The sequence below is a fragment of the Gossypium raimondii genome, chromosome 1, assembly GCF_025698545.1.
Source record: "Gossypium raimondii isolate GPD5lz chromosome 1, ASM2569854v1, whole genome shotgun sequence".
In the NCBI taxonomy this organism is placed as follows: Eukaryota; Viridiplantae; Streptophyta; class Magnoliopsida; order Malvales; family Malvaceae; genus Gossypium; species Gossypium raimondii.
The window spans coordinates 45,829,048-45,973,226 of record NC_068565.1 but is presented as its reverse complement, the minus strand read 5'-3'; the positions used below and the strand labels follow the sequence as shown (position 1 = coordinate 45,973,226).

General features: G+C 33.0%; 11 protein-coding genes across 23 annotated transcripts; 6 read left to right on the top strand and 5 right to left on the bottom strand.

The window, feature by feature from the left end:
* The first annotated feature begins 3,416 nt into the window (after nt 1-3,416).
* Nucleotides 3,417-5,064, top strand: LOC105786080 (serine/threonine-protein kinase-like protein At5g23170). The gene has a single exon (XM_012612350.2). It carries the CDS (start codon nt 3,701-3,703, stop codon nt 4,736-4,738), a length of 1,038 nt encoding a protein of 345 aa, XP_012467804.1. The 5' UTR covers nt 3,417-3,700; the 3' UTR covers nt 4,739-5,064.
* A 24,020-nt stretch (nt 5,065-29,084) lies between these two features.
* On the top strand, nt 29,085-32,359 carry LOC105786078 (zinc finger transcription factor YY1). 4 transcript variants are annotated; one of them, XM_012612347.2, is made up of 7 exons: nt 29,085-29,224; nt 29,404-29,629; nt 29,803-29,861; nt 30,413-30,612; nt 30,850-30,939; nt 31,294-31,437; nt 31,554-32,359. In XM_012612347.2, exons 2-7 carry the CDS (start codon nt 29,544-29,546, stop codon nt 32,094-32,096), a joined length of 1,122 nt encoding a protein of 373 aa, XP_012467801.1. In that variant the 5' UTR covers nt 29,085-29,224; nt 29,404-29,543; the 3' UTR covers nt 32,097-32,359. The 4 variants fall into 4 exon arrangements, with proteins under 4 accessions (XP_012467801.1, XP_012467798.1, XP_012467802.1 ...); XM_012612344.2 differs by having other exon boundaries at nt 29,368-29,629; XM_012612348.2 differs by having other exon boundaries at nt 29,100-29,224; nt 29,388-29,629.
* A 1,597-nt stretch (nt 32,360-33,956) lies between these two features.
* Nucleotides 33,957-34,668, top strand: LOC105786079 (uncharacterized). Its single transcript, XM_012612349.2, has one exon. It carries the CDS (start codon nt 34,113-34,115, stop codon nt 34,485-34,487), a length of 375 nt encoding a protein of 124 aa, XP_012467803.1. The 5' UTR covers nt 33,957-34,112; the 3' UTR covers nt 34,488-34,668.
* A 17,435-nt stretch (nt 34,669-52,103) lies between these two features.
* LOC105786077 (uncharacterized) lies at nt 52,104-69,162 on the top strand. 2 transcript variants are annotated; one of them, XM_052634455.1, is made up of 15 exons: nt 52,104-52,521; nt 52,820-57,827; nt 57,910-58,098; nt 58,728-58,842; nt 59,148-60,201; nt 60,940-61,387; nt 61,680-61,733; nt 61,819-64,684; nt 64,775-64,888; nt 65,007-65,137; nt 66,171-66,263; nt 66,450-66,722; nt 66,830-67,490; nt 68,286-68,361; nt 68,444-69,162. In XM_052634455.1, exons 1-15 carry the CDS (start codon nt 52,217-52,219, stop codon nt 68,541-68,543), a joined length of 11,487 nt encoding a protein of 3,828 aa, XP_052490415.1. In that variant the 5' UTR covers nt 52,104-52,216; the 3' UTR covers nt 68,544-69,162. The 2 variants fall into 2 exon arrangements, with proteins under 2 accessions (XP_052490415.1, XP_052490418.1); XM_052634458.1 differs by having other exon boundaries at nt 52,105-52,521; nt 66,453-66,722.
* A 1,493-nt stretch (nt 69,163-70,655) lies between these two features.
* LOC105786075 (extra-large guanine nucleotide-binding protein 1) lies at nt 70,656-74,943 on the bottom strand. 2 transcript variants are annotated; one of them, XM_012612342.2, is made up of 8 exons: nt 73,392-74,938; nt 73,153-73,290; nt 72,961-73,065; nt 72,710-72,874; nt 72,377-72,551; nt 71,854-72,095; nt 71,596-71,756; nt 70,656-71,498 (listed from the first exon to the last, which is right to left on the bottom strand). In XM_012612342.2, exons 1-8 carry the CDS (start codon nt 74,490-74,492, stop codon nt 70,928-70,930), a joined length of 2,658 nt encoding a protein of 885 aa, XP_012467796.1. In that variant the 5' UTR covers nt 74,493-74,938; the 3' UTR covers nt 70,656-70,927. The 2 variants fall into 2 exon arrangements, with proteins under 2 accessions (XP_012467796.1, XP_012467797.1); XM_012612343.2 differs by having other exon boundaries at nt 71,249-71,498; nt 71,621-71,756; nt 73,392-74,943.
* A 13,508-nt stretch (nt 74,944-88,451) lies between these two features.
* Nucleotides 88,452-93,391, bottom strand: LOC105786074 (probable CoA ligase CCL6). 2 transcript variants are annotated; one of them, XM_052634445.1, is made up of 20 exons: nt 93,374-93,391; nt 93,017-93,251; nt 92,013-92,076; nt 91,760-91,852; nt 91,612-91,668; nt 91,473-91,521; nt 91,306-91,382; nt 91,175-91,214; nt 90,995-91,089; nt 90,730-90,894; nt 90,498-90,608; nt 90,324-90,411; nt 90,149-90,215; nt 89,982-90,057; nt 89,784-89,901; nt 89,460-89,705; nt 89,242-89,381; nt 88,954-89,136; nt 88,745-88,864; nt 88,452-88,662 (listed from the first exon to the last, which is right to left on the bottom strand). In XM_052634445.1, exons 2-20 carry the CDS (start codon nt 93,163-93,165, stop codon nt 88,615-88,617), a joined length of 1,986 nt encoding a protein of 661 aa, XP_052490405.1. In that variant the 5' UTR covers nt 93,166-93,251; nt 93,374-93,391; the 3' UTR covers nt 88,452-88,614. The 2 variants fall into 2 exon arrangements, with proteins under 2 accessions (XP_052490405.1, XP_012467795.1); XM_012612341.2 differs by lacking the exon at nt 93,374-93,391 and having other exon boundaries at nt 93,017-93,353.
* A 10,749-nt stretch (nt 93,392-104,140) lies between these two features.
* On the top strand, nt 104,141-105,915 carry LOC105786072 (RING-H2 finger protein ATL65). The gene has a single exon (XM_012612336.2). It carries the CDS (start codon nt 104,582-104,584, stop codon nt 105,773-105,775), a length of 1,194 nt encoding a protein of 397 aa, XP_012467790.1. The 5' UTR covers nt 104,141-104,581; the 3' UTR covers nt 105,776-105,915.
* Nucleotides 105,916-105,958: 43 nt separating this feature from the next.
* LOC105786073 (CASP-like protein 5C1) lies at nt 105,959-109,635 on the top strand. Of its 3 annotated transcripts, none has more exons than XM_012612339.2 (4): nt 105,959-106,403; nt 108,677-108,872; nt 108,947-109,079; nt 109,188-109,635. In XM_012612339.2, exons 2-4 carry the CDS (start codon nt 108,697-108,699, stop codon nt 109,380-109,382), a joined length of 504 nt encoding a protein of 167 aa, XP_012467793.1. In that variant the 5' UTR covers nt 105,959-106,403; nt 108,677-108,696; the 3' UTR covers nt 109,383-109,635. The 3 variants fall into 3 exon arrangements, with proteins under 3 accessions (XP_012467793.1, XP_012467792.1, XP_012467791.1); XM_012612338.2 differs by having other exon boundaries at nt 105,959-108,314; XM_012612337.2 differs by having other exon boundaries at nt 105,959-108,872.
* Nucleotides 109,636-110,223: 588 nt separating this feature from the next.
* Nucleotides 110,224-112,936, bottom strand: LOC105786070 (pentatricopeptide repeat-containing protein At2g15980). Of its 2 annotated transcripts, XR_001131310.2 has the most exons (3): nt 111,181-112,936; nt 110,892-111,086; nt 110,224-110,802 (listed from the first exon to the last, which is right to left on the bottom strand). XR_001131310.2 is itself a non-coding variant. In XM_012612333.2 (2 exons), exon 1 carries the CDS (start codon nt 112,707-112,709, stop codon nt 111,228-111,230), a length of 1,482 nt encoding a protein of 493 aa, XP_012467787.1. In that variant the 5' UTR covers nt 112,710-112,936; the 3' UTR covers nt 110,224-111,086; nt 111,181-111,227. The 2 variants fall into 2 exon arrangements, 1 of the variants encoding a protein (XP_012467787.1); XM_012612333.2 differs by having other exon boundaries at nt 110,224-111,086.
* Nucleotides 112,937-113,070: 134 nt separating this feature from the next.
* On the bottom strand, nt 113,071-115,295 carry LOC105786071 (plastid division protein PDV2). 2 transcript variants are annotated; one of them, XM_012612335.2, is made up of 2 exons: nt 114,754-115,295; nt 113,071-113,800 (listed from the first exon to the last, which is right to left on the bottom strand). In XM_012612335.2, exons 1-2 carry the CDS (start codon nt 115,033-115,035, stop codon nt 113,165-113,167), a joined length of 918 nt encoding a protein of 305 aa, XP_012467789.1. In that variant the 5' UTR covers nt 115,036-115,295; the 3' UTR covers nt 113,071-113,164. The 2 variants fall into 2 exon arrangements, with proteins under 2 accessions (XP_012467789.1, XP_052490394.1); XM_052634434.1 differs by having other exon boundaries at nt 113,071-113,782.
* Nucleotides 115,296-115,810: 515 nt separating this feature from the next.
* On the bottom strand, nt 115,811-119,357 carry LOC105786069 (uncharacterized). Of its 3 annotated transcripts, none has more exons than XM_012612332.2 (12): nt 119,237-119,357; nt 118,900-119,033; nt 118,625-118,691; nt 118,455-118,541; nt 118,254-118,370; nt 117,740-118,144; nt 117,254-117,666; nt 117,070-117,169; nt 116,914-116,973; nt 116,745-116,831; nt 116,524-116,652; nt 115,811-116,425 (listed from the first exon to the last, which is right to left on the bottom strand). In XM_012612332.2, the coding sequence occupies exons 2-12, from the start codon at nt 118,980-118,982 to the stop codon at nt 116,123-116,125; spliced, it is 1,851 nt and encodes a 616-aa protein (XP_012467786.1). In that variant the 5' UTR covers nt 118,983-119,033; nt 119,237-119,357; the 3' UTR covers nt 115,811-116,122. The 3 variants fall into 3 exon arrangements, with proteins under 3 accessions (XP_012467786.1, XP_052490382.1, XP_052490378.1); XM_052634422.1 differs by having other exon boundaries at nt 117,740-118,027; XM_052634418.1 differs by lacking the exon at nt 119,237-119,357 and having other exon boundaries at nt 118,900-119,099.
* Nucleotides 119,358-144,179: the final 24,822 nt, after the last annotated feature.

Genomic DNA, 144,179 nt, shown 5'->3' with positions numbered 1-144,179 from the left:
CTTAAAATTTTATGGTAAGAAGATATATGAGTCTAGTTTCGGAAAAATCAAGCGGATCTTATTTTGGAGTTCTGTAGCGGAAGATATAAATAATTTAGCGACTATGACTTGAGTAGACAACTTGATATGAATATGAGTAAATGGGAACTATGTGCAATTATGATTGTATTATCTTGAGAACATATTGTAAGGATTGGTTAAAGCATGTTAACAGATTATTTATTATTTGCATACCAACTTACTAAGCTATATAGCTTACCCCCTTTCTTTCTTTTTCCTATAGTGTCACAAATACTAGTTCGGGTTGGAGATTGTCAGAGATTCTATCACACTATCAACCTATTGATCGGTATCAATGTATTCAAGCATTTTAAGTTTATGGCATGTAAAGGGACTTAGTCATTTTGTGTATAAGTTATTATGTTTTGGTCAAATGTTTTGAATTGTAATGATTAAAGGTTTGATTTTTATATTGGCTAATTGGTTGCAAGCCTATGTATATATATTAATTATATGCCAATGTCTTGTGATGTGATTTGTGTTTGCATGATACATGATGAGTTGTGGGTATGGCCTAAATTCCTAATGGTTGTATGTGCTAGAAGTCTTGATGTCCAATGGCTAAGTTTTGCTTAATGGTAAGGTATGTTAATTAGATATAATTATGCACGTATAAGAGTTGTTGATGATGCATATTGAATGTGACTAAGTGTGACTAAGTATGTTGGTTTTAAATGACAAATCTAACGCTGAATTATTGATGTATTGGTAGCTTATTTATGCCATGAAATGTACCTCTATGAGTTATGTTTAAGTATGTGCAAATGAGGGTAACAAATTGTTGGGAAAAGTAATCAATTTCTCAGCCACACGGGTAGAGACACGGCCGTGTGTCTCAGCCGTGTAGAGGACACGACCTAGCACACGGGTGTGTGACCCTCCAAAACATAAAAATTTTCTTAGTGTTCCAAAGTTTCCAATTTAGTCCCGAACCACTTCCAATGTATGTTTAGGGCCCCGTATGCCCTTATAAGGGACGATATGCATGTGTATAGATAATTTTAAACAAAATGAAATTTTATGGCCCGGTTTTGTATGGTTACTTGTGTTTAAGACCGGTAATGTCTCGTATCATATTTCGGCCTCAGACACGGGTAAGGGGTGTTACATTACACATTTGGAATAAGTTATATTCTTATAATGGTACATTTGTCTTTGTACGTTTTAAATAAAATCAATAAAAATATTGCAAATGATGATGTTTGAACTCATGCCATCAACATCAATAACATCTCAACTTTACCTATGAGTCAATCGTAACTTGAGTTTAGTGTCATAAGTCAACTCGACACCAACTCAAGAAAAATGATAATATCATGATAAACAATTGGAATCCATTTAATATTTTTGATATGATGTATTTACCTATTTAAATTCTTTTTACTTACAATTTAAACTATTTTTATCTTTATTTATTTATTTTAATTTCGTACATATTGCATGTGTTGTTATTATTACTATTACTAATTTCAAACATTATATTTTATTATTTATTATATGTTATTTCTAAATGTACATCTCGTATCTTAAATACATGATTTCTAGTAATGAGTAAAAAATTATATATTTTATGCTAATAAATAATATCATTGCAAAAATAAAATCAAGCTATCTATATTAGTTTTTTGAAAAAAAAAATTACTGCATTAACTATCTAGATTTGGTTCATTTTATGCTTGAATATATGAGAAAGAATTGTATGAAACTGAGATATCTTGAAAATAACATCTTTTTCAATGATTTAGGGTCTGTTTGATTGGCGGAATTGATTTTCCGGAAAATCATTTCTAACTTTTCCAGCGTTTGATTGGTGGAAAACATTTTCCATTGGGAAAATGAACTCCAAAACAAGGGAAAATGGGTTACATTTTAGGGAAAATGTCTTACCCTTCCAATTTCCGTAAGACATTTTCCGTGCTCTCCTCTCTATCGCCTCCTTCATTACTTCCTTCATTTCTGGTAGAAAACTACTTCTGTTTATCGATTTTCCAGTAACTTGTTTTTTTAATTATTCAATACTTTTTTTAACATAATTACAAATAATTTATTTGATATTAGTTTTTTTCAATTTATAACGATTAATATTGTAGCTTAATAATTGAGTATTATTATAAATAAATCATTGCAATATATGTAAAAATAATTTGAAATATAAAATTTATTAATATATATTAATATATGTAAAACAACTTTTCAAAAATATTTTCAAAAATCACAAGCAAGAGAAAATATTTTACAGATTCAATCAAATACCGTAAAATATTTTCCAAGAAATCATTTTACGAAAAGTAAAACATTTTCCGTAAATCATTTTACGGAAAATATTTTACTGGCAATCAAACAGACCCTTAGTGTCATTTCAACATTTTCATCTTAAATTTTAGCATTTTATTCTAGAAAAAATCAAATCCAACATGATGTGCTGAAATTTAAGATTAAAATATCGAATAACATTAAATTCTTCAAAAGGAATACAAATGACATAATATCTCGGTTTGATAAAATCTATTTTTCTTCAATATATATTCCAAAAAAACGTTTTGTTGAAATCTTACCAAAATTTAAACAAAAATAGAAGAAGAAAATCAGATAGTTCATTTTTATCTCGTCTCTTTTTTAGATTCTTTGCCATGCTTCAATTCGAATATTGTTTTATGTCTTTTTCTTCTTTTACTTTTTTATTAGGGGGTATTTTATTATCTCGTGTATATGTGGGATAATCTCGGGGGTTCCAAAAGGTAAAAGAGAGCACCTGACCTAAGCTATATTTACAATTTGGTTTATAACCCTAATTGTTCTCTAAATTTAATATTTTTATCATACTCTAAAATGAATCTCATATTGTAAACTTCGATCATAAATAAGAGGATAATGTACTTCAACACACTCAAACTTACGTCCTCCTATATTTTCAATCATGTTATATCAACCGAGTTAAGACTCAATCGACAACTACTCCATACATAAAATTTGAATCACATAATTACATTAACACACTTGCATGTGTTATTTTGTTTTTTTAGAACGCTTTATTTTCACCTATATACTTTCTTTCTTTTCATTAAAGATATCTTTATATATAGTGTGTGTTAGATTCCCTTGAATACACAACACGATATATATACGGATAAAATTTGTGATTATGTGGTCTAGAAAGTCAATAGCTTTGGTTGATACGTTAGGGTCAATTCAATGGAAAATCAGGTTTTTCAACTCAGTTACGCTAGCTTCTTATTCCAACTCAACTCATATATATATAACAATCATTGAAAATGTTGGCAATGTCATTCATCATATATCTTGATTTAGATTTGGAAAAGGAAAAAAAAAGGGGGGGGGGGGGAAGGGACCCAAGAAGGGAGCTATAATGGATGAGCAACTCATCCCTCCATGTCAGACCACTTCTCTTTTAACTAGGACTTGTTCCATTTCTTCTTTCTCTTTCCTTGATGACCTTTACCTTTTTCTTCTCTCAATAATTCATCCATTATATTTTTCTCCTTTTGATGCCTCCTCCAAAGCCTCTCTTTCTCCGTCTCCTTTTTCTTTACTTATTCATCCAATACCATTTTCAGTCTTCTCACCTCTAATTAAACCTTATTCTTTGGATATAAACTAATCAAAAGGGTGCAAGAAAAAAATGGTGGAGTTTGGTTATGAACAGCTTGTGAAAGCGACCCAAAGTTTCTGTCCGTCAAGACTGATTGGCAAAGGCAGCCATGGAGCGGTGTATCAAGGTGTTCTTCAGGACAACCGAGTAGTAGCGGTGAAGAGGTCATCTATCAATGGTGTTGAGGCACAACGTGACAACTTGAAGAAGCTAGAAAATGAAATATCTATACTCTCATCTTTACGTCAAAGTTGTAATGTCATCAGCTTTCTCGGAGCGAGTCATGACTCGGTCCAGAACGACAAGCTTTTGGTGATGGAGTTGATGCCTAATGGTTCCTTGCATGATTTACTACACGTTGCAGCCACCCCTCCTTCTTGGCCTCAACGTGTAGAGATCGCTCTGCAAATCGCAAGGGCGGTTCAGTTCCTTCACGAAAGCAAGCCTTCGGTTATCCATAGGGATATTAAATCTGCTAATATTTTGTTTGATTCAAACTGGACTGCTAAGTTGTGTGATTTCGGACTCGCCATCTCGCCGGCAGACTCGCTGAGTCAGGCCACTCAACCAGCAGGTACGATCGGGTACTTGGACCCTTCGTACACCGCCCCGAATAAACTAAGCACTAAAAACGACGTATTTAGTTTTGGGGTAGTTTTGTTAGAGATCATTAGTTGCAGAAAGGTAATTGATGTCACTAAAGCACCGGCTTCCATTGTTGAATGGGCAATTCCTTTAGTGAAAAAGCAAAGGGTGGTGGAAATCTGCGACTCCAGGATTCCATTTCCGATGTACATGGAAAGCAGGATAAGGAGAATATTAAGCGTGGCATCACGTTGTTTATCAGACAAGGAAGAGCGCCGTCCTTCAATCGGAGAAATCATTGTGGCAATGGAGACTTGTTCCATTGAACCGGTCAGAAGTATAACAACCTGGAATAGCGTCATACAGTACTTGGTTCAACTCAAGAGGCGGCGAAAGCTGAGTGGGGAATATTGCATAAGGTCAGCCGTTTATTCAACCCGACAAGGTGAAGATGTTAATAGCCATGTTTCGACGGGAAAGTAGTGCTGCTGAAGGAGATGTTAGCAGATGTTAGATTGAAATGAGTTTTGTTGAAGCCGAGTTGACTCGGTTGTGAATGGGAGATGAGTCAAAAATGAACTCGTGTGGGTCAATGGGTTTGGTTTGGTTGCCTTTATTTGCCTATATATAATGCTGGTTTTAATCAAAACAACATGCATTCCAAACAGAAGATTCCCGAAAAGTTGGTAGCCAAAGAATATAAGAAAGCTTCGTTTGATGCCCTGTCATTCCCTGTTCATGTCTATACTTTATTTATCTTTTCCTATATATAAAATATACTGGTTTTTTTTTTAACATTAATTATAAAATTAATGTATATCCCAAAACGGCAAAACGATACAATAAGAAGCAAATGAATAGAATGGGGGGAGGTTTAAAATTTTGGAAGAAGAAGCACATTACATCCAATAGAATTTTAAATTGTAATTCATTTATAAAAGAAATAAAATAGAGAGGCAAAATTCGATCCTTGGTCCTTTGCCCTTATAGGTCTCCATTCACCACTAAACTTGATTGGGGTGTGGGGATAGAGGCTCCATGATACGGACCTTGCCGCATAAGTTGAATGCATATTAGATGTTGATTATAAAAGGGTTGCTTAACCCTTAAAATGAGTGTAACAGAAAACCTCTTATATTATTATATTTTTAGTATTAATGAATTTATTTCTCTACAAGAGATTTTCACGTAAAACTTATATTTTTCATTTTTTGCATTGCTTTGCAATTATTTCTACTATCATTATCGATGAATAGCAAAAGGGAATGAAGGCAGGTTTAAAAGTAGAGATAACAAATATTATAATACCTAAGAAATTAAATACAAATGCATGAGAATCAATAAAGTGGGCACGTGAGATATGAAACCAATGGTGATGGGTATTAAAATATTTTATTACTCCATGTCTTTAAAGGGAAGATGGGAGATCTTTGGGCACGTTAAAGTTTGTGCAACAGGCCAATTGGCAGAAATGCTTGCCATTTAATTTGGCTTATATTCATTAGAGGAGACTATCACCTCATCCCAATCCGAATATCTACCTACTATCACTTGGCATTCTTTAATGAAATTATTTTACTCACATCTTTTGATGTTCCACAAGCTTTTTCAAGTGCATAAAGCTTGCAACTTCAACCACTTTGTTTGGATATCGTAATCCAAGGAGTTCGTATCATTCTCCTTTCTTTTAAAATGTTTGGCCTCAAATATGCATCTATGCCGAAAGGAGAAAAAAAAATCATTAACAATAACACTAACTCCATGCTCACCTAGCAACTCAATCTTGTAAAAGTTGTCGTTGATCTTTTCCTAAACTTCGAAAGGATCACCTCCTCTTACATCATGTTTTAAAATTTTATTTATAAGGAAACCTCTCTTTCCTCTTACACCCACACCTAACATGAAAGCTTGAGCAGCTTTGTTTGTGCTCTTTATTGGCTTGTTGTGCATTCACTTTACTCTTTTTCTCAATTTGTTTTAAACTTTTTCATGAATATTCTTAACAATTCCGTTTTCTTTTTACTTTTTTACTAAAAATTTCATGTAAAAAAAATACTAATGTCATGTTTGGTTCAACGGAATGGCTTAGCTGTTTAGGGTATATTCAACCCGCTATAGTTGTGCTAGTGTTTGATTAACTGAATGATGATTCAGTCGAATTATGATTACATGATTAAGCAACAATGTCTCTGTATAGCCATTTTTCACATCTACCTCTGAATAGCTATTTAATGACAACTCGAAATAGGTGTTTTTTTCTTCAAATTACTCGTAAACAAACAATTCATCTAAAAAAAACTAAACCAAAATTTCATAATAAATGGATAAAAGAGACAAACTTTTTATCTCTTCAAATTTTGAGTTTTAAGTGAGATTTAAACTTGTGGTAATGAAAAGAATAAGGAAAGGATGAACATATATAACAAGAGGTTTTTGGTGCCTTTGAGGATGGAGAAAAATATAAGAGATTGTTGTGAGTTCACTTTGTAGGTTTGTATTTTTCTCATGTTTTGGGAAAAAAACTTAATTGAGACAATAAAAAAGCCAAGTTTGAGCAAAACCTATGGGTTAACTTTGGTATTGCTCTAGGGTTTACATGAGAGCAAAGGAAAGAGAAGGGGACTTACGATTGCTTTTGAGAGAGAAAGATGAAATCATATTTTAAAAAATATTGTTTTTAATACCTTATAAATAATATTTTCAATTATATTTAAGAAAAAATTAATCCAATATTTATATATTTTAGTTATCATCAAATTTTATCTATAAATTTTTATTAATTTATTTTATATTTTTATTAAATATAATAAATTTAAATCTATAAAATAATATTTAATAATAATACAAATAAAATATTTTTTAATTAAAGGGTAATAATATCTTTTTGCACTTATTCCTTCTCTATTTCATAACATTATTTCAACCAACCAAACAATGCAATACTATTACTTATCCATTACATTCAATCAACCAAACAATGTAATACTTATTATGTAACACTCCTCGCTTGACCCGATTGTCGGGTCCGAGCTACCGAATGCCATAATTGTCGTCGGAGCAACTACCATCAAATAAATAGTAAATAAACCTTTTAAATATACAATCATTTCATAAACATATTCACATCATGAAATACATTCTTTTTCGAGTCTCAATCGAGCTTACGAATGCTCTTTTGTTGACCCGAGCATGAAATAAGACAAAACTGCAAAGTTTTAAATATTCAGAACCGACGACGCGATGTCACCTCCTACACGTCATGACATCGCCAAACAACTTGTCACATCGCAATGTTGGCCACTTGACTTCGCGACATAACATACTGTTGACCGACGTTGCGACAAGGAAATGTGGTCGGTAGGGTAAGGACTCTGTTTTTGGTAATTGAGTCATTTGGTACCTATTTCATGTCAACCTTTCAAACTTACCATTTGTTGCATGTTGCACAACTTTTTCCTGCACAAAAACATACTAAATACATGCCAAACATAACATATAACCAATTCCAATTATCTAATGCAACATTTCCACAATTTGGCATCGAAACCTATCAATTCAACTTGTTCAATTTCAATCTATTCATTTGTATATATAAACTTTCAATACCATGATCCAAACCCTTATAATTCAAACACAGACATGCTTCTATAAGCTACCTAGCATAATTTAAGACCATTTGCCAAAACTAATCATTTCAACAAGGTATAAACATGGCTAATTCAAGCATAAGGTAGATACAAACTATACCAACTTTCAAAGTTAACCAAAAGCCTAACTCCAGTATACATGCCACAAAATCGAGCCTTAAAACGGTTGAAAGACTACCGAGTCAATAACAGGAGAGAAGAGGCTACTGCTCTCAATGTCATAGTTTACACATTTTCTCTTTTTGATTTTACTGTAAATGCTTTAATTGATCTTGGATCAACGCATTCTTACACATGTACTGCATTAGTAACTATTAGAAATATGTTAGTAGAGTTGACCGAATTCGATGTTAGCGTAACAAACAGTAACACCCTTACACTTGACCTAACTACCGAGTCAAGTATAGGAATGTCGTATTTGGTGCCAGATTATCCTTGACTAAAATCATTTGTTTGAACCCTTTTGCGTTCACATTTAAACTTATTAATGTGTTATTATTATGTTATAGTAGCATCGAACCAAATCGGATAAAATTTTCAATAAAAATTCATTTCAAAAATCACTTTTTGTCCAAAATAGATCCCAAGTATCGATAATTTCACTAGAGTATTGATACCTTTGCTTGGATATCAATACCCTTGTGTTGTGCCGATACCGTTTTGAGCTTCGATGTTCGAAAAATCAAGAAAATACCCCTAAGTATCGATACCATGTCCAAGGTATTGATACTTCTTTCAAAGTATCAATACGTTGAGCTTGGTATTGATACTAAATTGACATTCGATGTTTTGTTATAAGCCAGGGTTAATTTACCAGATTAGTTCTTCATATTTTACCTATTTTAGTCTCTGTTCAATTGATATTAATCCAATTTAATTCACATATCAATTATACCTTTCAATCACAATTACTCATCAATTAGCATTCTACTCATAAACTTATAAGCTTTACCATAAATTTTGAACAAATACAAATTTTACATTTTAATCCCTCAAACTTGTCAACCATTACACATACCTAGGTACATGCCATTTATCGAATTAATAGAAAATAAAGCTTTACCTTTTCCTTGGGTCCACTGATGTGTTTATATGATGAGATTTGGCTTATCCATAGAGTCTATTACTTGTTTCTCTTTACCTAAGTGTATAAAACACGTGTTAAACTTTTACAAGCTTAGTAAGTACAACTAGAAATTTAATTACCATTTTAGTTATCATAAAACTTAACTATTAATTAACATTTACACAAAGTCATTCAATGACCTTTTTTATCGTTATCTTGTAATTCTCCACTTTATTGTCACTTCATTTCATCTATTACTATATATTTATTGAATTTACAATTAGATATTTTTCAACAAATTTAATCTTTTTACATTTTAGTTTAACACTACGACATTTCATTTAGAAACTGATTAATTAATAATCTCATAACTTATCATCAAATTATTGTCTCTTTTCATCTATTACTATTATTTTTCAAGTACAATTTAATCAATACAATGTATTTAATTTACTTTTATCTTCATTTTACAGATACAATATTTCATTCTTTTATCTTGTAACAGAAGAAGTCATTTACCTTTTAACAGAGGCCTAGTAGACCTAACAGATCACTTAGGATATACGAAATTAAACGTGTAACACCCCTAACCCATATCAGTCGTCGAATTAGGGTTAAGAGGCATTACTAATCAAAACACAACTCAGAACAGACATTCATTAAAGTTCAATAATTATAACAGTTACATATGATAAGCTAGGTCTAATATTAAACATGCAAAATTTTAAGCTTCTCTTTTGACCATTTAAAACAAAACAAAGACATTACAAACTAGCAAAACCATAAGGAAATAAACCATTTTCGTATGGCTATTAAATTCATATACAATATAACAAATTATGACCTTCAAAACATTTATCTAGTTTGTACATGCCATAGTTAGAATTTAAACATTTTAATACCGAGACAGTAGATAGAGTGATGATCTTGCTGACGATCCCCAAGCTTGAAGCTTGATCTTTAAGTCTATAAAACGGAAAGACATAAACAAACAAAATAAGTTTTTATAACTTAGAAAATCTATAGCATGACGAAAATATATAAATAATTATAAAATTTCTTGGTACACTTAGTGGATTCGCAAACACCATATACGTTAACAAATACCTAGGCAGATGCATACATAGTTATCCACATTTAAAACCAAATGTATATACACTTTAACATAAATAGCCGATTTCATCAATATACATATTTGTCCCATGCATACATCCGAATGCACATATGTACTTAACATGTGCATATAATCGATCATGTGCTTATATACCAAACACATTTTGAATACGTTTGTATACATATGTACTAATTAAAAATTATACCCGAACGCATAGCTAATACATTTAATCGAATATATATATCTACTTATTCTTCGTATACTTATAGATGAATACATTTATATTTAACTCTCAATTTCATACATAGATAATTATCAAACACATTGGCTCAATGTATGTATATTTAACAACCGCATATCACCATATGCATTTGTAAATTCAACAATCGCATATACCTAATGTACATATGCCTTTATTAAATGCATATACCGAATGCATACATTTATTTTTAACCAATGCAAAACCCGAATGTATGTGTATACTCACCAAACATGTAAAAACTAAATAATTATGTTTCATCAATTTCCTATAATTAAAATCATAGACATATCAAATGCATGTACGCACATAATCTAACAGATTCACCGACACTTAGCCTGCTAGGTTTAAAACCTGATTCAGTACACCAGCTTTAAGCCTGCTAGACTTATAGTCCGAATTTATTTTACCGGCATTAAGCCTGCTAGACGTAAAGTCTGAATTTATTTCACTGGAATTAAGCCTGCTAGACGTAAAGTCTGAATGGTTTCACTGGCAACAAGCCTGCTAGGTACTGAGCCTGAACACTCAATTCACATAAGATATAATTCATTTTCGAGCTATATATGCATACAAAATCCCTGCATAAAGATTCAGCTTAAAATTCATAACTCATATTCTTTGATACACATGGATATATAATAAGCTCGATCATCAATTCCAACTTACTAATTCAATGATTCAACCGAATACATATATATAACTTAATACTATAGATTTCTAATATTACTATCATAATATTCAACCGACATTATACTTAAATAATATGCATTTAACACTCGAACATATTAAATAAACTAAGCTAACAATTTCATACGTTTGATTCAATGCAAATCTTATACATATATACATACACATTCGACTTCATATGTACATATATAATTCCAAACCTAACTTCGACACAAGAAATTATACCAGCGTATATATATACATATTTGAATTTATAATATACATAAATAAATTCATACTTAATTTCAAAACAAGATCTTATATATATAATTTTATACTTATTTTCAAACAAGAACCTGTACCTTTATACATTATACACATACATATTCGAAATTAACACATATATATAAATATAATTGCATACTTATACTCAATATAAGTATTTATTCATATATATACATACTTATTCAATCCAACTTATACAAATATTTGATACATATATATATATCTTTATATATCTATTCAACATAATGTAAACATATATAACAAACAACATTAACTAAATTCAAACTTTATTCACACATATACATACCTATGTTCAATACATCACATACGTATATAGTTCCATACCTAAATTATTTACAAGGACATTGATGTATATATATATTTGTATATTCATACTCATTTGAACCTAACACATACATATATATAATTTTCATACTTTCCATTCGATTTATATACTTTTAATTTTAAATCAACATAAATAAAATTGATATTAATACATATAAACTGATTTACTAAAATTAAATAGCTAATAGACTTACTTCGGACAGTGAAAAATTGAAACCGGACAGTTAGTCGACGACTTTGGCTTTTCCTCGATCTAAATCTAATTTCTTTGGTTCTTGATCTAGACATATTCAAAATGAGCTAGTTTAAATATTATTACATTTAATTTAGTCCAAAAGCACATAAATGGACAATTTACCATTTTGCCCCTAACATTTACACTTTTTGCAATTTAGTCCCTATTACATAAAACACAAAATACACAAAATTTTCCCACACTATACAAGGGCCGAATATCCCTAGTACTCATACAAGTCCACACATTTCATTTATTTCATATTTTAGTCCCCCAAAACTTAATTTCACAATTTAACCCTAATTACTCAATTTCACCAAAAATTCAAAGACAAAACATGTTAATCTTTTACATTATCTTCCATATTTCACCATTAACTAACAAAAAGCTCAAGCATTCATCAATGGCATATCTCAAAATCACCATCAATTTCTAAAATTAAAGCATGGGTTTGATAGAACACGGAGCAACGATCACAAAAACGTAAAAATCATCAAAAACCGAAATCAAACCATACCTTAATTTTGCTAAGGAAGTATCGAATATTCAAAAGCCATGGATGAGTTCTTCTCTTCCAGTTTCGGCTTTCAAAGATGAACAAAGTCATCTTTTTTTTTCATCTTATTTTAACTAATATGTAATATATTTACTAAATGACTAATTTAACCTCAATTAATTTTATTTATATAACATATATATTAAGGTCACTTATGTAATATGCCACATACTAACTATTAAATGACCTAATTGCCATTTAAAATCCTCATTTTTAAAAGACATCTACAATTGGGTGCTTTTAAATTTAATCCCCTAAATTTTTATTTTAAGCGATTAAGCCCTTTTTATCAAATTGAACACTCAAACGATCAAATTTTCATACGAAATTTTCACACATAGCAATTCACATACTGCATATGTCAAAAATAATTTTAAAATATTTTTTGACTTGGATTTGTGGTCCCGAAACCACTTTTTTATTAGGGTCAAAATTGGGCTGTTACAAAACGGGACACCGCCGAAGCTAGTAACGAGACACCATTGAAGCAGGCAAACAAAAAACACTAATGGCTGATTAGAGAGCACCAATATGCTAAACAGAGAGCACTGACATGCTAATAGTCAGAGTGCACATTGAGGTTCCTTAATAGCATGCCACTAATATCTCAATAGTTCTTATCTCATCTACTTGGGCAAATCATATCATTAACACATCACTTTTTCATACTTTACAATTTAGTCCTCATAACAACAATTCATGTAACAATATCTTTCACTTCCAATAACACATGTAACATATTTTATTCCTTAGTATAATTTCCATATTTCATCACAAATTCTTCTTTTGACATTCACATATCATTTTACTTATCTTACAATTTAGTCATTGTCTTTCTCGTGTTTCATCAAACACATTCACAATATTACCATATCATTTCACATATCATTCTTTCACATATTTCTCTTCATGTACACTTATATGTATATATATAATTCCATCAACTTTTATATCCTTTACAATTTAGTCCTTTTACATGCTATTTATCTTTTCTCATTTCTCTTTCATATTTTTTACTACATATTACTCAATAAATACAACCAATTCATTATTTTATTATACTTAGTCATTATCACGCTTTGTTCATTATTTATGTAACTTATGATCTTATAATTAAACATCATATTAATATTTTATTCATCTAATTAAACTTAGTAATTATCAACGTAACACCCCTAACCCGTATCCGTCACTGGATTAGGGTTACGAGGCATTACCAAACACAACACAATCTAACATAGTCATTTATCACAATTCATATCATATCCCATATACAAACCATACTTCTTTTCCGTGCAAACCTATTTCACAATACAATTCATACACTGAAATTTAACCAAGTAATAACCATTCTACTATTCAAATTTCGAAGCAACTAACATACATCAAATCATATTACATTATAACAAAACACATCCACCAACTAAATCATTACTCAAGCCAAATCTTATAACCAAACATTATCATACATATATACCTCAAAACAGACTTCCCAAAAGAGCTTATAACATGACCGAATATACATAAAAATTAGTATCTCTAACAAGCCATTTCGCATGGCAACTTATATACAATTCAAAATTTGTCATAGTCTATACATGCCATATGTCATAATATCAAGCTTTCAAAATACCAAAATGGCGATTGATAGTGTGACGATAATCCTTGACGACCCTCGAGCTCGAGCTAGCTTTATAAATCTATAATACAATGAAAGGATGCACAAAGTAAGCTTCGAAAGCTTAGTAAGCCATAAGCAAATAAATCATCTCAATGATATTTATAATTCAATTTAACTAGGTCGAATTTAATTAAATCTCAAACACATATACATTTAACTATCTCATATAAATTCATATTATCACATTAAGTACTAAACTTACCTTATTATTTCATGAAAATATAAACTTCACACATACCTGAACCATTTAGCCCAAATTCACATTCAGAATTGTTAAGAACACACGGAAACCATATAAAGCTCGTAAAATGTCATATCCCGGATATGGTCTTACATGTTAACGCATATCGATGCCACTGTCCCAGACAGGGTCTTATACGAATTATATATGATGCTAATGTCCCAGATATGGTCTTACACGTTTTCTCACTTCGATGCCAATGTCCCAGACATGGTCTTACATGAAATCACACCTCGAAAGTCCTAATATCATGACATCAGTATCCTATACATTTCCTAAGATTCATTCGGAGCTTTCAACTTCGTAATTAAATCAATTCATGCACGAAACCAGTCATCCAATGCTCAAATCAATTCAACAATATATATACATATACAAATCAATTCGGTAATATATATACATATACAAATAAATTCGGGAATATATATGTATACATATACAAATAAATTTAAAAACATTTATTTACTTATGAACTTACCTCGTACGGAAATGATTGGATCGGATCAACTACTCGTCAACTTTCAATTTCCCCCAATCTAAATCTGATTTCTTTCTTTCTTGATCTATATGAATTCAAATTTAACTCATTTAATCACCTATTCATTCAATTTCATCCAAAAATACCTATTTGAATATTTTTGCACTTTAGCCCCTAAAGTTTCATATTTATTCAATTTAGTCTCTATTTCACAAATACACAAAATTCACACAATTCAATATAACCCAAGCTTAGCCGAATTACTATGGTGCGCCTAGCAGCCCAAAACTTTCATTTATTTCACATTTCAAAAACTCAATTTGTATATTTCACAACTTAATCCCTATTTGACATTTTCGTCAAAAATCACTTTACAAAACATATTAATCTATCAACAATTATTCATTTTCCATCATTAACATTCAAAAGCATTAAGCTATCATCAATGTTAACTCACAAATTCATCAACCAATTCAAAAATTAGGGCATGGGCTAGCTAGAACACGAAGCAACGATCTCAAAAACGTAAAAATTATAAAAAAAACCGAGCTCAAACCGTACCTTAATCAAGCTGTGTGTGTGCCGAACCCTAAGTGTTCATCAATGGTGTCTTTCTTCTTCAATATTCGGCCAAGAAAGAAAAGATGGACAAAATTTTAGCTTTGGTTTTATTTATTTTATCATTAATTTACTTATTTACTATTTTACCATTAAAAACATTAGTAATTACACCAAATGCCACTCCACTATCATCCACTAACTCACAAATGGCCTATTTACCACTTAAGGACCTTTACTTTAATGTTCTATAGCTATTAGACACTTTTAGCTTATAGAACACAACTTTTACGCTTATTTAGTCCTTTTTACCGAATTAAGCATTCAAACAGTAAAATTTCTTTACGAAACTTTCACACATATATAATCACATGATGTAAATACCAAAAATAATATTAAAATAATTTTTTTACCTCAGATTTATGGTTCTAAAACCATTATTCTGATTTAACTAAAATCGGGCTGTTACAACTCTCCCCCCTTAGGGATTTTTGTCCCCTAAAATCTTACCAGTGAATAGGTTTGGATATCGCTTTCTCATAGCATCCTCGGGTTCCCACGTAGCTTTTTTTACCTCGTGTCAGTGCTATAATACTTTCACTAATGCAATTTTCTTATTTCTCAACTTTTTGATCTCACAAGTAAGAATTCAGGTCGGTTCTTTACTGTATGATAAATCTGACTGAATCTCAACTTCGGTCGGGGAAATAACATATGAAGTGTCTGATTGATATCGTCGAAGCATCGACACATAAAATACATTATGCATCTTTCTAATTCAGACGGTAATGCTAACCGATAAGCCACTGGTTTAACTCGTTCGGTAATTTCATACGGTCCAATGAATCTCAGACTTAATTTACCTTTACGATTGAATCGAATTATTTTCTTCCACGGTGACATTTTTAAAAACATTGTCCCCGATCTGAAACTCAATATATTTCCGTATCAAATCTACGTAACATTTCTATCGATCGGACATCGCTTTCAAACTTTCACAAATTAATTTCACTTTTTCCTCTGTCTCTCTAATTAGATCAACCCCGTGAATCTTATTCGCACTTAACTCAGTCCAGTACAATTGTGTTCGACACTTACGACCGTATAGAGCTTCGTATGGTGCCATCTTTATACTCGATTGGAAACTATAGTTATACGCAAATTCAATCAACGGTAAATATTTTTCCCATGTACTTTCAAACTCAAGCATGCAACATCTCAACATATCCTTGAGTATCTGTATAACTCTCTCAGATTGACCATCTGTCTGTGGTTGAAAAGCAGTATTAAAGTGCAGCTTTGTACCCAATGCATCTTGCAATTTCTTCTAAACACGTGATGTGAATCTCAGATCTCTATCTGAAACAATGGACGTAGATACTCCGTGCAACCTCACAACCTGAGAGATATATAGCTCAGCTAACTTATCAAGTCAATAATCCGTGCGTACTAGAATGAAATGAGTCGACTTAGTCAGTCTATCGACAATTACCCAGATCGTATCTTTCTTACTCGGTGATAGAGGTAAACCCGATACAAAATCCATCCTGATTCTATCCCATTTCCACTCGAGAATCATAATAGGCTGTAGTAACCCAGACGGTACCTGATGCTTAGCTTTGACTTGCTGACAGATTAAACATTTCGAAACAAATTTCGAAATATCACATTTCATGCCATGCCACCAATAGAGCTGTTTCAAATCATTATACATTTTCGTGCTTCCCGGATGAACAGATAAACGTCTACTATGTGCGTCATTCACAATCATCTGAATCAACACTAAATTTCTCAGAACACATAATCGACCTCTAAATCTTAAACAGTCATCAGAATCAACTTGAAACTCTGAATCAGGGTTTGAATCACATTGAGCTCGTTTTGCTAATATTTTGTTATCAACTTCTGAGCTTCACAAATCTGCTGCAAAAATAATGGTCTCGCTTTTAACTCAGCTACAACCGAGCCGTCGTCAGATGAAGTCAACTGAGTATTTATTGCACGTAGAGCAAACAAAGATTTCTGGCTTAATGCATCAGCAACAACATTTTCTTTTCTCGAATGATAGTCAATTACTAACTCATAATCTTTTAGCAACTCTAATCATCTTTGTTGTCGCAAATTCAAATCTCTCTGAGTCATTAGATATTTCAAACTCTTGTGATCAGAATACACATGACATTTCTCACCGAACAAATAATGGCGCCAAATCTTCAATGCAAACACAATGGCTGTTAACTCTGAGGGTCAGTTCTTCATTGCTTAAAAAAAGCACTCCTGACTCCAAAAACACTTTTGAAAGAAAAGCTGTGGAGAACAAGCTGCTTTTGGCTAAAATTTTTAGCTTTTCAGAAGTGCTTTTGAAAAGCACTTCTGAAAAGGAGCTGAAAAGGAGAAGCTAAAAATTTTAGCTTTTCCTCTCCCAAAAGCACTTTTGGTGCTTAATTACTTTTTCACCCCTCCAATAACATGGTATTTTTATTTTTATTTTTGCTGCTTAATTACAATTGTGTTAAAATCATTAATTAAAAATAAAAATATTTTTTAAAATATTAATTACAAATACTTAATGGTTATATTTAAATATTTAAAATATAGTTTATATATTCTAATTAAATTTTATAAATAATTAATATTTATTGTTTAAAAATATTTAAAATTTATATTTCATATATTAAAATATTAACAACAAGTTATAATAATTTTTTATATTCTTACTAAAATATAATAATATTAACTAATTTAAATATTATTTAAATGCATATTTGTTACTTGATAATAACATGTCTAAAATGGACATTTTATTTCTGAAAAGCAGTTTTAGACAGCAATGCTAAACACTCAAATTTTAAACCAAACTTTTCAAAAACACTTCTCAAAAGCACTTTTCCACAGCACTTTTCAAAAGCACTTTTCCACAGCATTTTTCAAAAGCACTTTTCCACAGCAATGAAAAACTGACCCTAAATCGTGTGTCAGATAATTTTTTTCATGCAGCTTCAACTGTCTCGAGGCATAAGCTATGACTTTGTCTTCCTGCATCAAAACACAACTCAGGCTATTCAGCGATGCATCACTATAGATCACAAATTCTTTACTCGATTTTGGCTATACTAACACTGGAGCTTCAGTTAATAGGGCTTTCTACTGATCGAAACTTTTTGGGCACTTCTTAGACCATTCAAATTTTACATATTTCTAAAGCAATCTCGTCAACGGAGTCGCAATCATTGAAAAGCCTTTCACAAATCATTTATAATAGGCTGCGAGTCCCAGAAAGCTACGAAGTTTGGATACATTTCTCGGAGGTTTCCAATCCATTATTGCAGAAATTTTGCTCGGATCAACTCTTATACCCGATGCTGACACTATATGTCCCAGAAAAACTTCTCGTAACCAGAATTCACATTTATTGAACTTTGCAAATAACTGTTTATCTCGCAGAGTCTGCAACACGATTCTCAAATGCTCGACATATTCAGTTTTATCTCGTGAGTAAATCAATATATCATCAATAAATATGACAACAAATCGGTCTAAGTATAGTCTGAAATTTTGGTTCATCAAGTCCATAAAGACTGCAGGAGCATTCGTTAATCAAAAAGGCATAACTAAAAGTTCATAATATCTGTACCTCGTTCGGAAAACGATTTTTGGCACATCAGATTCTTTTACTTGCAACTGATAGTAACCAGATCTTAGATCTATTTTTGAGAACACAGTAGCCCTTTTCAACTGATCAAACAAATCGTCTATTCTGGGCGGAGGATACTTGTTCTTGATTGTCACTTTATTGAGCAGTCTATAATCAATGTACATTCTCATAGTTCCATTTTTTTCACAAATATGGAATTGTTGAGATCAGAGTAGTTCTTGTCACTAGTTCAATACCAAATTCAACTTCTCGAATCGGTGGTAATCCATGTAGCTCTTCGGGAAATACATCTGTATATTCACACACAACTGGCACAGATTTAATCTTCTTTTTAGTCACTTTTGTATCAAGAACATAAGCAAAGTAAGTTTCATACCCTTTTCTCACATAACTCTGAGCTTTCAACGACGAAATCACAGCCGGCAACCCATTCAGATCATCTGACTCAATCCGGATAATCTCATTATTCTGCCATCTCAAATCGATCGTCTTCCATTTACAGTTCATAATCACATCATGCAATGTTAGTCAATCCATACCCAGAGTTATATCAAATTCATCAAATGGTAACAACATCAGATTGGCCGGAAAACAAAAATCTCGTATCATCAACAGACAGTTCTTACACACATGCCTAAAGGGTTCGATACTCTAATCACAAATTTAGTAAACTCTACAGGGGAAAAGTCTTACTAGATACTAAATTCATACATATATAAGAATAAGTTTCTCCTGGATCTATCAATGCAATTACAGTAGTATCATAGAGAGTGAAAGTACCGGTAACAACATTTGGAGACGAAGCTTCCTCGCGAGCGCGAATAGCATAAGCTTTGGCAGGTGCACCAGCTTTAGATCTAACAACAGTGTCTTTAGATTCCTTCTGGCAACTACTCACATTACCCGTGTTTCTGGGTGGTCTACCTCTAGGTGCCATGTTACTCGATCTCGTATTCTGCACAGTGTCTTTTTCAACTAACTCAGGACAATCACGAATGAAATGATCTAACGATCCACATTTAAAACAGGCCCGATCATTCAATCTACAATCATTGGGGTGACGTTTACCATAATGTCTGCACTCAGGTCTATTAAGTCTGATGTTACCAACACTAGCTATGGAGGTCGCTTTCGAACTCACAGGTGGTCTGTCTTGATCTCGTCTAGAATAACTCACATTAGCCTTTGAACGGCTAAAATCATCTCAAAACGTCTTTGGTGTCGACTGAAATGACTTACTCGATGATCTTTTTCGTGAATCTCTAGCTTCAAAGTCAATTTTTCTTTTCTTTTTCCCGAGTTCTTCAGCTTTGCATGCTCCCTCGACAAATACCACAAACTCGTTGGTTTCCAGAATCCCGAATAATAACTTGATATCTTCATTTAAACCATCCTCTAACCTCTTACACATGATTGCTTCGGTCGATACACATTCCTGAGCATATCTGCTGAGTCTTACAAATTTCATCTCAAATTCTGCCACTATCATACGACCCTGTTTCAACTCGAGAAATTCTTTACGTTTTTTATCTATAAATCTCTGACTGATATATTTCTTCCGAAATTCAGTCTGAAAGAACTCCCAAGTAACACGATCATTAGGAACTACAGATACTAAGGTATTCCACCAATGGTACGCGGTATCTCTAAGTAAGGAAACAACACACTTGATGCATTCATCGGGAGTACAAGATAATTCATCAAACACTCAGATTGTATTATCTAACCAGAACTCAACTCGCTCAGCATCATCATCAACAGTAGCTCTGAACTCTTCGGCCTTATATTTACAAATCTTATCGACAGGTGTCTTACTCGAGCTTATCAAATCAATAACTTGGGGAACTATAGGAACTTGCAGGGGTGGAGATTGTTGAGCAGCCGGATTCATCCGAACGAACTCTATAAACCACTCATTCATCATTTGGAAAAAGACTTGCTTTGCCTTTCCTTCGTGGCTACTAGCAACAACTCTAGAATCAGATTGCATTGCCTCTTGAGTGGAAGAGAGTACTTTACTTTCAACATCGTCAGCTACTGCTCATTCAGGATCCATTTGCTATATGAAAACACATTTTGAATTGTCAAGAATTCATCACAATATCGCAGTATATAAATATGACATGTATAGCTAAACTCTCACATGCTACTTTAGTCCTAGAATCGACTAAATTGTAGCTCTGATACCAATTAAAATGTAACACCCCTAACCTGTATCCGTTGCTGGATTAGGGTTACGAGGCATTACCAAACACAACACAGTTTAACATAATCATTTATCACAATTCATGTCTACTAATCATATCTCATATACAAACCATACTTCTTTTCCGTGCAAACCTATTTCACAATACAATTCATACACTGAAATTTAACCAAGTAATAACCATTCTACTATTCAAATTTCGAAGCAACTAACGTACATCGAATCATATTACATTATAACAAAACACATCCACCAACTAAATCATTACTCAAGCCAAATCTTATAACCAAAAATTATCATACATATATACCTCAAAACATACTTCCCAAAAGAGCTTATAACATGACCGAATATACATAAAATTAGTATCTCTAACAAGCCATTTAGCATGGCAACTTATATACAATTCAAAATTTTTCATAGTCTATACATGTCATATATCATAATATCAAGCTTTCAAAATACCAAAATGGCGATTGATAGTGTGACGATAATCCTTGACGATCCTCGAGCTCGAGCTTGCTTTATAAATTTATAATACAATGGAAGGATGCACAAAGTAAGCTTTGGAAGCTTAGTAAGCCATAAGCAAATAAATCATCTTAATTATATTTATAATTTAATTCAACTAGGTCGAATTTAAATAAATCTCAAACACATATACATTTAACTATCTCATATAAATTCATATTATCACATTAAGTACTAAACTTACCTTATTATTTCATGAAAATATAAACTTCACACATACCTGAACCATTTAGCTCAAATTCACATTCAGAATTGTTAAGAACACACGGAAATCATATAAAGCTCGTAAAATGCCATATCTCGGATATGGTCTTACATGTTAACGCATATCGATGCCACTGTCCCAGACAGGGTCTTATACGAATTATATACGATGCTAATGTCTCAGACATGGTCTTACACGTTTTTTCACTTTGATGCCAATGTCCCGGACATGGTCTTACACGAAATCACACCTCGAAAGTCCTAATATCATGACATCAGTATCCTATACATTTCCTAAGATTCATTCTGAGCTTTCAACTTCGTAATTAAATCAATTCATGCACGTCATCCAATGCTCAAATCAATTCGACAATATATATACATATACAAATCAATTTGGTAATATATATACATATACAAATTAATTCGTCGGCAATATATATGTATACATACACAAATAAATTTAAAAACATTTATTTACTTATGAACTTACCTCGTACGGAAATGAACGGATCGGATCAAGTACTCGTCAACTTTCGATTTCCCCTGATCTAAATCCGATTTCTTTATTTCTTGATCTATATGAATTCAAATTTAACTCATTTAATCACCTATTCATTCAATTTCATCCAAAAATACCTATTTGAATATTTTTGCACTTTAGCCCCTAAAGTTTCATATTTATTCAATTTAGTCTCTATTTCACAAATACACAAAATTCACACAATTCAATATAACCCAAGCTTAACCGAATTACTATAGTACCCCTAGCAGCCTAAAACTTTCATTTATTTTACATTTTAACCACTCAATTTGCATATTTCACAATTTAATCCCTATTTGATATTTTTGTCAAAAATCACTTTACAAAACATATTAATCTATCAACAATTATTCATTTTCCATCATCAACATTCAAAAATCAAGCTATTATCAATGACAACTCACAAATTCATCAACCAATTAAAAAATTAGGGCATGGGATAGCTAGGACACGAAGCAACGATCTCAAAAACATAAAAATTATAAAAAAAAATCGAGCTCAAACCATACCTTAATCAAGCTGTGTGTGTGTCGAACCCTAAGTGTTCATCAATGGTGTCTTTCTTCTTCAATATTCGGCCAAGGAAGAAAATATGGACAAAATTTTAGCTTTGGTTTTATTTATTTTATCATTAATTTACTTATTTACTATTTTACCGTTAAAAACATTAGTAATTACACCAAATGCCACTCCACTATCATCCACTAACTCACAAATGGCCTATTTACCACTTAAGGACCTTTACTTTAATGTTCTATAGCTATTAGACACCTTTAGCTTATAGAACACAACTTTTACACTTTATGTGATTTAGTCCTTTTTACCGAATTAAGCATTCAAATCGTAAAATTTCTTTACGAAACTTTCACACATAAATAATCACATGCTGTAAATACCAAAAATAATATTAAAATGATTTTTTGACCTCAGATTTGTGATTTCAAAACTACTATTCCGATTTAACTAAAATCGGGCAGTTACAATCAACATATTAAAAATAAATAAAGCTCTAGTTTTACTTACAATTCAAGGCTTGGAATCAAGCTTTCTTATTCCTTTGGCTCTCTCTTTGCTTTATTTCTCCACTTGATTCTTACTTTCCTGCACTTTTTCTTCATTTTCCATGTAACACCCCTAACCCATCTTCGTCACTGGATTAGGGTTACAGAGTGTTATCGTACAATCGAAAACATTTAAACATTATATCATTCAACATGTCACACCCCTAACCTGTCTCCATCGCCAAATTGGGGTTACAGAGCATTACCGTACAATTAGAAACATTTAAACATTATATCATTCAATAATTTAATCACATCATAAACCATTCATACACATGCATATTGTCCCTAAATCGAGCCATCGAGGCCCTAAAAATAGCTTAGAAGCAATTCGAGACCAATTTGAAACAATTTAGAAAGTTAGGAAAAATTTGCAAATATTCAAAACATGGGACACACGGCCATGTCCCAGCCTGTGTCCTCACTCTTGTAACTCTTTGAGTAAAGTCACACAACCGTGTCACACGCCTGTATGCCAGGCCGTGTAACTTACTGACTTGAACCTTAAGAAATCCTCAAATGACATACGACCGTTTCTCGGTTGAGTTACACGCCCGTGTCTCAGGCCATGTGAACCCAAAATTTACATAAAATCAAGCCATTTCAAAACCATTTCATGCATAACCTTTCAACCCACTAAAACACACTTTAAATGAACCTAATCCTAACCCAAACACACATCAAAATGACATTTCAAGACTCTAATTTAACTAACCAATATGTCATTCAAAGGCACCACAATATACCAAGACATCTACCATCAAAACATGTCAATATTGTAGTATTTCATACATGATAACCTATTCAATTACTTACCAAAACATACCACATATTGACCATTCTCAAACCAATCAAAACATACCATAAATGACCTTATAAACATGCATAACAAGATAATTAAAGTGACACAAATTTTCAAGACATCAAATGGTACCAAACCAACATAACTTTCAAAAGTTTATACATGCCAAAACACCAACAACACATTCATCAAAATATCATTACAAATCACCTTATACATTCATTATAAACCTTGGTCAAAATGTTCAAAAACTACTGAATTGACTGCTAGATAGTATGATAGATCTCCGACAAGCTTTAAACCAAATCTAGCTTTCGATAATCTATAAAACAAGGGAAAGAAACTATGTAAGCAACAGGTGCTTAGTAAGCTTGTATAAACCAAAACATAACTTACCATTGCATTTGCATAATATAAAGCATAAGTATAATATCAAACAAAACCATAAACTTGGCATAAGCCTATACATCATCATCAAATTCACAAGTTAGTACACTTATACATAATCCAAATAAATTAACCATAAGATAAGTAAATTTCCATATGAAATACATCATTTAGTTCATACATTCTTTCAATAAGATTATGCTTAATTCTATTTGAATACTTACCATTTCATTCCCTTTTCTTGCCCGTTGAACCATTTAGAATTATATCGGATACTCGAGAAAGCTCACACGAAGTATGCCTTTACATATAGTCGTAATCTTTCCTTTACATCATTGCTCACACGAGTTGTGAAATGGGCTTGCTCACACAAGTTTTGGGCCAGAATGTAAGCTGCACAATACTACTCACACGAGTTATGGAGGATTCGCAACAAATGCAGGACCTCAGTTATCGGTAGGACATTCAAGACCAGAACTCGAAACATGAAATTCCTAATGACATGTCTTTTATATCCAAAGAATTCCTAAGGTTCAACCGGGACTCGATATTCGTCAATTCATCATAGCACTGATACATATGTGTATTGATTCATTTACATCAAAGCAACATAATAGACATTCAATTTACACAACACTAAAACGATTATGGTTCATACGAACTTACCTCGATAACTAGGGGATTAGAAGTTAGATCGAACTAATCCAAAGCTTTAACTCTTCTTCAATCTAAATCCGAACATGGTTTATCTTGATCTAAATAGGTATTTTCAATCAATTAAACACTTCTACTACTCAATTTAATCCACATTTCATATTTATGCAAAATTACCAATTTGCACCTAACATTTTAACTTTTTCACAATTTAGTCATTAACCTTATAACTTAAAAATCTAACCATTTTAATCTAAATCAATGTTAATCAAATATGCAAGGGACCTTGAAACAACCCATTTTTACCATCATTTCACAATAAAACCCTAGAATTTATACCTTTAACAAATTAATCCCTATTTCCAGAATTTATCAAAAATCACTTAACAAAACTTGTTTATTTCTCAAACATGATTCATAATTCATCAACTAACATCAAAATCTAACCAAAAAAATCCATGGAAAGTCTATCAACCTTTAGCAATTTTGCAAATTAACCCTCGGGCTAGCTAAATTAAGTTAATATGATCATAAAAACATAAAAATCATTAAAAACGAGACTAAAAATACTTACATGCAAGCCTTTCACTTAGCCGAACCTTAGAGCTCAAAAATGGTTATTTCATTGCCCTTAAAATCGGTGGAGAATACAACAATAAGGATGATACCATCTTTTATTTTCTTTTGTTTTAATTTATTTATTAAATTACCATTTTAACCTTGCTTAATAACTAAATAAAACATCAAATTCATGTTAATATTTGTTCAATAATTTCTTAAATGGTAAAATTATCCTTTAAGTCCATTTACTTTCATTTCCATAGTCATTTAGCCTTTTTAACTAATAGAACTCCACTTTTTACAATTTAGTCCTTTTACTTAATTAACTACTTAAACATTAAAATTTCTTAACAAAATTTTAATATGACCTTAAGATATTACCATATACATTAAATAAATAATAAAATAATAATTTACTTATCGAAATTGTGGTCTTGAAACTACTATTTTTGACATCACTAAAAACAGATTGCTACACAACATGTTAATAATATCATAAACCATTCGTTCACATGCATATTGTCCCTAAATTGAGCCCTCAGGACCTTAAAAATAACTTAGGAGCAATTTGGGACTAATTTGAAATAAACTAGAAAATTTAGGAAAAAATTACAAAAATTAGAAATAGGGGTCACACAGCCGTGTGGAACCACTCCAGGCCATGTAACTTTTGAACAAGGGACACAAGGTCGTGTCCCAGCTCGTGTCTTCACCCGTGCAACTCACTAAGTAGGCTCACACGGTTGTGTCACAAGCTCGTGTGCCAGAACGTGTAACTCTCTGAGTTGCCTCACATGCCTGTATGTCAGGCCGTGTGTTAGGCCGTGTTACTTACTGACTTAAACCATAAGAAATGCTCAGATGACACACGACCATGTTGCTAGGCCGTGTGCCTCACATTGTTGAGTCACGTACCCATGTCTCAAGCCGTGTAAACCCAAAATTTACCTAAAATCAAGCCATTTCAAAACCATTTCATGCATAAACATTCAATCCAATTTTGCACACTTTCAAGGGACCAAAACATCATCCAAGCACATTTAAAATTTCCATTTCCAAAACCCTAATTCAATTAACCAATATGCCATTTAAAGACACCACAATTAGCATCTAAACATCACTTAACTAAACATGTTAACAATACCTAATTCCATACATAAAGACCTAATTCTATTATGTGCCTAAAACGCATCATAAATGATCATTTCCTAGCCAACATCTTGTGCCAAAGGCCATACACATCAATTACCAAAAAATGATCAAAATGACTTACCTAAACAAGCATTATAAGTCCATATAGCATACTTAAACATCAAGGCACAAACATACCAAATTACCATTTACATTTGCATCAAAACACCATTATAAACCACCCTATACATGCTATTATAAACCTTGGCCAAAATGCTCAAAAACTACCAAATTGACTGTTGAATAGTGTGATAGGTCTCCGACGAGCTTCCAACCAAGTCAAACTTTCGATAATCTATAAAACTAAAGAAAACAACTACGTAAGCAATGAGTGTTTAGTAAGCTCGTGTAAACTAAAACATAACTTACTATTTCATTTGCATAATATAAAGCATAAGTATAATATCAACCAAAACCATAAGCTTGGCATAAGCCTATACAACATCATCAAATTCACAAGTTAGTACATTTGTACATGATCCAAATGAATTTATCCATAAGATACGTAGAGTTCCATATGAAATACATCGCTCAATTCATAAATCCTTTCCACAAGATTATGTTTAATAATTAGCTTATTTAGGTCCCCAAATTTATCATCCTATAAAATTTTAATTTTTAACTTCCTTTATATATTGTTTAGAATTTTTTAAAATTTTATAAAATTTTAAAAATATAAATTTTGGAATTTTTATAAATATAAAATTTTAAAAATATAAATTTTGGAATTTTTATAAATATTTTGATTTTTTTGTAATTTTGTTGAGAGAGATCAATTTGTTCATTTTCAAACTTGATAGGGACCAAAAGGATATTTACACCAATCTATTATTTGAATTATTTGAGTTATTCGAATTGTAAAATTCAACTCGATTTAAACTTGAAACTCGAATTACTTATTTGAGTTGACTCGAATAATTCGAATAACTCAAATAACTTGATTCTATTAACCTGAAATTCAAATTCTTTTTCGATTTTTTCAAATCGAATTGAGTTTTGCTCACCCCTATCCAAACTCACCAAACACAGTTTTTTGAGTTCTTCTTCTATTGTTGATTGATGATTACCCCTTTGTCTTTTCAAAATTTTTAGGGTTTCACATGGTATTAATTGAGACTTCCTTGCAATTACAAGCAATGTAGTTGTTCCTTCTCTACTCCTCTCAGTGTTTTGGGTTCATAGGAATCTGAATTTTTAGAGAAAATTTGTAAATTTAAAGAGTTAGGATAGCTCACAACTAACCCTAGTGCGTATCAGTTGTAGGATAGCTTAAAATTTTCTCTCTCTATATATATTTAGAAATTTTTATTTAAAAAAATATTTTTATAATTTTATATAGAATTATGAGAAACTATAAAAGATAAAAATTAAACGTGTTATTAAATCAATTACGTAGATGATCAAAATTATATCAAAAGAGCAATTATCAAAAACGCAATATTTTTATAAAACAACAAATATAATTTAAAAATAGATGTACTTTATGGAATTTAAATCCAAAACGTAAAATTATTAAAAACATAATATTTTTATAAAGCATATTTTTATCTTTTAGGTATAATAATTTTTTGGTCCTCCAATTTTATAAAAAATATTTTAGCTCTCCATTTAATTTCTCGTCTCTTTTAATATTTGAATTTATATTTTTGTCAAATCATCCAAAATGAATAAAAGTTAGTGTTTCTTAACTTTCTTGATGTGACATACATGTGATTGCAAGTAGATGATATATTAACATTTAATTAATTTTTAAAATTTTAAAAAATAATTTTATATTTTTTAATAATTTTTAAATTTTTAAAAATAAAAAATTAACATGCAATGTCAAAATTTAATAACTAATAAAGATATTATATGAATTTGACTTGTATTATACATGTGAGAAAAGATTTTGTAAAATTGTAATGATAAATTTTTTTGTAAATTTCTTTGAAGTTTCGGGACGCACTCTCATTTCTATTTCCACATCCTCCACAGCCAAACAAGCCCCTCCTCCTCCTGGACCCAAGGCCTTCTCTGCATTCGGCAAATTAATTAAGGTAATTTTTCAAACCCTAAGCGTCACTTGAAGATTGATTTCGATTTTGAGTTATCTGCTTCACTCTGCTAACTTTGATTTCCTGTTCTCTGCCCTACTGCTTCTTACTCTCTCTCTCCCTCTCTGTTTAATTTGTTGAGAAAGGATTTTTTTTTTTGAAAAAGCCTATTGGTTTAGCAGAAATATCGCCGCTATTTTCCGTTACACTGCGACCCACTGCTATTGAGGTCTTTAGCGGTTGCGGACGGCGCCGTTACCATGAAATAGCGGCCCACACTGGTATTTGAAACCATGCTGTAAAGTAATCGTAAAGACATCGGATGGAGATGCAGTACGCTCACGGTCTATTCGAGAGACGCCCCCTTCTCAAATCTAAGGCTCCAGTTGTTAAATGGTTCAAAAGATGGTAGATTAAACCTCTCTTTCTTTCTTTTTTTTTATCGATTCTATATTACTTTTTTTTTTGTCTAGCATATATGCCAATTGGATTTCTTAACCAAGATTTTGACATGATTTAGTCCTCAAGTTCTTTCTTTGTATTATAGACAACGTCAATGACCTGATCACAATTTTTTTTAGGGTACCTCAAGATGTTGTAGCAACGGGTGGAAAATGCATGGTTTTGAAATGGGTAAATGGTGAGTTCAATGCTCTTCTTTCTATGTTTGTTTTTCTTTTTACCTGCTACTTATTCCTACTGTGACCTGATTCTTTTCTTTTGCAATGGAAAAGTATGCATTTTGTGTAGAAAGCTTACAACTTGTTTAGCGTTGGAATAGAAACAAATATATTGTATGGAAGGTCGTTTCATTATGCTCTATGAGGTTGTTTACGGTAAAGAAGAAATTGATTTTTGTATTATGTTTAATTGTACTTGTAAGGAGTTAAATCCAAATCTTTTGACAGTCTATTTGTTTGGTGATAGAAATATGTCTATATTTCTTTTCACAATGGCTTTCTGGCCCTTTTTTTCCCCCATTTTCCTGAGACTCCCTTAACTGTTTTCATTAGATTGTAGGTTTTGAATGTTTGCTTGGTTATCTTATTTTATTTCTAATAATAGATTCTGTGGATAATTTCTAGGCTATAGAGAGGAGGGGTGAAAGAATCATCCTGTAGGGGATTTCTGTTGTCATCTTCTTTCTGGTTTAGGCCGACCTAACTTTCCTCACCTAATTGTTTTGTTTAGAGAACACCTTGAAAGCATTGAATGACAAGGAGAAAGAGCCTGAAGCACCAGAGCCTGAGCCAGAGCCTACTACTGAAGTTCTCTTCCTTTGCAGCTATGAAGGCTGTGGAAAGACCTTTATTGATGCTGGTGCTTTGAGAAAGCATTCACACATTCATGGAGAAAGACAATATGTTTGTCACTGGGAGGGTTGTGGAAAGGTATCTTGTTTAAAATTTCTACTTCTGATACAACAATGGTACTTTCAGATTTACTTTATGAGAATTCCTCTGTTAGTTCTGGTTCATGCTTTTTTGGGAACTATGGAAATGCTTAATTTCACCTTGAAAGTGTTTCATTGGTGTTTCTTACCCTGTGTGTGTGTGTGTGTGTTGGCAGATAAATATAGTCTTTTATTGGCAGCTGTTAATACTGAATACTGTTTGTTAATACTGCAGAAATTTTTGGATAGTTCAAAACTTAAAAGACACTTCCTCATTCACACTGGAGAGAGAGACTTCATATGCCCACATGAAGGTTGTGGTAAGGTGGTAAATCTATCTCATGCTGTTAATCTTCTTCTTTTAATATATGGTTTGTTCCATTACTTGTTTCGGGTATATTCTCTTTTACTATGAAATTGTGAATTGCTCTAGTATATAGCAGGAGATGTAAGGGACACCGAACCTTAATTTCAAACCATATAAACTTTGTCAAACTGCTATGTGGGACATTTGTGATTTTATAGACATAGTTTTGTGTAGTGTCTGGTTCTCAGCAACTGTTGTTTTTGCTTCAAAGGCTTCCTTTATAAATTTGCTTTTATGGGCATGGGCGTGTATGCATAACATGTTTGCCCTTAATGCTCGGAGTTCTGACAGATTTGATTGTGAGAATGGCAGGCATTCTCCTTGGATTTCAACCTGAGGTCACACATGAAAACACATTCACAAGAAAACTACCATATCTGTCCATACCCAGATTGTGGAAAGAGATATGCTCATGAGTACAAGCTAAAGAATCACATTGCATCACACCATGAAAAGGTTTGTGAATTTACTGTCATAACTTGTTGCTGTTTTGTAGAACATAATATATACAAGCCATCTTATTAACCTTGAGATATTAAATCTGATCTGAAATTTGTCTCCACATTTGGTAGAACACGACACCAGAAGTGGCAAAATATGCCCCACCTTTAGAGAAGATAGTTAAAACTCCAAAGCCTACTGGTGGCGCCTATGGTTCTGCATCATCTGATCGCCCTTATGCTTGCCCTTATGAAGGTTGTGAGAAAGCTTACATACATGAATACAAACTAAAACTCCATTTAAGGAGAGAGCATCCTGGACATATGTCAGATGAGAATGCTGAGAACGCGACAGCCAATGTTGACAATGAGATGGATGAAGCCAGTGATCAAGATGCTTATGCTGGAAAGCGAGTTAATGGAAAAAGTCAGAAACAACAAAGTAGGGCCAAGCCAAATTTGAAGATGCCTCCGGCAAAGGTTGCTCGACAGAAAGGCTCGAGTCCATCTCCTGCCACTTTGCCTATACCCAAGAAACAATGGCCAATCAAAGAACAAGTATTTGAGGAAGAGGATAGCGAAGAAACTGAAGAAGACCGTGACAATGTAGATGATGGATGGAGGTACCGGGAAAACAATGAAGATGATGACGAAGAGACAGAATATGAAGACTAGAGCAGGCATACATACTACTCAACAAATGTGGTGTTGGGTATTTAGCATCCCTTTCCCTCACTGGTCTTAATTCTATTACAGGAGACTTTATGTATTTGTCTGCATGATGTTAGGGAAAGGGAATTATTCTCGCACCTTCCTTTTTTCTTCCCAGCTTTCATAGGGCGGTTACTGTTATGCCTTTTTCAGTTTGAAGGGTATGATTTATTAATATACAAGTATGATTCCCAGCTTCGCTTGGGAATTTTTCTCATTACAAATAATTATTAAGCAATATTATAAACCAAAATAATACTTATAAAAATATTAATCATTAAATCTTTTTTATTTTTAAAATATAAATGTAATTCCTCTTTATTAAATTAATTTTAAATCATTATCAATTTTAAATGATTTAATAAATTTCATTCATTCATTTTTATTGCTGTTATCAAATATATAATTCTTACAATTTCTTTATATATAAAAAAATAAATGTTACATTTAGTAATATTATCATAATATGTTATAGTTAGACAACTACAAATATGATATTTCATTAATAAAATTCTTTAAAATATAGAATTTATCAAATTGTTTAAAAAATTAAGTTTAAATATATAAAACGGATATTCAGTTCGAATGTCAAAATATTTTTATTCTTAGAAATTCACATATCTAAAATATTTAAATTAAAATCAAAATAAATTTGAATAATTTATATTCTTTGATTCATATTCATATGCACTATGGATAAATACAGAACAATAAATATAATATTCAAATATGTAATATATGAACACTTAAAATAATAGATCGAATGATGTCAAATATTTAAATTTTTATTATACACTATTTATATAAATAGAAGTAGGATTATTGTAAATTGTTCCTATTTTGGATTTAATCTCTCCATTTTAATTTACTATTATTTAGTCTCTCAACTTTTATAATATCATTGGTCAATTAAAATCCTTAACTATTCCGGTTAATATGCTTGCGTATTTTTTTCATTAAAACACAAATCTACATTCTTTTGTGTTGGAAGGGTGTTCTTAAAAAAATGACGCTAGCATTGCAACCAGAATTGTTACAAATATTAACTATAACATTATAGAAGCAAGGGAATCAAATTATATCAGATTAAAGTGTAGAAACTAAATCACAGGTTTAAACATAGTAGAGAAACCAAAACTGAAAATCGACCATTATCTTATAATAATAAACTATTTGGACTAATTAATCTTAATGACATTATAAAAGTAAGGGAATCAAACTATAAGGGCTAAAACTAAAATATGGGCACAAAAGTGAAAACAAATCATTGCCTTACAAAGACTAAAGTTGGGTCAGCGACAAATTATGCCAACTTAAAGTGTAAGGACTAAATAAAAATTTTGAATATAATAGAGACACCAAAACCTTACAAAGACAATAAAATGGGACAGCTGTGATTGCCTCCTTTCCCGGGGAGAGTTTTAATATATAGGTATAGGTTTTAGCAAATTTCTTTTTCCTTGGTGATGCATATCTGTTCTCTCTGTTAGTGTTGTGATCAACATCAGGATAAGGAGCTAGTTTCCTTTCGTTTTGGATCATTGTATTTGATTGCAGAGAATTTGAAGGTTTCAAAACAAGTAAAATGGCTGGAATTAGATGAGTTCAAATTTATACCATGCATCAATTTTTACCAGCATGGGTGAATCGTAAGTACTGGGACTGATGGAGGGGCTCTAATCCTGGACTAGATACCGCAAGATGGTGAAATTAATTGGATTGAATGGAGCAGATTGATGATTTAAATAAGAGGTCAATCCTCAATAGCATCCTTAGGATCCCAAATTTCTTATGGCCAGCATTTAAAGCTGCAAAAATCTTTTCCCTTTTGGTATAGGCTCATCCAATCGGTTTGCCAACCATCCATCCTTACCGCATCTTATCTACTATCTATTCTTAGCCTTTTTTCATTATTTTCCAGCTTTTGGTTCATAAGTTTTAAACCTTCCCTTGCTTGTATAAGCATACCTAAATATAGCAATGGCAACAACAGCCTCAGCTACACTCTCTCCACCCACATTGGCTCCTGCCAGTGTTGGCAATCCCAGGAGGAGAACTAAAGTTAATGTAAATTACATTACAGGATTGAATTCCTTTGGTGGGCTAAAAGCTCATAACAATGTGGTCTCACTAGGCCAACCAGTGTGCATTGAACAATCATTTGCAAAGGTTGTGAGCTCACTGAGAGCTCCATCCAAGGGGAAAGGTAGTGGCGGCGGTGCCCTCTCTTCAACCTGCAATGCAGTTGGTGAGATATTTAGGATTGCAGCAATCATGAATGGACTTGTTCTCGTTGGTGTTGCTGTGGGGTTTGTTCTTCTTCGAATTGAAGCATCTTTGGAAGAGGCTGAGTGAGAATTTAAGACCAACTTTTATATTGCTTCATAAATATCTACTTTTCTTTGTCAAATTTGTACTTCAATTGCTTTCATTCTTCATTGATGTGCAACTTTGATTGTGTTCAACATTTCCAACTACATTAGTATCTTGAGTTGCTATATTGAAACTATATATATAATATCAAAATTCAAATCCATTTCAATTCTAGTTATGATCTCATACTCACAAATACTTCCCACTAGACATGTTATGAATCAATTAGTTTTAGGGTTTGATTAGAACTCATTTTCTCAATCTATTTGCCTAAATATAGACACATAACTTGTTTTCAAGGAGGATCCATAACTTTTGAGCTTTTTATGACTCAAATCATTTCTACAAATCATGTTATATTATTCGGATTTGGAATGAATGTATTCTTCAGAATTTAGAATTTAGTCTTTCTACTTTCATTTTTAGGAATCTAATCTCCTTACTTTTTAGTTTTTAAAATTCAAGTCCAACTGTTAACATGGTTGAAATTATTTTATTAAATTCAAGTTCATTACAATAACATTTTTTAGTTATATAACTACGACACTAAGTATTTTTTTATTTCAAAATGTCACACTAACAATTTTAACAAAAAAATTTAATCGTGTTAACAAATTTACTGAATTTTGAAATTTGAAAATTAAAAGTACTAAATGATAGTTTGAGTCTTATAAAAAGAAAAATCTAAATGACAGTTCATACGGTGGTGAGATGTAAATGGCCATTTAAAGAAAGAAATGAGTATGAAGTATGAAAGTCTTATGTTTGAATAACCTCTCCTATGATCAAAGTTAAGTCTTTATAAATGAGGCTGATAATTCCTGGCCATAAAGTTTGATCTTATCGTGGTTCCACTTGGGGAGTGCAATAACCTTTTAAATATAAGTGACAATGAAATTGACATAGATCAAGCAAGATCCCACATGTGATCTATGTATATAAGGATCTCTTAATTTAAATTAAAGAAAGGATTGTTTAAGTTTTCACCAATTAATGAGAATAACACGTATTTAGTGTTAAGAGGATAACAAGTGACATGTGCCAAAATCTATTGGACATAGCAAATTATGTTGTTTAAATCTTCCTTTGGGCACCTGTGTCTTATAAATAAAGTATTTAGAGACTTCTCTTGACTTTTTGTGTTCTTGTGGATAAAATCTTATGAGTTTAAGGAAAACTTTTGGGAATCCATTTGTTGCCGAAGATCTTTGTTGGAGTTTTTGCATTCAATTGGTTTTGGTATGTTTCATTTTGTGTGTCTTAGGCTTTCTTAGCAAAGATTTGGAATAAAAAGGATAGGCTTTATACTCTGAATTGCATGGCCATTGGAGGGGTGGTAGAGATGGTTGTAAAAAGGTGCAACAACTGTGGTAAAAACCCAAATAAATATAGGGAGTTTTTAATGATAGTAATTGACAATGAATGTTCGTACAACACCAAAGAGGAGAAGATGATAGAAATGCTAGAGTTGAATGATATTCAATTGAAATCTGGCTCGATCTAGCTCATGATCACATTTATTTATATGCTACTTTTTCGAGATGTCACATGTCTTAATTAATTGTTTTATTTTATTTTATTTCTTTGTAAAAGTCTCAAATTATTTTATTTTTGTTTATAATTTAGGTTAAAATGTTTTTAAGTTCTTGTACCCGTACGTACATTTGAAATTTAGTCTCTTTACTTTTACTCCTAAGAATTTAGTTGTTCGTCTTTTAGTTTTCAAATTTCAAGTCTAATTATTAACACAATTAAAATTCTTTTGTTAAATTCATTGTTGTGACATTTAAAAAAACTCATTTGATAGCCATGTAACAAAAAATGGTGTGGTAATGAATCTAAATTTAACATATTAAATCTTAACGATACTAACAGTTGGACGATATTTTAAAGTTTAATAAGTAGAGAGACTAAATTCTTGAAATGAAAATAAAAAGATTATATATATTTCAAGTATATGAAAAATACAGAGACTTGGCGCATATTTTAATTTATAATTTATTATAGTAATTCAATTTTAACTTTAAATCCATTTCTAGAAAGCAAGGGCATGGATAATTTGAAATGAATTCAAGCACTGCGTTGCTGTTGAAAGAGGAAGAAAAGATGAGGGACCAGTTTTGGAAATTTTGCAAAAAATGAGTTATAGCATGTTTAGTTGATTTTACTGTATTTTATGGTAATTGACAATTACCCTTTTATGGTAATTGAGTGTAGTTAAAAACCCAACCACCCACCATAACAAAAATCCAACCTTTCTTTTGCCTTGAAGGTTGAAGCAAGCATTAATATATTTTCTCACCTTTGTATAACAATAGTGTAATACCCAATTTTAGCCCGGGCTCACATATGGAAACATAATTTTTGAGGATATACAATCTTAAATATGATATATGCAATCTTAGATATGATATATGCAATCTTAGATATGATATATACAATCTTAGAAGATAGGATTTTGTAATCTTAGAGATTTAATTTGTAGATACCCTTTAATCTTAGCTGTTGATGTAATTGATCTGTACTGTTGGGTTTGGGGAGGCTCAACTATAAATAGAGACCTCTCCCTTCATTGTAAAAAAAAACAAGGAGGAGGAATAAAAAAGAGAACGATTGGCAGTTTTTTAAAGGTGGCTTACTACATTTTCCTTTCGATTATTTTTTGCTTATTTACGATTTTAAAAAAGGGAGAAGGTGATACCACTGCGAATTTTATTTATTTATTTAGCCCCTCCGCCATTTAATGTTTTTGTAATTAAGTTTTTTATTTTTAAATTTACCCTTTTATTTATTTTCGATTTCAATTCGATCCTGATTGGACGACGCCATTTAGGGAAATAGGAAAAATTTCCCTTTCGGTCCCTCCATGTAATATGCACGTTCAATTCGGTCCTTCAGTTCTCATTTATGTATAGATTTGCCTTAGAGTTTTTATTTACAGTTCAAATTAGTCTTTTTTTATTTTCTTTATTTTTTTTATTAATTAGTTTTTTATTCTTTTTTATATTTAATTTCTTCTAAAAATATATATGTATATATATTTTCATATACGCATATTTATTTTTTTTGCAGATAATATAATTATTTATTTATTAATTTATATGTAATTATTATTTTTATCCATATGTATATATTTATTTTAGTATACATATGTATGTACACATATTAATATTTTTAACTAATTTTTATACATATGAACATTTTTTTTAAATGCAAATATATTTTTATATACTTTATAATTTTTTTCCCTTTATTTTCATAAATGCATCATGTATGCATAAGTTTCATAATCCAAGATTTCATATGTAAATTATGTGTATGACTTTTAATTTCAATGCATATATACTATGTGCCTTTTATTCTTTATATTTTGTTTATTTTCTTCATTCGATTATTAATTCATGTTTTCGTGTATATGTTAAAATTCATTTTTTTATTTTGATCATTCATTTGATATTTTGTATGTGATTATTTTTTATTATGTATATTGATTCTATTTATTCATTTATTTATATTATTTCTACGATGACTGTAATATTTATTATTGCATGGTATATTTAATGTAGCATCACATCATTTTTTTACTCGATTTCAAACTTTTCAAAATTGAGATAATGCTCGTATTTAGGATTTTCAAGGAAATTGAGCCCTAACGTATTGGGTTCCGATTTTCTTCGTTAAATCTAACAATCGAGCATTTCTCTTTAATAAAAAAAATAAAGAACTCATTATTGGGAATTCAACACGTTGTGTCCTAACGTATTGGATGTGACACATTGATTTCTCGAAATGAATATTTTTAAAAAATAATAAAGGAAATATTCCGAGTTTGGGATTCTAAAGGAATTGTGCCCTAACGTATTGGGCCGCGATTTCTTAAATCTTGAATAAATGAATATTCTTTTAAATTTTTATTACACTAGTATTTTGGCCTAATTCCTTTTTGGGGAAAATTAGAATGTCGTGCCTTAACGTATTGGGTGTGGCATTTTCTTTCTCTGAAATGATAAAGGTTTTAATACGTAATATTTTTAAGTTTTTTCTAAGGATTATTTTTCTTCAAATTTTCGACATTAAGACATTAATTAATTAACTAGGTACCAATTTTTGGGCGTACGAGGGTGCTAATCCTTACGAGGGTGCTAATCCTTCCTCGTACGTAACCGACTCTCGGATCCGTTTTTCTAAAACTCGTAGACCAAAGCCGTTTTTTTTAGGTGATCCAATCACACCTCAATAAAAGATTGGTGGCGACTCCCAATTTTAATTTTTTTTAAAAAAAGTCGACAACCTAAAATTTTTGTTTTTTTCAAAAAATGGTTTCGACAGCTGGGCGACTCCACTGGGGACATTTTTAAAAAAAAGTAAGAGAGTCGAGCCGCAAAGTTGATTAATTTTGTCTTATAGTCGAAAAATTCGTTTTAAAAAACCCTCTTGCATCCATGCTTAATTGATTTTAGTACTTTAAATTATTTTGCATTATACATTACATGTACTGAATAATTTTTACCCTCTAAGTGGGAGTGAGAAGCTATTCCTTCGTGAGGTTTTCACCTCCGTATAGGATAGTGGATCGCTTTCGGGATACATCGGTACCTATGCCTTCGTGAGATTTTCATCTCCGTATAGTTATAGGGAAAATGTGTCCCCCTGAATCGAACTTGATCTATATGAGCCTATAATGGGTGAGGATCAAGGAATCTGCTGGTTCGATTACCTTTACTTTAGAGCCAAACCTCATATAATGAGCCTTAGAAGCTTGCCTTAGGTAGAACTACACTAAACCCTAGTAGATGTCCTAGTAGACGTTTTACTCTTCCTTGATTATATGCTTGTATTGGATACTGACTCTCGTATTTTATTTTTTTGTATGACATAGCATTTCATTTCATAATAAAAGGCGTCAGTTCAGATTCGGTTGCTAGATAGAAAGCTTAATATGGAAAAAGGGTTTCTTGATAAAGTGGAGGACAATGCGGCTGTCCGAACTTGGTCTGAAACAACGCAGCAAGAAAAGGGTGATAGCCTGGCCGATGGGTATGTATCGGAATTATGGGATTTTACTCGCATTAGTGTAGCTCAAAACAATTTGCAGGAGTTGAAAGAAATTTGGGATCAGTGGAATAATGAGGTTAGGCAGTTATTTTATAACAATTATGGGGACTTGCCTTATTTGCTTGATGTGAAGGTAGACAAACATTTATTTCGAGCCCTCGTTTAGTTTTGGAATCCTGTTTACAATTGCTTCACGTTTGGGAATGTCGATTTGGTACCTACGATAGAGGAATATGTGGCTTTACTCCGATGTTCAAAGTTTCAAGTGGATAGAGTATACTCGAGAGCGGTAAATGTGCCAACCTTTTCAAAGAAGCTGATAGGTATAACAGGGATGAGTGAGCAGTGGGTCGCTGCACGAGTTAAGCAAAAGGGGGACAGCAAGTGCATTCCTTGGAGGAGCTTGAAGGATGCAATTCTCACTCATCCAGATGTAAGAAAGAGGTTAAATATTTTTACTTTAAGTATATACGGCTTGGTTGTCTTCCCTAAAGCCTTGGGGCATGTGGACGAAGCAGTCACTGATTTATTTGATCGGCTTGATAAGAAGGTTACACCGATTCCGGTAATTTTGGCAGAAACCTTCAGGTCATTGAGTGCATGCCGAAAGACGGGTGAGGATAGATTTATCGGATGTGCGCAGCTTCTACTCGTATAGTTTCACAGTCACTTTTGGAAGGTGGATAAAGTTTCGTATCGGGTCTTCTCTGAAAATTATTCACCACTAAAAGAGATAGTTTCTACGCCAAGGAGGGATGACATTTCAGAGGAAAAATGGATGGTTATTCTTTAAAATCTTTAAGAGGAAGATGTTGAGTGGAGAGCTCCTTGGTTACTACCAGATGAGATCCTATATAGGTGTGGAAATTTCGATTGGGTACCTTTATTGGGTATTTGGGGAGCTGTCGGATATACCCCATTATTGGTGCTAAGGCAATATAGGTCAAGGCAGTTTATACTTGCGAGTCAATGGATAGTTGATTGTGAATTTTCATTAAAAGATGATGGTTATAGAAAGAAGATTCAAGAAATGTCCAATGCGTGGAAACAGACTCGCCGAATGAAGAGGTTAGCCGTAGGGTCGATGACAACTCCTGAGTATTATAGATGGTGGGTTAGGAGGATTAATGATAACACACCTAAGTTAAATAATGAGGACGACCAGTCAATAGAAGAGCATTTGCGAGTCATCCCTTCGGAATTGGAAATTGTAAGACAAGATTTTGAGAGAAAGAACGTGGATTTAGAGAAAAGGATAGAGCAAATGAAGGCGGAAAAAAAGAACTTGAGATTGGACATGGACGTTCAGAAGCTTGAGCAAGATTGACGAAATGAAGAAAAGAATCAAAGAGCTAGAAACGGTGCTGCAAAATTGTGAAGTTTAGATCAAGCACTTGAAAGCAAACGAAAGTCGTAATAATGAACAGCTTCACCACTTTCAGAGTCAAGTTAGAAGCAGAGATCATCTTATCGAGGAAGCTGTGGTCCAGATTCGAGAAGTAGCTGATCATATACAGACTTTAGCAGTACAGGCTGACACGCTGAGTGTGAAGTATGAATTAGAATCGGATCGGGGGCAAGAATTAGCTTTGTTACTTAGAAAGATTAGAGTTCTGGGTACTAGGGCAAAGTCTTATTTGTAATTCGCTTTATGTAAAGAAATTTGCTTTCTAGTAAGGTTTTCTTATATGGAATTGAATCAAAATTGACGTCTTTTTGCATTCATGCATTGCATTACTTCATATGCATTTAAAAACATTAAAAGATTCTAATTAATTTAAGTCACTCCTCAGTTAATCTGGAAACCAACCAATCAACCGAACACCGTTATAGTACCCGAGCAAAGTCAGGAGGCATGGACCAAAGATTGGAGAGAATAGAGCAAATGCAAATACAGATACAAGAGCAATTGACTGAATTTCAACAAGAAATGAGGAATCAGAAGCTAGAATTCCAAATAAATATGAGCCAGCTAACCCAGTTATTGGGTAAAGGGAAAAGCCCAGCGGCTCACTTTGGGGATGATAATGAGGACCCTATATATTCCCCAGATTTTACCTTCATAAGTGTCCAGGCCCAACCAGACGCATGTCCACAAGAGACACTCTTTACTATCAGATCCCGACAATATCCGACTGGTACATAAACACCAGTATATCGCCTGACAGACTCAAAATCCAATCCTGTTGCTCTTGACAATTCATCAAAAATAAAACAGGCGAAGGTAGAGCACCCAGATATTATAAAAGCCTCAAGGAAGAAAGGGAATAAGGGGACAAATGAAGGCAGATATAACAAGGGCCACTCAAGACCAATCGCTGTGGGTCAGTCACAGACAGAAACCACCAACCATCAGAGCCCTTTAAAGCAAGAATCTTACACGAAGGTAAATGCAGAAAGGCCTCAGTTCACGCCTATACCGATATCATATAGCAAGCTATATCAAAGCCTATTTAATGCACATGTGGTGTCTCCTTTCTACCAGAAACCAATGTTGCCTCCATTTCCTAAATGGTATAACGCAAATACTCAGTGTGAATACCATGCAGGGATTGCGGGGCACTCGATAGAAAACTGCAACGTATTCAAAAAGATAGTTGAAAGATTTATTAATATTGGCATTGTCAAATTTAATGAGGCCACCAGCGCAGAAAATCTGCTACCCAATCACATTGATAATGGGATGAATACGACATATGAAGAAGAGTTCGAGAGCGTTCATGTCAATGTCGTATATGAAGACGCACTTAAAAAGGGAGCTTGTTATATATCCACCCTTATAAACTTGGAAGCGTCTAAGTAATTGGATTGCGGAAGAAATCTCTGTAGTCTTTAGAGCTTATTTAGAGTAATGTTCAGAATATTCTTGTTATTTTTAGCCTAAAAATGATAGGAATTCCTTTGTGAAATAGGCTCATGTCTGAACATCATTATTCTAATAAAATACATCTTTGCATTTGAGCCAACATTCTTTCATTCTTTGCGAGTAATTATTACGTCATTCTTTTGGATTTTCTTCCACATACATTCTTTCATTCATAATTATATTGTACAAATAATTATTCGTAAATTCACACATTCTTTTGTATATTCTTTTGCGCTTACTATGGGTCTCCAGATATCAATGACATGAGTAACACTGCTACTGACTCAGAATCTCCTTCTGAGCGAGACATGTGTTTAGAGGGATCTCATGAATTTGAAGATGACATAGATCGTAGCCTATTTCTAGATCTGTTAAGGATGGTAGAACAAGTCGAGAAACGGATCTTACCCTACAAAGAATCATTGGGATACATGACTTCTCCTTATGTAGGGCATGAAAGTCATTTGGTCGATCTCGCCAGAAGAGTTTGACGGTCATCGATTCATCTTTGTGATCATCAATTACTTTACTAAATGAGGGGAAGCTACTTCATAAGCCAATGTCATGAAGTCGACAGTCAGCAAATTCTTGAAGAATCCTATATCAGTATGGAACCCCAAAAAGATCATATCTGATAATGTACTAAATTTGAACAACAGCACAATATCAAAGGTTTGCAGTCTGTTCCTGATTAATGTCATATCACAAAAAAAAACTCTAACGGGGCAATGTCTTTCTCCTGGGCCCATTGCGGTATTGCCTATTGAAGACAAGATTCTTGCTCTCTGTGTTTTTGGATTAATTCTGATTGAAGAGGAATGTTCAAAGTTATTCATCATGGTCAAATGCACCAAAAGTAAATGATCAATTTGGTATTACCCATATGAACTTAATTCTTGGGATCGCCAATCACATAGATCAGGTCACCATCATTGTTGATATCTCAATTTGGTAATATTCACATTCCGCTCGATGTTTAATTTATTAGTTTTCCCCCAAAGGTTTAGTCAGAGAATTGGTTAAACTCACTACTAATTATACAATCCATTTTTATCAATGAAAGTATTATTTTTTGCCATGGTTATATCCAATTGGCAATCACAATGCACAAACACAAAATGTGTTGGTTTCGTGCCCATCAAATTCTTGAAAAAATTTTCAACCACTAAGTAGTATTAATTAAATAATCATGTAATTATACTCAATCCAAATATATCAAAGATTAAATTTAACAAAATTATTATGCCAACTTTCAAATCCAATATAGACATATGTTCCAAAATTGAAGTTAAACATGATCTAAAGATTGATGTACAAATTTTCTTAGTTTCTTTTGATTTAGCACATATTTTATGAGAATCAATAAAAAACAACCCATATTAGATATTCAAAAATATTTAGTAGAAAAATTTCATGATTACAATAGGCCTTTTCATACAAAAGTATTATCTTTGTTATTACAATATTATTTGACTTAGAAGAAACTTTTACTGTTAACTTTTTTAAATAATCCAATAGAATCCAACTTGGTTTGAATATTAGGAAGATGGAGTACTTCGTTTAAGGCTAAGGTATTTTCAAATGTAAGTTTGAGCAAAACTTTACATTTCTCAAGCACATGTGCAATTTGTGAGTCTTCAAGATAGACTATTTGTTCTCATTCTTCTACTTGGGAGTAAGAGACAAATGAATTTTAATTGACACAAATATGCCTAGTGGCACTGGAGTTTATCTCCCACTCTTTTATATTACTCACAATATTGACTTAAGAAATGACCAAATAAATTTATGTAATCTATTTCAACCGAATTGACATTTGGCCTAGTAGGATTGTCATTTCTCCCATTTTATTTTTTTCATTGATGTGCATGATAGTCTAGTTCGTTGTAAATCAAACAACTTCATTTTTCCTCTAAGTTAGAATTATTAGTTTTGAGCTTGTAAACGTGTTTTTCTATACCTATTTTTATGTTGTTTTCCACAGTTTGACATATGAAATGGTAGGAGCATTAGCATCATAGAAACATATGAAGCATATGAAGCACCGACGACAACTTCGGGAATACCAATATTGGCAACATCAGTAATAGAAACAATTCCTAAATTTTTTTAGGTTGTTGGAAAATTTGAGCATCATGTAGGTTCTTAGGAAAGAGAGGTGGGTCACAATAAACACTCTTTAAGTATCAAGTTTTTCCTAAACATGCACTTATTCTTAAGAAATTTCGGGAGATTTTAAGGAAAAATGGAAAATTAAAAAGCTAAACTTGATGTGTATTAGACATTATCCTGTAGACATATGTTTGAAACCAATGAATTGAGTTCTTTATATAAGTTTGAAGAACCCCTTACTCATTGCTTCATTAATGACGTGGGATAAAGTGATATTTCTTTTGAAATATCTCATATTTCCAACAAAAAAGTACATCATAAAGAATCTACTAGAGAAAGTTGATGTATATGAAACTAATTAGATATATAATGGAACTAACGATAGAAGTTGAGATATACATTATATCTACTCAAACATCTATAACAGTACTATCTATGTAAATAAACTATATTTGGAGTTATATCTAGGTTTATGTCACACCCCGAAACGTCAAAGTTAAGTTAGAAAGGTGAATTTAGAGACTAATTTGAAAAACTTACAAATTGAACGAGCCCTGATGGAAATAGGAGAAATTGGCGGATTGGTTGTGAAAAGGTAGGATTTCAACCTTGGTTCCATTGAGTTTAAACTAGGAAATTTTAGTTGGAGACATGATGATTATAGACGTGTAAACTTGACTGTTGAGTTTAGGATCGGTGAAGGAAATGAGTGAGTAGTATATAAGGGGGAAATGTTATTCTTCGGTGGGGTTCCTTCATTTTTCTGTTCTTTCTTCATCTTCTTCATTGGTCTGGTTAAAGGAAAGGAAGATTAAGTGTGGTCTACATAGAGGATAGAATCTGAAGTTTGTGCATAAGTAATAGATAATTTATCAAGCTAGTAAGCTTATTAACCTTTCAGTGTTACAGATTTAAGTAAAGGAAAAAAGTTAAGGATTTCAGTTGTCCATCGATTCTGCTTTGTATGGGTTTAAATTGTGGACAATCATTTTAATGGCCTCTACATGAAAAAAATTCTAGTTTTTATGATGATAAAATATCTTTGTTGGAGATTCTAAAATAGTTGTTATGTTTTGTAAGCTGGAGGCTCGGGTAGCAAAAGAAGAAGCTATGTAGAAGGCTTTGACGTCAACTCTCAAGTGAGTCCCAGAACTCAAGCCTTAAATGGTTGTTTACAATTTGGTAGTGTTTGCTGAGTCTGTAACTTTTTCTTTAAGATGAATAATTCTATGGCTGAATGATGATATATCAAGATGCATGTTGTATGTAGATATGAAAGTCTATGGCTGGTTGTAAGTCTATCTATGAGGTATAAATGAAATTTTGACGTGATGTTTGCTGGTTTTACTGGTTAAGTGTTGAACAAATGATGCATTGTCCTACGACTAAATGATGTGTAATTGATGAATTACTTCATAACTGAATATTGATATATCGTGAGGTTTGTTGTGTTGATATAAAAATGCATGAAATGTTGGCATGATATGTGTCGTGCTTGAACAATAGTGTTGATAGAATGCCCATGTATGAAATGCATGTGTTTGATATGTAGAGTGTGGAGGGTTGTTTTAGCGGATGAAAGATAAAGACATGTCACGTGTGCACTTTGTGCCATGTGTTATCTGGCTTTGCAGAGGTTCGGGTGGATAGTACGGAGAATATATATGCATGGTTTTTGGCTTTGTGAAAGTTCGATTAGATTGCATGAAGATATATGCGCAAATGAATATGATAACGCAATGTGGGTTCTATGTATGTATGAGACTTTGTGGAGTCCAAGACTTTAAGCCCCATTTGTCTGAGCCATGGCCATGGCATATGAAAGTTATGAAAAATGTAGAAGCCTGTCAAGACTATCTTACGTGTATGATTTTATAAAAGGAGATTTGCTTTTAAGAATCCACTTACTTGTTATCTGTTTCTAAAAGTAGACCGTGGATAATGGGTTATCCATTATTACGAGAAATTGAATGGATTTGACGGTCGAGATTTATCTAGTTGAGATGAGTTGATCTCTTATGAATCTGCAATGAAGGTTTTCCTTATGAATTCGCTAGTATGTTTCGTAAAGCAGAATTCTGCATACTTGGGTTTGAAACATGAACCCATGAGGATTGTAATACTAATCTGAGTCCATTAGGACTACTCGCTAATAGCAGTCAGCAACAAGGACTATTTGCCGAGATAAGTTTTATTTGTTACTGTAATTATTGGTGCAAAGCGCTATAGGAATTATCCATTGGTTTTCTTACACAAGTTCTCAAGTAAGAATCCGCAAGAGTTTCCTCTCAAGGAAATAGGTGCATAAGAGTTTGCGAAGGCAACTAATCAAGATAGAATTCGCAGGGATAATCCCCCAAAAATGTCAACTGCTATTAAATCGGTATTCTGACATTTCATCTATGAAATCTCATCAGTGGAGGCTTTATGTGTGCAAGGCTTGTTATAGCCGAACGTGAAATCTTTTGTTTTCAAATTTTCGAAAGTAGATTATCTACAATCAATTAAGATGATTTGTTCTCCAGGATGTGCGAGTAAGTAGGCTAAGGTATCATTGAAGATAATGTGCCAAGTACGAGTTAGTCAGTATGTGCGATGTAAATACTACACTAATGAGATTGGCGAACCTTCCTAGTATAGATAATCAAACTTTAATTCAAAATCATAAAGTGCCAGCTTATTAGTATTCTTTTAATACGAGGTGTGGATAACTCAATAAGTTCACTTGAACTTACGTTTATGACATTATGTATTGTGGGTAATAAGGGAATTCGATCGTTTGTGGAAATACCAGATTAGAATCCGTCGTAATCAAGCAGTTGTTCTTCCTAGTCGTAATATGCATTCAACGGGGTGACCCAAAGGTGGCGTCTCAGGGTTAGAGTTTTATTTGTAATTAGTTTTGATAATAATATTATTTCCAAGCTAAGTAAATATTTGATATGTTTAAACTACTTTGTAAAATATTTTGTATCCTAGATTAAGGTTACAAATTAAAATAAAATCATGTGACGTATTCAATTAGATAACTGTTAGAGTTGTGTGACCCAATTTCCTGTTAAATAAAATAAGATATTGCTTACAAGTCAAGTTAAACAAAAATATATTTTCTTCCCGAAGATTTAATATTTATTAGTATAATATATTTAGCATTTATTAGCATAATTTATTTGATCTACAATTTAGTCTATAAATAGATTCTTTTACGACCTTATAAAATACACCAATTAAATATTAGAACTCATAACAGTTTTGGAAAATTTTGTGTTTACGTTTTGAAGGTTCTTTGTTTTTTTGGGTTTCAAGATTTAGTTTTTATTTTCATCTTTTGTACTCTTTGTTATTTTACTATTATAGTAAAATTATCTTTGCTGGTGTTTTTTATCCTCTTTGAAGGGTTTTTCCACGTTAATTTATGTGTTCAATTTCTCAATTTCTTCTGCTATTTTTACTTGTCCATTGCTTAATCAAATCGATACCCAACAAGTGGTATCAAAGCTAGTTTAAATTTTCGTACATCAACCCATTTAAAGATGGCAACAACAAGGTTTAACATTGAGAAGTTCGACGGTGTCACAAATTTCAATCTGTGGCAAGTTCGGATGATTTCAATTCTAGTTCGGACTGGCCAAAAAAAGGTTGTTACCAAGAAAAAGGCTAAGAATCTAGATCAGACAGAATGTGAAAAGCTTGATGAAAAAGCCTTGTCTGCAATCCTATTGTGCCTCACAAACAAGGTATTGTAGAAGGTGTTAATGGAGAAAACCTCATTCGCCTTGTGGAAAATGTTAGAAACTCTTTATGCGACTAAGTCTCTGGCTAACCGTTTAGTGTTGAAACAACCTCTATTTACGTTTTGCATGAATGAATGTGAGCTTCTTAGAGATCACATTAGTCAATTTATTACTCTTTTGAATGATTTAAAGAATGTTGAGGTTAAGATTGACGATGAAAATCAGGCTATGCTATTATTATGCTCTTTACCCTCTTCATACAAGTCTTTTAGGGAGACCCTAATTTATGGTAGAGACAAACTCTCGTTCGAAGATGTAAAGAGACTTTTGTTGAGTAAAGACAAACTCAACAATGAGTTTGGTTCGGATAGCAAGTTAGATAGGCAAGCTTCCGTTTTGGTAGTGTCAAAGAAGCGAGACAAAATGTGTCGCTATTGTAAGAAGTTAGGTTATGTCAAAGCAGATTATTATAAACTGCAAAATAAAAGGGATGCTGAGAGTAACAAGAAAGATGTAGCTGGTGTTAATATGGTCGACGAAAGCGGTGATGATTTATTGTTAGTGTCAATGAGCGGTAGCTCTGAGCTTATGTCCGAGTGGATCCTAGATTTGGGATGTTCTTTCCACATGTGTCCCAACAGAAAATGGTTCTTCATATACAGTTCGATTGAAGGTGGAGTTGTGCGCATGGGAAACGATTCATCTAGTAAGGTAATCAATATTGGTACTGTTAAAATTAGGATGCACAATGAGACGATTAAGACATTCTCAGATGTCAGGTATTTACCTGATTTACGAAAGAATCTCATCTCCTTGAGTATTTTAGACTCGAAAGGTTGCAGAATCAACATTGAGTCGAGCGGCATTAAGATGTCTTGTGGAGCTCTTGTTTTATTAAAAAGTAAAAGGACCAACAGTCTTTATATTCTAGAAGGTTCTATAGTGACCGGTGAAACCGAACGTCCCTCATTCGTTACAAAGTTGAAGTCAACTCGTTTGGAGCGAAGACAACTTGGTCATAGGAGGGAAAAAGATATGATCGTTGCGTTGAAAAGAGGTTCTCTTTTGGATACAGGTTTTGAAAAGTTAGGGCACTGTGTTAGTAAAAATCAAACCTGGGTTAATTTTGATTTGGTAGTGCACAAGTCAAATGCTAGAAGTCTTCCATCTTCTAAGCATAGATTCGACTCAGTTAATTCCCTACATAGTTCAAGATAGGCCCATGGCAGGCTTTGACAAAGATGGCGTCTTGAGAATTCATGTCCATAGCCCATGGTGGAGATTATTAGAGTTGTGTGACATAAATTCCTATTAAATAAAATAAGAGATTGCTTACAAGTCAAGTTAAACAAAAATATATTTTCTTTCTAGAAGATTTAATATTTATTAGTATAATATATTTAGCATTTATTAACATAATTCATTTAACCTACAAATTTAGTCTATAAATAAGCCCTTTTACAACCTTAGAAAATACACCCATTAAATATTAGAACTCATAACACTTTTGGAGAATTTTGTGTTTACGTTTTTCGGGTTCGTTATTTTTCGGGTTTTGGGGTTTAGTTTTTATTTTCACATTTTGTACTATTCGTTCTTTTACCGTTATAGTAAAATTATCTTTACCCATAATTTTTTATCCTCTTTGGAGGAGTTTTTCCACGTTAAATTTGTGTGTTCAATTTCTCAATTTCTTATGTTTTTTTTCACTTGATCGTTGCTTAATTAGGTCGATCCTCAATAATAACTGTATTTTAATAATAACTGTATCAAATCAGAATGACAGAATACACATTAAAAAAATATGTTAATTTATTTTCAGATATCTGTAATTCGAATTTAGTGATCGGATCAAATAAAAGGTGTTACAGTCTATGCATAACATATACATATAAACACCAATCTTCAACATTTACGGTAACGATGCCTTGACACCTAAATATTCTTGAACACAATATTATTTTGAACTTCAACAATCTATTTATAAGGCCATAGACTTGCTGTAGAAAACTTCATGGTGTTTATGCATCAATGTCCACATATAAATGAACAAAATCTTTAACAATTATGAATAAACAATAAAAATATATTAATATCTAATATAATATTTAAAAAGAAAAGAAATAGATGAATGTGTAAAACTAAAATCTTCACAAAATAGGTTCACAATTTTTTGACTAATTGAGCAATAAAGGAAATGGAAAAAAGTTGTTCTATGTGGTCAATAGATTTTTTTTATGGAAACAACCACAAAAACAAGTAAAAACAAATAATAGTCGAGAAACTAGACAACTAGCACAACAAAAGCCATAAAAATCAATATGCTCTCTATTTTAAGCAAAGGGAAAGGATTATATGAAACAGTAACACCATGTAATTTGTATTCATTTTTTAATAGTTTTATGCTACATCAGCAGTTTCATCTTAAATTTCAACATTTTCATCCCAAACAAAATCAAATCTAAATTAAAATCCTAAAATGAAGAATGAAATTACGATATAACATAAAACTATTAGAAAGTGAATATATTTCTATTTCATACAATCTTTTCTCTTCAAGCAAAATAATAAAAGTTTGAACACAAATAACTAAAGCTTCTAGATTTGAATAAACTTTCACACTCATTTATTTAGGTTTATTTTGAATTTTAGTTTTAAATTTTTTATATTTAATAAGTTTTAATGTTTTACAAACTTTTAATAATTTTTAATTCAAAATTACATTCGAATAAATATAAGCAAATGAATGTTTATATTGAAATGCACTTAAACATCAATTTATTTAAATTCATTTTGAATTTGAATTTTTAAAACTATTTTTTATTTTTAATGACGTGGTTGTTCATATCAACAATCGTTGTTGTTGTGAATAGTCACGTCAACATCCCAATGATTGACATCATTAAATATTAATAACCGCATCAAGATAGTAACAATTAACAATAGAAATCATTGGCGAAATGATTAATCGTTGAAATTTTAACTTATGAGGACTTAATTATGTTTTTCCTAGAAGATATAATTTTTTTTGAAAAACCTTTTAGCTAAGAGATAAAGTATATTTCATAAAATTCAGATAATGATAGATTTAGTCTTCAATGTTTACATCTTTTGTCAATTTGACCTTTTTTAGCTAAATTGATTATTAACCTTTTAAAAGGAGTGAAATCATTTTTAACGTAAATGCTTATGAAAACATTAATTTTTTAATGATGTTGGTGTAATAACCGATAATAGTCTACATATACTTCATGCTGACATGACACTATTTGTTTTATATGCCCTTAACAAGAAATTTAAAAATTATAAAATATTCAAAAAATAAAAAATATAAAATTCTTAAAATTAGCATGAAATATACATGTATTGCCATATGAGCTATTATGTTTAAAAATTGAATGTTTTAGTCAGTATTTCTTTTAAAAACAACTATTCGACTCTTTTAGAAGGTTAATGGTCAAATTCGATTATTTTTATAAGGTTGAGGTCAAATTTAACTAAAAAAAGAATATGGATCAAATTGATAAAAATATAAATATTAAGAGCTAAATTTATTATTATGTCAAAAATATTTATAAATCAATGGAACTTAGTTGAGACAGAAGGCTTTTAAGTACAAAGATTGAAAATGAAATGGTAAATGATTATTATATTTACAATTTTAAAGGACCTAGCAGAAAAAGTGTAAATTTAATATTTTTCGGTGATATTTTAAAATTTTAAAATTTAATGATCAAAGTATAAATTTAATAATAGTTGAGTGACTTTAGATGCAGTTTACCAAAAAAAACTACAGCTATAATTCGGTATTACAAAAGAAAGAGAAAATATAAGAAAGAAAGGGCAAACGCCACAACGGAACGCTTTGAAACGCATCCGGTGGGGCAAGCAAGCGCAGAAGGGAAACGATCAAGAAATGCGAAGCCATAGATATCTTTTCAACAATGATGCAAGGTCTCCACCACCAACAACAGCAACTGGCTGCTCTCCTTTCCGCTGCCCTCCCCAAAGACACCACCGCCGCGGCCACCGCTTCCGTCACTTCTTCTTCCTCCACCACTCCCTCAACTACGCTTCCCACAACTACATCAACTACCACTGTTTCAACCAAATCCGACGAAAACGACTCAGCTCGTCTTGCAGCTATTAATTCTCTCCACCGCGCCATCATTTACCCTCCTAACTCCATCCTCGTCGCCCACTCCGCTTCTTTCCTCGCCCAAGGCTTCTCTCAACTTCTTTCTGACAAGTATAAATCTCTCCCTCTCCCTCTCGCTCGCATTTAATTTTATTTGAATTTCAACATTATTTATGCTTATTTCTTTTCTTTCTTTCTTTTTTTTTACTTTCTTTGTTTTCTTATTACGTGGTAACAATTTTTTATTTCAAATAAAAGAAGAATTGTTCTTATGTATGCTTGACCATTAAATTGTTAAATTACAATTTAAAAGGATGCTTATAGACTATAAATTATGAGTTCTGTGAACTTTGAGATCATGCTTCCAAATTTTATAGCTTGTTGAAATTTCTGGCAAAAATGTGATCAGGTCATACGCAGTGAGGCAGTCTGCTGCTATTGCATATGCTGCTCTTTGTGCGGTTGTGTGTTCGGTCCCAATAGGATCAAGTGGGAGGCAAAACCATGTTATGCTCAGTAGTTTGGTGGACCGGTTCATTGGATGGGCTTTACCACTGCTTAGTAATATTAGTGCTGGGGACGGGACCACGGAACTGGCCTTGGAAGGTCTACGTGAGTTTCTTAGTGTTGGTGATGTGGGTGCGATTGAAAGATATGCTTTACCAATCCTCAAAGCATGCCAAGAACTTCTGGAGGATGAGAGAACTTCCTTGAGTTTATTACATCGGCTTCTAAGTGTTTTGACTTTGATATCATTGAAGTTTTCACTGTCTTTCCAACCGCATTTTCTTGACATTATTGATCTTCTTCTTGGATGGGCATTGGTGCCTGACCTTGCAGAATCTGACAGGAGGGTCATTATGGATAGTTTCTTGCAATTTCAGAAGCATTGGGTGGGTAATTTGCAGTTTTCTCTGGGATTGTTGTCTAAGTTCCTGGGAGACATGGATGTATTGCTTCAGGATGGGACCCATGGAACCCCACAACAGTTTCGAAGGTTGCTTGCATTGCTTTCTTGTTTTTCTACAGTTTTGCAATCTACTGCATCTGGATTGCTGGAAATGAATCTACTTGAACAAATAAGTGAACCTCTAAGCAAAATGCTTCCCCGGTTATTGGGATGTTTATCTGTTGTTGGAAAGAAGTTTGGATGGTCAAGATGGATTGAGGATTCTTGGAAGTGCTTGACTCTATTGGCAGAAATATTACAAGAAAGGTTTTCCACGTTTTACCCACTTGCTATTGACATATTATTTCAGAGCTTGGAATTGGGAAATACTAGTCGGCCTGTTGGAGCTGGGAAGATAACCTCCTTTCAAGTTCATGGAGTGTTAAAAACTAATCTTCAATTATTATCTTTGCAAAAGCTTGGCCTCCTTCCCTCATCTGTGAAGAAAATTCTTCATTTTGACAGAGCAATATCTCAGCTACGCTTGCATCCAAATCATTTAGTCACTGGAAGTTCTGCAGCTACTTATGTTTTCTTGCTTCAACAGGGGAATGATGAAATAGTTCAACAGGCAATGACCTTGTTAACTGAAGAACTGGAGCTGTTGAAGGGTATGCTTAAAAAAAAATTAGTTCATGGAGAGGAGGTTAATAGTGCGGGGGATTTGAGATGTTACTCTAAACTTGAGTTGTTTGCATTGATTAAGTTTGATTTGAAAGTTTTGTTAACCTCCGTTTCCTTGTGTGGATGTAACAGTTTGATTGTCCAACCAAAGATCGCTGCCTTGTATCTTCAGAGGTCAGAAAGTTTGATTTCTTTTATCATTGAGAAGCTGAGTCCTTTTGAGTCACCTATTCAGTTTTGTGTGGAATTGCAAGTCCATGTTATCAAGACACTGGATAGGTTAAGTATGGTTAAATTCTTTAGCAAGTGTTCCATTAGAAATCAAAGTGGCAACATACCTGTTGGGGATGCTGCTACTGAAAAAGTACTTGATGGTAATAGTCTTAGAGATGTCCATCCAGCTGTGATTATTGAGTATCTAAGGGAGTTTGGCACACTTCTTGTTAGAGCTCTCCATGTGTCTTCTCCTGTCGCAGTTAAAATAGTTGCTTTGGAATGGGTACAAAGATTCTGTGAAAATCTCATTTCCATATGTGAGAGTCCAAATATGAGATATAATTTTTATGAAGAATTTGGATATGTCTCTCTTTTTGGAGATTTGATTTTCTCTATTTTGGAGGCTGCATTTGACAGGGAACCAAAGGTCAGGTTACATGTCACATTATCTTTGGAGCTGCTTTTGCAAGCTAGGTTGATGCATCCCTTGTACTTTAATTCTGTTAGTGATGTGGTCCTGGAAAAGCTTGGTGATCCAGATGCTGACATTAGAAATGCCTATGTTAGGCTTCTGTCTCAAGTCTTGTTGACTACAATGTATGTATATGGTATACATGATATTGGAGCCTGTAGCAATTCCAGGCCCCGAGCTCTTATGTTAGGCAATGGTTCAAACTTGTACTGGAAGCAAGTATTTGCCTTAAAGCAGCTGCCTCAGCAGCTTCACTCTCAGCAACTTGTTTCCATTTTGAGTTACATTTCACAACGATGGAAAGTGCCTCTTTCTTCTTGGATCCAACGGCTTATTCATACATGTAGGAGCTCTAAGGACAGCAGTTTGGGACAGCTTGAGGAGACTGGGATTGTAGGTGCAAATGATCTATGGTTGGATATAAAAATGGAAAATATTCTTGAAAAATTTTGCTCTGTTAATAACCTCGCTGGTGCTTGGTGGGCCATACATGAGGCAGCTAGATATTGTATTTCTACTCGCCTACGAACTAACCTTGGTGGGCCCACTCAAACTTTTGCAGCTTTGGAACGGATGCTTTTGGATGTTTCACATGTGCTACAGCTTGACGGTGAACAGAATGATGGAAGCTTAAGTATCATAGGTTCTTCTGGCGCACACTTGTTGCCCATGAGGTTATTGTTGGATTTCGTTGAGGCTCTTAAGAAAAATGTATATAATGCATATGAGGGATCTGCTGTTTTACCATCTGCTGGCCGACAGAGTTCATTGTTTTTCCGGGCAAACAAGAAAGTGTGTGAGGAGTGGTTTTCTCGTATTTGTGAGCCAATGATGAATGCTGGTTTGGCATTACAATGCCACGATGCTACCATTCAGTACTGCACTCTGCGGCTGCAAGAGCTTAAAAATCTGGTGGTGTCAGCTTTTAAAGAGAAGTCTCAGGCTCAGGTAACTGAATACCTCCATAACATGAGGGAGAAATATATTGGAGATATCTCAAGGATTGTTCGGCACATGTCATTGGCTCTATGCAGGAATCATGAATCAGAGGCTCTAATTGGTCTGCAAAAATGGGTTTCACTTACCTTTTCTCCACTACTTTTGGATGAAGACCAGTCAGTGAATCACAGTGGCATAGTTGAACCTTTCCAGTGGATAACTGGGCTTGTATATCAGGCAGAAGGTCAATATGAAAAGGCTGTTTCTCATTTTGCTCACTTGTTACAGACTGAGGAGTCACTCAGTACTATGGGTTCTGATGGTGCACAGTTTTGCATTGCACGTATTATAGAGAGTTATACGGCTGTATCTGACTGGAAATCTCTGGAATCCTGGCTTTTAGAGTTGCAAACGCTGCGGGCTAAATATGCTGGAAAGAGTTATTCTGGTGCTTTAACTACGGCTGGCAATGAGATGAATGCAATTCATGCATTGGCACAGTTCGATGAGGGTGATCTTCAGGCTGCATGGGCATACCTGGATTTGACACCAAAATCTAGCAGTGAACTCACACTTGATCCCAAACTAGCCTTGCAAAGGAGTGAGCAGATGCTTTTGCAGGCATTGCTTTTTAAGATTGAGGGAAATCTGGACAAGGTGCCACATGAATTGCAGAAGGCCAAGTCAATGCTGGAGGAAATGTTGTCTGTTCTGCCACTTGATGGATTAGCTGAGGCTACTGCATGTGTCACGCAGTTACATTGCATCTTTGCAGTTGGAGAAGGCTATGACCTAAGCCAAGGGAACTGCTGGAAGCACATGGGCAGCCAAGGCAAATCCAAACTAAATCAGACTGGTCTAGGTTCATACTTGTTGCCACTGCAGCCTTTGATTAAAGGAATACATCAAGATTGTAACCCTTGGTTGAAAGTTCTCCGAGTTTATCGAACCATTTCCCCTACTTCTCCTGTTACCTTAAAGCTTTCTATGAATCTGATGAGTTTGGCTCGTAAACAAGGAAATCTGACGTTGGCAAACTGTTTGATTAACTATCTGAGAGATCATGTGTCGAGTTGCTCTCATGAGAGATACTGTAATTTGCTAAACTTGAATTTACAATATGAGGGAATCTTGATATTGCACGCTGAGAACAAGATTGAAGATGCTTTTGCAAATATTTGGTCGTTCCTTCATCCTTATTTATGTTCTTCATCATTTATTGTTAATGATGTTGATGATGGTTTGATGAAGGCCAAGGCTTGCTTGAAACTTTCAAATTGGTTGAGACAGAATTATTCCAGTTTGAATTTAAGGAATATTGTTCTCAGGATGCTATCAGATCTAAATGTGGCTACTGTTTCTTCCAGTGGCACAGGTGGTTATTCTTTCAGTGATGAAAACTTAAGCTCTAAATGGAGCTTAGATGTTATTGTTGAGGAAATAGTGGGTACAGCTACAAAGTTATCCACTCAACTTTGTCCGAAAATGGCCAAGTCTTGGATTTCTTATGCTTCTTGGTGTTTCAATCAGGCCAAGAGCTCTGTTGCTAACCAGCAAGAGAAGTGTCTTCAGTCATGCTCTTTTTCTCCTATTCTGGTTTCTGAACTCACACCTAAAAGATTCAAGATGACCGAGGATGAGATCCAAAGAGTGGAATCTGTTATACTGCCACTTTTTCAGAAGAGGGATAGTGCTGAACATGTAGATGATGGAGCAGAGCAATGGGGTTTTTGTTCTGGTTCTGCTGAAAATTTGAGAACCAACAATATGTTGATGACTTTGGTGCAGCAACTTGTGGATATTATGGAGGCTGCAGCTGGAGCACCTGGTACAGAAAACTCTGGTGGTGAAAGGCTTTCTTCCACTCTAACTTCTCAGTTGCTGAGTTCTTTACAACATGCAAATTTTGGAATAGAAGAAACACATTTAACATATGTAATTGATAAGTTGATTGATATTTGGTGGTCATTGAGGAGGAGAAGAGTCTCCCTATTTGGGCATGCAGCTCATGCTTTCATAAAATATCTATTATATTCGTCTACCAAGCTTTCTGATGGTCGGTTGTCTGGTGATTTTTGTCAGTCCCAAAAACAAAAAGTTGGCAGCTATACCCTGAGAGCTACATTATATGTCATGCACGTTCTTCTCAACTATGGATTAGAGTTAAAAGACACACTTGAACCTGCGCTTTCAACAGTTCCTCTGTTGTCATGGCAGGCAAGCAGTTGTTTCTAGTTTCTCCCATGCCATTTTCTCTTTTCATCAAAACTTCTTATTAACATTACATTTATCTTTGTAGGACATTACACCTCAATTGTTTGCTAGGTTGAGTTCGCATCCTGAGGAAGTTGTCCGGAAGCAGATAGAGAGCTTATTAATGATGTTAGCCAAGCTTTCTCCTTCATCTATAGTGTACCCAACGCTGGTTGATATAAATGCTTATGAAGAGAAGCCCTCTGAGGAACTTCAGCACATTCTTGGCTGTTTGGTAATTTAAAATTTAGTGCATTATAAAATTTTAAATACTATGATGCAAGATCTCTGATGCATAACTAGTTTTGTTTACCTGTCATTCGGTTGCTGCTTGCCAGTTGTTGAAGTGTTTCAATTTTTTATTTGTCCTGTCTATTCCTATTTATTTGCAATATTGAAGAGCCATCTGTGATATTCTGCATACTGTCTCGTTGATTAAATGAATAAGTAGCTCTTAAATAAAGTTGTTTGCACCTTTTTATAGTACATATTGCTTTATATGTTTATTAATACCTTTGTCTTAAACATGCTATCCATGCCAATTCTGCAATCTAAATGTTTTATAACATCTGACAGAGGTTTTAAGTGGTGATTTAATAGGATTATTAGCTTTTGAAAGTTGCATGGAAATGAATCAGATATGCAAAAGTGAACGAGGTAACTTCTTTGTGAGTGTTTGAATGCTTCTGTGCTGATCAAATGCATATGTATTGATGTAAAATTAAATCCTTTGTCTTGTTAATCCTTTTTGCTCATATGCCTGTAGACTTTTGGTTCTCTTGGGGCTTTATTACCTTGGTTCTGTTTTGTTGAATGATGAGTTGCTTATATACAAATTTTAAGGCATAAATTTGCTGCATACAGAGAGAGCTTTATCCAAGATTAATTCAGGATGTGCAACTAGTGATTAATGAGCTGGGAAATGTGACTGTCCTTTGGGAGGAACTATGGCTGAGCACACTTCAGGATCTTCACATGGGTAAGCTTAGCATCAAAAGGGTTTCTTCTGCTCTGTTTTGTTTGTATATGCATTCCTACGATTTTATGATGTTTCATATTAAACATGAATGGTGATATGTAACATGCATATCCTGAAACTGTATGACATATGAGTTGCATCTAACTAGAGGTAATTTGCTACTTCAGTTTAAACTATACTACATAGCAATTGTCGAATTGGTTATTGCTAGCATGTATATTTATTGGTCTTCTCTTGTGCTTTTTTCTTTTGTCTTCTATTTTGCTGGTTCATTTCCTCTCCATGTTGACTGAGTTTGCTTTCAGATGTAATGAGGCGTATAAATGTTCTGAAAGAGGAAGCTGCACGGATTGCGGAGAATACTACACTTAGCCAGAGTGAGAAGAACAAGATAAATGCTGCCAAATACTCAGCTATGATGGCTCCCATTGTTGTTGCTTTGGAACGCCGTCTAGCTTCAACTTCTAGGAAGCCTGAAACACCTCATGAATTATGGTTCCATCATGAATATAAAGAGCAGTTAAAATCGGCCATTGTAAGCCTTAAGACTCCTCCAGCATCTGCTGCTGCACTTGGAGATGTTTGGCGGCCATTTGACCATATTGCTGCATCCTTAGCATCTTATCAGAGGAAATCTTCAATTTCTTTAGGGGAAGTTGCACCTCAGCTGGCTATGTTATCATCCTCTGATGTTCCAATGCCTGGTCTTGAAAAGCAAGTCGCTCCATTTGAATCTGACAGAGCTCTCACTTCAGCTCTACATGGAATTGTCACAATTGCTTCTTTCTCAGAACATCTTACTATCTTATCAACCAAAACGAAACCAAAGAAACTTGTTATTCTGGGTTCAGATGGTAAAGCATACACTTATTTGTTGAAAGGACGTGAAGATTTGCGTCTTGATGCGAGAATCATGCAGCTGTTGCAAGCCATAAATAGTTTTCTACATTCATCTTCTGCTACTAACCATAACTTGCTTGGCATTCGCTACTATTCTGTGACTCCAATCAGTGGTCGGGCAGGTCTAATCCAATGGGTGGATAATGTGATAAGCATATACAGCATCTTTAAGTCTTGGCAAAACCGTGTCCAGGTTGCACAAGTTTCTGCTTTGGGAGCTGGAAGTGCAAAAAGTTCTGTTCCTCCTGTTCCCAGGCCAAGTGATATGTTCTATGGAAAAATTATTCCTGCCCTCAAGGAGAAAGGCATTAGGAGAGTAATTTCCAGAAGGGATTGGCCTCATGAAGTCAAGCGTAAAGTTCTTTTGGATCTTATGAAGGAGGTTCCTAAGCAGCTTCTACATCAAGAGCTTTGGTGTGCAAGTGAAGGGTTCAAAGCCTTTAACTCAAAACTGAAGAGGTATTCTTCATTTTCTTTCAGTAACAGGCTTGCTCCTGGAAAGCTTCACTTAGCCACACTTGAAAAGCCATAACTTATATCAGAAAGAAACTAAAACTGCATTGTGGGCTTTGTCCCTTTAAACCATAAAGTTTTACACCCAGAAACTTTTCAATTGCAGTCATTATTAAACTTAGTAAGAAAATCATTTAAGAAAGCACCTGAATACCCTTATTTACATAAGAACAGAGTTAACCTCATGAATAGTTGTACGAACATTAACCATAAAATCTATTCGATTATAAATGGAAACAAAAATCGCAAGTGCTAAGATACTAAGAAATTGAGCCTAATGAACCCTGAATCAATCGATGTTTAATTTCTGGCCAGAAAGCCATGTTTGGTCCAAATTTAAATATTCTTCCGAGTGCTGTAAAACCACAAAAGGATTGATGTGCATTCACAATCAATTTTATGTGCTCATAAAATGTGCTTTTTGTGAATGGTATCATTATTGATTGCAAACTGAATTTTGGTATTATTCTATCCTTTTTTATAAGATTCAAGTGCCATTCTCGTTGGAATAGTTGTATCTCATCTGCATATAAATGGTTTTAAACTTTTAATATTATTAGTAAAAAATAGGACTTGAAATTATATATAATTTATCTTGGTGGTGATGCATGCTTCTGTCCTATTTTTTAAACATTAAGATAAATAGTGAAACATTTAAACATATGTTTTATTTTCCCCTTGTAGGTATTCTGGAAGTGTTGCAGCCATGAGTATGGTAGGTCACATTCTGGGCCTTGGTGACAGGCATTTGGATAACATCCTTTTGGATTTCAGTAGTGGGGATGTGGTGCATATTGATTATAATGTTTGTTTTGATAAAGGGCAAAGACTAAAAGTCCCAGAGATTGTTCCATTCCGGCTAACCCAGACAATTGAGGCTGCATTAGGGTTGACAGGCATAGAAGGTACATTTAGAGCAAATTGCGAAGCAGTTGTCAGTGTTCTAAGGAAGAATAAGGATCTACTATTGATGTTACTGGAAGTATTTGTATGGGATCCACTTATAGAGTGGACACGTGGAGATTTTCATGATGATGCTGCCATTGGTGGTGAAGAAAGAAAGGGCATGGAGTTGGCTGTTAGCTTGAGTTTATTTGCTTCTAGAGTGCAAGAAATTCGTGTTCCCTTGCAGGTTCTTATTTGCATGTGCTTGTGGTTTTTAATTTTTAGACTTGGAAGCATGATTGACTCTATTGGCCACAGCCACAACTTGCTTGGTTATTATTTAGGCTGTGTAATTACCGACTTTATGGAGTATTTTCTGTTCTAGGCATCATTTTAAATATCTAATTTCCTGATTTTGGTTAGGATTTTAATCAGTCTGATAATCTATTGTTTACTTGCATTGTGTGAACTGTTTGTTGTCTCTATTGCGGAAATTATTTGGAGTTTTTACAGTTTTTGGTATCTCTCAATTTTTACAGGAACATCACGATCTTTTGTTGGCTACATTTCCAGCTGTCGAATCTGCTCTTGAGGTAATGATTCCCACCTGCAACTTTTTCTGACAAGCATTTTGTTTGCTTTGAACTTGAAATGTTTATTGTTGAACTCATGTTTCAGAGGTTCAGAGATGTTCTGAATCAATATGAGCTTGTCTCTGCTCTTTTTTATCGAGCTGACCAGGAGCGTTCAAATCTTATTTTACACGAGACATCTGCAAAGTCAATTGTTGCTGAAGCAACTTGTAATTCAGAGAAAATTTGTGCATCATTTGAAATCCAAGCTCGAGAGTTCAAACAAGCAAAGAATGTGGTAGCCGAGAAAGCTCAACAAGCTACAACTTGGATTGAGCAGCATGGAAGGATACTTGATGCTTTACGAGGCAATTTAATTCCTGAAATCAGTGCCGGCATGAATCTCAGTGGTATGGCAGATGCTTTGTCTCTTACGTCTGCTGTTCCCGAAGCTGGAGTTCCGCTGACTATAGTACCTGAGCCCACACAAGCCCAATGCTATGATATAGATAGGGAAGTTTCTCAGCTTATAGCTGAGTTGGATCGTGGGCTCTCTTCTGCAGTAATGGCACTTCAAGCCTATTCATTGGCTTTACAAAGAGTACTACCTTTGAATTACCTCACAACCAGCACAGTGCATGGCTGGGCACAAGTACTGCAGCTATCTGCAAATGCTGTTTCTTCTGACATCCTTTCTCTAGCAAGAAGGCAGGCTTCTGAATTGATTGCAAAAGTACATGGGGATAACCTTGAGTTTATGAAAAGCAGTCATGATGACCTTTGTTTTAAAGTGGAGAAATACGCAGCAGAGATTGAGAAAGTTGAGGAAGAGTGTGCTGAGCTGGTGAACTCAATTGGCTCAAAGACTGAATCAAAAGCTAAGGATCGACTTATGTTTGCTTTCATGAAATACATGCAATCTGCTGGTCTTGTAAGGAAGGAAGATGCTAATTCTTCTCTGCAATATGGAGAATCAAAATATGATGGTACAAAGGCTTCTAGAATACGAGAGGATCTGGAAGAGAAGAAAGACAAAGTCTTATCTGTTCTTAGTGTAGCTGTGCGTTCATTGTATGATGATGTCAAGCATAGGATACTTGAAATATACAGTCATACCAATAGGGCTCAAATCGAGAACAGTCGACCACAATCTGATCTTGGTACTGTCTTCTCTGGGTTTGAAGAGCAAGTGGACAAATGCATACTTGTTGCTGGATTTGTAAATGAACTATGGCAGCAAATTGGAGGAGACATGCCGGGTGTTGATAGAGATTTATATTATTCAAAGTATTATTCTGAAGGAAACTGGGCTTCAATATTCAAAACCATTTTAAATTGCTGTAAGAGTTTGATTGGGGAAATGACTGAAGTTGTTTTACCTGATATAATGAGGTCTGCTGTTTCATTCAATACAGAAGTTATGGATGCATTTGGATTAATCTCACAAATAAGGGGATCTATTGACACGGCATTGGAACAGCTAGTCGAAGTCGAATTAGAGAGGGCATCCTTGGCTGAACTAGAACAAAACTACTTTGTTAAGGTTGGCCTCATTACTGAGCAACAGTTGGCTCTTGAGGAAGCTGCTATGAAGGGTCGGGATCATCTATCTTGGGAAGAAGCAGAGGAGCTGGCCTCTCAAGAAGAGGCTTGCCGGGCACAACTGGAACAGCTCCACCAAACTTGGAATCATAGAGATATGCGAACTTCTTCTCTCATAAAAAGAGAAGCTGAGATTAAAAATTCCTTGGTTTCTTGTGAACAGCATTTTCAGTCTCTAATTACTGGTGATGACTTTAGAGAGTCCCATCGTTCAAAAAGCCAAGTATTACTGGCCATCTTAGTTAAACCCTTCTCTGAGTTAGAATCAGTTGATAAAGCATTATCTTCCTTGAGTAGCTCCTTTGCTCCTCATTCAGATGAAATTCCTAATTTAGTGGAATTTTTGAGTTCTGGACACTCAGTATCAGAGTGTGTTTGGAACTTTGGATCTTTATTAAACAACCATTCTTTCTTTATTTGGAAAATAGGTGTTCTGGATTCTATCCTTGATTCATGCATACATGATATGGCTTCATCAGTGGATCAAAATCTAGGATTTGAACAGCTTTTTGATGTTGTTAAGAGAAAGCTTGAAATTCAACTTCAAGAGTATATTGGTCGCTACCTCAAAATACGAATTGCTCCAGCTTTACTATCTTGGTTGGATAAAGAAAATGAACATTTGAAGCTACTGACTGAGGGAGCAAAGGAGCCCAGTAATGATCATGTAAGGAAGGATGTTGAGGCTGTTAAAAAGGTCCAGCTTATGCTTGAGGAGTACTGCAACACACATGAAACTGCTAGAGCAGCAAGATCAGCAGCTTCTGTCATGAAAAGGCAGGTGAATGAGCTAAAAGAAGCTCTTCGCAAGACTATACTAGAGATTGTGCAAATGGAATGGATGCATGATGTTGGCTTGACCCCTTCACATACTAGTAGAGTTCTGTTCCAGAAATTTTTTTCTAATGATGATGAATTGTATCCTGTTGTTCTAAACTTTAGTAGACCTAAGTTGCTGGAAACTATGCAATCTGTCTTATCAAAATTAGCTCGTGCAATAGAGGGCCTAAAATCGTGTGAGCACACTTCTATTGTAGCAGAAGGTCAGCTGGAAAGAGCAATGGGATGGGCTTGTGGTGGACCAAATTCCAGTGTAGCGGGAAATTCGTCAGCCAAGGCTTCTGGAATTCCCCCTGAATTCCATGACCACCTGATGAGACGCAGGCATCTGCTTCAGGAAGCAAGAGAAAAAGCATCAAGCGTTGTCAAAATTTGCATGTCAATATTAGAGTTTGAGGCATCTCGGGATGGTATTTTTCAGATCCCTAGAGAGGGGTATGCATTGAGCACTGGCAGTGATAGCAGGACATGGCAGCAAGCTTACTTCAATGCACTAACAAAATTGGAGGTTACCTATCATTCTTTTACACGTAAGTTTCCCATATTAATGGATGCTTGAATGGTTTAATTGAATTATGATATCAAATGGGTGGTTACTATAGTCTTTTGACTCGTATTAGGTATTGAACAAGAATGGAAGCTTGCTCAAAGCAACATGGAAGTTGCTTCTAGTGGCTTGTATTCTGCAACTAATGAACTATGCATTGCGTCTCTTAAAGCAAAATCTGCCTCAGGTTACATTTCCTTTCTTTTGACTACTTAATTTCTAATCATCTGAATGCATTTTCATGTGTGGAACTCAGACAAGCATGTCTATCTGTTTTTCTTCTGCATTTGCATTTTTGTTTTCAGGTGATTTACAAAGCACTGTTCTTGCAATGAGAGATTGTGCATATGAAGCCAGTGTTGCTTTATCTGCATTTGCTCGTGTATCGAGAGGCCATACTGCTTTAACTTCTGAGTCTGGTTCAATGCTGGAAGAGGTATTGTTTGCACTTTTTCTTTAATGTCAATAACAATCAAAAGATGCTCTCTAAGTAGATCATAAAGTGTCAGCAGAATTTACTAATGGCTTTGTTTTAAAACTTTCATCCTGTTGAAGGAAAAATACCAACATTAATGGTTTTGTTCATTTATTTATTTTTAACATCTTTGTTTTTTAATGTGTTCTTGTAGTTTCTTTATGGGTTGATAGCACATATTAAGACTTGTAGAGTAGTTTTTTCTTTTTGTTTGTGTCTGTGCTCCTTAACTTCTGTTCAATTTATTAATGTGACTCACCCACAACATTCCTTCAAGGATGAACAGCCCATAGAAGCATGCCAGAGAACGTTTGGAGAACTGCACCCCTAGTCTATAGCAATGCCCTAACATATCCCCCCCCCCCCACCCCACTTGTACTAAAATAGAACAGGCATCCACACCTTTACAAAGCAATGCTACTATTGCCCATATTGACAATCATGTCTTGTGCACAAAGTCCTCCTATATAATACAACCAAGGAATTATCCAACTCCCACCCAAGACCATTAGAACATCCCAAACAAAGACATCAAGGTAAACAATCTCAAAGCTGAAACAGCGACAGTTTGCATGCTTGCTGTTGTATAGCTTTTTCTACAAATTGGAGTATCATGGCTTTGATTAAGGCATGGTAGGCAGAAACGTAGAAATATATATTGTTAAGTGATTGGTTTCTGTTAGTAACTTGAGAAAAACTCTGCACCCACTGCCTCAAGAAATCAAATAATTATAAAGGTGAAAAGAATAAAGATGCTATCTATTGCAGGAACTTTGGCTATTTCTGGTGTTGCTTAAGGTTAAGCATCTTTTGTTATTTAGCCAGTCGCATCACCGAGACATGCTCTTATAGAGCCCATTCATCTTTTGTTTTCTCCTGTTGTCTTTTCTGCAATTTATGCTGTTACACTCTCTTCTGAAATCTAACTGAAGGAATTCCTTTTATGTTCTCCTTGATGCTTCCCTCTCTCTGATGTTATTGAGCTTCTCTTTAGGTTTTGGCAATAACTGAAGATCTGCATGATGTCCACAATCTGGGAAAGGAGGCTGCATCTGTACATCGTTCTCTTATGGAAGATCTTTCGAAGGTTCCCATTTTTTTGAATCATCTCTTTGGTTTTGCTTGACTGCGTAGTTTCTTTGTAATGAATGTTTGTGTTTAGCTGCCTTGATTCGGTTTGTCTTTTTCATAAAATTACATAACTTTGTGAAAGCTCTTGTGATCTTAGAGACTCTGTGATTTGACAACTATATTACCCCTTTTGCTGTTGTAGCAGGCAAATGCAATCCTTCTTCCACTAGAGTCAGTTTTAGCCAAGGATGTCTCTGCTATGACTGAAGCTATGGCTAGGGAGAGAGAGACCAAGATGGAAGTATCTCCAATACATGGACAAGCCATATACCAGTCTTATGGCTTAAGAGTTAGGGAGGCTTGCCAGACCTTCAAACCTTTGGTGCCATCACTTACCTTTTCTGTGAAGGAACTACATTCATTGTTGACCACACTTGCGCGAACTGCCAGTCTCCATGCTGGGAACCTGCATAAGGTATAATCCAGTTTCAATATTTAATAATGATTTAGATTATATGAACCATAGCATGGCATATTGATGATACCAAGAGTAATAATAATTCTTGCTCGCTTTCTCTCCAGGCTCTTGAAGGACTGGGTGAAAGCCAGGAAGTAAAATCACAGAGCATTAGTTTGTCAAGGCCAGATCTTGCCAGTGATGCCACTGAATATGATGAAAGAGGGGGTGAGAGTATCTCGACATCAGGCAGTGGGAGCCCCAAAGATCTTGTTGGTCTAACTGGGATTCCTTTGCAAGAGAAAGAATGGATATCACCACCAGATAGCATTGGAACTAGCGGTACGGAATCTAGTATTACCTCAAATGGTACTAGTCTTTCAGATAGCATCAATGACCCAATAGTAGAGATGATGGAAAAGATTTCACTTGATTCTAGTCAGAAAAAGGATCATGGTGATCCAAATTTTGTTCCATCTTCTGAAAGTGAATATGATGAAATCTCACATTGTGGGCATAGAATGTCCGAGAACATGGAGGTAAAAAATACTAATGAAGTGAAATCAGCAAATGAAGAGACCAATGAAAATCTGAAAACTGTACCCTCAGTGAATGATGAAGCAGTGAGTGCTCCTCTTGAATCTTCGCAACCTTCAAACAAGGTGAACTTGGATGTGAAATTTCAGGGTAAGGACGAAGTATCTACATTAGGCAAAATTGAGGTTGGTGATGAGAGTCATGAAGTTCCTGTTCCTAGCACAGACACAGCAAGTCGAATAGCAAGGGGTAAGTGTAAAATCCAAATTAAAGAACGATCTGTTGGTTTTTACTTTTTTTAATATTTATTGTTTGGATAGTACTTTGGCCACTAAGAAACAGAGGTTGATTTGTTCTTGGAACCATGATTAGGAACTGCCTTCTTATTAGTTCTGTTGATTATTTTGAGTCAAACATGCTAGTGTACTGAATGCAACTCTGGGTTTTTCATCCATTCTGTAAGCTGTTACACAGCATCTTTTGAGCACTACATAAATCACCCAAAATTTTCCCGCAAACTCAAATGGATCTCCTGATTGCCCTAGTATGCTAGTTGCACCTAGAACCATATTATGCTTTTGTCCACAGTTGCTGCTATCTATAGCTTTGCTTTTCATCCAACTTGAGATCTCAATATTGAAATGTTTATTTTGTTTGACGAGTAGATAAGAATTGATTTTTTCATTTTTGGCCAAAGGATAAGGATTAATTAGGGGAAAATTATGAACCTATAAATTGCATGATGTGAAGTCTGACCTGGAGTTTTCTTGATGTGATTTTTTCCCTCTTTATTAAGATTAGGAGATGCTACTGCTTTGCCATGGATTTTGTTAAATCTATCTAGGTGCCACTTTACTAGCTTTGATTTTTTGGTTTTTACTAGATACTAACTATTGAAATATTCTTGTTTTATAATGGGTTTCTTCTGCACTCCCCTTTCTCTTTCTCCAGGATACTTTGTGAGCTTTTAGTACAAGAAACCTGTTAAAAGAAACTAGGGTTCCCTCCTTTACTTCCATTGGTGTAACCTATTTCTGCCTGCAGGTAAAAATGCTTATGCAATGTCAGTCCTAAGACGCGTTGAAATGAAATTAGATGGGCGAGACATTACGGAGAGAAGGTATCTACTTCCTTCTGAGACTGCAAATGGGTATCAAGTGAAATGTGTATTAACAGACTGTTTCTTTTGTAACATTTTTCAGGGAAATTAGCATTGCAGAGCAAGTGGATTATCTACTTAAGCAAGCTACTAGTGTTGACAACCTTTGTAGCATGTATGAAGGTTGGACGCCATGGATTTGAAGTCTTTGTTTGCAAGTTGGTGTCAACTGCTGGAGGTACTTCAATTACCCGTCATGTTGGCTGACTAGACACAACGGAGTCATTGTCTAGGATGGCATCTATTGGCTTACAGAAAAGAAAAAAGAAAGAAGAAAGAGAAGCCTGGTCCCCTCTTGCAGAACGAACCCGTTGCCCCTACTTGAGGAATGAGATGAAGGGCATATGCTCCAACCCTGTTTCAGAATACATCTCAAGAGGAGGTGCTTTATCATCAAGTTGGGATAGCCACATCGAGGTTTTGAGCTGGAGTTTATTTTGGCTTCATCTGCCTCCCATGCAACTGGGCCCGACGGCGTAATGGCAAACATTGGACATCATTTAGATGGGAACTTCGATGAAAGCCGCCATACATTGTGGTATCAAAATGATCACCGGTTGACATGGAGAAAAAAGATTAGCTTCATGATTTCTGCAAAATCTCGTATGGCATTTCCATCTTTGCTTTGTTAGATGAAGTCTCATTTACTTTTATCATATTGGCAGTGAATAAAAAAGAATGATGTGTATATCCAACTCGATAGATTGATATTTATATGTAATCATTACATTTGCTATATATGTTCTAAGCTGTAGTCCTTAATGATTCATGTTGTATTTTTTATATATAGGATAGGATTCACTTACACGGTGTCAATGTAAAACTTAAGTGATTTTACTACTAAATTATTTTTATCAATTTAACCGTTGAATTTATCAAGATGTTTGTACAAGATATTTTGAATCAATTTGATATTTTAATCATATCAATTAAAATATTGTTTATATTAATATATATTTAATAGTTGAAAATTCACTTAAAACTAATTAAAAGATTTTAATTTGGTCAAACTTAACATGCATCATCTCTACAATGAAATATTAATTTTATAAAGGAATACGAAAAAATGTAAAAGTGAATTATTTCCCTTTCACATCTTCCAAAATATCAACCTACAGAAAAGAAAATCTTAAAATATCTTAAAAACCCTTTTCAAAATAGTTGAGAAATAGATTTGTAACGTAAGCCCACTGGCCACGTGAAAATTGCCAGTCTTCTTCTACTTCTAGAGAAAACAAAAAATGGGTTCCCACAATAACAAACGAGAAGAAAAAGATACCATGCCACCTGTACACTACTTGGGTTGCCTGAATTTAAATCAGAATTAAATAATTGTTCTTTATTTGAGTTGAACTATAAATTTTATATTTTAAACAAATAATGAAAAATTGGATTAAATTTAAGTTTGTACTAAAATTCTGATTAAACACCAAAATTTAAAATTCGAGTTAAATTATTGATATTGTTAAAATTATTATTTAGTTATATAGCTACTAAATTGTATTTTTTAACTTTAAAATGTTATTAATAAATTAAAAATATTAATAATTAAACTTAAGATCTAAAATTTGGAAAGTAAAAAAAAAAAAACAAAATTCCAAAGTAAAATAAATTATTGCGTATTGTAACCTTTCTAAATGGAAATGGAAGATGGTATGCACAAACAGATGGCAGAAGTTTGGTCGAGGAGAGAGAGAAGATATTGAGGAAGGATTTGGGAATATCCTTTTCTTCCAAATGAACAGTATCTAGGGGCCGTCCCACACATGGGTTCTTTGTTTCCAATGAGTCAGAACCCACAGATACTGACACCGCCAATGAAAACTACAACTGATTTGGCAAAAACCACAACTCTCCCTGCTTTTCTCTCCTTTCTTCTATATTAACCCTTTTGGTTCTCCTCTCTGTTTCTTCCAGAAAAGCAAAAGCATATCACAAACAAATTCCAAAGAGAGTGAGAAAAATGTCTGCAGTAGTTGGTGGATGGATGGGCGAGGTAGCAGCAAAGCTTAAAGAGAAAGTTGAAGCAAGAAAACCATTCTTGTCAAAAAGGGCCAAGAAAGACCAACCGTTTCCGACCAAAGAAGGGCATGTTGAAGACAAAGATGCTTCTAAAGATGATACTAACGAAACCACAATGTCTGAAGCTACTGTCTGTCTGCTTATGGACCGGTTTGTACCTTGGTGATGATAAATTAGAGAAAGTTCCCTTGTCCTAACTTTGTTGGGTCTTATATGTAAAAGCAACTCTATGCTTTGTGTAAATTAGAGTTGTTTTATTGTGGATATGGCAGCCAGCTCTGCTTTTAGTGTTCAATTCTTTTGTATCTGAGCGCTGTATATGATTAGCTGTTCTTTTTAAACATATCCAGTAATGCTTGAGTGTTTTCTAATTGATTTTCGAGTTACATACATACATACATACTTACATATTGGAAATCTAGTAAATACAAAAGAAAGAAGTGCTTGCCCTGCTTTAGAGTTGAGTTCTGTGATTTAGAGCACACACTCACACACAAAACGTGGGTCATGAAGTTGTGCTTGCCTCAATTTGGGTAGTAGTGGAGAACTCGTTGCTGATGAAGCTATTGTCGTTGTAATCCCACTTAAGGATTTCTCTGGCGTATCTGAAAGCGTCATCAACAGAATCAGGCTCCAAACCAGTAACCATACAAACATACAACTTACTATGTGTAAGAGAATCGAATAGCCTCTTGAACTTCACAGCAATATAATGGAAGGCACGTTGTGCCACTGAAGCAGTAAGATTGTTGTTATGGTGACTGATAACTGGATTGAAGTCATGGAACCATTCACACCGAGTCAGAGGAACCTCCTCCATCTTTTCTAAGAGTAGGTCAGCTTTGTTGAGTATAAGAAGGAAGTCCTTTTGCTCCAAGGTGGGATGACTGACTATAGTTTCAAACAGTTGCTTGCTTGCCACCATTTTGTTTATAAGAACTCCATTACTGTCTAACCAAAACTCGTCGTAGTCAGTCAAGGAGACGCAAAATAGGACCATGTTGACATCTTCAAACATTCCCACCCACTTGCAGCTTTCCCCAAGGCTACTGGGATGCAGTCTAATAAGTTGGTACCTGCAGATGCAAAACCAATCATGTTAAGCAAGTTCAAAGTGATTAGAAGACAAATAAAAGTACACAACTTTAAGTGTAGAATCAAATATAAGCTAGCCTTGCTAATGGATCATGTTGATAACCATCAATAAAGCTTTCTCTTTCTCTTGTGGGAAAAGAGAATTCCATGCTAGAAAGTCCATTGGATGATTGGGTTCCCTCAGCATACAAGATATCCATGTCTGATGGCTCGTAATCTGTCCTTGAGATCTCAACAGCCTGAGAAAAAGATTAACTTCAAAAACTACTCCAATTGCTAAGCAATTCCAGCTGCTCACTTAGTTGGAAGGATAAAAACCCAGAGCAGCAGGCTTACCCGTTCTAGGAAATAAGTAGCAATCCTGGGAAGCATTTGGAGTTCATGCCTCCGGTTATAAGTGGCCTGAAAGGCTGCATCATTCCACAGCTCCTGAATAAATGGTGCATATTCACGAGTAGCAGCTGGGAAGATGACTTCCAGATTACCAGATACCATCACTTGGACAAGCCACTCCGAGAAGGCTTTCAGTCTTGGGGAAAGGGAATATTTTGTTTTACCATCAATCTGGCTTGCACCGCCTGTCAACAATGAAGATCACACTATTAAATAATAAAGTCAATTATTCTATGCCAGATCCTAAGAATATATATCTAAAGTATTGCAAATACTTGAGGCTTTTACAGATCATATTGCTATCTGTGAGGCTTATCACTACTGATCCAAGTATTGCAGGGGATAATAGAAAAGTTTTACCTGAGAATGCATCTATTTTTATCAGTAACCAACTTCGCAGAGAACAAAATAATTTATAAAAAAAACTTGCAGAAAAATGACTACTTAATAATCATTATTGTTGTACCCGAAGAACCAGGTCCATCAGCAAACTGCAATTTTCTATTCTCTAGTAAGACTTCTTCAAACCGTTCTCGTCCTTCAAGCAATATAGCAAGGTATCCATACAAATTGCATTGGATCTTCAATTTGATATTTTGGCGTTCATCTTCTGAGAAAGGAACATTATACAGAATCTTGGCCTGAAATATGTAACAAAAATTAATGTTTCACTTGGACATCCTATCTGCATGTCTAGTGTTATAGAACCATAGTAGTCATCAGTAACAGATTCTGTTTACAGCCATAAAAAATGGGTGAAAGGCTAATTGAAATGAGTTGCCTCCATTGATATATTTACCTGCTTATATATTGTACTTGTGCCTGATTTTTGATAGCCAACTAGTAGAAGTTTAAGAAGCACTTGCTGCTCCAGGGTCCTCTGGCTGACATCTTCCCCAGCAGGGTTCACCACATTAGGAGGAACCGGCAAAGACAAGAGAGCGCAGAAAAGTTTAATTCTTGTCTGAAAATAAGGTACATGTACAACATCCATGTTATTACTAGTATATGCCATAAGGGGAAAGTTTATATATCCCTATGCAAATATACCTTCTTCCATATAGGTCCCTTTTCATTCTTCTGACCCTCTTCCTGGTAATATCCATCTGCACTTAGCCAAAAGCTCGGTTTTCCTTCACAATTAACTCCAGCAAACTGAAAACATTTTGATAGATTGGCACTGACCTTACATGTCTAAAATATCATAACTTAAAAGAAGTCAATCATGTACATCACAACAACCTGCAGCATCCACAGCTCTTTTCTTGTAATCTCTCTATCATTTACGAGTACTTTTGCATTTCCATTGCTAGCCTTAGCCTTGATACGACCTCCAACATTTAGCTGGGCAGTAATAATCTGGCAAGGACCATGTCCTTCCTGATTATTTTAACACAGCAGTAATTCAATTTTAGTGGAAGATAATGGAAGCTAGTTTACTTGAATGAAAAGAAAAAAAAAAAGGAAAGTTTAGTCATTACCTTTCCCCAAAATCCAGATACTTTATCATACCAATAGCGTCCTGGTTTTAGTTTCTTTGGTGGGTTTTGGCAGGTCTGCAAAACATGCAACTTATATTGATTCAGAGGCTCTCCATTTATAAGAACCAGCTGAGGTGGTAGCTGGTTTGCCTTGCTTGTCTTCTCAGAACTCATTGCCTGTTTAACTTCCAACTCATTGAGCAACTGCTTGAGCAGCCTGGAACATTTTCCAAGACTTTCTCGCCTTGACTCGTTGATCTTCTTCCCTATGCAAGTAACACATTTTCTCCCCTCTGGCATCGACCCCATTGCTCTCAACACACACTTACAACAATACTTAGCATTACAAACAATGCAAATCTCTTTCTCCGTAAACCTGTTTCCCTCTAAACACCTATAACATGACCCTTTTTTCCCGTTCCTCTCAATAGATTGTTCAGCAGTATGCATGCTTTGCGTCTCGGAATAGTTGGAATTGGACTCTCCCTGGACCATGTCGCACGATTCAGGGCCACGGAAAGTTACAACAGATGGTCTTTTGACATGGCGAGTAGTAGTCTCATTGTTGTGAATATCCTCCCTTTTTTGAGAAAATACCCCAGATGATGAAACTGATGGTGAGCTCAAAACGGAACCTGTTGCATCAGAATCGGGAGGATCCATGTACTTGTTGTGCAACCCTAAACCTTGCTTGCAATCATCAGCTAAACTATCATGAACATGAGAATTTTGCATAATGCCACAACTTCCTATGCCATCAATTGTCTGACCTAATGAATCCAAACTAACAACTTGAATTGATGGTTCATTGGACAGACCAGAACCAATTTTTTTGTGTCTGGCTAGATTTTGCTTCATTTTGTTAGTATTTACAACAGGTTGGATAACTGGCAATGAAATGCTGTTATTCAAAACATAGGAAGAAGAAACAGTGGCAGCAGTTGGGAGTTGGTCAACGTCCACCGGAACTGCGCTGGGGATATCAAAACTGACGGGAGGACCATTGTACTCAATAGCAAATGAGTATTCAACGTTACTATCATCATCTTTGGGAGGAGATGATTGCCCAACATGGAGAATTTTTCTTAGGATCCCAGCCATGACTTCTATATTTTAAGTCTCAATTCCAAAGAAACTAAGCTAGCAATTGTAATTCCATAAACCAGAGGAACGCAGGGGAAAAGAAAAATCAAACTTTAAAACCCATTAGCCACCAGAATAACAATTAGCTAATAACTCATTCAAACAATTAAGAAGGAAAGATGGGAGACGTACAAGGAGTGGGAAATTTCCAGGAAAAATTGAGAAGGGAAATGAAAGAATAAAGAAAAAGAAACATGGTAGAGTGAGTCTTGTGTTCAGAGTAAACGATGGGGACAGGAGAAAACATATTCGGGTTGCATTTATTCATTGTTTTTCCAAGTCAACACGCTGGAGAAGGAAATGATGAAATTTTGCACACTTGAAATGAAATGAAGTGCCTCATTTGTCAAAGGAGTATGGAATGGAAACATCTCTCTGAATCGCCAACGACAAAGGCCATGTTCGGTTTCCTTAAAAGTGATGAGATATAGCCAACTCCACAAAATGTGACACCATAAATCCCTTTTTTCATCATTATTATAGGACTCCAATACAGAAATTATTTTATGGAATCTATAAAATTATTTTTTAATTATTTAATAATTTTTCACTAATTTTTCTATGTAATTGATATATAATTTTGTTAATTTTTTCCTCCAATCCTAAACTCCGAACTTTGAATCTTAAATCTTGAACTTGGGTTCGAGATTCGAGATTCGAGGTTAGGATAAAAATTATAAAAATGTGTTAATGGTATTAAAAAATTATTGAAATATCGTTAAATAATTAGAAAAAATCATGAATGATATAATAGAAAGATTCTATAAAATAATTTCTCGGTGAAAAGAAACTACAAAATAATTTCTCGAAAATCACTCCCTTTTGGCTATTATATACATTTTTTTGTATTTGTAATAATTATTATATACTCGTATCATAGATAAATATCTTTTGTTGTTTGTAATAAATATTATATTTTATGTATATTAGAGAAATAAGATTTTTTAAACTAGTTTTATTCTTTTTTAATTTATCTTAAATAAATAGATTTTTTAATTTAAACTATTTTTATTTTTTATTTATCTTAGGTAATTAGATTTATTTTTGAATTTAACTAATTTATCTTTTTATTTCAAAACTTAGAATTAATCAATGAAGTTGTTGAGTAATATTTTCTCGTATGTTTATTGATAAGAGTGTTTAGGTATTTATACATGTTATTATTGGTACTATTACAGCTCATGATAGGGCCCCACTATTTTGTCTTGACTTCGTTGCCTCTAGTACTGACATTCTCTGTGAGCTCGAGGTTTACTGGGCACGTGTCTACGATGCACGTGATCCTTTCTATTCTTGGGACTAACATTTTGGACGGGCTCCGTACCTACTAGACACGTGCCTAGGTGGCCTACGGAGTACGCGACCCTTTCTGCGAGCTCCCTGGGTCCTCACAAGCTGGATCTGTGGCCTTGTGTTACAAGCTGGGTCCTTAGCTTTACCTTGCGAGCTCATTCTGCGAGCAAGGTCCGCGAACTCGCTTTGCTATCCTTTCGTGGCTCACTTCGCACCCAATCTTCTGGTGGGACTTATCCATGTCACGGGTAGGTGACCCTGATCCTATCTAAGACTCAGGTCAGTGATCACTTATGTATAATAAAAGTATTTTCTTTTTCAATTTTGAGTAAGTAGAAATTCTTTACTTGTTTTTAGAGTTTCAACTCTTTTTCAATTTACTTTGCTAAATTGAGAAGATCTTCAAATTTTAAGTCTCTTTTATCATGAACAAATATCCCTTGCACCCTTTCAATGCCCCTTTAAATAAAGTTTAAGGGTGTAAAAAGCTCTCAAACTTTTTCAAAAAAAAATAATTAAGTCATTTTTTTGCACTCAATTGGATACTTAAACTGTCAAAATGCATAAAAAAAGACACTCAAACTTTTTCAAAAAAAGCAATTAAGCCCCTGCTTTTTTTTTTTGCACTTAATTGCCAAAATGCATCAAAAAGGCCCTTTAATCGTAAACTTTAATAGTTGACCGTTAAAATTAACTACCCCTAATATTTTTTCAGTTAAAACCACCCCGTGTCACAACCACGACGTGACATGTGGTAAAAAATTATAAAAAAATCAATAAAAGTTATAAAAATTATTAAAATTTAATAAAAATAAAAGAAATAAATTTATTAAAAATTAGAAAAAAAATATAAATTGTAAAATTTTATAAAATTCATAAAAAAATTATAAAATGCATCAAAAAGACACTTTAACCATTAACTTTAACCGTTAAAGTTAACTACCCTTAGGTTTTTTTTTCAGTTAAAGTCATCACATGTCGCAACACAACGTGACATGTGGCAAAAAATGATAAAAATTAAAAATCAATTAATGTTATAAAAAAATTATAAAATACTTCTTTTGGTACGATAATTTTCATAACTTTTTTTATGAATTTCATATTTCTTTACTTTTTTATAATTTTTTACAACTTTATAAAACTTTATAATTTTTTTCTATATTTCTATATATTTTATAATTTTTTTAAGATTTTTATAATTTTTAATATTTTTTATTAAATTTTAATAATTTAATAAATTTTATTTAATTTTATTTTTATCATTTTTTGTGACATGTCATGTCGTGGTTGTGACATGCGGTGGTTTTAACTGAAAAAAAAATTAGAGGCGGTTAACTTTAACAGTCAAATAGTATTTTTGATGCATTTTGGTAATTGAGTGCACAAAAAAAAGTGGGGCTTAATTGCTTTTTTTTGAAAAAGTTTGAGAGTCTTTTTTTATGCATTTTGGCAATTGAGTGCAAAAAAAAAAGTAGGTGTTTAATTATTTTTTATTAAGGGTCTTTTAGATGCACTTTAAAAGTTTAAATACCCAATTAAGTGTAAAAAAATAAACAGGGGCTTAATTGCTTTTTTTGAAAAATTTTGAGAGTTTTTACACCATTAAACCTTTAAATAAATAGCGTCACTTAATTTTTTTAAGAGTAATAAATTTATTTTATTTTATTAACTCATTTCTAGATTATATATTACTTGTAAAAATAAAAATAATAAATAATTCTAATAATAAATTAGAAATAAAAATTTAATTTTCATTGTAACATTTTAAATTTATCCAACATAAAAATAAAAATAAAAATAATTGAAGATTTTCTTATACTAATTTAATAGGTTGAATTTTGGAAATTTAATTTTTTAATTAAATCTAAAATATTAAACCAAACAACTCATTCTTCAACGAATTAAGTTTTATGTATTTATTTTTGTATATATAAATTAGATAATAAATAGAACAAGTATGGTATAATTAAAATTGTAACCTCCCAAAAACTGAGTTAGAAAAAATTGAGTTAGTGAAACTAAGAGTGGTTACTTCTTGATTTTGAGTTAAGATTTTTAAAAAATAATTGCAAAGTGAATTAGTCTGGTTCAGTGGTTAAAGAATGTGAGTGATATGATTTTGTGGTTAAGTGACATGCTTGAGTGTGTGAGGTTTCGGGTTTGAATCATTCATTTGAAATTTTTGTTATTTCATCTTAACCTTTATCCATGATCGTCTAGCATAGATAATATCTCCGGTTAACTAATGTCAATAATGAGTTTAATGGTTTAGTGGTTAAACTTTTGCTTACTTTTTGGTTGTGTGTTCGAATCCATGTGTAAGCAATAAGGAAATATTTTGCATCTTTTTGGAAATAAGTGAGTTTTATTTTAAATCAAATATTTAAATTCTCATTTCCATGTTCTTTTTTTTCCCCAAAACTTGCTTATTCTTCAGTTCTCAGCTTCTTATGTTCTCTATTCTTTCTTTTTCTTCTTTTGCTCTCATGACTAAATTCTTGACACGGGTGTGGTGAATCTGTTACTCGTTAACCTCTTGATGTTCTATTTCGTTCGGGTAAGGGTATAATTCTTCTTATCGTTAGTTTGAAAATCTCTTTTCAGTTGGTTACTGAGTTGAATCGTAAAGACTGGATTTTGTTTTGAATATTGGTTTAATTGGTTGATATGATTCTAGGACAAGACCTAACAACGATTGATGCTCCTCTAGGCTCTTAATTGTTAATCGCTGCTCATTTGCTGGTAAGCGAATAGTTTAATTTGGGGTTTTACATCGAAGTTATTCAACATAGTTTTGGGTTTGAATGTTAATTAGAGTTTTTGGTTCGATTATTTCGTCTGAATAGTCGATTGATTGTCCTTTTTAGGTTACGGAACCTTCCTGTTGTTTCTACGTCAAAACTGTATCAGGTGTGTAATGAAAACTCAAAATTCTCCGAACGAAGAAAGTCAAAAACCATGGCTGTCGATGCTACACGGCCATGTGGTAGGCCGTGTGTTAGGCCATGTGGCAGACTGTGTAACTCACTGTTTTGAAATTTGAGTCACATGGGATAAAGACACGGTCGTGTGCCCAGGTTGTGTAACTCACTATTCTTGAATTAGAGTCACACAGGCTAGAGACACAAGCATGTGTCCAAGCCGTATAGGCCACACAGGCCAGCCATGTAGGTCGTGTGAATCCACACAAGCGTGTGGGCCAAAAAATAGAATTTTCTCTAGGGCTATAAACATCGTTTGAATCAAACGTAAGCCTTTTGTAGGGTCCCGTATGTTCTGGATTAAGCGATAAATCTCGATATCTGATGATAGGGGTGAGCATTCGATCGAATCGAATCGAATCGAATCGAAAATTTTCGAGTTAATCGAGTTTTCGAATCTCATTTTATCATCCTAACTTTATTTGAAGTTTTCTCGAATCGAGTCGAGTGAGATGGAATTCGAATCGAATCGAATCGAATATATTTGTTCGAGTTAAATTTTAAAAAATAATTTTGGGTCCTTGTACCCATTGTCACCCATCGTAATAAAATTTGTCCATCTTAATCAAATTTTTTATTAACTTTCATCACTTCATAATTTATTTATTAATTTTTATATATTGGTTAGCTTCTTTGCTTGCTTAGTTGTTTCAATTATCTTGATTCTTGTCACTATGTATTTTAGAATTAAATAATATATTAAATGTAAAATATGATTTTTTAATAAAAGTTATTTTAAAAATAAAATGTGAAATTGATACCAATATAAAATTTTAACACGAATATTTTATGGCATAATTAATAATTCAATTTTAATATAAATATTCAATATGACTAAACAATTCAATAATATAAATAATATAAAATGTGAAATTTAATTTAATAATATAAATAGTAGATATAAATAAAATTATTACTATTTATGTTTAGTGATTTTTTTTGGATAATTTTGATTTTTTATTTGAGAGTAAAGGGTGAGAAGTAAAAGTTTAGGGAAAAAATAAAAAGTTTTGTGGAATAAAAGTTTGAGGGAAAGTAAAAAGGGGGGAGTAAAATTTTGGAAGGAAAATATTAAAAAAAAATTGGAGGGGGGAGGGTTTGGGATAGATGGGAGGTGGGATGGGAAGAGAATAAAAGTTTTAGGGGAAAAGTGGGAGGGAGTAAAAATTTTGGGGGAAAATAAAAGGTTTTTAGGGTTTTGGGGAGTAAAATTTTGAGAAAAAATAAATGAAAGAGTAAAATTTTGGTGGGAAATAGATTTTGGGTAGACTGGGGGGTTGGGAGGGGAGGGGAGTAAAAGTTTTGGGGGGAAAGTGGGAAGGAGTAAAAGTTTTGAGGGAAAAGTAAAAAGGTTTGGGAGTTTGGGGTAAAAATGTAAAATATTATAGTTTGATATTCGAATTATTCGAGTTATTCGAATTCGAAAACTCAACTCGATTCGAACTCGAAATTTGAAAAAAATATTCAAGTTGATTCGAATAACTCGATTAACTCGAATAACTCGATTCGTTTAACTCGAAATTCGAATTTTTTTTCGATTTTTTCGAGTCGAATCGAGTTTTGCTCACCCCTATCTGATGATCTATTAGGGTATGATTTGTTATATGTACATATGTCCGATATGATATAGGCTAAGTGAGTATGACATGTTAGCGTATAATGCGTTGTTGTTTGGGATATGTTTAAGGTATGTGATTTATTCAGGTCGAATATGTGTTTTGTTAATTTTGATGGTGTGTTTCTGTGATACTTTGTTGAATGAGAACGTGTGATATCCGATATGTTGGTTTGTTTTATACTAATTCTAATTTATAACTATGCATGTGACTTCATGGCAAACCTGATATGATTCATTGAGATTTGACAAATTTGTTTTGCAAAGCATGGATTCTCACGCCTTTTGTTTCTGTTATTATATGACGGCATGTTCTACATGCTTATCATTTTGATTCTGTATATGCATGCCATGACACATTACATGGGGTTTGGGATGATGTGAAAGGAGGAAGTTTCTGGCAGTTTAATTATTTGTATTATTTGGTGGTTTATCCACGATTCTGTCTGGCAGTGCAACATAGTGACTTGACCACATATATCTAAACCTGGCAGTTTTAACTGCAATTCTTGTGGCACTATGCACAAATATCTGCTGGTGCGATTTGGTTGGATGAGTTTTGGGGAACTCTATTTTGGTGTGTAGAGGAGTTGGGTATGATGTTTTCTGAAATATCTTGTAATACCCCTAACCCTTATTTGTTGTCGAAACAGGGTTACGGAGCATTACCAAACTTTTTAGATCAAATACAAACATTTCATATCATTTAACCTACATATAAGAAACTAATCATAAGTCACTCATATTGTCCCTTGTATGAGCCATCGAGGCCCAAAATTTACATTAGAAACAAATCGGGACTAAACCAAAAACTCAGAGAATTTTTCGTAAAACTTCAAAGTTTTTCTTAGGTGTAGGGGGCACATGCCCGTATGGCCAGGCCGTGTGGCTTACACAGTCAAGAGATACGCCTGTGTCTTAGGCTGTGTAGGTATTCGAAATAGAGGCACACGGCCATTTCTCAGCCCGTGTCCAAATTAGGGTGCTTACTGACTTGGGTCACACGGCCAAGACACACTCCCGTGTGCTAATCGTGTAAGCATACTGACTTATTTTAATAAGGTGCAGGGGTCACACGGCCAAGCCACACGCCCGTGTGCTAGGCAGTGTGAAAAATCCTAGGTATTCTGTTTTGCAATTTAATAGATGCAGGGGACACACGGCCAAAACCACACGCTCATGTGCTAGGCCGTATGTCACATATGGCTGAGACACACACCCGTGTCTCTACCAGTGTGGACGAAAATAGACCATTTTAAGGCCACATTTCTCACCCATTTAGGCATTAACCTAAACACAACATTTTAACACATCAATATACCACAACAAAGCAATCAAAACAAGCCAAAATCATGTTTTATACACAATATATCATCTCATATATTCTAAATACTCAAACTTACCTATTTAGTCCATTTAACATATTTCACTAGGGTTTACTACTAATTAAATACCTATAAGCATATATTATTCACACCCACATCACATATTTACTTTATTACCAAACCAAAATATATTTCTAAGTTGATTATGTAAACAAAACATCATTCATAACATCTATACAAGCCAACTTTGATATAATCTACATCAATCCCTATACATGCCATACAAACTACCAGAATAAGCTGGATAGTGTGACTTGATGTGCTGATCTGATCTTCCGACCTTCTGATAATCTACAAAGACATTAAACAACACACATGAGCTTAATTAAGCTTATTAAGTTTGAGGGGTTAAACATAAATCTTACCGAACCTACTATAACACATCAATTAAATAAATTCATTCAAGGTAAACTCCCTGCCAATCACAATTTCAATCGATGAATACACTTATTTCAAAACAATACCAATAACACACATTATGTCTTTCAATTTCAATTACATAGTCACTTACCAAATCTTTCCAAATCGGAGAACGGCTTACGGATAAGAGTACATCGTTTTCAGAAGCCCGAAGTGTAACAGCCTGAATTTGGGGCTAGTCGGAATAGTGGTTTCGGGACCACAAATTCGATGAGAAAAAAATTTATTTTCATTATATTTTTTTAGTCTACGATTTCACAAAATGATTTCGTGAAAATTTCGTTCGAAAATTTTGACGTTTGGGCACTCAATTTAGTCAAAAGGACTAAATTGTAAAAAGTGCAAAAGTTGAGTTCTATATGTTAAAGGTGTCCAATTGCTATGAAATTTTAATTTGGAGGTATTTATATGGTAATTAGACCATTGGTTAAGTTTGTGGACAAAAATGGGCATGGTTAGGCAAGTTTCCAAAGTTTTTCATTATGGGCATTTTGGTCATTTCGTTATTAAAATGAATTAAAAACAAAATTAAAAGCCAATTTTTATCCATCTTCAACCCCTAGGCCGAAAATTGCATGGAGAAACCATGGCTATGGTTTTTCAAGTTTCCAAACTCGATTGTAAGTCCGTTCTAGCCCCATTTTTAATGATTTTTACGTTTTTGAAATCCCGTTCGTAACAAGATTTACCTATTTTTACCTTCATTTTGAACTAGGGTTTGTGTTTAAAAATTTACCCATAAATTATATGCATGTATTTTGATGTTTTATGGAAGAATATGAATGTTTGGAGTGTAATGAACGTCTTTTACTAAGTGATTTTCGATGAAAATGCCTAAAAGGATTAATTTGTAAAAGTTATAAAATATGTCACAAGTGTTTGAATAAGTGAGAATTGTGGACTTCTATAGTTATGAAAATGGTTCGGCTAAGCCTAAAATGCAAGGAAATTGATTAAAAATTATTTTACGAGCCTAGGGGCAAAATTGTAATTTTGTGAAACTTTAAGGGCAAAAACGTAATTATGCTAAAGTATGATTTTTGGACTGGAATGAATAGTGTGAATGTTATATAAGTTAAATGTATTGTTATAAATCAAGAAAGGTGAGAAATTAAAATTGATCGATAAAAAGAAAAGTGAGAAAAAGTGAAAAATTCCCGAATGAACCTTTGGAATAAAAAGGGATACGAATGAAGTGACAGAAATGATCACATGTGTGGCACGGACTGTGTGTAGGCCACTATGTAAAAGTGAAAGTGATGGTCACGTGTGTAGTACTATGTACAGGCTACTACGTGTATCGGAATGATAGGTCGCATGTGTAGTACTATGTGCAGGCTACTATGCGTACCGGATAGTTTCGATCACGTGTGTAGTACTATGTGCATGCTACTACGTGTATCGGATGGTAATGGTCACATGTGTAGTACTATGTGCAGGCTACTATGTGAACCGAACATCATTGATTAGTAAGGTGGTTGCTATGTGCTGATTCCACCGGACATTATTGATTAATAAGGTGGTTGCTATGTGCTGAATCCACTGAGTATCTGTTATTATTCCGAAGTGTTCATCGGGAAATTGACTAAGTGTAATTGAATAATGAATATAGGTTTGGAATTGAAATGAATATCCACTTAGAAATGGAAAAGTGAATTTTGAATTGAATTGTGATTGAAAGTGAAAAAATGAAATTATGAAAGAATACATTTAGTAACAAAACAATTTAGACAGCAACAGTTGTGTGAGTTTGAAAAATCACCAAAAATGGTGGAAATTTAATTAGAGGCTGAATAATATATGAAATTGAAGCTTAATGAGTCTATTTTCACATAAAAGAAACAGAGCAAGCAAAAGAGTTATATATTTTGAGATATTTGAAATTTAGTTAGACAGAGTCAGAATAAGTTCGGAATCCCCTATTCTGACTTTGGAAAATTGTCAAAAATTGTATAAAAATAATTATGGAATAAAATTTATATGTTTAGAATTCTCGGTGAATCTATTTTCAAGAGAAACAAACAAAAACAATATTCAAATTCTGTACAATGAGATAATTAATTTTTAGTAAAGAGAGGTCAGAACTGTCGAGCAGCGAAATAGGGGAAACTTTAAAGAATAAATTGTACTATTTGGCTAAACCAAAAATTCTAAGAAGCTATGTGAATCTAGTTTCGGAAAAAATTAACAGTTCTTAATTTGGAGCTCTGTAGCTCCGGGTAAAAATAATTTAGTGACTCTGACTCGAAGAGACAATTTTAAGTATACATGTAAGCAAATAGTGAAACTATAGAAAATGTTATTTCTAAGAGTGTTATGTACATTAAGGATGTGGAATGGAGAGGAGGAGGAGGAGGAAAATTGGAAGAACATATGAATGATTTGTGTATAATTGGCCATATGCTCGATTATAATCGATAAACGATTGAAAAGAAATGATGTTTATAATTGTGCATTATTAGTTATGGTTAAAGTTCATGTGAGAAAATAAAGTTTCATAGTATGTGTATGTGGTATACCTGGTATATGATTTGGTATGTAGCAATGTCAGAAATGGTTTATGAATTAACTCATGTTGGTAAGTTTGATACATAAATAAATGTGGTGCTTATCCATGCATATAATGCTTATACTATATGTTTATTTGGCTAGCATATTTGGTGTGTATGTTTAGGCTTTGGCCAAGTTGTGGCTGGATTACGCCACATTAAATTTATAAAATTATGCATTGAGATGGTAAATGCCTAGATGGAAATATGCTTGTGATCATAAAAGGGTGGTAAGGTTTAAAGTTTGTAATCTTTATTAAAATGGTTTATCATGTGGTTAGTCTTCAAAAAAAGACTAGCTTGCGACTATGGTTGAGTGTAATGTTTATATCTTGTGTGATATGCACAGGAAACGGGAGTGGAAAGGAAATGAAATACTAAGTTCATGCTTGAAATGTAAAATGACGGACGTTAAGTTAAACGATAAATATGTATTAGTATTGAACTTAATGAAACTGAACTGTATGTGAATTAAATGGAAATTGCAAATGATATGATTTGAATTAAATGAATTATTGTGGTATTGAAATGTATATTGGATTGAGAAATTGAATTGAATCGTGAACATGAGAATCGTGAATTAAATGAAATGGAAATGAAGTATTGAATTGCATGAGTATGTATTGGATCTCAGAAGCCCTATTTGTTACAAATATAGTATTTTGAAGTTATAACATGAAGATATATAAAAGCATGTTAAAAATTTGAAAATTTTAAATTTGAATGAAATTTTATAACTCAGTTTAACATGTTTATAAGTGTATGTGTTCTGGTAATGCCTCGTACCCTATTCCGGTGTCGAATACGGGTAAGGGGTGTTACACGAAGGCTAAACAGAAGCTCATAAGAGCTAAACAGAACCCATAAGGGTTGAATGAAAGCTCATAAAAGCTGAACGGGAACCCATAAGGGTTAAACAGAAGCTCAATACTCATAAGGGTTGAACAGAAGCTCGAAAGAGCTAAATAGGAACTCATGAGTTAAACATAAGCTCGTGAGAGCTAAACGGAAAGTAAACACGAAAGTTCGCAATAAATTTTGAACCTCGGTTTACTTCGGTAATTTGTTGTCATTTGCTCCAATGTCGTTTTGCACCACACAACGATTGTACTCAAATCCTAAGTTCCATTTAACCCGGATATTCAATTCAAAATTATAAATTCAACAATAATTCATTTTCAACAATAAAATAATTTTATATAATACCATTCATCAATTTCATATAAAAATTAAAGTTTAATCATACGAACTTACCTGGGTTAATTTGAAATATTTGCAGAAGTTCAGGAACTATTCTGCTAACTTTCCTTTTTCACGAGTATCTACGGGATCTTGATATAAAATATAAAATTATTCAATCATTAGCATATATTTCAGTTCTAATTCATTTCACAATTAATACCCTTTAATTTTTAAATTTACACAATTACCCCAAACTTTCACAACTTTTGTAATTTAGTCCTTAACTAATTAATCTTATCAAATTAACTAATTTTTTAATTTAATAATTTATCTAAATATTATAGGCTATAATACAGCCCTTGATAAAATAGAAATTTAATACCAAACCCCAATTCTTTAATTCTTCTTTGATCCTAAAATCAATATTTAACGAAATTACTTTATAAAATCATCATAAAACAAAATTAAAGCTATAAATCCATGTTATTTATCTAAAACATCTTATATTCATCAATGGAAACTTCTAAAATTTTCAATAAAATCAAAAACTAAGGTAATATTAAGTTGGACTTAATTGTAAAAGTCTCAAAAACATAAAAACTATAAGAAAATAGTAAGAATTAAACTCACATGAAGCTCAAATATGAAAAACCAGCTTCAGGGGCTCTCCTATGGCTGTTTTTGGCTGAATTTTGGAGAACAAATGTCTAGAAGTCAATTGGCCATTTGTTTTATTTTTTTAATTTCAACTAAATTACCATTTTGCCATTAATTCATTTTATTTTATTTCCTTCTCAGGTTATGCCGCCTCATGCCTATATTTGGGCTTAATTGCTCCTTAAGTCCTCCCTTATTTATTTATCAAGCCATTTAATTAATTATTTCCTATAATTAGTAAGTTTTGCATCTTTTTCAATTTAGTCATTTTTAATTAATTAACTATCAAAACGTTAACATTTTCTAACGAAACTTTAATACTACCCTAATGACATTCTGTAAATATTTATAAAAACATTTACGGCTCAATTTATAGAATCGAGGTCTCGATACCTCATTTTCTAAACTACTTGACCTAATAAATCCTTATAAAACACAAATTACTAATTCAAAAATCTTTCTAAAACCACATTTTACTCGTAAATACTAAATGATAAAATTTACGAGCTTACTCATCGGAATTGGTGACCTCAAACAACCGTTTTCGTTACCACTGAAAATCAAGTTATTACATATTTGTATTCTGATTTTCTAAAAAATACTGCATTGGCATAGTCGTGCATTCACCGTTCTGTGTACGTGATTATTATAAAATTCCTTGACCATCCATTCTCCATTCTGCTTATGTGATCATGATGAAGTTCTTTGCGATACTCTGATTGGTATATTGTGTTTGGTATACTCTCTGGTTGAGTTTAGTTATACACTGAGCATTATAGCTCACTTCTTTTGTTTTGTCTACGACTTTTCAGGAAATCCTCTGACTTAGGACCGGACGGCGTGTAAGAGCTCAAATTATTTTCGCCCTTAATGTAAATATGGTGATTTCCATTATTATTTGTTTGAACTTTTGGGTTTGAAATCTATAATTTGTTTTTGAACTAATTTTGGGTTTTTATTAATTCGTCGTTAATTAATATTTCCAAACATGAAACAACGAAATTACTCAAGTCGACAAAATGGATTTTGGTTTTAAAAAATAAAATTCCGAAAAGATTTTCCATTGCAAATTAAATTATTTTCTAAGTGTTTTATATAAATGAACAAATAGTTTTCAATGGTTGTTTGCCATATTCGTATTTTCTAAATACTTATTGAGAATAGTTTTCCAAACGAGTCGATGTAATTTCTCCAGATTCAATCATAACTTCTAGACCAGGTTTGAGTATTACAAAAATAAAGTTATATTTAAGTAGATTTATCCAGAGGTCGAGTAACCAATTTAAGTTCGAAAGGTCGTTGAGTCCGAGTAAAAATTTTATGATTGAAAAATAAGTTAGGGCAAAAAATAGGTTTATTTAAGATATGGGTTGAGCCCAGAATTTAAAAACAAATCGGATCATGCTAGGATCAAATTTTGAATATTGAAGCACGAGTTTAGCCTATATTTAAGATGAGCTTATCTTTTTTACCAAACCCATTTTGTGATAATGAAATTTTTAGCCAATTTTTTTAAAATTTCAAGCCGACCTTGATACTCAATTAGGAGTGGAGGACACTAATAGAAAATTATCCCAATCATTAAAAGATAATAAAAAAAACAAATTAAAGAGAAATGGCATATCATCCAAGTATGAGTTGTTCATTTAAAAGGAATATTTTAAGCCATGCTTGGATTGGATGATATATTTTATTTATTTTATTATAATTTTAATAATTATTATAATGATTGAAGTCATTTTTTTATTGGTGTTGTCCATATGTTATGTTGGTAATGTTATTATTATAATAAAAAGGGTTGATGGGACTTACCTTTTTTTCTATGTTGGGTTCCATAATCAAAATAAATAAGTATATTCATTGCTGACCACATAAATCCGTGTTTTTAAGTAATATTACTTGCTTTTCTTTCATTATGATCTTCAAACTAATAGGAACAAGTTTCTGCAATCACTTGAGTGAAGAAGAGCTGAATTTCTCTCAGACCAAGTGACCCTATTATACCTTTGCTCCCTTGCCTTCACTGTACAGCTCGTCAATTCGATCCTGCACATCCATCCAAATAATCTTTCACTTTCACTTTTCACCATCAAACCAATGGTTTGCAGGGATAGAACAAAAGGCTTACCTTGTAGTATTTAAGCAGTTGGGGCCTCTTAAGTTTGAAAGTTGGGGTTACCAAATCCCTCTCCATGTCAAACGGGTTTGGTTCCAAATACACTGCTTTTAGCAGTTCAAAGCCTCTGAGCTGTTGCAAGTATTAGATTTTACATCAGTTGAGGAAAAGCCATTATTATACATTAAATTATAGAGCTAAGAAGAATTTTTTCTACGTACATGATGTTTCTGACCAGTGCTATTTAGCTCGTTTAAAATGTACTTCCTTGCCTTGGGGTTTTCACATAATGACTTGAAATCAGTAGCTTCACCATTTTCTATACCCCAATCCTCTAATGCCTTCCTTTCTGGGACTACCACTGCCACCAGAAATGACTCAAAACTGTTCCCATAAACCCAAATCTGTGACCATTGCAAAAGGTTCAACAAACTCGTATATAGGGTCATATAGTGGAGAGTACGTATGCCAGTTATGACTGCTTAAATATATAGAAATCAGCAACATACCGATGCTATAAGAGGGCAACGTGAGTATGTATTCTCAATGTTCTCAACTGCAACATATTCACCTTGAGAAAGCTTGAATATATTCTTTTTCCTATCGATGATTTTCATCGATCCATCGGATTGCAGTTCTCCGATGTCACCTACAACAATCTCAAATCAAGAAGAGATATTGAAACATTGATGTAAATAGGAAGGTTTTATAGTTTATATTTATGTACCTGTATGAAACCAGCCATCGATAACAACTTCATCAGTTAGATCTTGTCTCTTGTAGTAACCTGAGAACAAGGTGTTTCCCCTCAAGCATATTTCTCCACGTGGTACACTGGAAAGTGCATCATATCCCATCTCTGGCACTGACTCAAGCCTTGCTTCAATGGTTGTGATTGGAACTCCTACAGTTCCAATCATTGACATTACATTGGCAAGTGAAGTAAAACATCCACCACAGCTCTCAGTCAAACCTGTCATGTTAAAAAGTTCATAAAATTTTTCATTAAGAACATTCATAGTCCGATAAATTAGAGCATAAAATTTGTTACCATATCCTTGTGATAAATTAGAGCAGCAGGAGACCCGCAGAAACTCCTCCACATGCCTAGGCAAAGGTGCTGCACCAGATAGCATTAAACGAACTTTGCCTCCCAATGCTTGTCTTACCTATAACAATTTAAAAAAGTTTCAGCAAGCAAATCGAGGATCTTAATCAGAACACAGAAAATATGTTGAGATCGAAAAACCTTGTCGAAGACGAGTTTGTCTAAGAGAGGGGATGCTTTGTCCTGTGGGAATCCATTCTCCATATTTCTTAATTTGCTGTTTTTTAGCTTTTACATGAGTTGGGCAGTAGACTAACAATCAAATAAAACCAAGGACAAAAAGTTAAAAGGTTTACCATTAAACTTACTAGTTATAGGCATACTGGAACAATTTATTCCGAATTAGACCACCAGATGCAATTTTGTTGACAATACCTTCAAGAACAAGTTTTAAGGATTTTGCTTTAGAACTCGGAACAATTTTCAAGAAAATGAAATTACATATTGTTTTTTTTGTTCATAAAGATCATTGTTGATATGTACCAGTGTATATACGGTCATAAACTCTTGGAACCGCACAAAATGCGGTTGGTTTTAGTTCCTGGACATCGTCCATTAAATAACGGACATCCTGCAAGTAAAGCAGGAGAAATGGATTAGATGCATTAGTACTAAAGAGAGTAAAATTGTATAGATTATGGCATTCTTAAATCTTACCCCTTGCCAAAATCCTATTGAGGAACCTCTTTTGATGAAATAAGTCTCCATTATCTGATCGTAGACATGAGCCAGAGGGAGGAAAGAGAAATATGTATCCTCTTCCGAACACTGTAATGCAATTTATGTCACCAAAATGGGAATATCAGAAAGCCATTTACATGCTTCGATCCTACAAATATGGTCGTTTCATTTAATGGTTACTTAAAAGGATTTATGCTTGCTTGCTTACCGCTTTGTCTGTAATTTCTATAAGTTGATCTATAGACAAAACTTCTGTCATGATTGCCTTGTTTGTGAGAATGACCCCTTTTGGTTCTCCTGTTGTTCCACTTGTATACATTATTGTGCATATATCAGTCTTCTGTTTTTGTGGAAGCTCACAATCCAAAGAACCCTATGAACATTTCAAAACAGGTCAAGTTTTTCTATTAACTGGTGAAGCATCGTTTGGATGAAGACGTAAATAAAGGCACAACATTGTTGAAGCATGTTACCAGCTCAGAGAACTCCTTCCATGAAAACAGAGATACACCAAGCTCTTCAGCTTCCTTCTTCTGTATGCTAGAAACATTTGCAAAGCTAACAATGGCTGAAGAAAGAGGATAAATACTTCAAATGTTAAGCTATTACTGTAAGAAATAAAAATGATCTTAATGAATGGAATTTCCACTTACTTTTTAAGTAAGAACAACATGCCGGAAGGCATGATAGGATCTGTTCAGGATCAAAAGCATATTGTGAAACGAAACAAATTCATAGAACATTATCTAATAACCACATTGATTCATTTGCAATGACAACTTACAGCAGGGAGTTTGTTCTCTTGGACAAAGGCTATAGCAACTTCGGCATGGTTAACGATGAACTCCACTGCATTAGCACCTGCGACCACGTAAAACAAGATAAATTATCACCTCGAAATGAATCGAAGAATGACAGATAACTGTAAAGCCTGTAGAAGAGAGGTCATACCAAGAGTATCATATAGAGGTACATATGTAACAGCTTGACAGTTACAAGCCTGTAGAAGAGAGGCAAATAAACAAATTATTCAATATAAGCTTGTAAAGCTGTGACAGTGGTGTTATTAGATACCAGGCAAGGCATATACCTCCATAGTAATGATCCATTCCGGACAATTAGACCCGTATATACCACATCGGTCCCCCTAAAAGCATGGTCGTAAATGTTTTGTTTGTAAATATTCAGATTAATAAAGGAATCGAAATTGTGTTTAGACAGATGAAGTATAGGCTTACAGGACTGACACCCTGGTTCCTCATGGCAGAACCAATTCTGAGAGCGGCATCATAAGCCTCCTGATATGTGATCCATACATAAGGACCAGCTTGCTGCAAAACAAGATAAATTATGCATTACGGCATATTGCAGAAATTTGAGTTATGTTAACAGGTTATCTTATTAGCTAAACTTGAGACAGACCAAGACAATAGTTGTGAACTTGGAGCATTAAGCTACTATTATTGTATTCAAGAATTGGGGTTTTTTTACCTTAGAATCTGTGGTTTGTCTTCGTCCCAGCATTCGATTATTTGGATTCCGTTTAACCGACTCGCTGCAGAAGAAACCAATATTAGAAATGTAAAAACATCTGGCTTGTTAGAAAACCAAAACACCAAATCCTAAAATACTATCATTAATCAAATTAATAAAAAAGTTAAACATCTATGTACTTTATTTAATTACTCATATTTATTAATTTATTCTCTCTCCAAACATGTATAAATGATTTATTCAAAAGTATTAGTAAAATAACATATAAATATATTTTAGAAAATAATTAAAATACTATTATTTTATTTGGCAAAATAAAAATTAAATCATGTATATACATTTTTGGAAAGTCGTAACATAATTGGATTTGAGTGTAATAATTGATTTGTAATTATCCATGTAATTATTTAAAATTTCACCTCCTAAATAAGAATTGAAGTGTGTGATCCGGGTGCGCTAGTAGATACTTAAACTTACCACATATGTGTAATTACAAGTAATTATAAGCTGATTTTCTAAATGCATCCTAATTATGTCATAAGATGTCGTTAAAAATGAAAATAATTAACAAACCGGATTGAGCTTTTAATTTACTTTAACATCATTGTTATTGTAACCAGAGGTGAATTTAGGAGAGCTGGCGGGGCTCGGTTCCCTTAAAATAGAAAATTATTATTTAGATTCTTTAGAAATTTTTAAAATTTTAAATTAATAAAGTTATCCCCTAAAATTATAAAAAAATTAATTTAATTATTTAAAAATTATAAAAATATAGATGTTGAAAGTGTGCTTTTATTTCTATGTGGGAGTTTAGAAGTTAAAGGAAGCAGTGGATATTGAAAAAGAAACCAAGCTTTACAAAATCAGATCAAAAGAAACAAATAAAACAGAAAAGAGAACCAATCCATTCAGAGAAAAAGTTAAGAACAACAATAGATCATCATCATTGTTTCGTGTTTTGAAGAAATGAGCAAATCGTATATATATATATATATCCTCACCTAAAGAACTCCCATGGAGAATGCATTCCGTCTGGCAAATCCAAGAGACCATCCTTAGCATAGATGCACCTATAAACCGGCCCCGCGGACGGCTTTTTCCCAGATTCCGGCCTTGAATCTTCAACCTTCACTGTATATGTGACCGACATTATAAATTGTCACCTTAACTAAAGCAAACAATATTGCAGGAAGTCTATATTGTTTGCACCAACAGCTGAATAAATGAAGCGGAAGCCTGTGAACATATATGTGGTAAGCTCCAAGCTGTGATGACAAATAATATTTAACCACAGAAGAAAAAAGGAAAGAGAAAATGAGAGGAGGGGAGGGTGGTGGGAGAGTTAGTTGAGCTGCTACCTCAATAAATTCATACAATAGTATTTTCCAAACCAAAAAAGAAAATAATGAAGATTAATTTGATTGCTCCATGCAATGGGTTAAAGTTGAATTATGGCAAGAAACTTTGCCCTCTTATTTATGAAGGAGGTTGAGAGGTTGGTGTGAATCACTGAATGTTCAGTCTTTTCTTTCTCAATAAAACTTTGCCCTCCCTAATTAATTAGATATGTGAGCTAATTTAGTTCAAGATTGATTTACCTACCACGACTTCTTAATTTTCATGTTTATGTCTACCTATTAAAATGCTATATTTAAAGCACGTATGTATGTGGTTACTTCTAACACCTTTAAGTCAAAAGCAATATGATTAATTTTGTGTCACTCATTTATCAAAAAAATTATTTTTATATTATTTAAGATAATTTTGTATGAAAGATAACCGGAATATATTTAGACTTACGCCAAAATAAATTTATACATGACCACACATTATAGGTTATAAATCAAAATAAATATGGAATGAAATTGAGAATCCAGACATAATTTACACAAAGTTAGAAACTGTCAAGTTTCGAGCGGCTTATTCGGCCTAGTTGACGGTATTTTCAACATTGGGCTCGCCTGATTTTTTTTTTCGAAATCAATGAAAATCTAGAAATTATTTCATATTAATGTTTCTATGTTTTTATAATTAAATTTAAATAAAAATACATATTATTATTTTTAAACATTCAAACAAACCTTTTGAGCGGCTTAGGTCGAGCTCATGTTCAAGCTCAGGCCAAGAAATTTTTTTAGAATCGAGCCTAAGTTTGGTCCGGCTCATTAGCACTCAACATAGAACAAAGTTGTTATTAATGATAATTATATTTTGTTTTTGTCTTAACATTTACTTTTTTGCTTCATTTTTAATATTTTTATGCAAATACATGTTAAATATTTAAATTTTAATTTTAATTTAAGAGTTAGTAATTGGTACATAGGCAGTGTAATTTTTTTATTCTACTATAAGACACTTGTCAACCCCTAGCACTGCTTTTGGAGTCTAAAAACTCCACTAACAGTATGTCAAATCTTTTCCCTTAATTTAATTATATATATTAACTTTGTTATGAATTATTTTTTTTCTTATTTCTTTACTTTTCGTTTAGTTTTAATCAATTTATTTTCCTTTAAAACCTTTTAAAATTTGGTAACTTAATTAATTGTATCAAAATAATTTGATTAACTCATATAAAGGTTAATATATAACCGAATAAAATAATTTATTTTAATTGAAACCAAATATAATTTTTATGAAAGAAGTTAAATATATTTATTTTTATAATACTTCCACATGCCATTAAATTTTATTATTTTGTAACTAAAATTAAAAAATGAATAAAACATATAGAATTTATATAGATAAATAATAAGTGTATAATTAAATTTTAATATAAATTTTTCTTAGTAAATAGATCAAGATTTATGTGATTTTATTCAAATTATAGAGAAATATATTTTACACTAAATTGAATAAATTTTAAATTAGAACTAGCTTTTATTATTAATTAAATAAATCATAAAATTTGAAAATCTCCCTATCGCTACTTAACTCTGGTAGGACTAAGGAAGAAAATTTTGATAAATCGAAAATCAAACCAAATTGAGATGTTTGAATGATATTTGAAATACAAGATAAAATACATTTATTTAAACTAAATTAAATTGATTTATTTAAATTATTTTTATTATTTGAATAGAATTAATGCGAGGAATATTTTATAATAAAATATTAAAAATAATTTTAAAATTTTATATAAAATATTTTAAAAATACCATATAAAAGCCATTGATTATTTTTATTTACTTGATTTTTTTAAAAATATTTATAAAATGATTTTGAAACATAATTTATTTTGCTAAAATAAATCTAAAAATATAAAATTGAAATCAAACAAAACCAACCAAATTATGATTATAAGAATTTTAAGTTACTTAATATAGAAAATGATAAATTCCTTTAGAACAACCTTTAAGTTACTTAATGTAGAGCATGTGAGAAAGAAACTACCATTAAATGAGACATGATTCTCACACCTATTTAGATTATTAAGTTGAAAAAATAAAAATATTTTAATTCACTATTTAAATATTCGATCTTTTTAATTTCTGAATTTAAGTTTTTGTGAAATTACATAAAATAGATGAAAAAGTTAATATTTTTAACATTGCTAACGCGACATACACGTGGGTTACATGTCAACAAACATATAATTTTTAAAAATAAAAATTAATAAAATAGTATAATAATTATAAAATAGTTTTATATTTTTTAATTTTAAAAATTTAATTAAATACTAACGTCTGATCCGTGTAGCAATCCACAAAGTTAATTTTTTCTTGATTTTATAAAGAAAATGTAAGTTTAAAAGTTAAAAAAGTTTAAAATGATTTTTTTGTAAAGTTAAAGAGGAAAATTTTTTTAATAAAATAAGACAATAGAAAAAGAAAACCAAAAGATTAAAGAGGCATGATATGAAAAATAAAGAGAAAAATGTAATTAAATCTCATAATAATTTGTGTTAATTTTTGGCTAAAGTTTATTTATTTTTCCTTCTTATTGAAAGTCCTTTGTTTTTTCTCTTTTGTAAGTCATGGGAATGTGAGCAGAGGCCATAAATGCGGCTCACCAAATAAGGAGGCAATTAATGTTTTGAAGTTGAAATTTATACTACTGATATTATATTTATTGGTTCGCGTTTATTATTGTTTTCTCCAGTTTTTTAAATTTTAATAGATTGAGTATTAATTCGACTATTATAGATATTATTATTAAAGTAAGAGGGTGTGGATTCAAGTGTACTGAAACACATTATCTTTTTATTTATGGGCTGAAGAAGGATTATGAGTAATTCTAGACATTATGTAAAAAAGAAGACCATAACTTATAATAAGATTATTCAAAAAATAAACATTTTAAAATTAATTTATTATTTTAATATATTCATCAAATAGTTTTTATGTATTAAATTTAGAAAACATTCACTAATAAAATTCATAAATAATATTAATAAACGCTGAGTATAATGATAATTCATATTTCACTTCTAAAAGGAACAACCAACATTATTAAAAATGTAATTATAAACCACGAAATGATTACTATTTATGGACCGTAAAATGGATATAAGTAATGTAGGAAATTATTTTATGTGTGCACTTAAATACTCTTTTAAATTCATTTTTCTTTTATTTATTAATATTTTACAATAGACTAAATACAAATTTCATTTTATACATTAATTTGAAAAATAATTAAAGAACTCATTAATTAAATTCATAAACAATTATCAATTTAGAGTATTATGAAAAGAAAAAGTAAAACACCGATTTTTTAGTACCTTAATAAATGACGGTCGGTTAGCATATGAGCAAGGCCTTAGTTGGATTTTTTTTCTTTTCTTTTCGGTTCTTAAAGAAGAATTTATTGATATGTAAAATACATATATATTAGAGATTAAGTTAAAAAATTAAATATTAAGGGACAGGTCGAGTTACTCGTCTAGGTCCAAAGACCTATCTGAAATTTAAGGTGAGTTTAGACAAAATATTAAACTTAAATTTTAAATTGGATTCAAATTAAGCAAATATAAAATATATTAATATTATGTTTAGACTCAATTTGAATTCGCCGACCTGATCCAGTAGGACAAGAAAACTATGAAGGGTTGATTGAATATTAAGTAAAACGTGTAAGTGATGAGGAGCCCCAAAAGCACAAATCCTTATCAAATCGACAAAGCAGTTAATATTTGGAACGCCGGCGGAGGGGAGCAGCAAGAAGCCGCCTTAATGATTGAACAACTTTTAGTGACATTAAATATAGTCGTCAGTCCAACAACACCTGGACTGGGCTGCTTCTTTTAACCAATGGATTCAACCCAATCCCATTTTATATTTATTTTTGCAAATCAACTCCAATTTATAAAAATTATTAGAAATTTTATATTTTTATATAATGTTAATGAATGTTTTTGTCTCTTTTACCATTTTATATATTTATTTCTTAATTTATAAAATATTACTTTTTTATTCCGAAATAATATTATTCAAATATATTAATTATTTTTATAATTAGAAAATATTATATCAATAAAATATTTTCAAATAGTAAATAAAGTTTGAATTAAAACAATAATAATATTCAAGATCTACTGTATGCAATTTTATGTATAGGCCTCTAGTTCTCTCATGTGCAATTATCATGGATGAATTTTAATTCAGTTAATTCACTGTTTATTGGTTTTAGTTTGAATTGTATAAATTCTTAATTTGTTTCGATGTAATAATTTAGTTTTGCATTATAATTACTCGAACTCGTATTAATATTTTACTTGTATTGTACTTGTTACACTTTTAAAAAACTGCTAATTGAATTAAAATACCTACGTTAATTAAACTATTTTACATTGGAGTTTTATATTGTTGAAATACTAGTAAAATATATAACTTAAATATTAATATCTTAAATTATAGTAAAAGTGCATAAAAATTACATTAAAATTTTAATAAAATTAATTTAGTAAAGTGATGAATAATAACAATCCTTTTTTATTAATTTAAAAGTTTTTTTGTAAAAAATCCATATATAATGTTATATATATTTATATTAAACCCTTGATTCATCAATTTAATTGAAAAATTATTAAAATAAATTATATTATGATGAGATTTATATATATATATATTGATATAAAATGAATAAAAATATAATTATGATGAAATTTAATCTCATAACATTATTATATAATATTTTTTCACCGAGCATAATCAACTTCTCCCGTGTAAAACGTAATTGCGTAAACGATTTTTATTAACTTAGATTTGTCGTTTTGCTAATTGACGTCATTAAGTTACATTGACGGACTCAATCTTGTCATTAAAGTACAACCAATAGAAAATCTATTCCATGCTCAAAAAGTCTCATCTTCCATTTTTCTAAGTCATCAATTTTCCTCAATAATTTATTTTTATTTTATTGTCAATAGAAACATTTAATTATTATGGGTAAATATCATAAATAGTCACCCGACTATTACAAACTTTTTTATTAAGTTATTTAATTTTTAAAAGTTACAAAATAATCACTTGATTTAACTGACGCAGTTGTCAAGTTAATAACTTATTTTTTTAATATTTTTTTAATACACATGATTTCCATGCCATATAATAATTTAAAAAAATTTATTAGTCCAAATCACTTCACCTCACCTTGTCCCTCTCTCTTCTCGGCTCCCTCTCCTCACCACCGCCCTCCCTTGCATCTCCCTCTTCCCCGCTATCCCATCTGCCCCCCTCTCTCTCCATTGTTCCATTAGAACATATTATTTTCTTTTGTTTGATGGCCCAAGATATTTGGTGATCTTTGACCTTTTATTATTCTATCTCTTTTGAGATTTGGATCTTTTGTTAATTGACAGATTATGATTCAATTGCTTATTTCAAACTTTGATTCTTTCTCGAATTTTTGTTTGATCACATCAATTATTTAGAAAATCCTGAAAGCTCATAGTAATAATATTTTCGAACTTTCAAGAATTCATAAAACAAGTTAAAGAACCCACCACTATGCCCTCGAGCAACATCCATACACTATCTCAAGCTCCTTCACTTACTAATATCATCAAAATTAATCGTGATGCTTTCTATCTTAGCAACCTTAACACGGTCGCTTGTAAACATGATGGGGCTATCATCAATGGCATCAGCACTCATGCTTTTAAAACTTAGTTGTAACTTCTTTGTTTATTAATGATTTTTAAAAAAAAATACAGTGAAATAACAATGCATGATGTGCGGGGGGAGGGGAGAGCGGTGGTAGGGGGAGAAAGACAGTAGAGGAGCGGAGGGAGGTACGGGGTGAGGTGAGATGATTTGGGCTAATAATTTTTTTAATTATTTTTTAACATGGAAATAATGTGCATTAAAAATAAATGTTAAAAAAATTATTCGCTTCAACATCAACCAACTATTAAATATTTAATCGTTTTGAATTTAAAAAAATAAAAAAAATAAGTTGAGTAATAATTTTGTAATTTTTTAAAATTAAATAATCTAATAAGAAAGTTTCTAATAATCAAATGATAATTTATATAATTTACCTTACTATATTAACAATTAAATATCGAGGAAGTTCAAAATATTAGTCATGACCTCAACATCCATTCCATTGGTATAGAGCTTAAAGTAATATCATATCATCAGTAGCAAATGATTGAATTACATATTTTGTCATGAGTTTTATATCAAATAAAAATATCTACATCTACGAGTGTGGAGTTACTTTAAAAACATATTCTAAAAAAAGTAAATGCTTAGCTCCATTTTTTTTAATTGGTCAAGGTTAAATTATAAATTTTTATAGGAGTTAAAATATAAAACTTTGGATTTTATAATTTTAGAAAAATTAACTTATAAATTTATTATTTTAGAAGATAAAATACAATTTTATTCTATATCAATTTATAATTTTTTAAAATTTAAAGGGTTAAAACATAAATTTTTTTATTTTAAGGGCCAAGGCCTTAACTGCGCTCTAGTTTCGCCTTTGCCCGTAAATTCATGAAAGATTGAGAAGTGAATATGTGATTTTCTTTTTTAAGTGTAAGGTTGAGTTTCAAAATTTAAAATTTGAAATTTAATATTTAGAGTTTAGTGTTTATAGTCTAATGTTTAAGCTTTAGGAATTAAGTTTTGGGTTTAAAGTTTATGGTTTTAATATTAAGATTTTGAGTTTAGGAATAAAAATTAGTACATTGTTTGTGGAAGTTTTACATTCCAGGTTGGTAAATATCCTATAGGGCATAGTAAAAATATATAAAGTATATATATATATATATAACATATGACTAATTTTTAAGATTATTTGTATAATAAAAAGTACACACTACCAATGTATTAAATATAAACCATTTAGTTTAAAGATTAAGTTTAAGGAGTAAAATTAAAATTTATATTTTGAAAGAAATTTGTTGTTAAAATATTAGTTTACTTAAGGAAAGAGTATAAAAAGATGAAAAATAACATTTTGTTGACAACTCGGTCCATATTTTAAACGGGCCTAATTTTTTGTCTAAACACATTTTCGAGTCTAATATTTTTGCCTAAACCCTTCCAAATTTCGAGTGGACCTTCGGACCTAGACATATAACTCAACTCATGAACAAATTTATTCAGTACAATACATAACAATATTACAATTATGATCAATATATCTATTTAACTATTAATCACAATTAAACTATTACAAAATAAAAACATACATATCAATAATTGGAATATATCTGAATCTAGATTAAAATAATTTTGAACATAAGCCTACATATGATAGGACTTAAATCCAAAATAAAATTTAGACTGAGAACATGTGAATCTGTAAATATACATGAAAAACTCAAACTCAACCAGTCTACGCTCCAAAATCTCAACATTTACTAATATATCATCAATTTTTGTACTCTTCATAAATTTAAAATTTAGCCTTTTGTGCTTTTATTTCTAGGAGTTTAGTCTAGGGGTGAGCAAAACTCGATTCGACTCGAAAAAATCGAAAAAAAATTTGAATTTCGAGTTAAACGAATCGAGTTATTTGAATTAACTCGAATTTTTTTTCGAATTTCGAGTTCGAATTGAGTTGAGTTTTCGAATTCGAATAACTCGAATAATTCGAATATCAAACTATAATATTTTACATTTTTACCCCAAACTCCCAAACCTTTTTACTTTTCCCTCAAAACTTTTACTCCTTCCCACTTTCCCCCCAAAACTTTTACTCTCCTCCCCTCCCAACCCCCCAATCTACCCAAAATCCATTTTCCACCAAAATTTTACTCTCCTATTTATGGGTTTTTTACAAAATTATTATAAAAAAAATAAAAAATAACCAAAATATTATAACTTTTTTTTATTTACCAAAATATTATAACTTTTTTTATTTACCAAAATATACCAAAAAAAAAACAAAAAAAAAACCTGACATAGCCGGCCAATCACATTGGTGGCACCAAAGGTGCCAATGTGATTGGCGGCACCAATGGTGCCAAAGGACTAAAATGTTAGTTAATGGTAGTTTCAAAGACCTGACATGCAAATTTACCATTTTAAATTTTGAAAGTGAAATGACGCTGCTGTGCGTGTGGGGTGCACTAAAATTGAAATGTGGCTAATTGCCTTCTAGGCCCTCCTTATTTATTATTTTCTTTTTATTCCCCTTCAACTCACTTTTTTATTTAATAAACAAGCCCTCAACTTATTTTTGTAGTTAATAAGCTCTTAATCTATGACTTTTACTCATAAAAGCCCTTTATTTTATTATTAAAGTAAATATATTTTACCTAACATAAAGCTATTTAAAAAAGTATAAACTAATTGCATTTTATGTATTATTTTGATAATTTGATGAGAATAGTTTATTTAAAAATTTACTAAATAGAGTTATTAAGAGTATATAATATAATTATAATTTATTTTTTCTATTTGGGTTACATTTATGGGTGATCAGTTTTATTATTACTTCGGTTTTCAATAAGGCATGCACTGTATTTCTATTAATTTTTTAATTAAATCTAATATTAGTTAAGTGATAATTAAGATACTTAGAATTCTAATTAAGTAATAGCTCTATTTTAATTTAATAAACTATTCTCATTTAATAACTCTATTTTAATTTAATAAACTATTCTCATTTAATAACTCTATTTTCATTTAAAATATAAAATTTACTGAAATATAAAATTTGTTGCTTCATAATATCTTAAGAGACTATTTTAATTAAAATAGTCTAACATGTTTATGTTATAAGTCTATTAAGAATATATTAAATTTATAAATAGATAAAATAGTTTATGTTTCCGTTATTTTTCCTTTTGATTTAATATTAGTTAAGGAATATATTAAATTTATAAAATTAAAATAGTTTAATTTAATTTTTTTAAATTAAAATAGAGTTATTAAATGAGAATAGTTTATTACATTAAAATAGAGTTATTAAATTAAACTATTTTAATTTTATAAATTTAATATATTCCCTTAACTAATATTAAATCAAAAGGAAAAATAATGGAAACATAAACTATTTTATCTATAAACATAAACTATTAAATTTAATAAATTAAAATAGAGTTATTAAATAAAAAAGTGAGTTAAAGGGGAATAAAAAGAAAATAATAAATAAAGAGGGCTTAGAAGGCAATTTGTCATATTTTAGTTTTAGTGCGCACATCAGGGATTAACTTTCAAAATTCAAAATGGTAAATTTGATGTCAGGTCCTTGAAACTACCATTAACTAACATTTTAGTCCTTTGGCACCATTGGTGCCGCCAATCACATTGGCACCATTGGTGCCGCCAATCACATTGGCACCTTTGGTGCCGCCAATGTGATTGGCTTGATCAGGCTGTGTCAGGTTTTTTTTTTGTTTTTTTGTATATTTTGGTAAATAAAAAAATTTATAATATTTTGGTAAATAAAAAAAAGTTATAATATTTTGGTTATTTTTTATTTTTTTATAATAATTTTGTAGAAAACCCCCTCAAAATCTTTTATTTTCCCCCAAAATTTTTACTCCCTCCCACTTTTTCCTTAAAACTTTTATTCCCTTCTCATCCCACCTCCCATCTATCCCAAACCCTCCCCCTCCAATTTTTTTTTAATATTTTCCCTCCAAAATTTTACTCCCCTCTATTTACTTTCCCTCAAACTTTTATTCCCCAAAACTTTTATTTTTCCCTAAACTTTTACTTCTCACCTTTACTCTCAAATAAAAATCAAAATTATCCAAAAATCACTAAACATAAATAGTAATAATTTTATTTATATCTACTATTTATATTATTTAATTAAATTTCACATTTTATATTATTTATATTATTGAATTGTTTAGTCATATTGAATATTTATATTAAAATTGAATTATTAATTATGCCATAAAATATCCGTGTTAAAATTTTATATTGGTATCAATTTTACATTTTATTTTTAAAATAACTTTTATTAAAAATCATATTTTTACATTTAATATATTTTTAATTCTAAAATACATAGTAACAAGAATCAAGATAATTGAAACAACTAAGCAAGCAAAGAAGCTAACCAAGATATAAAAAATTAATAAATAAATTATAAAGTGATGAAAGTTAATAAAAAATTTGATTAAGGTGGACAAATTTTATTACGATGGGTGACAATGGTTACAAGGACCAAAATTATTTTTTAAAATTTAACTCGAACAAATATATTCGATTCGATTCGAATTCCATCTCACTTGACTCGACTCGAGAAAACTTCAAATAAAGTTAGGATGATAAAATGAGATTCGAAAACTCGATTAACTCGAAAATTTTCGATTCGATCAAATGCTCACCCCTAGTTTAGTCTATCTACTTTTTAGATTTCAAAAATTAGATCCAATTGTTAATATTGTAAAAATTATTTTATTGCCATCAAATAAATATTTTTTATTTCAAAATATTACACAAACAAAATTTAATAAAAAATTAACAATTAGACATAAAATTAGAGATTTAAAAAGTAAAAAGATTAAAAATATAAAGACTAAATTCCAAATTTGTAAATAGTGGAAGGAGCTATACATATTTTAACCTTTATTAAGAGTATCGAAATCTCATTGACTGAAAGATTAATGAAATGAATTAATTATATAGTCTGACAGAGAAAGCAGAGTTAAAAAGTCTAAAATCACCACTAAGTGTGTGGTGTGAAAAGCATCACACATTCTTCGCCTGTCTTCCATTTCCTTAAAGGATCCTCACCCTGTGGGTCACCACATCAAATCTTCTTTTCTATTTTTCCAGATTCATGCAGCCATTATAACTTAAACTTACGCTACAGAAGCCCAACCAAACCAATAATCACAAGCCACGCAAGTATCTGATGACCCTGTTTTTGAAGAGATTATTACGTGTCAAGTAGATAAAACATGGACAAACCAGTTGCAAGATGTGTTCATCCGCAGACAATAAAACAGCCTCATAGCCTTAAATTCACCAATGTTGGGTCTACCCGCCATCCCCCCACGACAAATCGTTGGGTGAGACCGGACAAAACAGTCAACCCTCAAAATTAAACCTTTCTAACACTTCACTTGCCCAGAAAACGCGAACTCTGAAAGTGAAAACAAATCACCCACCACCACCACCCTCTACGAAACACCTCCATCGCCGATCATGGGGTTCACCACCTGGGCCCCATCTCCATCACCATCTCTGACCCCCTCCCCTTCTCCCTTGTCATCATCATCACCGCCATCGTCGTCGTCATCATCACCTTCGTTGTCGCCGCCTTCAAAGCTTCCAGTTGACTTCAGCCCACCGTTGATCGCAATGGTGGTGGTAGTTGCTGCAGCATTTTTAGTCGTTACCTATTCGCGTCTAATCTCAAAACGGCTCGTCCCTCTAATTCTCCGTCTACTGAGCTTCTTCCGCCGCCGCCGCCGCCGCCGTTGGTTCCTTCCATCCACCACGACCGACCTTGACTCTCTTCCACCTTCTGATCCCTTCGATCTCCCTCTTTCCCCTTACGGTCTTGATGCCTCTGCCATCAAAACCCTGCCGCTTTCCCTCTATACTTCAAAAACTAGACCCAACAACAGCCCCAAAGACTGTGCCGTATGTCTATTGGAGTTCGAAGACAATGAATACGTTCGAACACTCCCAGTTTGCTCGCATGCCTTCCACGTGGATTGCATTGACGTTTGGTTGAAATCACACGCTAACTGCCCACTTTGTAGAGCTGGAATTTTCGCTACAGAATCTCCTTTTACTCCGTTAATGGCAGCCAGAATCCGTCCGAGCCTCGACGACCCCGTTTTTGAGAACAACACATTGGAGTCCCTAACTGAAACTCCTCTGCAATATTTTCCAAATAACACCATAACGGAGATAACCGAAGAACCGTCACCAAGAAGAAGGAACGGGAATAGCAATTGCGAGGAGAGGTTTAATTTTGTTTTAAAAAGGTCATATTCATTTGGGTTCGAGAGGAGTTTAGCCGCAGAGAGGATGATAACCGAGCCGAACACAGCGTCGCCTTGGAGGTACAGGAGAGGAGGGAATGGATTTTGGAGCAGAAGGACGTCTCCGTTTGGGTCGTTAATGATGAAACCCAGGGTTTTCTCGTTTAGGTACTACAGAGGGATCAAAGCTTCGCCATTTTTTCGTCGGAGAGGGTTTTTTCCATTGTCGGAATCAAGTGTTAGATTTACCGCCGCAGGCGGAGGCTCGTCGAGAAGAAGTAAGTCGATGGCGAGTCCGATGTTTTTAAGATCAGCAGCTTCAAGTGTGGCGGCTTTCTCGTCGAGTCGGCTCAGATGCGGGGATCCAGAGGCGCTGCTATCACCGGAGAGGTTTAACAGAAGATAAAAAAAAAAGTTCATTGTTCCAAGAAAAACCCAGAGGACACGTGGAAGGCCGGATAGAGAGGAGGAGAGAAGGGAAGAGAAGGGACGGTTGGAGATTGGTGATGGGGGGAGGGGTCGAATTAATGGGGAAGAAAGAGTTAATGGAGGAGAAGGGGGGGTTGTGGCAAAGCAAGTGAGCGTCGAAAAAGGGGCGGGGGGGGGGGGGCATTAATGAAAGGTGGGGAGTGACAATTAATGAGAAAATTGACTAGAGATAGACATGACACGTCACGGTTTTTGAGCTTTTCTTACGCTTGACATGAGCCTGCCAGCCTAATAACATTGAAGAAGAAGAACAGGGGAGGAAGAAAATAAGAAAAATGAAAAAGGAAAAGGAAGAAGCGTCATTAAATGCAGGGCAGGCACAGACGTTGGGGTTAAACTGAACTAAAGGTTGTTTATATTGGTATTTGGGTTGGGTTCCAAACTAACATTTTGGTTGATTGAGTTTGGGTTGGATTTGGTACTTTCCACCCACATCATCTGCTTTGTTTTGGCATGTGGGCATGGACTGCTACCATCTGCTCTTATTATTTATAGTTGACTAAGCAAACGCCATGCCATGAAATGAAAGAAGCACAACGGGCAGTGTGAGTGAGATCTATTTAATATTCCTTTCTGTTGCTCATTTTATGCAGTACTAGTCTCTAAATGAGGCGTCAAGACTTCATTTTGTTTCTTCGGTTCGGTTCTCTCTCTCTCTCTCCTGTGAATTCAACGGAGAATTAGAGACATTAATTTTGGATATCATAGCTACACATTCCCCTTCCCCTTTTACTGTGTCATTGTTGCATTTCAACTAACAATAAATATATATATAATACATACCATGCTTTAATGTTATTTACATAGTTTATTGAAGGTCTAAATTACCCTTCTCTTATTCACATCAATAAAATTTGAGAAAATAAAAAGATACAATGACAGATGAGCTACTCAGAGACATATCATATGCAGTTGATATGATCTGCCGTACCCTGTAATGTCCTCATCCTCGTTTATCCAGTTATAAGCTATTTGTTAGTATTTGGGTATATTACATCAACATCCTTCAACTTTTTTCTTGTTCACACTCCACTGCAATAGCTTATCAATACCCTACAAACCACTCCTAATGGATTTAACACTATTACCACCAAGAGCTGAACATTATCAACAAATTACTTTTTAAGGTCGTTTGATATATGCTACTAGATGCCGCAATTCATCATCTTCAATGCATTGGTTGAAGATATTAGGGTTCCTCAATGATTGAACTGGACAAAAGGTTTGAACATCTTTTTTACGGAACCCCATCTGGTAGTATCCTCATATGTTGAGCTTTGGTGTATAAATCAAACCCAACCACGAGGTCCTTTCCAGGGAGATCAATCCCAATACTGTAGTCTTTATTGAACATCCTGGGAAAAAATGGATGTTAATAGGCTTACTAATCCAGTGAGTAGCAAAGACTTGATCTGCCGCTGAGTTGAAATAACGGACATGCGGTTTCCAAAACTCTAAAGCTAGTATCTTTGGATTCATGATGGTTTCAGCTGCACCAGTATCTATAAAGGCAATAACAGTAATGGGCTTAGTGTATTTATCTAAATAAATGGATACTGGTATGTGAGGGATAGAGACTTTCATAGAGGTAGAAAGAATCTGGGCCTCTTGGGTCTTAATAGCTGTCATTTGATGATGAATCTGAGTCTGATACAATTCCTTGGATAACACAGAGTGATTGTTCCGTTGGTTCATCATCAATGGAGAAAAGGAATTCAAGATCATCTTCTTCTCTGATCTTAATTCCTGATTCTTGCTGTATTTGTTGAATCATCCTGGATCCCTTTTTATTGTTTGGGCAGTTTTTTGCAAAATGACCCTTTTGATTACAGATATAACATCTGTTGGATTTGTTTCCCCTTGGAGATCTCTTTTTCTTCTGGTAAAATTAAAGGGGTTTTGTGTGATTTACCCATTAGGAGTTGACTATTGAAAGTGATAGCACCTAGATCAGAAGACAGATGCCGGCAAGAGATAACGCTAATAAATGAATTTTGAATGCTTCCTGCTTTAAATTCCTGCATTTATCCACTCACTTATTCAGAAATTTTTAGAGTGGGAACTGAGAAGATTTGAGTATCTCAAAGAAAAAAAAAAAGGGGGGAGGGCCTTAGTGGTATGCCATATGTAAAAAATAATAATATGCTATCTATCTGCCTGTTAATGTACAATGTAAAAAAAATTATAAGCTATGTTATTGGAATTTGGGTAAATGCTGGTACTTGGAATAGTACAAGGTTTTAAAAGATAAGAACTGATCCACTCATGTAATCAACCAAGCGATGTTTGCCATCAACAACACAAGAGAAGGGGATGTTGAAGGCCAACCTTAACCCTGATTTTTCCTTAATGGGGGCAGCAAATGACATCATCTTTCCCACTAAGAAGGAAGTCTATAAAGCTATGACATGTGGAAAGTCCACAGCTCTACCTTTTAAAAGCATCGGCTTATCCAGGTTCCTTCACTCCTATGCACATTAGTTTCATGGGAAAATTTCACATTTTTTAATGATATCCTAATGTTATTGGCCTCGATAAAGTGGTTTGCTTTTAGGCCCTCATCTCATGATGCTTCCATTTTCCTACCTACAGACCATGGAATAAGAATGGTGGAAAGTATATATGAAATTGTTGATATATAGAATAAGAATAGCAACTCTAAGCTCTCTGCTACAATCTGTTTGTTGATATTGTGAATCACTTCTTGGTTGCTTATGAAAACTTGACAGCGGTTAAATTTATCAACTTTCTTATCGGCAATATAGGAAATTGTGGAATCACATGTATCACTGATCATATATACATGTGATGTGTTTAGATGACGAGTTTAGTGGTGGGATGAGAGCCGTCCAGTCGGCAGAGAATTTCCAGAACAAAATGGCAATGGAAGGGGTGCCTGGCTCTTTAGGCACCAGTGTTGGGTTTTCATTGAGAATAGGACAGACCCTGTTTTCTTCTGCTTCTCTTCTCTTCATGTCATTGGGAGTGGAGTTCTACAGCTATTCTGCTTTCTGGTATGTCATCTAGTTTTATTTAATCTTATTGCTGGGGTTCTTCTCTGTTAACAACAATTTTTTCTTCATTTCAGCTATTTGGTAACAACCATGGGATTAGTGATTCCATGGAGTTGTACATTGGCAGTGCTGGATGGGTACTCTGTAGTGGTTAAATGCCCTGTTCGTCAGCCTGGAATATTGTTCATAATAGCTGCAGGAGATTGGGTATGAGTGGGCTATTGATATGTCAGTTTTTGAGCGACTTAGATTTTTATGCAAGGAGAGGATGGTATTTGAAGGAGGTGAAAAGTGATAATAAATGTGTGATGACAGGTGTTATCGGTTCTGACGCTAGCCGCAGCATGTTCAACAGCTAGCGTGGTGGATCTCCTTTTCCAGACAAGCAGCTCCTTTTGCACTCCAAAGTGTTGCAGTAGATATCAACTGTCAGCTGCTATGGCGTTTCTCACTTGGTTTCTGTCTTTGGCTTCAGCGCTTCTCAATCTATGGTTACTCCCTTCCTCGTAAGTTTCTCTAGGTTTTATACTATAAATGTTGCGTCTCAAGGTAAATGTAATGTAGATTATTGGGAGAGCATCACCATGCGGGAACAAAGGGCAGGTAGGTAGATGGGATAAAAGATAGGTTACAATCATGTAAAGTTTAAAACCTTAACCTAGTTTATGTATATTCTGCCACTTCACACATAATCCGCCTGCTGATGCTAACTTTATGCTTCTCTCTGCTCCTATCTTAACCAATTTCTATTCTGTTAACTTCATTCAACAATTTCCTGATAGTAGGTTGTGGCGGATCTTTTTACATCATAAGATTCAACATGGATCATACTTCATTCATTTAACTATATCCATTCATTATTTAGCATTTCAAGTATATTTATATTTATTTTCGTACCTAAACTTTTTTGGACTCATTTCGATTTTTATTTTTATAAATATTTCCAAAATCAGATTGACGATCGAATTAATTTTTAACTTGATTTAGAGCAATTCATAGATAAAATAATTGATTTAACCCTCTTTTTGAATTGATACCCAATCGGTTCGATATAAGCATTTTTTTTTTTGGAGTGGGGAGTTAGGAGTAAGAGTCAAGCTGAAAAGAGTTGCCATTTCAAGCCTTTTTTTTTTTTGTTCTCAAGCTAGTTTCAAAAGTAATTGAACCTTAAATTATGCAACAAACTTGAGATTGAAATAAAAACTCAAAAAAAAATGCAAATAGTATTATATTTTATTCTCTATATATAGAATATTAGAAAGAAAATTGCTTGATATGTTACCAATGAAATATTTATACTCCACAAGGTCGCATACTCCCTTTAGGGGGTGTAGTAAAAAAAAAAAAGCAGTGGAAGAAATGCACGTTGCGGCATTTGAACTGTACTTGTAGAATAAAAATAAAATCTTTTCAAACTCGGCTTTACATGTTAATCGAGTATTCAAAAGTTGAGCTTGGCCAACAACAAACTAGTCGCATTCTTTTAGTCGAGCCTGAATACACAAGTAGCTTGACTCATTTATCAATTGGCAGGGAACACTTTTTATGTATTTGGTGTATGCATTAGTGTAAACCACAAAGGACGGACTCTTTGGATGTTCTTTCCTTCACCCTTTTCATCTTTGGACGGACCATATCTTCCTTCAAGGAACTTGCTGCATCATGTCTTTTATAATCAAATAGGATTCAAACCCATTATTCCATGAATCAATCAACGTGGTATTAATGCACTTAGCTTATATCTTTAGAGCTCTCGGTGTGAGACATACTAAGCAAAGTTTTCCATTTCGGGGTATCTGGTTTACATTCCATTTCCTGAATAAACTTCACTACCTCGTCAAAGCTTGTCAGCCTTTCCAAGAAGATCAATAATGCAACCATAGAGCTCCCTTCTTAGATCAATCATTTAATATATTTCTATATTCTTGTTCTAATAAACAAAGCTTGGCATCAGTATTGCATTTCATACAAGTACTCTTATCACAATCATGTATCTATTCTGAAACTGGGAATACTTACTTGGACTGCTTATTACTTCAATTACGATAGCACCTCAACCTGCCTCCATCTTCATGGCCACATTGCTATGTTTGTTATTACTGAATATATCAGAGAGCCATCTTCAAAGTAGACTACATCCTTTTTGCACAAAGAATAAGATATCCTCCCTTGCACCATGACCAATATTTCTAAAGCATCCTCCCAACAATTGACCTGCATTATCCAAAATGAATCTCGATAAAGCTTAGACAACCACCATCTAGCAACAAAAAGCACAAAACCGATACAAATTGCAAGAACAACTTACCATCACTATTCAAACAGGTCTGCTCCAACTAGTAAAACAGTAGACATCTAATTCCCCCCCTGCTCTTTATGAGTTTCTAACACCTCCTTTCTCAACATTGTTACCATTTCCTCATTTCCCTGTCTTAAATAACCATCTATAAAAGCATCATATATCTCCAGATTCAGCTTAAACCCTTTCCCCACCATCTCTGCTTGAAGCTTTAGCGCTTCCTCCATCTTTCCGTCCACACACAAACCTTTTATTAAAAGTTCATAACTTATCCCTGTTGGGCAAACACCAACTTCTCTCATTGCCTTCATTATCTCAAGAGCTTCTAGTACCATACCTTCATCACAAAGTCCTCTAATCAACAGTTCCACGGTTAAACTCTGTGGTCTAAAATCTTTCCTACACATATCCCTGTATATCAACATAGCTGAATTGATATCTGCAGCTTTACAATATCCATTAATAAGATTCTCATAAGTAACACAAGTTGCCTTTATTCCATTCAATTCCATTTCTGTAAACAACTCTTCAGCTCTTATAATCTCTCCACTTTTACATAATCCATCAATCAAAGTATTAAAAGCCACAATATCGGGCTCTAATCCCTTAACTTTCATTTCCGCCCACAAGTCCTCTGCTTCTCTCACCTTCCCTTCCTCACAAAAAGCTGCCATTAAAACACTGTAACTATAACTATTTGGAACACACCCTAAGCTCTCCATTACACACCAAACCTCTCTCACTTTCTCCAACAATCCTTCACGGTAAAAACAGAGCATCAAAGCGTTAAAAGTATGCACATTTGGCCGGACTTTTGAAACCCTTTTCACATCACTTTCACTCTCACCATTACCTACTACAAAAACCTCTTTATAAACCTCAAATCCCTTACTTGCTCCACAACATTTCGAAACCTCAGAAATCAAAGCATTACAAGTACAAACCTGAGGGCTAATCCTTCTAGACATTAACATTCTAACAATCTCAATAGACCCATCAAGCCGTTTCATTTGCAAACAAGATTTTACCAACAAATCGAACACAAACGGGGCAGAACCACACTGATTATAAGTTTTAACTAACAATTCAAATAGTTTGAAATGAGTGGGTTCATTATCGATACCTGGGGTCCGAATTGCAAGGCGGATGAGTTCCCGGGCACGGGTTTTGAGTCGAGCACGAGAGAGGATGTGAATTATTGTGGAATAGGAGGAGAGGTCGTGGTTACAGAGGGACTTGTGTTGGGTGAAGAGGAAGAAGCGGAGGGCAAGGTGGGGATTGTTTTTGAGTTGGAGGGTAATTTGGGAGAACTGGAAAGGGGTGAAACCGGATGGGAAGAGAGTGAGGACGGTGGACCAGCGAGACTTGGAGCGATTATGGGTGAGGATGGAGGTGACGGTGGAGATTGGGTCGGATTGATCGGCCGGCGGAGAAGTGGTGTCGGGGAAGGCGGAAGAGGAGAAGAAATACAAAGGAATAAGGGGTTCTTTTGGGGTTCTGGAAAGGACATGATGGGTTTTAAGAATTTGGGTAGCCATTGCAAATGTTTAATTGTGAACAATAGACCCACTACTTACTTTGAGCCCTTTCCAATGTTTCATGATGCAGAATTGGTTACTTTTCTTCGCTTCATTTCGACACTGGTGCAACATGGCCTAATTTCAGCTAGTTTTATTTTAGTGGTGCTTGTCCTGAAACTATAAACTTTGCAGCTCGTTGAGACGAGGATTTGATGTTATGGAAATGGACGGTTCAAAGGTGGAAGCAAAAAACATACTTCAATTTCCTGCATACCATCCATTGTTTTTTTTTTCTTTGAGAGGGGAGGGAGGAGATGGTACATGCATATCTTCCATTGTTATCCCATTTCAATTTCACACACGCATAAATCAACCTCAATTTAGAACTATGAAAAACCACCCAAGTAAAACTTCATTGCAACTAATTTAGCAATAAAAGTAAAGTTATCAACACATTAGGAAGTGATATCAAATCAACCGCACCCATAATTTACATCTGGCTTGGAAACAATGGACTCAAATGGTACTTCAATCCTCTCTTTCACCAAGCATCGAGCTTCCCCATTCTCCATTACCAGAATTTTCCCAGGTGGACATGGATCACTGGAATTCTTCTCTTCAGTTGCACGTTGCTGACTTGTGCCAAAAACCTTGACACGGTTGCCTTTCCCGAGATTCGGCACAAAATTGGACAGGCTTAATATGTATATTACACCAACAAGTGGAAGCACCATCTTCACAGCTGAACCTATGATGTAGCCAAATCCTTTCCTCAAGCTTTTGGATTCATCTTGATGTTGTTTTGGGTTCTTTGCTTCATTTGTTGGGTCACTGATGGAAACCCCATTTGGGGAAGACTTGTATGTTGACTGTAAGTGTGACAATGAGCCATTATCCAAAACCAAGGATCGTGGGAGGCGACTTGGATATGGGGGAAGGAGGAGATCACTGTTGTTCTCCACTGTTTTACTAACAAAAGCAGAAGCCTCGAGAATCACTTCCATGTCCTTCCCTTGATATTCTTTGAGCTTCTCCAAGACCACCCTCCGGCTATAATCAATCTCAGCAAGGGCAACTTCCTTCTCATAACTCTGCTGATGTTGCAGATTCTAAACCATTCAAATGATAATGATAAATAATGGTGTTATTTTTCTTTAAAAAATGTTATCAACACAAACATCTATCTATTTCTACGCATAGCCTTTTTATGCACGCAAAGACATAACGAGCCAAGTTCAGTGAATTGGCATAGATCCAATATGTAAGTCAAAGAAAGGAAAAGACAACTAAGACTTTGAATTCTTGGAAGTTCAATTCTTCCTCAAGCAAATTCATATAGAAATAAGTTACTTTGCTCCTACTCCAGAAAAACAGCGAAAGAATGACCTCAATCATGTAACCATATGTTGTGAAAATGGGAAGTGCTAATTTTGGAAAATTAGAATGATTGGGAACATGGTGTAAATGAATTAATTCAATAGATACAGAAAGTAACATTTCCAAGTCAGCAAGTTTAGTTTTAGGGTTTTACTATAACAAGGCTATCTAAAAAAACTCACAAAACCAGAAAAGATAAATTAGTCTCTATAGACCATAAAACAGAACCGACATGAATGATACCTTGGTTCTACCAAAAATAAAAATAAAAACCCCACAAAGAATGTAGTGCAATCAGTAGGCAAAAGACCAGACCATTGGCACTAATCTATAAATAGGTAGAAGCGATAAAACCAAGATTAATCTCTGACCCAAAAAATGCAATACAAGCCTACCCGTATCTTCGACTACACAATTTCTAAACATTTCAAACAATCATCATTAACCATTTTTGACTTGTTCTTAAGTTCCATAGCATAAAAATTTGGAGTCGAAATTAGGATCCCACGGGTAATTTTCAATTTTTCCTTTAGTTTTATATATATTCACATGCATACATGTCTATAACAGAGTTACAAGAACGAAATAAAATCAGGGTCATTCAAGGGCCTAGGGTTTATAACATACGAACCCAATATCTAACAAAATGGGGAGGGAAAAGTTAAGATATTTGAGGTTAACAAACCTGTAAAGCAAGGAGCTGGGATTCAAGTGATTCAAGGGCATCTCGAATATCCAAAAGTCTCTCGGTAGTTTCTTCTGCTTCTTCTTCATCATCAGTTCCACCGAGAGTTTGATGGGGTTTGTCTCCATTCAAGCTAGCATTTTTATCAGTTTGTTTTCCTTCTTGGCTTTGTTTGTAGGGAGAAACAGGGTTTCCGGAGGTGGCTTTTGTGATGCAGTTGCTGATTTTCAATCTCAGCTCTGTAGCTCTTGCTAATGCTAACCCTACTCCCTCTTCTTCCATTTCTTTCCCTTCCTCACTCTCCCCCCTTTTTTTTCTCACCTGTTTTCCTGTTGCTAGTAGTAGTAAAATGAGTTGAATTTAAATCACAAATAAAAGGAAAAAGAAAAAAAAACTGAGAGGAAAATGGGCTTTGGTTGTTAAGAGACCAAAGGGGGTCTGAAAATGGAGGGAGAGAAGAATCTCATCTTTTCCATGCTTAGACCAGGGTCCTTTCATTTAATTTTTCTTTTCTTTTTTCTTTTTTTCTGTTGGGGGTGCAGCATAAGGCCAAGAAATTGGGCTAATAAACCCAAAGCCCCAAAAGCAATTTGGAATAGCAAACAACTCTAGCCTCTACTTTGCAAAACAAGATTATGTGGGCTCTCTGCCTATGGCACCTATGGTTCCTATGCTGCCACCTGCGAGGTGGATGATAAACCTACTCGTTTTTTCATTTTTCCTTCTCTTCTCGAATAAAATGGTGTATTTTTAGATTAGGCTTTACATAATCTGGCCTATTCTTGTTTTCATTCATGGAAATGAATCAAGAGTCATTGATACTATTATGAAGTTTTTCAATGAAATCAGACTGTAAGCTGTTGTTTCACATTTCCTTTTCTTTAGCTGGAAAGATATTTGAATCTTGTCCACAAGCCTGAACATTCGAAGTTAAGAACACTTTATGAACCCATGTTTAGTTCCAATTTATCTATACGATTAATAGTTGACATTTTTAAAGTTTGAGTTTGAATCCTATCATCTCCATCCCCTTCTCTTGTTCTATTTTAAAAAAAGAAGATGAAAACACTTGTATCTAATCATAAAAACTATGATGATGTTTTCAGTTGCAATATAATATTATACACAATCAATTCTCTAGCATTTAGGTGCATACAAGAACTTGAAACACAATTAGGAATGACAGCCAAATCACAACCTTGTGAATGGAGATTGTTTCTTCAGCTCATTTGATCCTCATTCTCTATTGCATAAACCAAACTGAACTGAAGATTGGAGCCAAGGGGGGGTTTGAGAAAGTTGCTGTTATGATTCATCTGTCATTCCAAAATCCCACCTTCTACACTCAATGCTTTTCCCAGATATCAAATCAGTGGAGTAATTCTTTTGAAAATAGATATCGAAATGCAAAGTTGTGGGAGATCCACTCAATGCTTTTCCCAGTTTTCCTCTTGCAACTCGGCTGAAGATTCTTCCTCACTGAATCAGGCATTAATTGCTCTACCATCTGCAACAAACCAGCTGGGCCAACATTTGAATCTTTTGCAAAATACTCCATAAGTTTTGGTAATAGAATTTTCTCTTCTTTGTTCACACTCCAATTTGCCTGGATGTACTCCATTTTTGCAACTTCCAGTTCCTGGAACACTCCCTTGGGTGTATATATACGTACCTAGAGTGTCATCATAAGTAAGTGATATAAATTGAGAATTAACATTTTACATACCCTGCAGCCATATAATATGAACTAATTCAGGGCAAACAGTGTACCGCAGGGTCCGAATAACTTCCTGAAGAAAGTGCAAAATACAGAAGAGGTTCCGGTGATTCGATTGCGTAAGCTCTTCGAGGATCTCTGACCTTAAATTTGGTCTTTGAAGGAAACAAAAACCGAAGCCACTGCAAGCAGATGTTAGATGTCAGTTTCATCAGTGTCAACACAAACGAATAGTACCATTAAGTGGATAAAAATTTCAGAGAATGAATAGTACCTGTCCAGGACGAGGCAATCGGCATCCTAGAATAGAACTCTGTATTGTGTCTATGTTTATGGTCTGCCCCCCAACATCATAGGCAGCCTGGATCATACATAGGCTTGTGAATGCAATAGCAAACATCCATCCCATGATCATTGGTTAAACCAGAAAGAGTTTTGCTCACCTTGAGTAATAAGGACAATCTCTTCAGATTGTTTTTTGGAATGCCGTAAATCAGAAACGCCTGTAAGAACGAAATGTGTCGCATTTGCCCAAGGAACTTATTGGGAAAAGATATGAAAAAAAAAAAGGATTGAATGTAAAGAAGATGAAACATTACATGCATCACCAGAGAATTGTGCACATTAATCCAGAAAGCTAGCTTCTCTTCATGTTTCATCCTTCTAACATCAACATCTTCTAGCTGGTAGACAAGTGACCTATAAAACACTAGATTTAGATTCTTACGTTAAAACTGACATGAGAAATAAAAAATTGTCTATGGGATAGATAAAGAATTTCACCTATAATATTGGAGCTTATGTTCAATATCCTGTAACTTCTTACTATCTCTATGGATCCATTGGACCTTCACCATTGTGCAGTAAGGTCCACTGAAATCCTTAGGTTCCCCAATGCTGAAAGGGTTGTCAAAATGTGAGTTGAAGGATGAAAATTTCCCACACTTTGGGCTCCACATATTAGTATCACCTTGACCTTCTGAAGTAACAACATCAACAGGGGATGAATGTGAAATAGGAGAAGGCAAGTAATCATGGTTTATCAAAGGTGGGTCTGCAAGTTCACAATATATGGCTGAAATGCTCTTAACCATCTCCTCAGAGAGCCAGTTTGATGTTTCAGTCACATGATCGTTAATACTGGTTCCTAAATGCTCTGCCAAGCTGAATCCATTTGAAGTATCCATCTGAGCTTGCTGGAAATCAAAACATCATAAGCATTGCTGTCAAAAGCCATTTAAAATGGAATTCACATTGATTCGATTTTACCTCCAACATGGACAAAGGCAGAGAATGGTATAGTTCTTCAGCTCTAGCCACAGCTCGTTGTGGAGAATTAACTGAATATGCCGATCGTTGGGAGAGCGAAGAATGACTCCGATAAATGCTTGAATCTAACAGTTTCTCAGCTCCCCAAACATCGTCGCATTCCTTTGGAGGATTTCCGATTGAATTTCGAGTGGAGACCAGATCACCAGACATGAAGTCATGTGTCTGAACCTCTTGAAACATTTCTTTATGTGCCATTGAGGTCGGTTTCAAATTTTCATCTATGGACTTTAAAGACAAGAATGTTTTATCAAATTTTTGACGGTACAATGAGAGAAGATATTTCTCCAAGTAGGCAACTTCCAGTTCTAAAACTGCAATATCCTTGATAAGTTCCTTGGCAGCCTGGTATATTATCATATCATGAATGAAGTACTAATTGAATCTAACTAACTAAAGGAAAAAAAGAAGTTACTTATAAATGAAAATAATTAAGCGAACTAATGCAATTTACTTTGGGGATTAAATTTTCTACTGCTGCATCATAGGTAAAAGGCTTATGGCTTAATGCCTTCTCCAATGTACTCCGAACCACAAACTGGTCCTGCAATCGTTCTTCAAGTCGCAGAATCTGCAGAAATATGAAAGATGGAAAAATATTGTAACTGAGATTTGTGTGTACGTCCCAAACCTGCAAAAGCTTTTGAATTGGTACCTCTTGTTTCAACGAGTTGTGAACCTCATTATTTGAAGTTTCAATCTTCTGAGCTTCAACATGGCCCTTCATTTGTTCCACTTCCTTCTGTGTAACAAAACCATATATAATCAAACAACTACGAGATGTATACTAGAAACAAGAGGAGCGCAAGGGTATGGAATTCTTACATGGGGATTAGAAGCTTCAAAGATTGTGTTTAGCTTGTTCTTCTTGACTTTCTTCTGAAGCGGATCACTGACAATACAACAGATCGGTTAGCTGATGTTTTGCAATTATTTATTTCATCTCAAGCAAGCTTTTAAGAAGTCTCTGTGAGGGTGAAGGTGGAAACATAGGCATGCAATGCAACATTTTATCCAAAATTTATGAAGGTTTTTAAGAGTAATAAAAGTGAAGAAGACAAATGAAATAAAGATGATATATTGGAGATTCAGACATATACCTGTTGGAGCGTTTGTGAGTTGCTTCCATGAACTCAAACTGGTTGAGATACGAACCCTTACCCCGCCATTTTACTTGAGGCATGGTGAATTGGTGATACCCCCAAGTTGGTTTAAAGCTAGAATAGAAAATTCACTGAGACAGCATTAAATGCACCAAAATACAACCATCAGATATTGACAAATTCTTAAACCCGATACAAAATATATAGATATAAGAGGGAAGAAACATCCAAAATCCGCATTAATTGCAAGGGAATAAAGTATAAAAAACCTGGTCATATAAGGTACACAAGAAACATTATGATAGAATGAGACTAGTCATGATAAAAAACGAACCTTGTTATAAGTTGAAATGAATAAAAAGAATAATTGTCCTCTTTTAACATGCAGAAACATTAATTAGTAGAGAGAGCAAGGTTAAGAAGATGCATAGGTAGAAGAGCTATATATGTGAGGTGAGCTGTATACAAATATGCATGAAAGCGCAAAGGGTGCCCATAATTTTTGTTGTTGTTATTGTTGACTAGTCTCTTGTCTTAGAAAGCTATACCACCTTTGAAGATGACTTTTGGAATGGTGGGCTTTTTTCGCAATTTGCATTAAAAGAAGTAAATCAGTTTTTGTTTGGGACTTTGTGGCCTTTTTGATTGATCGAATAGGACGATGCTATTTCAAAAAGTTGAACTCAGGCATTCAAAAAGGAGCAAAGTGACAAGAAACAAGGAGGCCATCGACTTATATATATATATTCATTTTGTTCATATAATATTCTCATCTCTCTATGAGACTAGGGATGCAAAACGTGAGGAGACCCTACTTGATTCCTTTTACTTTAATATTATTAAATTCGTCCCTTCAAATGTGATGGTCATACATTCATGTATCACTTAGATTACATATTGTTGTTGCTTCATGAAAGAGAAATGGTACAGGAAGTAGAGTAGCATAAGTAAGGAGGCATGGAAATCATATATAGGTTGAGTGAGGTAACTAAAATTTTAGAATAAAAGAAAAACACTTAATATTGCAATCATGTGTGCGTCACACGTATGGTGCATCGTGAAAATGATATTAAATGAATTTGCATGGTGGGTGGGTGCACGTACTACTGTCGTCCCTTTTAAAATATATAAAAGAAAAGGAAGGTCGCACTTACAGAGAGAAAAGGAAACCGGAAAAGCCTCAAAAGGGCTGAAAGTTGAAGGTCAATCAATAATTACAGTTGCCTGTTTTTTTGTTTGAATATGACTGCTTTCCTGCCCATTCCCTTTATCTCCATTCTATTCGTTTTCATTAAACAGCTATCAACACCTGTTGGATTTAATGCCAAAAAGTTTCTTTGGTTTAAGATTTCCATTCAATTATAAATTTTTCAAGATTTGTCTAAATGATCTTATCTTATCTTAAATTACTGTGTTGGAAAATATCGACATCACATATATAATAAAGGGTAATTATATTGTTATTTTTTATTATCATAATAGGTTTGCCCAAATTAAAAGTGATCTAATTTAGTTAAGGTTTATTGGACTTTAATTATTAAATAAAGTATGAGTCAAATATGTGTAGATACTCTAATCCCAAATTATACATAAGATAACTTTTCTAATGTCACATCTTTAGAAAAGAGAAAGCCACTTTCATCTAGATTTCTTATGTGTTAATTTGGAAGATCAAAACTGTAAGATCCGTAGATTTCAAGAAGTCGATGAATTCAGATACGCCTTCGCATCTAGTTTTGTTCTTGATGATTTGACATGCCAGATCTTAATTTATGATTTGTTAAGTTTTATATAAGATATTATTTTACGATTCTAACAAGCTGTAGAGTTGGGTATACCACTTTTCATGGGTTACGGTGCCATAAATAGAGCAAAATTAGAAAGGAGCTCCAAACAATTGATTATTGAAACATCAGTGCAGACACATTTTGGTAGTAGGGTTGAGAAAATATTATTACCACAAGCCCAACCTATTAAATAAAAAGCTATATCATTTTCTTCAAAACATCATCTCTATTTCATTCCCCTTTGTGCTGTAAAGGGTCCATAATTGATCAGTTTAACTCCGAACTGGCATTTGAATCATAAATCTACACCATTGTAATCATTAAACTGTAATATAATGATATCATATGTATGCATTTTACTGTTTTATAATTAATCACAACATGTTTATGTTTCAAAAGGAAAACAAAAAAGATCAACCAACTTCGAATTTTCATTTTGTCAGAATCAGGCAATCGTAAGTGGAAAAAAAACAAACCAGTTTTCATAATCAACATCTAATTAAAAACAACAACCTTATTGTTCAACAAAAACATGTAGCAGTTATCGATGGAAGCTGACAGACATGCTTGTTGTTTAATCTAAAACGAACAAAAATTCCACGAACTTCAAAGACATAATTTTAGATTTATTGCAGCAAAATTTTAGCTTTTTTTTTTTTTTTGAAAAATGAGGATTAGAAGATTCCCCATGTCTTCGGGATTTAGGATTATATTAATAGAAATTAAAATTGTGTAGGATCCATTTGAAAGCCTTCTGCTCTCTTCTCTAGATTAGTGTAAATTCATTGGAAGGTCAACCAACATCTCTAAGAAAACCTAAGCTTCTCTTCAGCATCAAAAGATTAAATTAATATTTAATTAAAGGGAAAATTATGATCTGGGTCAAAAGTTTGTATAGTTGATTTTATTTATCTATTATAATTTAATTATTTTAGTTTTTTTAAATTTTTAAAACTGTGTATTATTCAACTTTTCATTGATTTTGTGAAATAATTTAATATAATTTATTTTTAAAATATGTAATGATATGAGATATATTTTGACATTTTTACGGTAAAAGGAAAAAGAAAAAATATGTTCAAATCTATATGTCACGTTATCGCATGTTTCAAAAAATCAAGTCTGAGAATTAAAAAAAAATTAACCTCAAAATTAAAATACACATTTCAGAAAATGAAAAACTAAAAATATAGAAATTAAATCCTAGAAAAAAATACATAGCAGAGAACCCTCCATGTAAATGATGAAGAGTCAATATCCCCAAACCAAAATGAAGTTTCTTTAAAAGAAGCAGAATCGAATCTTAGCGTCGAGATTAACAAACACTGACTAGTCTGTTGGATAGAGAGTCTTGACTTTGAGTAGAAACCCAAGAAGAAACACATGAAAAAGAGTTAACTTTGATGAACTTTCCAAAGCCTAAAACCGAGCAGCTTAGTCAATGCTAATGATAAGAGCAAAAAGTATCTGCTAGTTTCTCAGCTCTTCTTCTTATGCTCTTGTCTATTAGATTGAGACAATAAACCATCTTCTCCATTTTTAAATTGATGGACATTTATAGTCTAACATAGCTTATGAATATGTGAGCTAGCATTGAAGTTCGAAGTTTGTGTGTTGGCCAAAAACAAGAAACCTAAGTTTTTGTGTGTGGGTTGGCATTAATTTAATTAGCTACAGCCTAATCAAGTCTTGGCCAACCTGGGGATAAAAGTATTAATATCATGGAACCATAACAAATATATGCAAGACAAGGGTCCCAAAGCATTATCAATCCACTTTCAATCCAACAAAATTGTGTTGATGCATGTGAAAGAAACATCTCTTGTTTCTTTCATCTCATTGCCATATTTTTTTGGGTTTAACTCGCCTTAAACTTTTGGCTAAAAAAATAGAGATGGACACAAAAATTAGCTACATAATTGGAATAATTTTTCTACATTTGTGGGACTTTACTCAAAGATAATTCATTATCAATCTTCAATACAAAATGTGTTTTAAGTTCACTCATTTATCAAGTTGTAATATTATTCTTATACATCACTAAGATCATTCTTTTACTAAAACTTCTCTCTTGAAAGCTTAGCTACAAACCGAACATGAAAACAATTGATATACAAAGTATTTGCATTAAAAACAAGTTCCTAATTAACAATGAACAAATAAGCACTCTCTCAATCGTACATAATCAAATAAGCAAGTCCTCTTTAAATAGCTATTATATGCTTGCAATACTCCAATCAATGCTAACATGTGCTTCCCTAAATTGTGCTTGAATAAGTCTTCTAAATGGAACCAAATAACCACGGTTTTTTTTTCAGTGAATTACAAGAGGAGAGCAAAGCCCTAACAGCAACGCGACTAGTGCGACTCAAACCCAAGCCACACCTGATGCAATGAACACCCAAACCATTAGGCTAACACATAGGGTTCAATAACCAGAAATCTTTAGAGATGAGACCTTTGTAGAAACATGATCTCTTTTTAAGGAAACATAATCAAACATAAAGTCTTTATATAATGTCCTTGCTTGACTGAAATTTAATGTGAACCAATCTATATAATTGCAACTTAAAATTCTCAACAAGATCTAAGAATTAAAGCTATGATTTTTCCGTCAAAAGAATGCGAATATATATAGCAAGTTACACAATTGTCCATTTGTAAAATGAGCAGCAACAAATAGTTCATTCGAGTCGTGCAAAATGGCTATCTGTGCTCCCCCTTAATCTATATAAGTAGCTATGAAAATAAACTATGAAATCAATAGTTAATGCAAAGAGAAGCATAGCATTAATGAAAGAAAAACATAGTGCCTAAATCATAGCAAAATTTCAAGTATCTCTGCATCAACATCCAATCTTAAGTACTATAGACCTAATAAGAGCTCACCAATAAACCATAAAACCAAAATAACCAGCAAAAATCCATCATCAGCACTCCCTTAACCCTATCACTCCTCCTACTTCGTTTCTCCCTTTTTTATTATTATAAGTCAAGTGTCTGGAGATGATATAATTGTTTATCAATGTAAGCCACATTCTTATCAAGATGTTTGTTTGGTCTGGTCGTATCAACATTAATCTAATTGTAGTTTGATATAGCATCTCGCACTTTATAAAATCAAGTTAATAAATTTGTTAATTTCTTAATCAGAATTAGCTCAATTTTTTGTTTGTAAAATATAATGTGATGTAATTTAAATGTTTAGTCATTTATTTCAATGTTTGATGTAGCATATTAAACAAATGATCAGAATTTGGTTTGGGGGCCAAATAAAAGCATGGGGAAAAGGTCAAAAAGTATAATTAAAAATAGCTTAAATTAAATACTTTATTACTATAAAAACTAAAACTTCACCGAGAGTTCACTGTTTGCCCTTTAGCTATGCTCTTGCAAATGATATATCATTTCTAAGTTATTTCAAATTGATATATTAATTCTTCAAATGTAGGCAAATTTTAATTTAATTCGTTATTTCTTAAAATTAATTCAAATTAAAGGTAAATAATTTATTTGATAAGTGATTTTTTTTAAATTTGGACGGATTATTTACTAATTTAATTATTTGATAAAATTTCTTAAATTTTAGTGATTTTTCTTTTCCAAAGTTTGATCTACTCGAGATAAAATAAAATTAATTAAGCAAAAATACATGAATTTAATCGTCAATTGAATCTTAATTTAATTGGTATTAACATTATTAGTGAGAGAATGTGAATTTAAGCTTGGTAATTAAATTAATTATCCAAAATTTTACTAAATAAATTTGTAAAAATATGATGTAATCATCGAAGGCGTAAAGCCGAAGGCATTTTATAGGCCGATAGCTGACAGGCTATAGAAACTCACATCCAAAATTTTCCAACGGTGAAGTATCTTGGTTTGATGTATTAGATTCATCGTGATTGTGGTTAGATATAATACACAGATTTGAGAGGTGGGGCAAATTTGATTGGCTCTACAAGTTCTAAAGGCCAACAACATTCTAAGCATGAGCGTCCCAAAGGCTAATATTGACTTCATGCTCTTTGGGCCAAAACTTTCCATAACCCTATCTCAAATCAATTCAAAGAAGTTTAAAGGGGTCATAATTTTCATTGCAAATATATATATATTCTTTCCACACATATTGTAGCAACTAACAAAATCATCACAAGCCAACATTTAAAACAAAAAAAAAATTTAAGCTTTAAATACAAAGGTTTTCACGAAGCCAACATACAATAAAAAATTTTCTTTTACAAAAATAAAAATCACTTAAGTGCTTTTTAGTACCATGAGAATGTGTAGACACATTTGAGGCAAAACGATTTTCATGGTTGCTTCTGTGGCTGAATCAATGGCCGCATTTTTAGGCACTATTTTGTTGCCTTATTTGCCTATTTTAAAACTTTACAGATTTTAGAACAAAAACATTGGACTGGTTATTTTGAAGATATTTGAACGAGTAAAGCCCATAAATTGAAGAACAATTGAGTTGAAATTTAAGATTTGAAGATATTTGAACGAGTAAAGCCCATAAATTGAAGAACAATTGAGTTGAAATTTAAGATTTGAAGATTGAATTATGACGACTTAAGGCAGATTACTTGTTAAACAAGGAAAGTCACTTTCTATAAGTTGAAGGCACTGGGTTAAATCCAAACTCTTATGGAAGTAGAATCTTGTGATGATTTTTAGCTTTTTTTTTTATAGAGAAGTGGTTAGATTGTAATTCTTATGTAAATAAAACTTAAGTAGCAAATAAACTTATGTTTTGCCTAAGTTAAAATGAGAATCGAGAGAGAGAAAGACTTTGAGAGAGCACAAATCTATTCAAGTTAAGAACATGTATATGTGCATTGTTTTTTTAAGCAACCAAGAGAGTCTCTTAAGTTGCAAAACTAAGCTTTTGAGAGAGAAACTTAGTGGGAAAGTGATTTAATCTTTGTACAACGATGAGGTCGCTAAATTAGTGAGTGTGAGTAGAGGTGCTCATTGGCCGGGTCAAGCCGGGCTAAGCATGGTATCAACATACATTATGTTTGCCCAAGCCTGACCCGACTCGAAATATGAATTTAAAATTTTGCCCAAACCCGCCCATATTTGCAATAGACTAACCAGAGCTCATTTTAGGCTCGCCCATATTATTCTTTAATTTTTTTAAAATATTTATATTATATTATTTTAATATTTAATAATTTTATACAATTTTTTATTTATTGAAATTTTTTATATAGTCATCCTGACATTATTTTAATGTTTACATTAGTGTAGTATTATATATTTAGTATATGTTTATTTTTTAATATGTTCTAAATTACATAATATATCAAAATAACATAATATAAAGTATTATAAACTTAAAAATGGGTCGAGTCAGTCTCGGGCCTTAAATGTTCAAGCTCGAGCCTGACTCATATTTCAAACGGGCCCAATATTTTTGCCCAAGCCCATTTTTCGTGCCTAATATTTTTACCCAAATCCTCCCAAATTTTGGGCGGGCATTCGGACCTGGGCAAGTAGCTCGACCCATGAACAGGTAACACAACAAACAATCAGCTATGTCTAGAGCTTGCATGCATGTATTAAAAATATGGATAAATTGAATGAAACAGTGATATAGGCAAATTCAGATCATGAACATTAAAATGATAAACATTCACCCAAATAACTCCAACCCAGAAAAAAATTAGTTCATGGGTGGAAAAGTAAACACCGAATTTAAATCATTCATCAACATTTTAAAGACATTTGAATCACAAAAATCAGGAAAACTAAAGGCAGAACTGCAGGATTTCTCGCCGCACTCCAGCTTCTCTTCTATTTTCCGATCATTTGCGAATCCAGAATAGATGTCTCTTTCCCTTCTTCACGTCTATATTCTGCTCTCTGTAGCTGCTACGCTTCTTTCTCTGGAATTCTCCAATGGAGTGTTTTCTCTATGCAGAGAGAGGATTGCTGTCACCAATCTCTTTCTCACACAAATTCTTCTTCCTTTTCTTCTTCTTTCTCCTTCTTTTATTGGGTAGATCTGTCCCACCTCAGCACACATTTTTTATTCCTTTTTTCAGGTTGGTTTTTCTGATACATGTCCAGCTGGCTGAGAGTGACGTGGATAGAGTGCTGAGTCATTTTTTCGGAATTGCCATGGCAATTCTGTTGGAAATCAATCCTGCCATTTGCCACGGCAATGTTTCACTTCTCTTATTTTCCCTTTTCATCTTCTTTCTCATCCTATACATTTCCTCCCCAAGTGATAAAAGTAACAAATAATGACCAATGTAGCGCAATTCAAGCTTTGTTATGCAATGTTCTAAAATTATCCTAAAAATGTAGATGTATTCACTTAATTTCAAACAATTAATTCCATCTAGAGGCCTTAAATATAACTCTTTTCAAGAGTTATCAGTTACTCAACTAGTTGAGATTATTTTTTTGGCCCATGTCCTTTAATTGAAATAATGGAAGGGCCACCTAAACCCTAAAAATCGGTGAGACAACAAATTTAACCTTGAACTTTTACATAGTATATCAATTTGTTATAATTTTTTTAAAAATAACCCTCAAATGTTACAAATGGTCTCAATTTAATCATAATTCTAAAAATTCAAAGAAATATATAAAATACATAAATATTTTAAACAAAATTTAATAATAAATTTAAATTTTATATTAATATTAATATTAAATAAAAATAAAACCTCCTCTTCCCACCCCGATCCCTCTCCTCTTGTTAGTGCAATTTAATGAAAATAGACACATAAAAAAACTATCTCAATTAGTTGGATGATCAATTTAAAAATGAAATCATAATTGGATGACAAACAAGAATGGTCTATAATTAGATAACCCGTTATATAATTTACTCTAATATGTATTTAAATACGATTTATATTGTTTAGTTATTAGAATAACAATAATACTAGCTTAATTAAAACTTAATGGCAATAAAAATTAAAATAAGATAAAAACAAAAACCTATCCCAACGATTTCTTTATCCTATTTTCGCATGTTTTATATTAAATTATTAAACTAAAACCAACAGTCAATTGGTACAACCATCCAATCAAATTTGATTATATCAAAACTCCAAATTTTGAGTAACTTAATCATTAGGAATTTCGTTTTTCAATGACCAATTATGAAAGTTCTAAAATATTTTCTTTTTTCTTTTTGGTCATAGGTAGCTAATAATGGAAATATGACTCAACATTTATATATTATATTAATTTAGTCTTACTTCTAGACGAAATAACCATCGGCGTTTACGCATTATATAATTTCATAATATTTCATAAGATTCACACTTAGATCATTCAACGACCCAAATTTTGAAAAATAGTCAATTCAATTCCCTGAAAGTAAAAAAAGTACTCACTTCGTCAATTCAACCCAAATTCAAGTCTAACAACTTTAAAAGAAATTTTAAGTTGGATTTGCTTCATCAATGACAACCAGCTCAAGCCAACAAAAAATGAGTTAATTGTGATTGAAAGATACCAACTTCTTAGCCATTTAAAGTATTAAGGAAATAAATGTATTTAGGGATTATCTAGTTTAATTATAAACATAATTTTTTTAAAAAAATACTTTTTATTTACAATTCACACATTGTGTATTAAATTATATTTTATGTAAAAATAGGATAAAATTAGATAATTGTAAACATTGAAACCTATTTTTTTCATAAATGACTAAATTGACACAATGTGTAAATCTTTAGGGCTAAATTTGTTAGTGTCAATTTTATAAGTTGTCATATTATCTTTAGTTAACTATGTAACAGTTAATCAACAAAAACAAAAATCAAATAATTAAATGACTATTTTATAACTTTTCATAATTCGACTCATTGTTGTGTTACTGACAGTGCAAAGATTGTTTTCCTTTAATAGAGAGAAAGAAATCATTTAAACAATAGCTTCTGACAAATTGATTTAGAAGAGCACACTTAACCAAAGGGGACGCCCATGGCAAAATCTAGGTTGGTTTAAAAGGGTTTGGCCTTATATTGGATTTTGTAGCACTAATTTTGAGTGGGTTTGATGGAATGCACACCATATTTTGAAAAATTGAAGGCTAGGACATTATTGCAAGTGGAAGGATTGCAATCTTTTCATGTTTGAACCATGGGATTTTACCAGTTCAATCTGGTTTTGATCTATATAGGTTTTAACTTATTTTTAACAAATTTTATTATTTTAGAGTTGTTTGTGGGCCCAATTTGTTTTCAGGCTTTTTTTTTATCTCAATAATACAAAAAATCAAATTAATAACTTAGATGGTATGCCCACTAAATTATTTATCAAAATGGTATGGAGGGAATAGTAATTTTGGGTAGTGCTTGACAAGGTGGCTACACCACCTATTTTTTCTCCACCATCATCGGGTCGTCATTAGGCCATAACCAGTTTGAAAAAAAAACTAATATTGTATAACTTATACAAGTTAGGGGTTTGGAAATTTTGTTTTTTAATAGTTGGAGGGGGAGTGTCAGGCGACACCGTTTGGAGGGATGCTGTCAAGCGGCATCAAAACCCTATATATATATATATATATATCAAATTTTTGTGTTTTCTTAAAAGGTTGTAGAATCTACTGAAAAGAATAAAGGGAAAAAATTGTTTTGTAGAAAAGGAGAAAACAAAGAAGAAAAGAAAGAAAGAATTGTAAGGTTAGTACAATAATTAATTTTATTATATTATATTTTTTGCAGTAGAATCTTGTTTTTCAAATAATTATTGAGAAATTTAATTATTCTTAATTATTTTTACTGATTTAGTATTGAAGATGTATAATTAGTTCTTCGTATACGTTTATTTCGGTGGAGTAATTTTACGAACAACAGTTTGTTGTATATTTGAATCTCGCCAACAAATAGTAATGAGATTTAATAGAAATGTGTATGTTGATTATATAAAAGAAAGGATCAGTGCAAAAATTGTTAGACGTTGTGGGAGGAGAATGTCGAAACTATTCTACAAATTCTAAGTTTCGTCAAATCCCATCAAATTTACCAAGATGGAACTTGTAGACAATGAAGACATGAAAATAATGGTCGCACTTTACTATCCGACTGAGAGTGTGAACACTAAATCGATTCATTTGTTTGCTGAGTTAGCTGATGTGGAGCCAGTTGAATATTTCACTCCATTAAGTGAACAGTATAGAGTTCAAGATTCGTGTACAGAGGTTTCGAGAGCGTTGTCAAAGGTGATCGTTTGCACGTGGGTTTGACATCGATCTTAATGCTCAACCTACGTCTGAGAACCTTAACTTGGGTCCTCGTTTAGAAATACATTGTAACACCCCTAACCCGTGATCGTCGCCGATTTGGGGTTATGAGGCATTACCGAACCACAAATCTTAAGTCTAAATTTTAGCTAATAAATAATAAAACCACAATCGAATCATGCACTATGTTTATAGTTATACATATATGTAAATTATTGAATTTAGCAGAATTAAGTGTATATATATATACATAAAAAAAATTCAAACAACCAAATTTTGCATACTTAACAATCAAGTTAAATTCATATACTAACCATTCAAATATAATAAAGGTATACATTTTATCAACTTAAATAAATTAAGAATTTCATTATAATTTATTCAAGCATATGATCTTACTATTTCCAAGAAACATTATATATATTAATTATGGTAATATAACACTCAATCAAATTTAACAAAAGCTTCAAAATAAGTTTAATTATTAACGAAAATTTTATGGTTTATCAAATCGATTTCAAACTTAAGGAAAATAATCCATTTCCACTTGGCTACCCAGATACTCATGATTTGAATCTACTCAAGTTTATTAAACAAACCCATATACATTCAATTTAATGTTATTTGATCCATAGTCCAAGTACTTTCAAACATTTACAAATCATATATTTAAAATACAAATCCGATTTTTCATACATCATTATTAATTATTTAACACAAACCTCAACCATAACCGAATTTACGTGACTTAAGATAATATCATGTGATCCTACTAATTTGCCCTATTTAAAACCAATTGCACACTCTAGCATAGCAATTATTGTAATACCCAAAAAAAAATTTACTACAGTAAGAAAGTAAGATAATATTCCTGATATGGTAAAATAAGGAAATAAAGTGATAAAAAAGGGTAGTTTTGAGTTATGTCAACATTGAGAAGTATATTATGACATATTAATTCAAGAAAGGATTAAATCGCAAAAGTGAGAAAAGTTTTGTGGCCCAAGAGTAAATACTCAAAATTTAAGGGGTTAAAGTGTAAATATGAAAAAGTTGAAGGACCAACAGTGCAAATATTTTAAGGGTAGAATAATCTAGAAACCAAGGAAAATGGATGAATTAGGACCAAATTGAAAAGGTGAAGAATTTTAAGGGACTAAATCGTAATTTTACCAAATTAAGTGATGACTCAAGGATGGAATTTTAAAAGAATATAAAGGGCAAAATGGTCAATTAGAAGAGAGAGAAATCTAGAAGGCAATGATGATGTTGGTGATATTTTAGATTAATTAATTAAATAAACATTAATTTATTAATATTTTAATTTGATTTTAAATGATATTTTATTATTTTATTATTAATTTATTTAGTATATATATATGTGGAAAGAAAGATGAAAAGCAACCAACCCATCATCTTCCATGCATCCAACGTGAGGAGAAGAGAGAAAGAAGGAAAGTTTTGCTTTCTTTACAATTTGGTCTTTCCTCCAAAAATTTACCATTTTCACCTAGAAATCAAAAGAATTTCCATATCCATCAAGAGAGAAAGATAAAAAGGAGACTATGAGGAGCTAGAATATCAAGTTGGATTCAAGAAATTGAAGCTGGAGGAGAGAGAAAATCAAGTTAAAGATTGAAATCAATAGGACAAGGTAAGAACATTGAGATTTCAATATATTTTTAAGTTTGATATTATTGAAATAGCATGGAAAAGATATTATAGTAGAGTTTTCTTATATAAAGTCTTATGTTCTTGATATATTAGTGAAGAGAAATAAGTGAAAGTGATGGGAAATATTATAGAGAAAGGGAATAAGGAAGTTATAAACTTAGTAATTAACATTTTGCACTAAAACAGTTTTGGACAGCAGCAATAGGTTAACTTTGAAAAATTACCATAAATTGTGGAAATGAAATTAGATGAAAAAAATATGGAATTAAATCTTACTAAGTCTAGTTTCTCATAGAAGAAACGGTATAAGTAATGGAATTGTAAATCATGAGATATAATAGATTTTGTGAGACAAGGTCAGAATGATTTCAGGTTCCCCTGTTCTGACTTTGGAAAATCTTAAAAAAATTGTAAAAAAATAATTATGGATTATAATTTATATTTTTAAAATCCTTAAAGAGTCTACTTTCAATATAAATAAACAGGTATATCATCCAAATTTTTTACAAGGAGATAATTAAGTTTTAGTGAAGAAGGGTCGGAACTGTCAGACAACAGAACAGAGGTGACTTTAAAGAATAAACTGTACTTATTGGATAAACCAAAAATTCTTAAAATTTTATGGTAAGAAAATATGTGAGTGTAGTTTTATAGAAAATTAACGGACCTCAATTTTGAGTTCTGTAGCTCAAGATATAAATAATTTAGTGTCTATGACTCAAGTGGACAGCTTTGAATGAATATATAAATAAATGGTGAAATTATAGATAATGTTACATATAAGCATGTTATATACATGAAGGATGTGGAATGGAGAGGAGGAGGAGGAAAATATATGATTATTCAACTAGCATGAGTTTTCATTAAAATGACCAATTTACATGTTTTAGGTTCATGAACTAAATTGAACAAATATGAAACTTTAAGGGTAAATGTCAAAAGTGACCAAATTGCATGAAATGAATTGTTTTATTATTTAAATTATTAAATTGAATGAAATATTAATTTAGATTAAGATTGGGTGGAAATTCGAGAAAAATAGAAATTTTCGAAAATGTCACTGAATTTTGCTATTTCTGCAATTTAGCCTGGTAAGTTCATATGAACTATATTTTGTATAATTTTAATAGAAGTGAATGCTATTTGGTAATGAATATTATATATATGTGTGTTTTATTATTGGAATTGAATTACTATTGGTAATAAGTATAATTATTAGATGTTTTGAAATGATTATCGGAAGCTCGATTGGGTTGGAAGCTTGTTGGAGATATATCACATTATCCATTGGTTCTATTGGTAATTTTGGATGATTTGATTCTGGTTATAATGACTTGTATAAGTTAAATTGGTTAATGTTAGCTCATAAATGTTTTGATTTTGATTGGTTATAAATCTGAATGCTTGATGAAATGAAATGTCTGAAAATTAATTTGTAAACTCCGGTAATGCTCGATAACCCTATTCTGGAGAAGGATACGGGTTAGGGGTGTTACAATTATTCTCTACTATAGTATCGAATCAATGTGGTCAAACTATTACCAATCATCTATTACATCATACACCCAACTATTACCAATCATCTATTACATCATACACCCAAAACAAACCTATCCTTAACTAATCAAATTATCTATCAAAGACCAATATTTAAACAACAAATCATATATCGGTTTAAATGCATATAACCGAATTAACCATTTTATAACCGAATTAACCATTTTCATGCATACTCATAATTGCTCAAACATAATTCATTTCCCAATTCCACATTCCATTTCATTATCAGGTTAATCTAAGTCGCAAAACAAATATTACCTTTATAACTCTCGATAATCTCATTAAACTATCAAACAAAAATAAACAATCACAAACATATACATAAGCATTAACATTTTAAAAATACAACTCAATGAATTATACAAACCCTTTTAAATTTTATAAACACACCTCAAACCAAATCAAAATACAACCAAACATTTAAACATTCCTTTACTCTATCAACATTACATAAATAATTCCTCTCCAACATTTACAAATACACTTCTATTTATAAATCATATCATATACTCATTTTGATACCAACCAAATAAGCCATACATAATATTCACATGTAAAATACTATCTGTAAGGCCCAATATTTGTCCGGCCCGTAATAATAAACCAAATCAACATTTAAAAGTCCAAAGTCCAAATACATGGGCCCAGCATGGCCCAAATCATTTTAATCTAATACCTAACTACACCAAGCCCGACTAGCCTAAACCCTAGCTTGACTCCCCCGGCCCAAAACCGAAACCCTAGGGTTTCTAAGATCTCAGCCGCCGCTCCAGCAGCCTCCATCACAAGGCTCCTCCCCCACGCGAGACCCTCTTACGCGTGTACCGAGTCTCTGCCCTCGCGTGCATCTCCGTACTGCCAATGAGACTCCTTCGTACCTGCAACACACAAAGCAACAAAAGACAGACACAAACAGATAGCAAACGATGGCAGCGAAATAGGAAAAAAAGAGGAATAGATTGTTTTTTAGGGGTCGATTTTTATTTCTATTTTCTTCTGTGAATCTGGCTATAAAAAGAGCCATTAGGAATATTGTAAAAGGGGACCCTCACACACAGAGAGAAAACAAAGATTGTATCAAAAAAATATTTAAAAGAAAAGGCAATAAAAAAAACAGTTTCAAAACAGGTGATCTTTTTTTTTCTTATTCGGTTTTCTCTACCGTTTTCTTTTTATTTTTGAATCGTGTATAAACAAAAGAGAAAGGAGAGGGTTTACCTCGAAAAGCCTTCGGATCCGCGCAAGGAGGATCTAAAAAGCCCCTAGGGGTGCAGCTCCGACCACCGTTGACGGTGTAATCGCGGCGGAGATGTGGCAGACTGGCGGCGGCGTTCAAAGGGTTAAGGATGAAACCCTAGCAGAGTTTTTCTTTTCTTTTTTTTATTTCTGTTTGTTTCTAAGAAATAAAGTTGAAGTGTTTTTAAGAAAAATTTTGTTTTAAGTAACAAAGGGAAACGACGCTGTTTGAAGTAAGGTCTTCAGGTGCCGAAACGACACCGTTTAATGGCCTGTACCCGCGCGGTGACCCGATCCAAGGGGAGGATCCGCGTGTTTTGCTTCGACGGGCTATCTACGCACGCGGTCCCTCCTCTTTTGCAATGATTTCCAATTTAGTCCTTTTTCATTTCATTTCTTTTTCTTTTAAATTGGCTGCGTAATTTTATTTGCGTTTCATTTTGGTCTCGTGTTAAACACAGCGTTTCGGAAACCTGGATTAATTTCTTTATTGGTCCCCCACTTTGTTTTAATTCTATTATTTTCTTGTCAATTTAGGTTTATTTGCGATTCAATTCCCTTTTTTACATTTGTTTTTTTATTAATTTATTGATTTATTGATTAATTTTATTTTATTACTATTTATTATTGTTATTGACATTATTATATTTGACTATTTTTCTATTTACCTATTTATATATATATATATATTACTTTGTTCTTTATTATTATTTTAAACTGTTTTATTTTACATATATGTATGTACGTAATGTATATATTATTTGATTTTAAACTATATATTCTTATACCTATTTATATATATAGATGCTTTACTTATTTTTAGTATTCACATATATTTAGTTTATTTCACTTTTTGCATATTAGTATATACTATTACTTACATGAAGTTTTTCACTCCTACATATTATTTATTTTAAATTAATATATGTACATTATTTTATGTATTTGATTCTCTTCTTATATGATATTTATTTTAAAATTTATTCGATACCATCATTTCGTGTAGTATTTGTTTTAACCTTATTTTTAATTTATTTGAATTTTCATACCTACATAATTTATTTCAAATATATTTTAATTTTTAATTTCCCTTTCTTTATCTTATTCCCCAAAATTTGTTGCATATTTTTGTATTAATTTGCTTGGAGCTTCATTTAAGATTAGTTTAGTTCATTAGCTTTTGAATATCAAAGTTATTATTTGAATGTGATGTGAGATGATGTCTCTTACGTGAATTGTATTGTTTGCTCGTATCTATCGCTTCTTTATCGATCATTCGCGTATATTTTAACTTACAAATCACCATTCCACATTGTGCGTTATTATTTCATTGTTTTTAAGACCACGTTTATCATTATTTAAATATCAAAATCATTTTTTACGAAAGTCTTTCAAAATAACGTGACACTCGGAATTTGGGATTCTCGAAAGGATTGTGTCCTAACTTACTAGATTCCAATCTTTCTTGTTGAACCTAAGAGACCGAATATCCTTTTTAAACAAAACACATAAACCAAAAACTCATTCTCGGGAATTCAATACATCATGTCCTAACGTATTGGCTGTGACATGTCGTTTTCTCGAAATGAAGATTTTAAAAAAATAATAATAACAATAAGGGCAATATTCAATGCTCGGAATTTTGAGAAATCGTGCCCTAACGTATTGGGCTTCAATTTTTCATCTGACTTAAAGCAATTGAATATTCTTTTTGAATTTCACCACATGAGTTTTTAAAAAATCAAAAGACGAGCTCATTCTCGAGGGCTAAAAATGTCGTACCCTAATGTATTGGGTGTGTTATTTTATTACTCTGAGATAAGGAGGTCTTTAGTATCCACATCGATTTATCCAAGCGTCTTTTATCAAATTAACATTAATAAAAAAGGAAGGATCGTATTTTAAAATCTTTTCAAATTCTCGACACTAAGATATTAAACAATCAATTCGGTACCAATTTTGGGCGTTACGAGGGTGCTAACCCTTCCTCGTGCGTAGTCGACTCCCGAACCTATTTTCTCAAAATTCGCAGACCTAAAATTGTTTTCAAGGTGATCCGATCGCACCTCAATAAAAGATCGGTGGCGACTCCCATTTCCATTTTCAAAATTGATACCCATTTTCATTTTTAAGCAAAAAAATGGTTTCGACACTATCCATAAAATACCAAACTGAAATCAAGTCATGTGTAAATCATAATTCAATCCAAAACCAAACAAAACGAGATATTTAAGCCATTTTCGCATGGCTTTAACATTTACATCTTTGAATTAAACAACCTTCAAAGCTAGTCTATACATGCCATAGTTTCAAAAGAAATTTCAATTTAAAATACCATAGTTATTTGATACTGTGATGAGCTTTTCTGACGAATCCCCGAGCTCGCAACAACTTCAAAAAAAATCTATAAAACAAAAGCAACCAAAAACAATTACACCGTAAGCTATTTAAAGCTTAGTAAGTCATAAGCTAAAACATATTTGTTATTTATAATATATAACATTTATCTAGTAAGGCTTATATTATATACTATACCATTTATAGAGACATCATCTATTATAATATCATTCCTTGATTACAAGCACAAGATATATAATCGAAAGTAAACTTATATGTATATATACAATTATAACATTGCCATTATAACATTACCATTGAACATTATATGTATATATAATCGAAGGTAAACTTATATGTATATATTGAACAACATTTAATTCAATAAGGGCGAATTAATAGCTTATATACATATATGTAGATATAATTAATTCAATGCCATTTTCACATACTTTCCATAATTATAAGTAACAACTTAACCTATTTGCAAACATACATTTAATAAACACATACTTGAATATGTAATTCAATTTCATATCAGATCTTTGTTTGTCATTGCCCATTGAACCGTTTGAAATTAAATAGGATATTCGAATAGTTAAGAGATTTATACAACGTCAACGTCCCACACGTGGTCTTACATGTAATCACTGATCGATGCCGTTGTCCTGGATAGGGTCTTACATGAAATCACAAGTCGATGTCAACGTCCCAGACGTGGTCTTACATGAAAACACTTATCAAAAAATCCCATGCATTTCTAGGGTTCGTACGGGCTTACAGACATTAAATACTATTTGAATCGAACTCAATTACTTACCTATATTTTTTAACAAATACATTCGACCAAGACTATAATATCTTCTATAATTTCATTTATCATCTATATACTATGTACTAATTGAATTTAACAGAATTTAAATGCTTATCAACTTACCTCGAATATCGACGGACACGATCGACTACTCGACTACTTTCGTTTTCCCCTATCTAATTTCGTTTTCTTCGTTTCTTGATCTAAACATATTCAAATTTAGCATTTTTATTCATCAAATCATTCAATTAAATCTAAAAACACATAAATTGACAAATTACCATTTTCCCCTGACATTTTACACTTTTTGCAATTTAGTCCCTATTGCATAAAACACAAAATATGAAAAATTTCACAATCCCATGCCTAGGCCGAATCTACCCCATGATTATACAAGCTCATATATTTCATTTATTTCATGTTTTAGTCCCTTAATTTATTATTTTTACAATTTAGCCCTAATTACTCAAGATCATCAAAATTTCCCATACAAAACATTTTAACTTACCACATATCTTTAATATTTCATCATCAAAAAACAAAAATCATAGCTATCATCAATGGAAAAACATAAAATCATCATCAAATTCAAAAATTAAGACATGAGCTTTGTAGTACTCGAAGCAAAGATCTCAAAAACGTAGAAATTATCAAAAATCGAACAAATTACATACCTTAATTGAGCAAGACAAAGGCCAAATGTAGTTTTTCTTTTCTTTTATTTACCCTAGCTAATTTCGGCTACTAAAGATGAACATCCATGTGATGTTTTTATTTTATGTTTTATTATATTATCATAATTAATATAATTACCAAAATAACCTTTATGATTTAATATACACATTTTATATACAATGTACATAACCGTCCATCAATATATAACTCATGGTATAATTGCAACATAAACACCTACCACTAAAAGAACAAATCAATTTAGCACTTTAACGATTAGTTAGCAACTTTTACTATTTATGCGATTAAGTCTTTTTTTAATCAGTCACTTAAACGATAAAATTAAGACACAAAAATTTCACACAATCAAATTCACACATAATAAACACACAAAAAATTATTAAAATATTTTTTTGACTCCGATTTGTGGTCCCGAAACCACTATGTCCAATTAGGGTCAAAATCAGGCTGTTACATACAACCAGTGTTAAGTGAGATCGATGTGGATGGTGAAGATAAATATGATAATAATAGTCCTTCTAATTACGAGGTTGAAGATTATAATGATCCCAATCTAGACAAGGTCTTGGATGATATCGACGACGAAGGTGCGAATGATGATGAAAATGTTTACGCATCTTCAGTTGAGAACCCGAGTTGAGGCATTGTCATATACAATGATATTGGGGCCCACATGTCGATCGTAGATTCTAATGCGATAAATGCATATGATTTCCCTAAGTACCCCTATATAATAGCTGCTCACCTAGTGGCCGTAGATTCTGAACAAGAGGAGTTGTTTGTGGGCCAAAAATTTATGAACAAGAAAGACTGCGTACTTGTCATTAAGCACTATAGCACAAAAGTGTCAATTGACTACAAAGTCATTGTGCCTAAACCAACATTATATATTAAGGAGTGTTAGAGGTCGGCAGAAGGGTGAAATTGGTGAGTACGAGCTACATTTATCCAGAGGTCACAAATGTGGGAGATACAAAACTTTGTTGGGCTTCATACATTCATTTCTGCACATATGATGCAAGATCATCACAAACTTGATGCAAAGACTATCTGCAACTACATCATGCCATTGGTGAATGAGATGTTGACCATTCTTGTATCGATACTGATTGCCAAAATGAAGAACAATTTTAGTAACGAGTGTCATACTAGAAAGCATGATTAGCTAAATCGATGGCCATGGAACAGTTGTATGGAGATTGGGATGCATTCTACAATGAATTTCAGGGGTGGATAGCTGTAATGCAGGAGTATGTGCAAGGGACTGTCGTTGAGTTGCAAACGCTGCCTTATTTTGGCTCGAGCGACCAACTACAACCGGAGAGAAAAATTTTCCACCAAATATTCTGGATATTCAATCCATACGTGCATGCCTTTCCCCGCTGCAAGTCATTTGTGGAGGTTGATAAGACCTAGTTATATGGGAAATATACATAGATCCTCCTTGTTGTGGTTGCACAAGATGGGAACCGAAACTTGCTACCATAGCATTTGCTATTATGGAGTTGAATATCATAGAATCATGGGAATTTTTTAGGAACTTGCAGACGTATGTTGTTAGAGAAGATAATATTTGCATCATATTCGATAAATTGAAGGGACTAATTGTCGTGATTAGGCATTTTGGTGTTTTGTGGAGATCCATTTATTGCATTCACCACATCATCACCAACTTCTAACGAGAACAAAAGAATGAAATTTGACTCAAAAAAGTCATGAACATGGGTAAATTTCGATTTCAAAATATATTTTTTATTTTTTTAATACTTCCACAATATAAATCCAAAAATAATGTGTCTTTTAAAATATATACGTAACATACGAGCTAGAATAACACCGTTTTAGGCAAAGGCTGGCCAAACTTGAGGGTGATATGAAATGTGAAACGAATCATCCTTTCCAGGAGTAGATGGGTACCATGGAACTGTGGAAATGAACTCAAAGTTTTGATGATGGATCTCAGTATGGTCATATGACCACCAACATGACAGAGGCTTTTAGTTCCATTTTAAAACGAACATGACATCTTTCAACTTCATTTGTTTTCTCAGCTACGTTCTGTAGGCTGACAACCTTGATGCTAAGAATGAAGCTGAAACAAGTAAACCAGATGGAGGTGGGACACATGTTTGTTGAGGAGGTTAGGAAGGCAATGGATGCGAATGCCCAGAGAGCGATGTCGATGTATGTAGAATTATATTCTCAAAAATTAGAAACTTTTTGAGTTATAGAGTCCATCAGTCATCAACTGGGCATCTTACCTAGGTCCTACAAAGTTAATCTCTGAAATAGGCAGTGCAACTATGGAAGTTCCAAACACGTCAATACTTGTGCACCACGCCATTACAGCTTGTGCTCACGTCTCGATCTATGTGGAACAATATATCAATGAAGTGTACACATTGGAATATATTTTACGTATTTGAGGAAACAAGTTCCCCACATTGCGAGATATGTTGACATGGGAAGTGCCTCCACCTACTTTCGAGCTGGTCCTAGACTTGAGGTTGCGTAGAGGGCCCAAAGGTCGTCTGTACATCACTAGGATTCATGGTGAAATGGACATAATGGAAAAAACCAACCCTAAATGTTATAAATTGTGCAGAACAGTTGGTTATAGTAGAGGAAAATGCCCGTATTAAAACTACCATTATTGGCAATCGGCCCGATCAAATGGAATATGAATTTATGTACTTCATGTTCAAATGTATCTTAATAATAGAATCAATTTAATCAACATTTTGTAATTTCATTTTATGTTGAAATTATATATACTTTTTGGGTATAAAATAGAACTTTCAATGTATAATTAAACTAAACATGTTCAAGTATAAAATAAAAAAGATTGCACTTCATTGACTATTATATTGAAATACTGACAAAATGTTTAAACTATATATTATAGAAACTTTAAAATTTGAATTACAATTATAAAATACATGCAATAGTAGTGTTACACGTTTCAAAATTGATGGTTTGATGGAGTTGTCCGTAGGGTAAACAATTATAGTGCCTTTCGTTGGCGTTGGGGGTGGTGACAACAGACATTATTCTCCTCATCTAAACCTTTATTCACAACATCTATCGACGAACCTTGAGGTGTATTTAACAAACTCAAAAAATCGTATGTCCTAAAGGTTTGCCTGGGAGGGGTGGAGTATTGGAGTGGTAATGACCTTAAGATATCAAACATCATTGATGATCTTAGTTGTTGATAATCAGATTTGGAACCGGGCTTCTCTAAGTGATATGCGTTGTTACACCCGGATCTCTGAATGAACTCTAATTTAGAGAAATTTTGGGACTTAATTAAACTTATAGAAAGTTGGTGGGTTTTACTTGAAATTTTGGGAAAATTGTAACTAATGGTTAAATAATTAGATTTTAGTTCTAGTTTATTTAGATAGGATTTAGTTGGTTCCATAGTAGGAAGCATAATGATTAAGGATGAATGGTTGTATTGGTCAGTGAATATTGTGCCAAAGGAGTATATATATAATTTGCACGAAGACAAAATTCTTCTAAATTCTATTTGCCAATTTTTCTCTATGTAGTATCGTCTTCTTTGATTACTCCAGAAAAGAAGAAGACGTGGTTGAAGAAAGCTCTGCATGTTGCAACCGTCGTGTAAACTGCAGTCTGGAAGTGGTGAAATTGAGGAACTAGTAAGCTTCCTTATCTCTCTATATTCGTAGATTATAAGAAGAAGTAGAGTAAGGACTTTTAAAGCTTTTGTATTATAAGAAACTCTAGGCTTCTAAGGACTTACCACATTTAGTTTAACTGATAAATAGTTGTCATGCTTAGCTGTTAAGACGAAGGAGGCTCTGGTGTTTGGACAAGCTAAGCTGATGAAGATAAAAGAATTCATGTGAGTCTTTGTACCTTACCTTGATGTCATGTGACATGCATGTACCATATTGGTTATGTACTGCATTAACCTAAGTTCATGGTGTGCATGTATTTGAAGAAAGAGTAGGCTGTGTGTGTGTGTACAATAATATGTAAGCACTGTTAGTTGTCTACTAATTATTTTATGACAGTTAGTTGATGATTGGTTAACGGGCACGATGTATGTATAATGATGAATTTTATGGTATGCTTAAGCAATATATGCGGAGTACGGAGGGAAGTTACCTCGATGGGGTACTTGAAGATATGAATAATTGACATATGAGAGGAATGAGCAAATTGTTAAGGGGGATCTGACCGCCTCCGGATGTACCAACGTTCAAAGTGTAAATACTACAACTAAAGATATATATTCAAGGCGGTGTCTGCAAGTATACAGGTTAACTTGTAATATAGTTTGTTTACAACGAAACACTTGGTAAGTATTCTGAGGATTGCACCCAAGGGATTACAATTTAGGGAAATTTTTTATCTAGCCAATTACAGGAAATAATAACTAATCTACTCGAGTCACGAGTTTTTAGTTTTAATCAAGAAGCAATATGATAATAATAAGATAGTAAATAAATTTAACTAAACTTAAATCTACTCCTAGGTTCTTGTATCGGCTTTTTATATTCCTTGTTTTGACTATACGAGTTCCTTTTAGCCTAGATCTAATTGTTTTACCTAATTAATTATTGAAGTAGAGTTATAATCAATCAACTAATCGATACCCTAGTAGGATCTTCTGATCTTTAACTAGAATAATAAGTCAACAAGAACTATTTATCTTCCGACGTCATAGTCCAGACCGGTTTGGGGTTAAGGTGTTCACGAATAGGTCATACCAATTAAGTTAAAGCAATTGAATCATGCAAAATATGTAGAAAGCACAAATTGATTCTAGTCTTTATACAAACATTCATCTAACAATGTTAAAGAATGAAATATAAAGAAGAGAATAAGAAAAAGAAATACTTATGGATTTATCGCTGAAAGCGTGGTTTCGAAACAATCTCCCCTTGTAGAAGTCTCACTTAGGAATAGGATCTTTTGATTACAAGAACATAAAATAACCTAAGTAAAAACTAATAATGAAAGAAAAAACCCTAAGAATCAAAACCCTAAAATTGTCTGTTTAACCTAATTACAATGGCCTTTATATAGTCTCAACTTGAAACATTAAAGTGCCTAAATTATCCTTGAAGTCCTTAGAGTTCGATTAGGATAAATACACCTAATTTCCCTCCAAAACGTAGTTAAAAAATGCAGAAATTTTGGGTTGCGCAGGGGGTATGTCGCGACATAGAAGGGCTATGTCATGACATCAAGGGCAGTTTCGCTCCAAAACTCATTTTTAGCTTCTATTTTTGACATTGAGACATCAATATCTTGGTGTTGCAACATAGGTATCAGTTTTGGCCAAAATAAGCATCTTTAGCTCCCGACTTGACCTATAAGACCATGTAACCTTATTTAGATATATAAAATGTAATAAAAATACTAGAAAGCATAAATTACTACTTTAAGTATAACAACCTAAATATATACTAACATGTTTTGATTTACTATTAAACAAGCTATAATTATGTTTAAAAATGGATGTAAATAATAGTATGATTTCTGGCAGATCAGGATCCAATGGAGTTTGGCTATGTTGCGAAATGTCATAGACCGGCTCACTAGAGCAATATCGTGATGACGGTTATTTGTTTCCAAAGAGCAACACCGGGACGACGGTTAGCAGGCTCTATGGGGCGACACCGCTATGGCGGTAAGATCCTTCGGGGAAACATCCTGGTAACGATTATTAGGTCCTTCAGAGTGACACTTTAAAGGAGGTTTAAAGTGTAAAACCATACCTCGACTATGACAACCAATAGAGAGTCCGCTAGGATGTTAAATATGAGTTCATAATGTGTAAGACCATAGCTCGACTATGGCAACATAGAGAGTCTGCTAAGATGTTAAACATGAGTTTATAATATTTGAAACCATAATTCGACTATAACAACATATAGGGTTTGCAGGACGGTAAACCAGGAGTCTTGCCATGGTATAAAGA

Coding starts and splice junctions, on each gene's coding strand:
- LOC105786080 (XM_012612350.2), top strand. CDS start 3,701: ATGGTGGAGTTTGGTTATGAACAGCTTGTGAAAGCGACCCAAAGTTTC.
- LOC105786078 (XM_012612347.2), top strand. CDS start 29,544: ATGGAGATGCAGTACGCTCACGGTCTATTCGAGAGACGCCCCCTTCTC. Junction 29,862..30,412: donor GGTTTTGAAATGGGTAAATG/GTGAGTTCAATG, acceptor TGTTTTGTTTAG/AGAACACCTTGAAAGCATTG. Junction 30,940..31,293: donor CACATGAAGGTTGTGGTAAG/GTGGTAAATCTA, acceptor TGAGAATGGCAG/GCATTCTCCTTGGATTTCAA.
- LOC105786079 (XM_012612349.2), top strand. CDS start 34,113: ATGGCAACAACAGCCTCAGCTACACTCTCTCCACCCACATTGGCTCCT.
- LOC105786077 (XM_052634455.1), top strand. CDS start 52,217: ATGATGCAAGGTCTCCACCACCAACAACAGCAACTGGCTGCTCTCCTT. Junction 58,843..59,147: donor ACTTCAGGATCTTCACATGG/GTAAGCTTAGCA, acceptor GTTTGCTTTCAG/ATGTAATGAGGCGTATAAAT. Junction 64,889..65,006: donor TAAAGCAAAATCTGCCTCAG/GTTACATTTCCT, acceptor TTTTGTTTTCAG/GTGATTTACAAAGCACTGTT.
- LOC105786075 (XM_012612342.2), bottom strand. CDS start 74,492: ATGGCTGGGATCCTAAGAAAAATTCTCCATGTTGGGCAATCATCTCCT. Junction 73,066..73,152: donor AAGAGCTGTGGATGCTGCAG/GTTGTTGTGATG, acceptor AAATGTTTTCAG/TTTGCTGGAGTTAATTGTGA. Junction 72,096..72,376: donor TGATGGACCTGGTTCTTCGG/GTACAACAATAA, acceptor CATTGTTGACAG/GCGGTGCAAGCCAGATTGAT.
- LOC105786074 (XM_052634445.1), bottom strand. CDS start 93,165: ATGTCGGTCACATATACAGTGAAGGTTGAAGATTCAAGGCCGGAATCT. Junction 91,522..91,611: donor AATGGATCATTACTATGGAG/GTATATGCCTTG, acceptor TCTCTTCTACAG/GCTTGTAACTGTCAAGCTGT. Junction 89,706..89,783: donor TAATTTATCACAAGGATATG/GTAACAAATTTT, acceptor TTAACATGACAG/GTTTGACTGAGAGCTGTGGT.
- LOC105786072 (XM_012612336.2), top strand. CDS start 104,582: ATGGGGTTCACCACCTGGGCCCCATCTCCATCACCATCTCTGACCCCC.
- LOC105786073 (XM_012612337.2), top strand. CDS start 108,667: ATGTGTTTAGATGACGAGTTTAGTGGTGGGATGAGAGCCGTCCAGTCG. Junction 108,873..108,946: donor TACAGCTATTCTGCTTTCTG/GTATGTCATCTA, acceptor TCTTCATTTCAG/CTATTTGGTAACAACCATGG. Junction 109,080..109,187: donor TAATAGCTGCAGGAGATTGG/GTATGAGTGGGC, acceptor GTGTGATGACAG/GTGTTATCGGTTCTGACGCT.
- LOC105786070 (XM_012612333.2), bottom strand. CDS start 112,709: ATGGCTACCCAAATTCTTAAAACCCATCATGTCCTTTCCAGAACCCCA.
- LOC105786071 (XM_012612335.2), bottom strand. CDS start 115,035: ATGGAAGAAGAGGGAGTAGGGTTAGCATTAGCAAGAGCTACAGAGCTG. Junction 113,801..114,753: donor CCCAGCTCCTTGCTTTACAG/GTTTGTTAACCT, acceptor TGAATGGTTTAG/AATCTGCAACATCAGCAGAG.
- LOC105786069 (XM_012612332.2), bottom strand. CDS start 118,982: ATGCCTCAAGTAAAATGGCGGGGTAAGGGTTCGTATCTCAACCAGTTT. Junction 117,667..117,739: donor TGCCTTTGTCCATGTTGGAG/GTAAAATCGAAT, acceptor TTTGATTTCCAG/CAAGCTCAGATGGATACTTC. Junction 116,653..116,744: donor GATTGCCTCGTCCTGGACAG/GTACTATTCATT, acceptor ATCTGCTTGCAG/TGGCTTCGGTTTTTGTTTCC.